At 46.0% G+C, this 104,519-nt stretch overlaps 4 protein-coding genes and 2 long non-coding RNA genes across 9 annotated transcripts; all 6 read right to left on the reverse strand.

Moving 5' to 3' along the window:
* Positions 1-4,432: 4,432 nt before the first annotated feature.
* Positions 4,433-19,943, reverse strand: LOC131260506 (protein peste). The gene is made up of 7 exons (XM_058262247.1): positions 19,621-19,943; positions 10,142-10,286; positions 9,550-9,855; positions 7,380-7,586; positions 6,797-7,303; positions 6,652-6,725; positions 4,433-6,343 (listed from the first exon to the last, which is right to left on the reverse strand). The coding sequence occupies exons 1-7, from the start codon at positions 19,719-19,721 to the stop codon at positions 5,896-5,898; spliced, it is 1,788 nt and encodes a 595-aa protein (XP_058118230.1). The 5' UTR covers positions 19,722-19,943; the 3' UTR covers positions 4,433-5,895.
* A 4,615-nt stretch (positions 19,944-24,558) lies between these two features.
* On the reverse strand, positions 24,559-34,917 carry LOC131266952 (extracellular sulfatase SULF-1 homolog). The gene is made up of 9 exons (XM_058269657.1): positions 33,875-34,917; positions 30,051-30,377; positions 29,543-29,970; positions 29,359-29,469; positions 27,454-29,284; positions 27,057-27,370; positions 26,664-26,972; positions 26,462-26,582; positions 24,559-26,384 (listed from the first exon to the last, which is right to left on the reverse strand). Exons 1-9 carry the CDS (start codon positions 34,897-34,899, stop codon positions 26,174-26,176), a joined length of 4,677 nt encoding a protein of 1,558 aa, XP_058125640.1. The 5' UTR covers positions 34,900-34,917; the 3' UTR covers positions 24,559-26,173.
* An 823-nt stretch (positions 34,918-35,740) lies between these two features.
* LOC131258678 (uncharacterized) lies at positions 35,741-72,162 on the reverse strand. The gene is made up of 3 exons (XR_009178100.1): positions 71,737-72,162; positions 69,010-69,295; positions 35,741-35,766 (listed from the first exon to the last, which is right to left on the reverse strand). It is a non-coding gene; the product is annotated as an uncharacterized LOC131258678 (long non-coding RNA).
* Positions 72,163-72,911: 749 nt separating this feature from the next.
* LOC131272888 (uncharacterized) lies at positions 72,912-73,679 on the reverse strand. The gene is made up of 2 exons (XR_009180145.1): positions 73,317-73,679; positions 72,912-73,228 (listed from the first exon to the last, which is right to left on the reverse strand). It is a non-coding gene; the product is annotated as an uncharacterized LOC131272888 (long non-coding RNA).
* A 2,888-nt stretch (positions 73,680-76,567) lies between these two features.
* On the reverse strand, positions 76,568-82,868 carry LOC131270842 (uncharacterized). Its single transcript, XM_058272482.1, has 5 exons — positions 82,710-82,868; positions 82,296-82,417; positions 80,781-82,214; positions 80,455-80,609; positions 76,568-78,703 (listed from the first exon to the last, which is right to left on the reverse strand). Exons 2-5 carry the CDS (start codon positions 82,376-82,378, stop codon positions 78,639-78,641), a joined length of 1,737 nt encoding a protein of 578 aa, XP_058128465.1. The 5' UTR covers positions 82,379-82,417; positions 82,710-82,868; the 3' UTR covers positions 76,568-78,638.
* A 259-nt stretch (positions 82,869-83,127) lies between these two features.
* On the reverse strand, positions 83,128-100,822 carry LOC131261453 (neurofibromin). 4 transcript variants are annotated; one of them, XM_058263492.1, is made up of 11 exons: positions 100,681-100,822; positions 99,948-100,095; positions 99,680-99,838; positions 92,673-99,611; positions 91,816-92,099; positions 87,830-87,887; positions 87,050-87,067; positions 86,573-86,789; positions 86,297-86,483; positions 86,054-86,219; positions 83,128-84,404 (listed from the first exon to the last, which is right to left on the reverse strand). In XM_058263492.1, the coding sequence occupies exons 1-11, from the start codon at positions 100,738-100,740 to the stop codon at positions 84,271-84,273; spliced, it is 8,370 nt and encodes a 2,789-aa protein (XP_058119475.1). In that variant the 5' UTR covers positions 100,741-100,822; the 3' UTR covers positions 83,128-84,270. The 4 variants fall into 4 exon arrangements, with proteins under 4 accessions (XP_058119475.1, XP_058119474.1, XP_058119473.1 ...); XM_058263491.1 differs by lacking the exons at positions 87,050-87,067; positions 87,830-87,887 and having other exon boundaries at positions 83,128-84,392; positions 86,573-86,775; positions 99,680-99,866; positions 99,952-100,095; XM_058263490.1 differs by lacking the exons at positions 87,050-87,067; positions 87,830-87,887 and having other exon boundaries at positions 86,573-86,775; positions 99,680-99,866; positions 99,952-100,095.
* Between the last annotated feature and the right edge of the window lie 3,697 nt (positions 100,823-104,519).

Raw genomic sequence — 104,519 nt, forward strand, 5'->3', positions numbered from 1 at the left:
GAAGAAACTGTCGCCGTTTATACTACACGAGGCCGCGTTTCTTGCATTTAGTTTTACGTTTTTATCTTTCGTGCCATTTTTTGTTGTTGTTCTTTTTGCTCAAAACATGCCAACACTCGATGGCACTTGACTAGTTTTACGTTTGATTCATTGACAATCAGTTGTTGGTCCACGCGCAAGGGGACGATTAAACAGAAAGCACCGCAGCCGGTAGGTTTGTAACGATAAACACAAATGTACGGTGCCTTCGACGCGGAAAAACCATGCGCCCTCCAGTGACACGTGCGATGGTCCAAAAATTATTTCACGAAGTCTTTATTTTTCTTCGAGTCTTTATTTTTTTATCTTTTCACCACTCGTGCACCTCGAAATCTCCCGGGAATTCCCGGTAAACGTAAGCGGCGACCGATGCCGGACCCCGCGGAATCGCGATCGAAGAAATTAACGTAAACTTTAAACCTTTTTTGCTCACAATCAATTAGAATGAGGCACGGGGACGCTGGAGGTGCCGATGGCAAGACAGGGGAGAAGAGGGAGGGAAGGGGGGATGGGGCGAGAAAAGGGAGGCTATTAATGTTGATGATGGTGTCCTCGTTTTTGTTTTTTCCTCGGCGGAGTGACCGGTAAACTCGTTGGTGATGTACAATACACAGCCAGAAAAAGGAAAAGAAAACCCAACGACAAAATCCAAAACAGAGTGAGAAAAAATAACGATAAACATTATCAGATAGAACATAAGTGAGTGAAAGGTAAAATGAGCGTGAAACGGAGCAAAACAATGCAGACGAAGACGAACCCCTCGCGGGGTTGCTCTTTCCCGCTCAGAACGAGTAGGTGGTGTTGGTGGTGGTCGAAGATGTGGTTCAAGCGTTCCGCAAAGAAAAGTAGAACTTTTCTCTGATACACTACCCCCACCGCACCTGCCTCGCTGGCCAGCATCCCGCGCCTATTTAAACCATCCTCAACACGCAATTGACCGTTAGCTGAGGCGAGTTTGTGAGCGACAGTTCACGACAGTGAGTTTCACAATTTTCATCGTTTTATTTTACAAATTTTGTTTCAGCCAAAGAGAACTGAGATAGTTTAGGTTAAAAATTAATTCGAATATCTTCCAATCTAAAACGAGTTCTATTTTTCGTAGAATGACGACGAAACACCACGAAGGATAGCTATTAGTTTCTTCTAACCATATCTTCATATCCATATCGTATTGCTTGATCTTTATAATCAAATCCAAGCCAAACAATTTCAAAGAGTCGTTCAAAAATTTAACTAATATGTAGAAAGCAACACAAGGTTCTTCCCGAAACGAATTTAAATACCACATTAATTTTAGCACGTAGCTTTAATCTCACCAGCTGAAACTGTTTTATGATCCATATAGTAACTAGTTCAAGTTACAAGTATGTTGGTTTCCGATCTAAGGAATCTTTATCTTCCTACATTTTTGAAGAAAAGGACGCACAAGACACACTTTTGCAAGAAAAGTTTTGAAAGCATGTGTTGTGTTGAAATATCAAAGTAGGCTGAGAACTTTAGCGAGACGAAATGAAATTCAATATTACTGTCAACTCCTTTGAACCAACATCCCACAATAACAAAAAAATTAGTGGTAGCAAAATCAGTTACCGACTGTGTTTATCATCAGCGGGCAGGTTGCTACGATGAGTCAAGCAGCAACCCGCGCTTTCGGATTAAGAAGCATGCTCCAGAAAGCCGGCAACCGTTGCCGGAGTGGTGGCGTAATGATGCGCCGGTTCCAAAGAAAGATGGAAGCGGCCGCGGGCTGGTGGGGGGAGAAGTGGGGGGGGGGGGGAGGCAAACAAAATAGCGGGATCTTGTGTCCGTGTGTCTGTGTGTTCCCCGGTTACCCTCGCCGGCCTCGGAAGAACATTCCGGTTTGGCTCGCTTTTATTAGTCGGAGGGAGGGCCGTTCGATGACGTTCTGAGCATAAACGAAGCACACACCCAGAGAGAAAGGTTAATCCGGAACAGGTACCGACGTGCGCAAACAGCGCGCTGGCGTGTTTTGGCTGCGCAATGGCGCATCCGCGCGAAGGTGTTGGCGTTCGCGCCGTTAGGCGGGTCTCGGACGCTACTTCAGCCGGCCGGCCGGCGTGTTGCTGGATGGTTTGACCTCGTTCGACGCCGGCCCTGGTGGAGAACGAAGTCCTCCGAGGGCGAGGGGAGGAACGGGAAGCGGGGGACCGTGGAAGCAACCTGCGCTTTTAGAAAAGAACCTGCTTTTTTACGGAGCATCTCAAGTGGAAGATGAAGTGTGAACGGAACATGAGTTTGATGTTGTTTAGATGAACAGATTCGATACTGACTTACTTTAAAGGTATTGCTACTTTTCCTTATGCGTTATCTTTGTACTGTTTTGATATAGATATAGTTTTCTTTTTATGTGTACTAAGCATATTTTAAGTTTTACAACATGTTTTTTATTCCCATAATAAATATTTAAAAATTGGTCGACAGAACGGACAGTTTATATGGTTCAATGCTACCGGAATGAGGTCAGCTTGCAAATCATTATTAATCAGTGAATGTGCCCGTACCACCGTCTTCCAGATAGCTGCACGTTTCCCTCAAATCGGGCGAGACAATCGGAAGTGATAAACATAAAACCGTCGTTTTTTTCTCGTGCATCCGTGGCAAAGTTTAAGAAAATACCGTTCCCCGAAACCGGTACACGATGATACGAGCGGGCAAATGCGAAAAACTCATTTACGCAATCGTAACGCGATGGTGAAGAGAGTCCAAGCGGTGGTTCAGCAGAGGATCTCCCAGGTCGCTTTGTAGATCCTGTCCATGTGCCCACTGGTCCATCCATTTGGATCCCATTCTCTCTGACCTCCAAATTATTATTTCATTCCATTCGGTTAGTAGTCCTCCGTTGAATGTGCGATCGAGGGACGAACCGGGTTTTCTGATATTTTTATTTCGTAGCCACTTCGCAGCCACCCTCCCCCAGGAGGGGTAAAGATATCGTAAAGTTTATAACCCATCATACCGACCGGATGATGATGATAATGATGCCGTGGAGATATCGGACACGGGAAGGCTGGTCAAGGAAAAGACACCGGGACTCGTCGAATGACATCGACCCGGTGAGATGCAAACGATCCCTTCCCGTTAAGGAGGCCACCGCCATGACGGGCGCGGATTGAGGGAGGAGTTTCCTGAGGAGAGCGAACACGCGAAGGAAATGCGCAGTATAAAATCAACACAACTCCCTCGCGGGGTATGTGGGGATGACAGAGAGAACCGGTGGGCTTCTGATTTCCCATCCAGGAACTTTGGGGCCTCGGGACTCCCGTCGCGTTGGGCCTCATTATGACGTCAGTGGAAGGCGGTTTTATAAAATGTTGCCAACCGTACGAGCTTGCAACCGTACAATTATCTAGTTTTCCTTTCATATCCTTCCCATTCATGACTTTTTAAACGGTGGATTTTCCAGATCAAAACCACAGGACTAGCAATTGCATTGTTTGTTGTACACGTTCCATGATTGTAAATTATTCGCTATCCTTCACCAAGCTCAACAATGTTGAACAAATTGATCCAAGACGTAAAGTTATTTTAAAAACATTGATTTACCGGACTCACCAAAGTGCTAAGATGACTTAAAACTTATCCAATGGAATCGAGATCGACGCAAATCACCGCATGGCAGCTGACCCAGCAGAATATTCGCAAACACGAACTTCGTGTTACCCTGGTACATTATCTGAAAACAGAAATACAAATTAATACAATCCTCTGAAAGATGTGGCACAATACGCGGATCAACACGAACCACATTTGAGAAAACCGATATAATTGTTTGGCAATTGTTCATGGAACAAAAATTAGCAGAACACGAACATATTTATACGAAGAAGGGCCGGTGTTGCACAACGGACAACGCAATCATTTGGTCGAAACATTCCGCGAGAGCTGTGAAATATTTTGAAACATTTCAAACGGTAATTTTTAAATTTTTCTCATACCGTTCCGATGCCTTTTGTCATACAAACCTCGGTGAATTACGTCCGTCCAAGGTTGCTAGAGATAGATATGCCAGCTCGGCCAAGCCGTTAAATGAAACCAAAAGTTTCCAAGATCCACATTTTTATCGCTTACCATTTTTAGTGATTTATCCGTTTTTGAACAAACATTTAAACTTAACACAAATCACATCAGACATCAGAAGAACACATGACGAACACTATGCCACAATGTGGTGACCCATCAGATACTGGAAAGTGACTGAAGCAAAGCTTCCGATGCCACCGTCTTCTGTCATCATTTGGACCGGGTTAGAAATTGTTAGATATTGTTAAAAAGAAAGAAATTGGTGTTACACGTAACCAAACATACATTCAAACTAATTCTTTGGATAACGGTTGACCAGCACAGCTTGGCAATCGTCGAAATGGAAACAAAACGAACGAGGGTTAAGATTTGTCAATACCAATACCAGTAGTATCCCGGTGATATTCACGCTTTTAAATTATTTCCAACACCATATGACGGACACAACGAATACGCTAATGGCACTTATTATTAGCAAACACGTTCATAGCGTCCAGTTATATGTTCTTAGCAAATGTAGTCCATATGGATGAGCTGCGCCCTACCGCATGGCATTTATTTTTTAGTGTGTCTTTCTCCTGTTACTCTACAGTCTATCGAACGCAAAAGATGAAAGCACTTCTCATGGATTAATCATCCTAATTGATACATGATTATGCAAAGATACGTCTCGATAGAAATTTGAGACCTTTGCCTAATGCCATAGTGTGTTACAACCGTAAAGGACATTTAGAAATTGAGAACACTTAAGAAGTATCTTATTACCTCATTTCGACTAATCTAACAATTTACCGATAGGAACGGATTTTAATAGCATTGCACACACCTTTAATTCACATAAACGATAATCTATCTGAAGATTAACTCATTGTACCGTAAAAATTTGGAATGAACATTAATTTCGACGAACTAGTTGGATAGTGATCTCGAATGATACCTTTTACGTAGGCAGCGGTGGTATAGAGGGAACTATTTGCGTATGGAAACCGAGCAATGTAATTGTAAATTAATGAAAAAACGATCGTTACTTATAAACTAAACAAAAATCTTTGTGACGGTCGAGATTTGATTGATATAATCATTTAACAGTCCGAATGAAGTGAGGAACTGATTGGATGCACTGTGGACTCCATCGAGTCCACATGGAACTCTTGTACTTGTTGCTTCCAATGGTTCTGGTTTCTTTTGTTATGTCTCTGTTTGGCGTTTGGCCACTAAACGCGAAATGGTATACTAAAAGCGCAATAGACGCTTGTGCTTAAGATTAATCTCTTAAATAGACGGAAATCAATGCCGCGGGCGACGGAATTAATCAAAACACGATTGTCAACTCCCGAAACTGACCCCTAGGTTATGGTGGTCTCCCTGTTAGTGTCTGCAGGGTTCTACATTTCACGGATGTCGGTCTAATGCTGGAGAGTATTGGAGGAGATAGTCTTGGTATGTTTTTGTTTTAATCTCCCTAATAGCTTACACTACCTTTCTTCACGACGTCGCTTATCGTATCTGCGACTCGGCCTCATTCGCCCAGCATGCAAGCGCATCTAAACTATCACTTTGGGAATCGCTTTCAGTAAAAGTGGCATTCGTTTCTTTTCCCTCAAACTAGCGTACCTCAATGCACACACCGATTCAGTCGAAATGAAATCTCTCGCATTGTGGGACCAGACGCATTTGATGGGATTTTTGACGAATCTCACAGACGCATCCGACTGGTAACCGTTGAGATAAATGCACCAAAACGTATACCCCAGTCGCTCTATCACCACTGTTCGTCACCGGGTTTGGAGCACAATCCGCGATCGGTTTTGGAGTTCACGATTTTACAATCGTTGCGTTTTTACCGTCAATCAGCGGGCAGCTCTCGGGTTCGGCCGGTGGTGACTGGCTGGGTGATTGCTTTTCCGCCATTTCCGGCAGCAGTTTGTCCACCAGCACGATCGCTCCGACCAGCGGCTTGCCGTTCTTCTCCGACGCGTGCAGCAACCCTTTTTCAGCGACAAGCGCGAACGAGCGGGCACCATTGAGGCCGGTGTGATCCTTGCTACCGGACGCTACGCGTCGCCGGCGGAAGAACAGGCATTCGAGTGGAACCCAGAGGATTATCGCTAAGCCGCACGCGGCCATTACGATGCCGGTAAGCCGCACGATCGACGGCACGGTGAGCGCCGTACCGATTTCACCCGCAAGATCCGCCGGCATGAGAACGTGCTGCTCGAACCATAGCACCGGAAGAAAAACCCGCGGTACTTCCGAGAAGAGGCTGAAAAAGCAAAGGGAACATGTTTAGTACATCGAATATAAACTTTATAATATGAAATAAGAATATTGCTAAGTGAGATCAACATGAAAAGTAAACGCGTAAACGTGACATTACCAATGAAAGTGGTCCAAGCAACCACTGTTTTGTACTCAGTATGAATATCTGCCCAGACTAGCACAGCACATTTTGACCATAAGACAAGGATTAAGATTTTTGCCTTTCAAGTGAAACTTCACTTAGTAAATGCATCAGAAGTTAACTAAGACGAATTAAAATTTCAAGCTAGTATAGCCTTATTTTTTACTTACTTAATATTGTCGTACGGTTCAATCATAATGTTCAGCTGAAGTCGAGCAGCAACATCCAACGGAACAGAGGTAGTCTAAAATGACGATACAGAAAAAAAAATGATTGTAATATTTTCTATTGCAATATATCTCTAGCTTTGCTCACCGGTTCAAGTGCCATGTAGAACTGATGCTTCTCTTTCGACGGGCTTAAACCCTCCACCTGATCGAGATAGAACGGATCGGCGCCGTAGTAGTGCGGATAGGACATAAAGACGGGTGTGCCGAAGCGGCAGGACGAAATGTTCAACACCCCGGACGGGACGATCTCGCCCGCACTGAAGCAGGCCGTCTCCGGGTAGAGCGTCCCATTATCGATCGCCCGTCGATCACCACTGTACTTGTACGCCTTCACACCGTGCACGCTGACTTCCTCCTCGAAGTCGAGCGGCAGACTTCGGCACATGTCGGGCGTGAACAGCTCGACCGGACGGTCCTTCGACAGACCCGGTGGATAGAACTCGCCAGCCGATCCGTTCAGCATGCCGCACGTACCCTCGAAGAAGTCCGTGCGGGGTTTGTAGTTCCACTCTCCCATCCGCCCGAGCAGGTTAATGTCATCCACACCGGTGTGCACGTTGTAGTGACCGATCAGGTCGGCTGAGTTGTTTCGCTAAAAGGGAAAGGTGATTTGGATTAACATTCTTAAAGCTATCGATCACACAACCAGGCGGAAACTGGATGCTTACCGTGTAAAACCAACCGACACGATCGAAGGGAATTTCGTCCGCGTCCATCATATGCTTTCCCATCAGCACCATGTTGTCCTCGTAGCCATCGAAGAGCAGCTCGGCGGCCGTTTTCACCACGTGTAACTCCTGCTCGTACAAGGTCAGACCCATCGAGACGCCTTTTTGCTTGATGTAGCCCCAGTACTGTGCTCGTTTTGCCGCCGACTACCGAAAACAAAAATGCAAAGAATTAGATGATAGATACATGGATGGAGATGTAGGATGCAAACATGGAAAATAAAATGTACCGCATATCACACAAGTGAACTAAAATTTTCTAGCAACCGTTTGTCCTATAAAAAAAAATTTCACCACTGCGACAAAATGCTGGTATTGCACAACACGGAGCACATCCCGTAAATCGACGATCGATAGATAGTAAAGCTCGATGACAATTCAAGGTTACTCTCGTGTTGCTTCGGATAGGGAATTCACGATCTGGACTGCCTCAACTGCCTTTAATTAGGTAGCACTTTAATGACGGTTCCACCGAGTGTATTCGAAACGCTTCGTTCGGTAGATAACGTGATCAAGTCAGAGGCAATAAATAGCACCAATCCGATTTGGGTAGGATTTTGTATTTCTTTTTCTACTCAGTACAATTTGCCCCTCCATGAACTGGCGGAGTACGGAGTAGCGGTAATTTGAAAACTGTTGATAAGGGCCGCTTACATTCTGTTTGATTAAATTTGAAGCTGCCAGTCGATTCACCTGTAAGTTAAATTAATGATTCAACCTCCTTTCAGGTGCCGCTTCCAAAATCTTCTGGAAGGACATACGGACAACTAAAATGTCATAAATCGGGTGAGAATTGAACTACGCCGGTTATAAACGTATGCGGCAGAATGTACGCAGTAAGCATTGACGGCGCTAGTAAACTATTCAGTTGATTCTTCTTCTTCTTCTTCTTGGCGTAACGACCTCTTGGTCATCCCTGCCCGTTAAGGGCTTACGAGACTTGTTTCCCTGTTGTACGTGGATAGTCAGTCCTCTCGTACAGGGGAGGGTCCGGTCTCGGTTGGGATTCGAACCCACGCCGTCGAGGTTTTGAGCCCCCATTCAGTTGATTAGGTTGTGTGAAAATAACTCGCATAATTAAATACAAAAGAGGATTCGACACAGCAGAAGATAATATGCAGCAAGAACAAATGCAATCCGGGCCACTGAACAAACGCATTAAGAAAGAGGATACTGCCATTGCCATCGTTGCAGCAAATGCCTCAATTTCCAGCGAAATGTCCATGTCTAGCCAAGACTTTGTGCAACTGGAATACACACCGGACCAACGTAGGAATGATCAAAAGCATCGTAAGGCGCACGTTATGCGCTGTCTGCGTAAATGGCTCATCCCTAAAACCGCAATGAGTGCTCTGAACGAGCTGCTGGGTCCAGGTATGACAGAGTGCGCGTTCACCACCAAAGGTAACCTGCAAAACACTGTTTGGCGTCGAGTTCGATGGCAGTGTCTTAAACACAAGCGTAGGCCACCAACATTCGTAAAAGTGTAGTGGTAATGTTACTAAGGAAAATGAAATGAAATTTATTTTTATGTTTGCCTTGAAATACTACTATATGACTTGTTTAATCATACAAGAAACGGAAACAGAACTAAAGTGTCTAGGAACGGTGGAATAGTTTATCAGTTTATCTCGTTTTGTCTACTTTTGTCTACTGTTTTGTTTAATTTAAAGAAAATGATCAAAAATCGAATGAAGCTGCTGATACTAATCCTAACGTCGGTAGACATTAAGTAATTGCTGCATTGATTAATTTTTGTGAAATAAAAAAGGTCCATATAGTTCCATTCAAATTCAATGCACTTTTTATCACAAGTATAGGATTAGGGACTAGCACTGTTTGATGAATGATGAACGTAAGTAGTTCGACAGCGTGGGTTCGAATCCCGAAGAAACCCGGACCATCCTGCCCTGTACGTGAGGACTGACTACCCACGTACGCAAAGGGAAAAATCGACGATGCGCTACATGACCGAAGTCGAAGATCTCCTGACTAACACGTTCCGATAAGAAACAGGATCAAAATTCATCCCAATCAATCAAATTGAATTGAACATCTAACAGCCGTGCCATTAAGTCCTCGGATGATATGATGCCCAGATGATACCTACCACAGCCACTATGTTTATACTGCTGATCACATCGTCAAGCCGGCCGTTGCTGCCTTCCTCGTCGAAGTAGAAGAGACTTTTCTTCCGATAGCTCACGGTCGCGTTCTGGTCGTGCCAGGCAATGTCCACCTTGGTCGGCCGCTCGATGAAGCGGTACGGACCGAGCTCCTCCAGGATCGGTTTCGTCGAGTGGTTCCGGATATCCTCCGGGTTGGTCCAGTTGAAGAAGTAGATGTCCATCGCCAGCGGGAACGGTGGTGCCACCCAGGCATCGTATCCGCGCGAATTGGGACGAAGTTTGAGTTCCTGATGGAATGAAACAAACGCGCAGAGAATTCATTACTTAAAGGTGGGTAATATCAAGAACACTCGAAATCGATGGTACGACGTTAGAGTGGTGCCCTAATTGATCACCTTCCTTCGGTACCCGCTGCATTCAGCAAAGTCCGACATTTGCCTAACAAGAGTCAATTGCGGGGTCAATCGTTTTGGACACTGCAGACTTTGAGCCGTTGCCGCCGGCTTTCCCAGTCACCCGTCGGCCTTAATGCCGAGGGAAGAGCCGAAACAGAATGAAAGAAGCATTAATTACCTCGTGCAGTATATCCTGGAAGATGATCGGGAAGAACAGGATGAAGAAGGTTCCGCTGGCGAACAGCAGCAATCCCGTCGACGTCAGGATGCACCGCCGGTTGCAGATGCTTTTGGCTAGCATGGTGTGGCGGGCACGTCTGGGTCTGCGAAGTGAAGACAGGGAGAAGCGAGCATTGTTAGTCATCTTGTTCATTAGTCTGATCGTTGGCCTTAATTGAAAAAGCCAATTATGTTTAGTTCGATCGATACGATCGTGTGACATACATTCAAATCAAATGAAGACCGGACCGAGCGAGCAAAGGTGGATATATCGACTAGATCTGGCTTTGTCTCACGGTGGGGTCTACAGGAATCAGAACTCGATCTGCTGGAGGCGGTTCTCGTCTACACGGCACTTACGGCGAGGTGATGGCATGACACTGTGAGTTAACATCAATCAAAAGCCAATTTCGCCAACGATCATAAGGTCGCCATTGTGTCATCCGTCCTCACCCTGGGCCAGCACCCAGATCGTTACACTCTGCATATGAGTGACCACCTTCTTGACGATATGGTCATTGTGCGAACGTGGGAGGAAAACGTATCCTTTATGTTGCTGTGGACTCGGCTTAATTTTCTTTGTCAATAACCGTCAACCGATCGCAGTGCCGTTTATTTTGATTTAAAAAGGAAGGAAGCTGCACAAAGATGTGTCGATTGGACAGGTTCAAACTCATTCTAGAGGGATGGATCACGGAAGATTGATATGAGGTTAAGGTCCTGGGAAAACCTCGTTCGATTGACTTCCACTTGAACCTGCGGCTTAATAATGTTCCGCGTGTTTACTCCAGAACCTATCCAGTTTTTTCGACACATCCGCCCAGAATACCGAAGCGTACAGTAAACAAACACCACCCTTTTAATCCGCCTGATTTCATGCTTCGTCGACGCATGACAAAATAACACAAATCATGCTGTAAACGGGTGGCAACAAAAAAGTAATAATAAAGCACAATTAAAGCCGCCGTTCCGGGCATGCCCCATTATCCTCTCCGAAGCGGCTCAGATGCTGAGGCTACGCAGAAGCTACATCGACGAGCATTTTATACGTCGGCTGCAATCCACCGGCTAGGAAGGGCCTTTGTTGCTGCGATTTTGGGAGGCCCAACAAGACTCATCCCCTCCATCCCTCTGTAGTGTAGATCTTTCAAAAAACATATTCGACATTAGCTTTTGAACCAAGGTTAAATTTACCCTCCACGTACGTTGGTCGGTCCACGGTTTGGCGTTGGTTAATCAATCTAAACGAAGAAACTACCGGGACAGCTAAGAACGTTCTAAGAACGTATGGCCAGCGTTGAGAATGGCCGAGAACTTCCAGCGGGAAAGTCCGGGCGGTGGTTACAAATATTAATTACCTTCGGAAGACACGGAAAAGACGCACGCTGAGGGTTTGGCAAAGTTTGAGTGACGGTAGGCAGAGCGTCTAACCAGACGTCCGCTGGAACTTCATCGATTCATGCTGGCATCATTCCCTTTCAACGAGAGCTCGATAGGATTGCGCAATGTTTTGAAACACAATGACTCAAAGATCAAACGTGCCCGTAGATCAGTACGTCAGACTAACATTTCGCATTGTAGTTGTTTTAAGAGTAATGTACATTTGTTTTATCGAGTCGAAGGCGAGCCGCTACAGTTCATATGCTTTCTACACATTTTTCTAACATTATACTGTGTTTATCAAATTCATTGAAACTTTTGTTTTATTCTTACCTTTCAGTGTTCATCTATAATAAAAGATGAAAATGTTCCGGTTTGAGATGAAAACTAAATCTTAGAACGAGCGCACCCATTCAGAATTTTCAAACATTTTAAGAATCTGGAAACTTAACGTAATTTTTGTATCGAACCATTAGAAGATACTGTACTGTATGTATACATGTTTACTGGTTGGATGATCGAAACATACAGATTCAGCATAAGTCGTCCAGGGACGAACTTGAAGAAAATCGAAAATCGTGTACGCCAAAGGCCACCTACAATGTACTTTCACAAGATCTGGGATGTCAAGGTTATCTAAAAACGTCACATTTAATGGAGTTTTACAATCTCTAATCTTCAAAAAGGATTGATAAATCAACTCACCTGCTACCGCCACACGCTGGCAAAGCGTTTGTCTTTTTTTGAATAAGTCTATTTGTTCTACTAGCTGTCCCAGGCTATTCAACACGACAGAGTTTGGGATCCTTAGACGTAAAACTAAGGATACTCCAGATATTAAGTAAAAAACAGTTGATCTATAACTTTATATATTGTCAAATATAAACAAACAAAATATGTACACTTTTCCCTGTTCCATGCCGCAGTCTTTCGCATTCGAGAGAAAATAGTGATTGAAGCCAGCCGTGCCGCATGAAACAATTTTGAAAAACGTTTGTGACGGTAATTAGTGATGGCATTTTGAAAATTAGTGACGATTATATTACAAAACATGAGCTGAAGAGTATTAAAAATATAGCTCTACTTTAAAAATGAACAAGAAAGTATAACTTTAGATTATGAATTAATTGATGCTTAAATTTGTGTGAGAATTCATTCATTTGTGTGAGAATACATACGTATATTATGTCCGTTAGGAATTTATTACCCCCAGTTGTTGCTGTAAAGTGCATTCGAGTTTTACCGGTGTAACTTCTACCGCACATGGTGGTTGATGCAATTCCGGTAATTAACAGCGATGTGATTGTTTTTGTGAATATTTTGAATTTGCCATTAACCTACCATGACCCTCCCATTGCCGGTCGGTTGACCGACCGCAGCGAGTCTCAGGCCATAATCTCAGGCAGTGCAGCAAGTTTACGAAATGCACCGAAGAAGTGTAAACAATCATTACGCCATTTAAAACACAATTTCAGCCGAAACAAGACCATTTCTTGTTTCATAGTTCCGAAAATGAGTGTAATTTTTCATGTCGGACAAGTTTGATAACATGGAGAAGGGAAGGCATGTCTTAGGCAGGCATCACGAGAGTCTTGTATATAGCTGCACTCTTTCAAGGTCCTAGAAGGTTGTGCTGGGAGGTGAAGTTCTGATCTAACTGTTTACCATTTTTTGACGGTGGAATTGCCTATGTTTTTATTAAATAATGGCAAGTTTGATGCAAGCTTTCAAAACGAAGCGTTAAGAGACACAGTTACGGGTAGAACCAGTGTCGCAATGAAAGCCGACAACCGAGTCTTGGTTTTATCTCTCCATCCCTTGGCCCCGTTATTTTTTACCGTTTGATGAAACATTGGAGGGCCTCATCAAGGTCAGAAAAGGGAATCTGGATACTACTTTGCGACCGGGTTGATTTAAGCCGACCCGAAATCGATTGCCCAACTACGATTGCGCGCGCGGGACAGATAATGCGCACGTGTTGGGTGAGGTTTCCCTCGGGAAAACGTACGATAAAAAGACAACACCGACCGAAATCGACGAAGCGGTTTTTTTGCAGCTTAGCCGGTGTGTATGATTTTTGTTTATCTCGCCTTCCAGCGTAATACTATGAGCATTATCTAATCGAAAAACGAACTTCTACGATAAGCCCGGACAGCCGTCGCTTTAATTTCCACCCCGTCGAGAGGGTGGAAAACACTAGAACATTATGGGACCGGAAATGCACAACACGTCAATGGTTTTTGTTTGTAAATGGGTGTTCCAAGACATTTGATCACAAAAAATTTATCTTAGGTTCGATATAAACGACAAGAATATCAACCAACAAAGATAGTTTATCTTTTGGTAAAGAAAAGAATAAAGAACATAAACGACTGCTTGCTGATATAAAATTAAAACTACTGTTGAACTTGGTGGTGCAAGTAACGATGAAGTTAAAGACCATAAACTCATCAATGCCTGCAATAACGACCAACAGACTCGCGTTCAGCATCCAACCGGGCGCCGATTATCGCCCGCTTATCGCCTTCCCACCGAATACGATGTGTTGGTAAACATTAGTCGATGTTGTGGCTTCCCTCGCCTGGCCAGCTTCCGATGCAACGCCCGCACCCCCCACCCTTCCCGATGCATTCAGGTGAAAAGGTTAACAAAAACTTGATCGCGGGAAAAGAAGGCGATCGAATTGGACTAGCAAATAAAATGAAAAAAACGCGTCACCACCACTTGTCAGACGATAACGAACAGGTTCGAACGGACGGAACGAGATTGGACAGCGGAGTGGCGGGCCCACGATCTTGACAGCAGCGCCAAAAGCAACCCAACAACAAAGTGGATCGATCGAAAGTCGAAACCCAAATAAACCAAAAAGCGAAGGGTTCATGCAAAGTGCATTCCGGTAGATTGCAGCTCTCTCTCGTGGCGCACGAACGGAGCCGAATTTGGCGTGCGTTTTTGCTCGGTTCGGTCAAGCAAATATCAATTTGTAACGGCACGTGTTTTCGCGAGAGGTCGGTCATACATCATACGGGCAACACCTCGGCGTTTGACTTGCGCCCTGACCTGTGGCAGGGGCCGTTCGGAATGAGCAAACACGCACGCCTGCTTCCTGCCATGCAATTCTTCTTCATCGCTAAACAGTTTGAATGCCCAGAACGGGGCGCACAATCAGCCGCCGGGCGGCGGGGAATTCAACGACCGCACAATGGTAAACACGGTAAAAAAATCGTCCTTTTTAAACATTATAAATTGCGATTAAGAGATCATTTCTTCTCCTATCAGTTCGCCGCAACGTAACCTTTTCAAAGCCTTTCTTGTGCAATTTATCCAACACCCGCGAGTGGGTCTTTTCAAGGATCATCTCGAGAGCGTGGGGCGGGAAAAAGGCCAGGCTGATAAATCTTCCACTTTGCACTCACGCATCGTGATGCTATCGTATCGCTTGTACGGCTGCGATCTTTCACAACTCGATCAACTGCATACTCCAGACGGTTCGGCATAGACGGCTGAGTAAGTGTGGAGAAAAATTGAGTTACTTCGAATTAGCTCAATTGTGTGCATTTAATTGACCAATTGTCAACCCACCGAGGTGACGGGGCCGGATCGCGATGCCACTCCCTGTGGGGCCGCGGCGAATCCACGAAGGCAAGATCCTCCACGGCACATTCCGTCGAGGAGCCGTCGGAAGCTGTGTCCGGTGTGAAATGCGAACGGCACACGGTCGTCTGGGGGGAACTATAAATATCAGCTGATGGAACGATGCCAACCGGTTGTTGCAGGAGGTCAGCGAGACCAGCGTGTGTGAGATTTTTTGAAGAAAGTTAGACTGCGAAAGATATGCAAAAACAACAAAAAAAAAAGGTGGAGACAAAACACCTAGAACTTCAGCAAACAAAAGCTGGCCAGGCTTGGGTAAATCCCGTTTGGCATGAATGAATATCCAAAAACTCCCCCCTTGCGGTTGACATCAAGCTACGTAAAGAAGGCTATTGAATTCCCCCCCACATTCACATTATTATGTATCGACAGTCGTAAAACCGTCAAAACAGACAATTAGTCACCACGCCAGTTGCAAACTTCAAACCCGCAATCGGTCCCCACACGGAAGACATGAGTCGGCATTTTGCCCAAAGTCGCCAGTCACCGGCGTTCACGTCGTCATGACGGCGTGACTTCACGCCACGGTGGAGTTCTCGCACCAAGACGGCGGCTGCAAGATGCTATCATTGCTCGATCCCATCCATCCACCGCGGGGAAGATCAATTCTCCACCATTGTTTCCGCAGCTAATCAGCGTGTTTGTTTTACGCATCGTCGTCCGTTCGAGAAGGTTGTTGAAATGGTTTTGATACGTATCAACCACGAAAACCGTGATCATCTTTAGCATACACGCCAACCTTGAAGACAGGTTGATATATCAATTTGTGACACAAAGTTTACAAAAAAAAAAAATTGTTATGCATAGTGGTCATCGCGGAATCTCGGGCCAACCAATCCACATCCAGCCATCCTGTCCAACCAGTTTGGATTGCGAATTTCCACCGAAAACGACCTTTTGTTGTTGGCTTAAGGATTGGTTTGCGAAATTACGTTTTGTATTCGCTTTTTTCACCTAAACGTGAAACTAACGATCAGCATCTTCTCGAACGCCAGGGGTGTTTCACCACGTCAATTCTAGACACAGACATTAGCAGCACCTCGGACACGGAAGTCTTTGTTATCAATTCCGGCTCAAGTATGGAACACGTTTGTTACGTTATGCTTCGAACTGGTGAAATTTAAAACGACTCCGAACCGGGTCCTGAGAATGTTATAAGAAAGTATTTTTTTTAGTTTCGTATTGGCTGTGTTGGATTAATTTTTGAACAAATGAAACTCAAGCAACTGAAGAGGCCTCCTTGTGGCTATGTTTAGAATATCAATTCCTTTATCAGCTGTAAGGAAAAAAATGGCGAATGAAAGTCACACATTTTTGTTCGGAATTATCAATTTTAAATACATATTTTTCACTTCGTATATTCTTACTATCATCATTCGAGGATCAGTCTCGTATGACAAAAATGACAAGTGGACTCCATATCACATGGCCATTTATTATCAGCACGTGCGATGATGAGCCAGTGACAGGGAAAAATGCTACGTAGCGAAAACCGTCAGTCTGAAACGATCTGTTTCATGATCGTTTTCTAATTCATTATTGCAGGAAATTTAATTTTTGGGATACTAATGTTGTACCCCAAATACTGGCAGTAGACTAAAATAGAATCGGTGTCTCGGTCCAATTTAGCACCAATTCAGATGCGAAAAATTACCCTCGCCGGAGGTGCTTCACTGACTGGGCATTTGGTTTTGGCAAACAGTCTCGATTAGATACCAACCTTCGGTCTTGTTTCTTCGAACCCCCTCAGCGGCTTATCGCGGAAAAATACACGCCAGCTACAACCATCATATCGCACAGGTGTTTTGCAAAAGGTAACCGGGAGCAGGGCATCGCTGTTTCGTCTCACCGATTTCACCTATCAGCAGTTTATCGGACGTCCCGACGGCACCACCGGGCAAAGGGTGACTAACCGGGCGGGGTAGTGACGCTATCTGGAACACCTGCTCGGATGTTCATTTTTATGTTAACAGATAGTACCAGCTGTACACCGAACGGGGTGGAACCCCTTCAGGCTAAAACATTTGGTTAGCAAACTCTTCCGTAGTAATCCGGTAGTAGGAAGATGATCCCAGCGAATCGGGAAGTAAATTCTACCGTGTACGCCTGCTTACGTTGCTTCAGTAAGACACAGCAGTCAGCTGTTTGCGATTGTAGCTTGGAATGATCTTTGCAACTAGGGCGAGGCCACATCCACTATGGCTTCTATCAACGACTTCAGCGGACAGCACCACTGCTGGAAGTGATTCCATTCTCCGGAATGGTTTACGAAATCGAGAAACAACAAGGTGCTGATAAGCTCACTGCAAACAGTGCAATTTAATTCCGGTACCGTTCGCGAAGGGTTTGGTGTGATGGTCTGTAAGTATCTCTACGCCGTACCCCAAACAGAGTGTGACTCATAACCTACATTGCGCCATAATTGGATGATGGTTTTTTTTTCTGATTTTAAATTAAATAATATCGTGAGGATCGAAACCATTAATTGTTTCTTTCGTTTTTTTCTTCCGAAACTAGAAATAGAAACTCCATTAAGCATCCGTCCGTTTAACGTGTATTTGTAGAAATCATGTTTCGTGCGGCACCAGATAACCGATGCAGTCCTAATCAACCTGCAAAATGGCTGTGAACCATACATCACGCCTCGCATAGACGTAGGCATGCATTTCAAAAGAAACCCGCTCTCGCGGCGTGCGGCTTCAGGTTGTTTTGCAAACAAATCGTAGGACACACGGATCACGGATCAGATTAGAAATCGGCGGCCGGTCTCGCACATCCTGGAATGAGCTTCAACCGCGCATTACAAGTTTTCGTCCGCACATAAATCATTGTTTTGAATGAAAGTCTACGGGCTAATAAATGCAACAATTTGCTGCACGTCATCGGCTTTGGCAGGGGCCAAGGTCAAGCGGTGTAATCATTCAATGCTACCGTGCAGCCACCCGGCAAATCGAATCGACAGCTCGAGTGGGTTTGTTGTGCGGCACCAAGGAAAAGGATCACCAACCATACAGGAGATGGTGATAAGCGGCGGAAGATGCATCCGATATACGATCCCAACAACAACGCAGATGACAACCACTCGCGATGAAGCTACTCTGCAGAGACCGATAGTGTCATGTTCGACGGTCCGTTAAACCGTACCGATAAGTTTCGATCTCGCTATGCCGGTGGATGGCATTTTTCATAGTGTCGTATTCCGGACCGTGTTTCTTATCGATTGAGGAATGCATTATCAAGCTGCTAAGCAACCGAACGCCGGCCATAGTTATCGCGCGCATTTCCAAAAGGGTACAACGAAAGGGAAGCGATAACGATTGCGGTGGACATGAATCAGTACCAGATTGGATGCATATGTGTGTTTGGGAGTATTTTTTGCCTTCAATGTTTGCCATCCCACTTGCTCAATCGCTTTAAGCTTTCTAATCACTTCAGAACATTTTTCATTTTGAGACGAGCCAGCGTCTTAAGTGGCTCTTGGAGCCGTGGTTTGAGAATGTTTAATTACTTTCGTTTCGGGCTTTCCGTCCGTCAATTACTGCTCGAAACGGATTTGGTAACAATTTGAGGAATCGAAGGTATTCACTTTTTTGCTCGTTTTCAGTTGATCATTTATGGATCAAGAAGGTTAACTGAACGTCGATGGAAAACATATCAATAGACACTTGGCGCTATCAGGGGAAAGAAAACTAAACAACGGATGCACTCGAAGTGCCACAGTCTGTGTTCACACAAGCTGACTGTGGGCAGGCGTGCTCCTTGGACTGAAATAATATCCGGAAGCCCGCTGAAAAACAAATGATGATAAGGTTCACTGTCGGAAACTATACCCAATCAAGAAGGAGCAGATGAGCAATACTGTAGACATTACATAGATTAGGAAAAAATAAATTTTGTAATATTAATCAGTTGATTTTTCTTTACCAACCCACATGGGAATTTATGGTAAAAAATTCTTGAGAATGGAAATGCCTATCTAGGGCCCTTTGGAAACTGTTGAAAGTAGTTGATAGTACTTATTAAGTAAGGCTCTTGAAGAACGAGTTGATAAAGTCAACGGATTGGAACAATGATTTGAACGCGATCAGTAAGAGCAGAAGCCATCGACCCTATAATGGGCAGATTCTCCCTAGAAACGGGTTTCATTCAAAAAAAAGTCATACTATAAAGATACAAGTAATGAGAGAAAGAGATTTTTTTTAAATTATTAAAATAAAACGTTGATTTTCATCATCTTTCCAATGTGTTTTACACGATTCGAATCTCGCAAGATAAAGTATCATTAGCCAATGCATACACGACACACTTGTTTCACCATTAAATGTTGAGGGCTATTGAACATTGATGCAGTTTACTTCATTGTTAGTTAACCTTACACTAATTTTTTCCCATTATTTAACTTACCTTGCGCTCCCGATGTCCCCGTTCAGATGGGTTCCGTTGGCCACCCGATGGACGGTAGCTTTCTCCGTATCCGCGACCGGATGTTGCGAGGACTGGAACATAAAGCAACGCTGTGGTATCTCACCACACTTTGCCGGACACAAAACGGGACACTTCTCTACGCGTTAACGCGCGAGAGAGGAAGAAAGCGAGGTTGAACTGTTGCTCGGTCTAAGGACAACAACCGGATCTCCTTGGCGGATGGCGCAAGGATCGGGATGAAATCGGTTTGAATGGCGCAAAACACGCACACATTCGCGTCGTCCCACCGCGTCGCGTGACCTTGAGAAGAGATGCGTTTCTTCGCTGTTCGTTCGACCCCTCCGGAACGATTGGCTGTGTGTTTTTGTTTTGCGCAGAACGCAACCCCCGATGGTGATTCGTTTTAAAAAATGGGGTGTAGAATTTCTTTACGTCGTTTCTGTGAATGTATTACGCCACTTAACTTAACCACTCTTCATTTAATCGTCGTCTGTAATTTTGCAGTATGCGAATCGGAAGCTGGACAGCTTTAAAAACTGCGATAAGCCGATCGGACAATCGTCAAGCGGAATTCAATTTGTCGATCTTTTACGACACGCTTCGAGCAAGGCAGCATATGAATGACACTTGTTTTGTTTTCTGTTTTTTGGCGCACACTCTCGTCCACGCCCCGCACCCGGCAAACCCGGAGTGATTATTCGCTTCCTACTGGTGGCTCTTTTTGTCTAATTTTGCGCACACAAGCTCGCACTCGTGTGTAGTTTTTTAGGAGCGCGATTTCGGATGATGTTCAGCTCAGATCAGCACACTAGATGACTCTTATAGCAGTCAAACTAAAACGGTCCCAATTTACAGTGGCCTGCCGTTCGCGTAACACACATGAATGAACTAATTTGCCGTAGAGAAACTGCAATGCGCCGTCACTTACTTTGGGGGTCTCTCGCGGGATTGAGCATATAAACAAAGGCGACCGCACGATCTCTATTCCCGTTCTGCGCGCACGTTAATAAAGTGCAGATGCTCCCTGCTAATGATATAATGGAGCACGCTTTTTGTCACTGACTGACTGACGACTGATAATTTCTTTCTGGCCAGCAATGGCTCGATGTAAGCCCCGTACTAGCCCACGCACTCTAGATAACAGTAGGCACACACAGATCCAATCGGCAGCGAAAATGGGATGATAAGGCAGCCCCACGGGAAATGTGTGCGGATCAGTCGGAAATGGACACCTGCCAAACACGCGGAGGAACCCAACCGGCCCGTACAGTATGCCACCGTAGCACGACGAGAATGGCTTTTCACTCGATTATCCAATCGCACGCCGTACAACGAAAATGTCCCCTCTTCACGAACCGCGTGCCAAACCGAACCAGAAGCGCTACCCACCAGGACTGAACCGCACGGCGTTTGTTCTATGACTGTCCTACGGTGGACCCGCACGCCACTATCTAATACCGGCCACAACGCACAGTGGGCTAGCGGATGAAGGTTACACGGTCGCGGCAGATTATTTTTAACTTTTCCATTTGGAGCAAATTGTTCAAGTACGTTTCACGAATTTTTAGTTGAATTTTGTATGACTTCCATGAAACTTAAAAAATGTATATTCCTTAAAATGTTGTGTTTGTAAGGATCAGTTGATGGCCCTAGCAACAATGCCAGTTGTGTTTGTTGTTGTGGGTAAACTTCTTTGTAACTTCTAAAAAGTGCTATAAAACTAATGAGAAGTAATTTGGTATCACCTTACAATTTTATTGTTGTTTTCCCTTTAACACTTTGTTTCGCTACCTATAACACTTATAATGTTATCCGAAGCTTCCCTTTTAGTTTCTTTATTTTCAAAATATAATCATTCCAGGCAAGATAACACAATTTCACAAATAAATAACATTTGTTTTTCAACTTTAACCCTGCCCTTTGGCCCACTGTGCAACGCGCGCTTACCAACACAACCCCAGAGAGTGGATTGGTCATGGACCAACGGAACGCGGAATGACGCTAGGGCAGCGCAGGGAAGCGTCATTCCGTGGTACGGGAATTTTGTAGCCGTGCGTTGGGGAATTGCGATTTACTTGACTTCTGTCGCACTATACTACTCCCCGAAGTCCCGCGGCTAATGAGTCTTCCCTACTTCGAGGGACATTGCGCGTACGCATACTGCGATCGAGCGGAGGCTTGGTAATTTTCTCTACTTTACTGACTTCGCACGCCACTGATCACAGCTGTGCACAAGCACTACACGGGACGATTCTAACACGATAGTGATGTGCGATCTCGTTAAAGAGGCGTGGGATTTTCTTCACGGTTTTGAAAAGGCGCGAAATTTGCGATCGCCCCTTGCGACCACGTGTTGAGCCGTTTAAACGCCATGAACACATGGCATGTTCGTTGGAAAAATCGATCGATCGATAATGTTAGCAAGTTTGTAACGATAATATCAACCAAAACCATTTCAATTCTTAAATTTTCAGTTTAGCTTCTGCCTGTGTAATTTTCAAATTTAAATAAAGTTTCATTAGTACCAGAGACAGAACAGAGAACTCTACAAACGATTGTACTTCATGTTAATGCTCGCTTTTCGCAGCAATAATAGAAGCGGAAAGGGAATGGAATGGTTAGATCACCCCGCTATCTAATTCTGTTCAACCATGGTTTGTACCATTTTACTGAGCGCAAATCAGATATTCCCGACAATTTGTTTATTGGTATATAACTTGTTTAAACTTGTTAAATATACATATTAACATATTGTTTAAAATAAAATAGTGGGGTGTGCTCTAAGAGTCCAAAACCATGCATGAAACCGTTCATAGTGCTACAACGAACGTATAGACGGATTGATATGAATTGCGTTTCAAACCAATTAGACAGACAACAGACCGTTGAGAACAGTTCATTAGTTTTATGCTCCATCTGCAGCGTATGCAGGTGGATCGGAGATCGGAGATCGGAGAACGGAGCAGATACCCTACACTCGTTATAATGTAGCGATGAAGCATTCTTTAGAAGTTGTTTGAACAAAATTTGCTTCCTGTTTTCATATTGTTTAAAAAGTCGTTTAAGGGAAAAATTCCTATACACCAACGTACCAAGACATTTTCCTAGATTTCAGCTATGTTAAAGTCCGAAAATGTTTGGATGCTGGTTTATAATTTCTAATGTGCGTCATTGCTGGTTCGATTGGATTCCCACGAGTTGCTTTTCCACAGTTCTCACTTATTACTCTGGGCAGAGTATGACGCTAGATCTGTGATAATACTCCCACTCAACAGACAGAAGTACTCCGAACAGATTCATTTCTAGGAAAATTTTACATCTAGAAAGCTAACTTCCGTTCGGAATCAGTGACGAATAAATCTAACATGTCATTGTCAATTATTATGAAGGTAAAACATAATACTTCCCTAAACCTGTTATATTCGCATAAGAAACCATCGTTCTGCACGGAAGCCATAGCATGTAACACTGAAGGTAACATATGCTACGTCTTGTCCCACACGTATTACTACTCGGAAATGGCTCCCGAAATCAGTGCCCAACATTGCATCAGTGGCACGTTGCCGAAGGATATTGAACCGACCGTTTCGCACATTGACACAGCCTTGTATTGCGTGGCAACGTGTCCACGTCATGGGTTCGAAAGCGAATCTTCATCCGACCAGTCGCCGAGCCGCACGTGGTCAGTTAAGTTGTAGGTCACGCGACAAAACAGTTCGCGTACCAGCTAATTAATAGGGTTTCCAACCGATGGGGGGCGGGTCGGTACGATGGCGCACGGCGAATTTTCCATTCAACACCGTTTGCCGCCAGGTTCGCTGGACATCCTTAATCCTCCCGGAATGATGCAACGCTGGGCGACAGTTTCCTCACATTTTCCGTAGTCCTCTTCGTGGGGGACAGATTGAACGTTCTGCGCATGTCAACCGGCCCAAAAAACCGGCACGCACCATAGACACAACAGCCCCGGTCGAAAACCACCGGGGAATTAGATAATGGTACGATTTCGACCCATACCGGTCGATTGATCGCGCCAAACTGGCCTTGAATTCACTGCAAGCGTTTGTTACGTAGTCTCATAACACGCAAAAAATACACCCATCAGGAAGTCACACGTTGCTATAATTATGATACGTTCAACATTCTTTTCAGTCTGAGCCGAAAAACGAGTTTAAAGTCATCAGCTGCGAATTTCGCAATATCAACAAACAATGCTCTGAACAGGTTCTGTCTGATCGAGTGAACGTTCAAACAGCAAGAATCTTCTAGCGTGCAAATAGTGACGTCAAATGATGCAGCGAAACGACGAACACAAGCACTAGAGAACTCATCTAAAACAGATCATCAAAGGAAAGGGCAACATGGGAGGAGAACTGTGCACGTTCTCATCAATGCCTACCGATTTCTTGTGACGTGCGCCACGGAAAGCGGAAGCCACACAATCATCGATGGCATGTTTTGCTGGAGCAACGACTATCGGCACAAAGCAAAATGGATAAATTAGCTACAAACATACCGCCTGCAACGTTCGGTCTAATGCTGTGTTTTGGTTTGATTTACTTTTTTCGATCGCGTTCTATCGACCGATACGCTTAGTTTGAATTAGCAGATTAGCACGCTTTCCGATCGGCGGTTACAGGGTTTCGCATAAGTCGGAGAATTCCACAAATCGCATGTGGTTTCTTAAGCTGCCATCTGACCCGATGGGACTCGTGTGAATAAACCCCACAAATCTGCCGCAATGCGCAATTGTCTTTGGTTATGGGAAATGGACAAACGGTGATAGACAAATTGTGTTAAAACGAATTTAAATAACGCAGCTATTAGACTCAACCCACCAGAACGGCTGAAATATTTCGAATGTACACAATCAATTACGCGCCACAGGAAATAGTTCACTTGTTCGATTATCTCAGCAGTCATATGATAGAGTGCCTTTCTTTGTTCACTATTTTGTATACATCACTACTATCATATCGGGTTATGTTATCATTAAGATTACTTGTTTGCTCACTGTATCTTTGCGCGATGGGTCGGTCCGCTTAACCGTTTTCGTGGGCGGGTGGACGCTTGCATAGTGCGTATCGGATGCTTTGGGTATACACATAATCAGGCCCTTGCTATAGAATATTAAGAGTACCTCTTTTTAACCCCACCGCTACCATTCTCTGTTTTCGATTAAATGGGGATTGAGAAACTGTTTAAATGCATCGCATTTTATATGCCTCATTTTACCTGCCCCTGCATTGCAACCTACTTTAAAACAATGCACTCTAAAACGTTGGCTACAGCGGATCCTTTTAAGCATTTCTTAAAAACATACTGTTTGAAGCAATAAATACATTTGTTGTGTATATGTCCACCAATTGCGGTCAGTTTGAGCGCATGTAAAAGACCCCCGGGGGCTGAAACAGAATACTGAATAAAATTGATCTAATTTACAAGAAAATAATGTAGTTTAGCTGACTTGCACTAATCCAGTATTAGTGGTAAAGTAATGTTAGTGCGTCGCATCTTTCGCTACTTGGTACGCTTAGTTAAAATCGATTCATAACGTATTTTGATTCCTGACATTCGATTAGTAAAATTTAATCATTTTGACTCTTAATCAACGTATGATAAATTACTACTTACTAAATAAAATTTAAACGAAACGGCACCCCGCACTGCACTTTGCTTGTTTAGCTTTTCTTCCCTCGTTGTCATGTCAGTTAACATATTACCGAAGCACATGTTCTATGTTAATGGTTGTTGTTTTGTTTTGTTCATTCAATTTGTTTTTGAGTGTGTTTTTGCTCTACATTTGGTACTAATTATCCGCAAAAGCCTCCTCATAGCAATACTAGCGTTTGCTACAACGTACATCATAATATGCAAGCGTACATATGACCGATAGACAAATCACATGCCCGGTGGCTACAATCACTTGGCGAAAAGTATAGGGTTTCAAAAGTGCATACCCGAACCTAGGCATGCTAACTGTTGTCTACTCTTTCCATTTTATCATTATTATTGTTTTAGTTTATGTAGGGCACTTTCCTTTTCGTAGATTGTATTGGAATGGCAGTGTAGACCGGATGTAGGAGCGGGATCATAAAAGTGTGTATCTGTGCACCGTGTCTTTCATGGTGGTTAAACGAATAAAATAAGGAAACAATATTACCTACATAAAAAAATGCAATACAAATGGCTAGAACTTTACATAAACAAAAGAAAGGTGTCTGAAGCCGATAACGAAGATGTAGACTTGTTATAACGTTAGCAGCAAAATGCGCATATGAAGAAAACTTCATGCTTGAACTAAAATCACTGAAAGCGAACACTTCATTGCGGGCGGCAATGCTACAAGAAATGGCCAAGCCGAAGGAATGGAAAGGAGCGCTGAGAATAAAGCGATCATCCCGTCAATATGAATCCATTCTCTGATCTACGTCGAAAGGTGATCACGGAGAATAGCGTTCGTGTTTCGCCCTTCGTAGAAGCACACGAATCGCTCCAAAGATTGCACACTTCAATCCGCTCGATGGTGGAATTATTTGGTATAGATCGTTTGCCAGACTGGCCGCCTCATGGTGCGGTTGCGTTTGGTTCCACTGCCGCCAGCGCCAACCTCCGCCGGTAGTATCGGTTCGAGTCCGTAATCACTTTCCACCTGTGGCGGAATCTTGTCTCTATGCTGCCGCTGGTGGTCTTGTGGCTGCTGCTGAGCCGGTTGCTGATTATGGTGCTTCCGTTTACCATATCTGCAAAGTGATATCAATTATAATTAAAAATGTAACCATTTAGTCAAACGAAAATCGAATTCGAAAAAATGACTCACTTGTTCTTTTTCTTGGAATTTGGCCCTTGAACCACACTTGCCTGCCCGGTAGCAGCATCATACTCGACCGGAAAGTGTCCACCTACACCACCTGCGACACCACCTCCAACACCACCTGCAGCTTTGAATGCATCAACCAGGATCACAGTTGAATTATTTCAGAGTTGAAACATTTCATCCCGATCTTCACAATCCTACTCACCTCCGTGTGGGGCATGATCGCGATGGGCGTGATACTTTCGACGATTGCCACCCGCTCCGGAACCATAGGAGGAGCTACCAGCATGGCGACCTATACCACCAACTACCGGAACTCCTACTCCACCGACGGATTCAACACCGCCAGCACCCGATGGAAGTAGGTTGCTTTCGGGTAGGGTTTGCTGCTGATGGTACCGTGGCAATGTACAGCTCTTTCCACGGCATCGTTTCATCTCTTCGAGCGTTGCGTGTAGCACGGCCTTTTCTTCGGAAGTCAAAGACGACTCCCGATTTTGTGTTTCAAAGGGATCTGGAAAAAGCACAAGAAAACCGATCTAAGTAAGTCTGGGCGATGGTTGCACATTCGAATGAAATACTGGAACGATATCGGGACCTATTCGCAGATTGTAGTACGTCACCAGTCCGGTGGTGAACTCGCAGTACAGGAAATTGTGTGTCTGATTGATTGTACGCAGGCAGCTGTACGTGTTGTTGTTGGCGTTCATGCAGAAGCAGAACGGTTTGTCCTCCCAAAGCGGTTTGGTGCGCCAGTGATTGCTGTCGTGGCTGAAACAGTTCATCCGCTCGGACAGGCATTCCTTTTCCAGCTTCGCCTTCTTGATACGTTTGCGTTCCTTTTTTCGTTGCCGTTCTTCCTTCAATCGGCGACGGGTTTCACGTGCGAGTTCTTTTTCATCCGGTATTGGACTGTAGTGTAGAAAATAAGAAAGGTAAGAAAGGGATGTTTTTATTTGAACGATATCGATGCTTCGCTTAAAAAAATGCCATACCTTTCTGCTTCAGCGGCACAATAACACTCGGTCGGTGGCACGGTAGCATCGACAGTTGTTGTTGGAATCATATTTTGTTGCACAGAGTTACCTAGGTCCTGGGTTCGGTTCATTCCAAAGTGAGGATCTTTCTCTGTGGGTTTGCGCCGATCGACTCTCGACTCTTCCTGGTTTACTGTCGGCACGGTTGCCGACGTCGTTGTCGTCGTCGTCCTACCGGCGTCTATGGCATTCTGAGAAAACTGTTCTTCACTGGTAGTGGACCGACTCTGTGCGCTTTCCGTGCTGCTTGAAACAGCCATCGAGCCTGAAGCCTCCACACTTGATTCCGTGGTTGACGAGGGATCTTCACGACCGAAACCGGACCCACCACTCGATCGGGAGAGATACGAATCCTCGCTGGAAGTTTCGGTGCTAACTGAAGCCGATTCTGTGGCGCTCGGAGTTGTCGTTGTCGTTGATGTACTACTTCCACCTAGAGCTTCCCCTCGATGCCGGCCACGGTGGTGCCCACGATTCTGTCCACGGTGACGCCCTCCATGGCTGGTGCGGTTAATGGCTTGCCCAGCCGTCGGTTGTTGATTATCCATATCGAAGAGATTTGTATCGATCAAAGGGCCATCGGCTTTCTCGCCCACCGATGGCTTCATAACTCTACGACGGTGGCTAGAACCGTTGTGATATTTTCCACCGGGACGTCGTACAAGCCCTCCGTGACCAACTTTCCGCGGGATGCTATTATCAATCGTAGCTCTCTCTGAGGATTCCGTTACCGAGGAAGCCATGGTCGTGCTGGTGGAAGATACTGTAGTAGTTGTGGTTGTAGTCGTTGTCGGTCGATGCCTCGCCACACCACTCAGGCCACTTTCAATCGTTTCATCTTTATCGTCTTCCTCGTCCTCTTCCGGCTCAGAGTCTTCCCCTCGGTAGCCGTGCGGTTTTTGCTCCCGTAGTAAACGCTTGATGTCCTTCAGCGTGTTGATCTTTTCCTTCAACACACGAATCAGCTGATCCACCTTTAAGCGGTTCCGTTTCCAGCTCAGTTCGTCCTCGTAAATCACATTCGAACAGTTGATACGATCCGCAGCTATGACGAAGCATCGTTTGGCGCTACCACTAGTGCTAGCTCCTTCCCCTGTCGTCTCATTTAAACGATCCTGCCCGATCGTTTCCATCTCCTCGTAATCCCGTTCGATATCGGACAGTGTTTTCTGCAGTTCGTGCACCACGTCAGTCAAATGGGTCGGAGGGGAAGGCACCTCGCGCTTGCTCCTCCTTCCTTCCGCCCGTTCGACATACTCGCCATCTTCCTCTTCTAACACCCTCTCGATCGCATCGATCCGGGCGGCAACCTCTAGCAGCGATTCCATCGTCGGACCCTTCGCTTCCATCAACAGCACCTCCTCACCTATGTCCCCCTCCCCTACCACCGCCGCCGACCGTTTCTGGCGGGTACGTCGGCGCCGGTGGGGCCGATGTGTCGCCTGCGCCTGCATCGTCGCCATCGGTTGCCACTTCGTATGGTCACGCTTGGTTTTGATTTTCGTGTAGAAAAAGTTATCCGACGTGAAACACGCGCAGTTGCGGCCGTTCGTTTGGTCGTTCGATTTCTTCGTTATTTCGGCCAGATGTTGCTGCAGTTGACCGTGGTATTTGCACTTATGCTTACGCCACCGGCCGTCCTCGCTCGTGCACTGCCACTTCTGCCCGGGGACGCAGTTTTGCTGCAGGACCGGATTGGAGCACTCCGTGTTGAGCCGGTCCATCTTCGAGCGGAAAGAAGTCAGGTGATTGTCCAGCGTGTGTTGATTGTCGGGCTGTACAGGGGCTTCTGTAGAACAAAAAAGAAAGCACAATGTCAATCTCCTGAACAAGGCGAAGCCGGTGCGTTTGATTTTAACATACGATCAAATGCATGCGCCTCCTGATGATCGATAACGTAGTCCTCGGGATGTTCGTCGTGTTTCAGCTCGATCGCCCCGGTTTCGCTTTCAACCGCTCCATGGTGATCGTCATCTGCAAAATAATACAATATTATTTATTTACTATATTCCGTTATACCAGCATAAAAAAACCCCATCAAACCTACCATCATCTCCATCCAGCTCGTGATCATCATCATCATCCTCGTGCTCGTGGGAGCTGAAGTCAAGCTCCTTCCGATCACTACCAACACTTGGCACGCTCGAAGCCATGTGCGATTCTTCCGCGTGGCCCCGTTCGAAAAGAACCTCCGGTTGAAGCTTCGGATGAGACACGTTGCCGTTCAGTAGATTAAACCGGGCACTGTACCTTGCCGCCGCAGCACGTTGCCGTTGTTCCTGGAGCTGCTCTGGTGTTTCACGTCGGCCAGAGCTCTCTATGAGGAACGTGTCGGGCCACTTGTCCAGAACCGCCCGGTGGCGATTGAGCACCAACGGCAGGATACTCCGACCGTCCATATGCGGTGGAGGTGCCACACCGCCGATATCAAGGAACGTCGGTGCCAGATCGACATTCAGAACTATCTCATCGACACTGTTATTATGATAAAAGAAAAAGAGGAATGAAAAATAAACACTTAAGTCATGAAATGGGTTGAAAAACTAAAATCTTACATTGTTGCCGGTTCAATGCCAGGTCCACGCATCAGGAACGGTACTCGAACGTCGAATTCGAACGGGAAACTCTTGCCCTTTATCAGTCCAAACTGGCCCAGATGGTAGCCGTGGTCGGATGTGTAGATGATGTAGGTATTCTCCAGCTCGCCGAGAGCCTTAAGCTCCTGATAGACACGTTCGACCGCTACGTCGACACTCTGGAGCGTCTGTAACCGTTTCGTCATCAGCAGATCGGTAAACCTCCGGTGGATCGGTTCCATCTGCTGGGTGACCCGCAAAATCCATTGTTTGTCCGGATTCGGGGCGTGATCGTATGCTGGCGTGCTGTAATAATTGGTAGATATTTATTTTATTCATGCTTAATGTTTTGACACTTTAAGTTGAAGTATTCCGGTTCTAACACAATTTTACTTCTCCGTCAATAAGAGAAATAACCAAATCAATCATTTAAGTTAAACCTTTTGCAATTCAAATTGTAATTTACATATCTTCTCTCGAGTTGCGTTTCAAAACATTTGCTGGGTCATAAAATGGAGCTTACAGCGCACGCTATCCCAAACCGTCCATCGTTTTCTGGTGCATACCGGAATGCACATCGCCCCAGTTAGCCAATCGATAAATATTGTTCATTTACATGCTTCAAAAACTTTGTGATTTACGATGCAGGCGATCACACAGCCCGTGGCCCTTCCTTTCGACCGTAACAACCAACTCATCGCGTGCCGGAAATGGCTAGGGACTAGCAACGGATGAAACGGTACGGGGGTATTTATTCGAAGCCCATCCTTCGCGGGCATGTTTGCGCTTTTGTTTTTCGACCCAATGCACTCCAATTGCATCCACGGGGGGGTGTTCCTTTGAATCCGAGGTTCCCATCTACCGGAACCGAAAAGATGCTTCCCGCATCGCAACAAAGTTCAAACGAAACGAAAACGAATCTATCGGGAGGTGTTTCGGTTCGCAACCCTTAGAGTACCATTGCCCTTGCATTTTTGATACAGCACCCGGCAAAGCAAACTCCCGAAAGGAACCCGCAGTGCAGACCAACTCCCCCAACTTGCCATTGGTCAAACATCAACCGAGCGGCGCACGAACAAATAGACCGCAAAAAGTGTGATTAATTTCAATTAAATTCTCCCCGGTCCAGCGATTTCTGGTGGCCAGAGCTAGTGGGCGGAAGTACGGGATAATTGTCCCCCAAGTGCGCACTCCCTCCCACAGCAACCCTCCCCCAATGAGGTAGCGTAAGCAAATGGAGGATGAGCTCATGCGATTCGTTACATTTCATTTGGTAGCCCACTTTCCGGAATGCATTACCGACCATTCCGGTATCGATTTCATTTTGCGGGTCATAGAATCGGTAATAATTGGAAACTGTGACGATGGTTTACGAATTTCCACGCGACTGTCATTCTTCATCAATTTGTTCAAATGGTAAAGCGAATCGTTACATTGTTACGCTACGTATCTCGTTAAGTTTTATAGGTTCTATTTATTGTGCTCCGGAACAATGCATTCAAAACTTAGTGCGCTTATCGTTGTTGTGTACTCGGAATGGTTAGTTTTCAGTTAGTTTTTTTTAAAAATAAAGTTTTCCACCGGCTAGTATTTCAATTGCTGGCGGATATATTGCTCGATAGAAACCAATCCGACTTCCTTCCAATTTGATCTCTGTTTACAATCTCGCAATTTGCCGGCATTTTTCCGTTCGCCCTGGAATGTAACAAGGGAGAGTGGCAGGACGATGCGGTGTGGCTTAAAAAATATTCTCACAACCCACCTTCGGAAGGCAAAGCGGCCGTTCTGCTCCATCCTGCCGCGTTGTTGCGTTGCAACGGCATTAACATAACTGTCGGAATTTATTGTATGTGCTTTCGTTTAGGAATTTGGTCACATTCGAATCTCATGAATGACATATCAGCGCCATCGCAACGCGCACCATATGTCAACCGTGGCAACCGCAAACAGCAACTGATCCGATTTTCGGGGGCCCGCGACACGAATCAACAATTCCCGGCGATTGATGGTAGTAAACTATTCTATTTAATTTTTTGAGAATATAGATGCTTGGATCAAAATAGTTTATTGGAAATTTTTATTCATGCCAAAACTTGTCCTACCGCGTGGTGGTGATGAGAAAAACGGTCACCCACTGTGTTCCCACGTCGTCCAGCTTCAGGTGATTTGATTGGGAAATAGTTTTGCGACTCCGGATCGCGGTTCGGAATCGTGGCACACACGGGCATCCGCACCGTCCGATACCGTCCATAAATCTCATCCCACGAGCAAAGGCGGCAAGGTCGGGCGGTGAGCGCGAACGCTCGCTATGCAAATCATATGCATGGCTAAGTTTCAATTTCGAATGTGTTAATAATGCATCGTGTGTGATTACGACCGTGGCCGCGCAAGCAACCCGGGCAAAGGCCGGCATGGCGCGCGCGTTCGTGCCGGCCACTTGTTTCAATATTGAGGCAGTGCAAATAAATAAAACTATCACATGATTAACGGAAGCGGGAGCCCAGTCCGGTGGATTCGGTGTGAGTGGTTGCGCTGAGCGGTAAAGGATTAGCGGTCCGAGTGGAAGTGGCCGGGCTGGTTGGAATGGAGTATGGCGTTAATGGATGGTGTGGCGTGAGATCGATTAATTAATTTGCCATCGCCTGGCTGGGCTTTGGAGTTCCGCAGAATCTCGATGTGTTTGAATGTTGGCCTGCGGCAACTGAAGTTGGTGGGTCCAACAAACGGCAGATGGGGTAGGCCAAGTCTAGCCAAGTGTCACACCAGTAACGGGTGATTAATTGCCCGGGGTTTTAAAAGGGGTGCTAGACTCGAGAGTGGAGTACCCTTTGGGGTCAACGTGAAGTGTGCAATTGGTTAGTATCGCTTATGCTAATTCGATGCGAGCTTTTAAATTGTGAGGCGCAATATTTGCTGCCGCCAAAAACCGGGTTCACTTAATGGAAAGACAATTAGAACGCAAACATAGCTTGTTTTTGGTTCAGGGACATGTTAAGTAAGCGCCTTGATTAAACGGAGAGGCATTCATAATCTCTAGGAGACTTTAAATTTAATGAAATAGAGAAATCTAACTGAAATAGAACCCCACTGTGACCTCCGTTTTGGGACATGATATTACTCTTAGTTTTGATTAAGGTTTAATCATTCATCTTCGTATCATTCCATCTCTCGCTCAGCCCACCAATGTTACATACCAAACGTGTTGATGGCTTTATTATTAGCTCTCCCCGCTTGACAACCATCGCGCATACCGCACACAACCGACAACAATAAGCATGATTCATGTTGCTGCGTCCAAAGGAACCCCCCCAGATGAAGGCGATAATTTCGGTGAAATTAATTATGATATCGCGTCCATTTGTCGCCGACGGTGTGTTTACTGTCTACCGGCTTCCATCAAGGCGACGGCCAAAGGCCTGATGCTTTCCGACTCTGGTGATGATGGTGCTAATTGACTTGCTGCCGACAACCGGAGCCGCAACACGTTCACGGGAACTGGAACGACTTCTCGCCGAAGGTAACTAATGTGACGCGTTTTCATTCATCGCCATCAGGGGCACCATCAAACGATAGCTCGTTAGCACGTGGAGGCAAAGTAACCCGAAAGCTGGTGGTAATTTATTGACATGTGACATACGGCCGGTGGAAATGAATGCCACCAAGAAACGGATTTCGATTTTCCCATTTGCTTGGGACTTATTCTGCATTGTGAATCGAAGGGATTCACCACAAGCGCTTTAGAAATCTATATGTAGTTTTGATGATACTGAACTTCCAGCTATTCCTAAGCTAGGCCTACTTACTGATGCGTTGTCACATTGAAGAACAGATGGCTGTACTGAGGGGCCGAGTCTTCCGGGCCGTGCGGTGCCGGGAAGCTCATCGCCAGCAGGACCGGCTTCCGGTGGTTCTGGTGCTTCGACTGGCGCAGGAACGCGATCGAGTCGTTCGCAATCAGATCCGGATAGTAGTCCTTCGCGTAGTCGAACCCGTGCTTGATCTTCTGCCCGTTCATGTTGATGCTGTAGTTGTAGTACTTGGAGTTCATGATCAGCCCGCCCCACTCCCGCCAGCCGGGCGGAATGTACGAGCCGTTGTACTTGTTCAGGTACTTGCCAAAGTACCCGGTGCGGTAGCCGGCGTTCGAGAGGTAGGTGGCGAACGAGCGCGTCTCGTACGTCGTCTGCCAGGTCGTACTCGAGCAGTTGTCGTTGTTGGTGAACACCATGTGATTGTGCACGTACATCCCGGTCAGGATGGACGAGCGGGCCGGGCAGCACATCGGTGTGGTGGTGTACGCATGCCGGAACTCGGCCCCACCGTCCCGCAGCAGGCGTAGCGTGCGCGGCATAAAGTTCAGCGAGCCCAGCTCCACGTCCTGGTCGTCGGTGAGGATGAGGATGATGTTGGGCTTCCGCTCGCGGGTCTGCCGCAGGTCGGCCAGCGGCGGCTGCCCGACGACGGAATCCTGCGCGAGAATGTGATCGACCACCCCGCCGGTGCCGCTCTTCTTCACCCGGCCCCGCCCATCCTGGGGCGCCCGGACGCGCCGGTTCTTCGACGTCCGATACTGATGGTGGCGTCGCCGGCCACTCTGATGACCGTTGCGTCGTTGGTGCCCCTGCCCCTGCTGCTGCTGCTGGTGAGGCTGATAGTCGGTCCAGTCGGACTGGACGTCACGATAGGCCACACTGCCGGTGGCCGATCGATCCGCACCGTTCTCCTCATGCTCTGCGGCTTCCACCAGAAGCGTGGCTCCAACTATCACCACAATGGAGCAAAACACCACCGTCAGCCGCAAATGGCCACTTCTTCTCGCACCTCGCATTAGCTTATCCAATAGAACTGATCGCAACGACAACATTGTGTGGTCGAAAACCGAAAACTACTGAACGTCAACAAAGAGAACTCCGGGATACGCGCTCAGGGAGCGTCGACGCTTCAGGCGTAAACCACACAAACCTATCACAGTTACCACACCACAGTTTCAGGTCCAATTCAAGGGACATAAACCCCGGCCGAACCAGATGTGCATTTCATGAATAACACACCACGGATCACTAGCGACATGGCGCGTTTGCTTAACCCTTCGGTCGACCGCCGTTTCACCAAAAGTCACACACACAGCAAATCATCCTCAAAAGGGCGCGCTGGGCGATCACTATCACACTTTCACCGGCTTCGTCTGCCACATGACGATCGCAAGGATCGTGTCGTGTGTTTCGTTTATTTGCCTCGGTTCTCCCGTATTCGCTTCAGGATCGTTTCACATCGTTATGCACATTTACCGGCTAATTACGTTCATAAAACCACAGCTTCAACGGTTGATTAATGGCACTGGGGCACGGCGCAGCGTGTGATTATTATATTATTATTATTTTTCTCGTTCCACTCGAACCACTGGCTCTGTCGAAACACTGGCCTTACGATTTACGACGACGACGGTGTCCCACGATGATGCTTCCTTTCATCGCCCGCTGATCAAGCGGTTCGTCAGGCGGATGATCTGCACACGATCACGGGAACTCCCAACGATGTGCGCGTTTTCCGGGGTCAACGGTCGCAAATCGGCCGGCGGAAGTTTTTTAGGGGATCCTCCGTCTGTGTTCGTCCGCTAATGAGTGTGACCTATGTCACCTACCGGTGGTGGTGTGCGTCCGGAATTTTGTGCTGCCACAGACGACACCCGAGAGACCTGCCGGAGTAAAGGAAAGGAAAATGAGAAAATCAGGAACAGGAAAGCACAACATGATTAATGTACCGCTAATTTTGCACATGTTGCCAGTTCGCTAGCATTGCCACGGCATAAAAGACCCCGGTTAGCCGGTGGAAAAGTGACACAAGCCGGAGGATGATTTATGCCAACGGCGTTTTCCATTCTAACTGTGCAAAACAAATAAAAATAGGTGATAAAAAGGTGCAGTGTGGAAAGTGCAATTGTAAAATGGAATGCCACAAAAAAACGCACACGTGAAATGATGCATTACCATTTGCATACCTTGCCGGCGAAATGGAACTTTGCACTACCATAAGTATAGTGCGATTGGAACGGAAAAGATTATGTTTTAGCACACTAATGTTCGTCCGAATGTCTAACCTCACCCTAATGAACATCCAGCGAGTCCTTGTAGCTTCAACTGAGAGCAAGAATAGAATGAGGCCAAAGCCAGAACGTTGCAAAAAAACCCCCGGTGGAACGATCCAAACAGAAACCGGGACCATTTCGAGCCGAACCGGAGATTGAAAGGAAAACGGATCGAAAAAAGGAAAAACACACGCGAGCCCGAGAAGGAAACGCACCCGACCGCTAATTACCGAGCGGGGAGGTGTGTTTGCTTTTGAGGTTACACGACCAGCCAGGAATCTTGGAGCTGCTCCCTCGCCCCGGACAAGGCCGGATACTTGATCTTACCTCCACCTTCCCCGCGCGGCGCCACCGGTCGGAAGGCGGCGAACCGTACAAATGGCAAAGGGCGCACCGGAGGTAATAAAAATTCGCATTACACCGTAATAGCGAGGCGATTAAATTACCGAAAAAGAAATCCAAACGACGAGCGGGAGTAGATGTGCTCCCCCTTCCATTTCCCTCCTCCTTTTCCTCTTGCTTGCAACGGAACGGAAAGGAAAATCGTGCGGTTCTCACTGACCCCTCGCTCCACAGGCTCTTGACGACGGCTCGAGTCATGTTGCGCGGTCGCGTTAAGCCCCCAAATTAATAACAGGTGAATTTATGTCGATGTTCGAACTGCCCGCCCCTCGCCTTCCAGGCGACGGGAGGCGCCTCAATGAGCCAAGCTACACGAACGAACCTTAAGACCATCATCGGTGGCATTTGCTGGTGCTCCAAAGCGTGTACCGCGATGCGATGGGAGCTTTTGCAAAAAAAAAAACGAACCAAACAACCACCAAAATGGTACAGATTAAACGAGATTGACGTAATGAAACCATTAAGCGAAAATGGAATGCTCCCAAGTGGGAGGGGAAAAAAATGGAACAAGAAAGCGTCTTTAACGTTTCCGAAAAGAAAAAAAAACGGTAGAGTAGAAGGTGCCGAGGGTTCTCGCGCTGGAAATAGAACCAAAAGCCAAGGTGGATTATTAACGGTTGCCCTTGCGGAAATTCCTAGAAGGCACAGAAACGCCAACACCTTCGGTTTATAGTGCCTTCCGCTCCAGGGTGGTCCAAGGCAACGTTGCGCTAGTGGTCCAAAAGAAAGAGGACACTTGAAAACCACTTAACTCACATTAATTTGTGCTATACACAAAATAATGGGAGGATTTCCTCCCGGCTCTCTCGTCAAACTCCAAAGGAACAAATTCACCAGCTTTAAGTTTAATACAGTGAATCTTTTAATTTATAGCTTCTAAAGGTGGTTAAACTTGTGGATGATTAAAGGTAATGCAATTAAAAGTCATCGCGCCATTTTGGATCTAAAAATTAGAAGGAAAGCAAATGACCAAACATAACGATTTTGCTCGCTCTCTCTCCCTTTGCATGTGTCAACATATATTCGGCAGTAGATTAATTGAATGCTCTTCAGTGATTAGTATTATACCCCGATATTTTGCACGCCCCGAATTGTGTTGATCTGCAAATGAACCAGCATCAACTATCGAACGGTCGTAAAAGCACCTCGAAAGAGTGCCGACATCTAATGCCATTACCAAAACAGGGTAAATTAATTTCCGATCTGCCTCTCCCCGCGACCGGGCGAATGCTAAAACACTGCGCATCGCCAACGGGCAGCCAGCCCAGCACTACTCCACTTCGAAAACTACCCTCGAGTGCACCCGAAGGGTCGGAATCTAATTTGCACCATCAAATTGAGCCTCTCCGGTCGCTGTCAACCGGATGCTTCTTGCTGCCTACCGTTCGGTGACCGAAAGCAGCCGTCCGGAGTTACCGAGTTTGGGCTAGGTACGTCCGGGTCTCCCCACGAGCGTATCGAAGGTGACAAAAAAAAACAGATGACCATGATAGAGTAATTGAACGTCATCCGGTGCGAAAACGGTGAGACAAATCCTTTTAAATTAATACACTACTGCAAAAGAACCAGTGGTTCCCCCTCGAGGGTTTCGCGTTTGCCTGGGCCATCCCTAATTGGGTGGGACATTCCGAGTATATTCTTTGCGAGGAGGAGAAATTTGGTCACGTTGCTGTGTGTGTTTTTTTGCACGTTTTTAAGTACCTTTTCCCTGCTTCGTTTTCCGGGGGAGAAGGTCATTTCGGATACGGAGTCTAGTGGTGATCCATTAGGGGCTCTGAGATACGCCCCATACCGAGCGCCATCGGTCGCGCGTCGAGCGCTCGGTAGATATTGCATTGCACTCCATTGCCAACAGGTTTAACGGTCCCATCTACGGCACAACGGAAAACGAAAACTGCACCCTCGGTAAATGTCAGTTGCACAACTTTCCGGCAGCGTGTGGAAGAAGGAAAGGTACGAGGCAAGGTCGTCGGTACTTTTCGGCTAGGAACACTATCGCAGCACCAACGACAACAACCACAAAAAAATGAGCAATGGGAAACGACGTGAAATCCGCCTGCAGTTGACTACTGAGACGAGACTTTTACGGACGGGGCACCGGTGGGAGGACCTCCTGAAAGGGATCATCGGGGGTTCGGGCGGTGAGTAATTAGGGAGTCCGTTTTTAGCACTTCCGTGCTCCACGGCAGAAGCACATTATTTTCGTTAGCCTCGGTCAGATCTTCTCGCTTTTTCTATCTCTTAGAATATTTTTTTATTCCTGCATCTTCTGTTTTTTCCATTATTGTTGCGCCTCAAGATTTTCTCCTAACGCGGTGCTATTTCGGTGAATATGACCGACCAACACTTATTTCCCTTTTTATTACCAACCACGAGTCTGCATCTCAAAGGGACGGCAGCGGCTTTGCAGCAGATGCTGGATGTGATGCACGTGCCATCAAAAATGGAACTAGCAGCCGTGCAAAATATGCCGACCGGATGGACCGTACCGGGACGCTCAAGATCGCAAATTTTTGGATCCACGGTTCGGTGGCGTACACTCAGCGACGTGGATAACTCAGCTTTAGTTTTTCCCGTCTTCGTGTTTCTTACCGGTATTACTTATCAACGGTTGCACAGCTCTTGCCGAACAAGAGCAATGTAACGGAGCCGTTAAATTGTGCAGCAAGGATTTTTTTCCTTATGCGCATGAAATTTTCCTGCCAGTTTTGCCGTGTGCCCCTAGTTCGCCTTAGGATAGGAAAGAATTTTTAAGGTAAGAAACAAAAGCAAAACAAAACCAAATCTGAAAGCACGTGAAAACTTAAACGTCTGCACGGCAGAAAAAGGCTCGATAGTCCAGCATGCCACCCGACGGAAACGGACTTTTTGACGATGGTCATTACGGGGAAAGTTCGCTTTCCCTACCAAAGCCTGGTAAACCATCCTTGAACAGGAACTAAGAATCCCTCAGGGTAAAAGTATGATGCTGCAACCATCCAGCACATCTAGCAAATAATATTTCGCTGCACTATTTTACCGTCATCTTCCTCCGATTCCGGTGATCACTCAGCCGTGTTGCGGTAAAACACTGCCGCTGCAAGCCAAAGTAGACGACACTAGAGAGCGGAGTGTAAATTTCATCTCCGTTAATGCACTTTTAGTGTGGTGCAAGGATTACAGGTATTTTATTTCGGGATGGTCCTTTTTTTTGCACACTCACAGAAAGGACGAGTTTTTTATCCAACTGCAACATAGATCCAACTGCATCGCCGTAAAGAGTAATTTCACACCATGCGGGAAGCAGGAGAAAGCGTAAGCTGAGAAGCTGCTCGGTTAAACAACGACAAAAACCTCAAAATGTTTACGAAATTCGGTAGAATTAACTCAAATGGGACAGCGGTGTATGTTTTCGGATTATGAGTCTCATCACTTCGTGAAATCCTTTTGACGTACAGATGAGAGTTGTTCAGTTTACCTATCTACCGTAGGTAGAAAAACCATCAGAACATAGAAAACTGTTAGCCAAGAAAATCAAGATTTCTAACGCTGAACAGTACAAAATGAATGTGAAGGATTAAAGATACCAGAGAAGGAAAGGGGATTGCAAATTAGAAGACCAACACGGCACGACGAAACAGGCGATAGACGATGACTCCAGCGGATGGAGCAACGATCAAAAGGACGGTAGAGAATTCGCTACTTAGCACTGGTTACGCGCTTATAATCCCTCAGGCGCACTGTAATTTGCTTAATTACACCCGCCCAGCCCAATGTATCAAATGAACCGGGTAAAGGAAAACTATCCGTCCCAGAACTTCGCGCAGGCGTCTAATGGCGTTTCAATGGGTAAGGAAAAGCTTCAACATAAGACATCTCGGAGGCCGTAGGAGACATGAAAGGGATTTCGGTATGGAAATGGTTCTTTAGGTTACAGCACGAAGATATAAAAAAAGCGAAACGGCAGAAATCTAAAAATAAACGCTATTACCGACCTCCAGGGGCAAAGGTAATGGTTTCCCCTGGACCTTGCTCCTTGGTACGTTAAACCGGATACCTTTGATGAGCATACAGGTTTTGAGAAAATCGGGAAAAAAAAGTTGATCGCGAGCCCGATGCCTTCCTTCGGCCGTGCTTCGTCAATTCCGGCACGAAGAACGGCTTTAATTTCCATCCCCATCGCAAGGGAGAGGTGTACGGCCAAGCAGGACAGAGTTCAAAAGGCTCTCGGAGCTCCGGCATGCCTAACCATTGGCATTAGGTCGTTAATTGTGGCGATTGATTTAGAGTCAAAGGCTCTCCGGCCGATCGGCTCAAATCGGTACGATCGGATCGCGCGCGCGCGCGAGCATTATCCTACCTCCTTGTTCCACCTTTCGTCCGAATGGTCCAAGATGTTGTTTCCGGTGCGAACAGGGTAGCCTCGGCCGCAGGGTCGAGAGGGTCGACCTTCCCATTCGTTCTAATACGTAACCCCCGGGATGGTTATCTCGAGCCATCAAAACGTATAACACGCCGGCTCAGCTCGGTTAAGCTGGTTCGCTCGACACGAAAGAGTGCTTCAACGCTCTACTCATCTCGCCAAGGGTCGGCCAGGGTAGCACACTTGAGAAACTTGACCTTTCCCACCGTTTCAGACGATGTGGAGTCAGATGCTGCCCTCTCGAGCATTCAGCTCGCCGTCGATCGGTGCACAACTTGGGATGGAATACACTCTCCAGCCAACTGACATGCCGATTGACATGTTTGAAGAAAACGTTACTGATCGTTTTCACCGGGTTCGCTTATGCCCATATATAACGAGATAATCAGTTCAGATTATCGTTTGTTTTGAATTCATCTTATAATATATTGATGTGTTGAATTTTAAAATTCTCTAAACTCAAGTTTCAACGCACCAATTATAAACATTCTTGCGTCAGAATCTCTACCGCTATGTCGCTTTTGTTGTGTCGAAAATAAATGTACAATTCAATTTACCCTCAACAATGTTTACCCAACAATTCAAACCGATACAAACACGTGAAAAGTGAAGCTTTTTTACTTTCTTTGTCGAAATAATAATGACTACACCATCCATCACACCAGCGGATTGCACAAATTGCATCGCATTGTGTTTCCTATCCGTGGTCGATCTACGTCACGCCACGTCGCGTTCCAGAACAGCAGCCTCTGTTTGGGTCGTCTAGTGCCCTCGTCACGCTAGCATACCCCGAGCACACAGAGCAGCACACTAAACTAACTCACATCACTTTCCAACACACGTTGGCATATACCAGAATTGAAGGAAAACAAGAACGGAAAGCCCGGAGCATGAAATATTCAGCGACATCATCCAAACACGAAAACCAAAGCACATCGTTGCGCGATCGTTAGTTTTTCCGCACTGGAAAAGTCCATCATTGTCTTGTAACGTTTCAACCTGGTGTCGGCAGGTGCATCGCCGCAAGTTGTCTGAGTCCGTGTGTGCCCCCGAAAACTCAGAGCGGAGGTCTCCTGGCCGAAAGCCGAAACTGAATCATGTTGTCCGACTGGATCAAGCCTCTTCCGAATGGCACGGTGCCGATTTAAAATCCTAGGTTTTCCGAGTCACATACTGGCAGGGACAGGGGGTAAGATACTAAGGGTGGATTGGATTGATATCCTGGGTACAGAGTAAATTTTCCCTTTCCCTTCCACCATTCCCATCGCACTCGAACATTTGCGACGTTACGAAGCACATTGTGGACGGAATGTTTACAATTCGAACTCAATTTCGAAGGCCGATGGAAAGCCAGCATGAACCCACACTCGCAACACCGGCCCATCAATCCCCGACCCCCTCTTCCTGTCCCTTCGCTTCCACGCCAACGCGCAAAATGTCATCACGAGCAAAACGGAACTCCCGCAAAAGCGACCGCTTCCGGGGGCTGTTGTTTGTTACCAAAAATAAAACGAAACCAAAATAGCTCTGGAGAGAAAAAAAAATGGTCGTACCACCCCACTTTTCCGACCGACATACAAGTAGAGTAGTCGACCCAAAACGTCGCACACGAAAGTGGACACAATTTGTTGAGGTCGGCCGCCACCCGAGGGAGGAGCAATATTCAAAACACAGCACGAAACCTCCATCACTTGTGAGACACCTACGTACGAGAGGCATTCGCGAGCCCTTCGAGCTGGGTGGTGGAATTTTCTTCGTAGTTGTGTCTCTATTGCCGAAAAAATCGATTCCTACATCGGACCGATAACACCCGCTCAGGGTAGGACACCTCGTCGGAAGGTTGCACGGGGAAGGACGGCATTAGACGGTTGGTTTTGTTTTCTTTTTTTGGGCTATGCCAAATTTTCGCCCTTCAGACCATGGTAGTATGGTGTCGCAGTCGTAAACTGTAGAGTTTAAGCTCCATGGGCAAACGTACGACGTGCTATCTTTACTATCTTTTCATCGACAGTGAAAGTACTTCGGTGTGAAACGATGGTTTTATTTTCCGATTGAAGGTAGAGATTTTTATAGTTAAAAAAATAAAGCACCAAAAAGGATGGAGTTCGACAGGGGCATATTGTTAAAATGGCTGTAAAACGAACGATCACACTGTAAAAAGAAGGCTTCTGCCTATTCATGGAAATCTATTAACAAATGCTAGTCAACTAGAACATTTCAATCGTGGAGGAACTGATTTTGGAATAGACTATTTGAGATTAATTTTAAATATTTGTTTGTCAAAGAAAAACGAACATCCATTGGGAAAAATACGGAAACACCAAAGCTAATATATTTTTTAGCGCCTTATTCGTTTTTCATCTCGATATTTTCCTAGTGGTTATATCAGAACATATATTTCTATCCAAGCCCCGCTGTTAGATGAGATGATGCACGTTTATTAAAGTGTCCTCAAATACATATCCCTCAGACAAATAAAATACAGCCTCGTCAACATCGCGTCGGGAAAGGCTGCAATTGTATGTTTGCACCGTACACTACATTTCCTGCCGATGTTTTCCCAGTGTTATCTCGATTGCCCGGCCCGGGCTAACAGGCAGCTCCACGACCTCGGGTAACAGGTAACAAAATAAAGCATTTCCATCGGTTACGATTCCGCCGGTGGCGAGATGGTGCAAACAGAACGTGAGATATCCCCGGTTACGAACCCACCGACGGAACCGGCGGGACTTTAGCTTTTCCCCTTTCCCCTCCTTTTGCCCGCAGTTGACTTACTTCCCCCTTGCCGGGCCTGTCAAATGAATGGTCAGACCCAACGTCGACGGGCAACGAGTTTTTCGAGCATAGCCTTTAATTCCTTACCACCTTCACACATATCTTCCTTTCGGACGCGATTGCATCTTCGATCGTGTCTGGTGCACCGACAAGGCAGTGGCGCAATGAAAACATGGCAGTAAAAAAACCCCGGTGCATTTACGGAGGCCACAGCAACACCGGTTCTTATTTTATTTATGACCACCTAATGAACGACAGCGCACCATCGCGTCGTCGTCCGTCGTGCCACGCAGTTCTTCCAAGTTGGTCCAAGGGTACACCCAGTGGAATTGGATTCATTCACTATTCTCGTGCCTCCGTGGTTCGACACAAGGCAAATTAAACTGTGCTGTAAAGAAAACGAGAAACATCGAGGCGATGCTGCCGTATCGCACTGGAAGCGGATAGATGATATACTGGGGAAACACCCGGAGTGTGGCTATGATGCCAATGTTAGGTTATAAGTTCTGTAGAATACTCCGCGACTACCATTTCGAGCTTTCGATCGACGTTAGTTTATTCTGCGCGAAGTGCACAGGAAGCCCCAAAGAACTGATGATAATCTTCCTTTGAATAGCGCTATGCTCCCTGGCTAAAGCCAGACCAACGCTGGCACATCTCCTTGTGGATATGGGTACCCAAACCCATCATTCTAGCGCGACGATATACGATTACGCTTTACATCAACCTGTTGGCAAAAATAGTTGAAACACGTTTTCAGTCATGTTCAGATTTTGTCTTGCTTTATGAATTTTCCACCGGGCGCAACTTGTAGCACCCAGAAGCCACGGGCAGTTCTTGTTTAGAACTCTAGCCTATTGTTCCAACCACTAACGTTCGTGTACGATTCCGGGATGGTAATTTTTCGCGATTACCTTCTGTGGGGGACTCCAGCCAAGGGAAAAAGCTGGTAAAAAGTGAAGACTAATCGTTTCCGTTGGAGTTGGATTAACCTACCTAAGCAACCATCGGATAGCAGCCGCCTCCGGAGCGCTTCGATTGCAAACCGGAGATAGTTATGGTCTACCGATCGGAAGGCAAATGGCCAAAGGACCAACACCCTAGCGGAAAAGGAAATAAAGAAATACAAGGTCTGCACGCAGAGAAGTATTGTTGGTTGCCTTAAGCTGACAGAAGAATGGCCGGTAGAAACAATAGGAGAGCGGACCTGTTGTCGGTTTTGACATCGGTGTGTAACCCTCGTGAGCCTATGGCTAGAACCTGTGAGACAGTATCCTAATCCCTTGGGGGATGGTCCTACAGCACGCCATTTAAATATCGGATTAACTTATCTTTAATGTTCTGATCAATTCGAAACACGAAAGAGGGAAAATGTAGTTTAGCCAATTGAATCCCCACACAAGGTCGAATGAAAAGTAGAAAATGTAATATATAATCGCATTGCTTACTCACTTCCAACCGGTAGTAGGTTTTACCATAAAGAACCTTCAATGTAAGTAACGATAAAAAAAACCTTATGATGGGTTTCTTCCATTTATTAAATTATTTAGCACGAGCAAAGAGAGCCGACACACCATCCATATTCGGACAGTTTCCCTCGGGGTACTTTAATCGATGGATGCCATCTGAATCATCATCCGTTTTTCCCGCTTTGGGGGGTGATGCCATTTCCAGCGCATTGGTAAAAGTATGTTTTTTCTCTCGCACCACGCGGGTTCTACCGCCACCTGCCAGCTTCGGCGCCATATTTGGGACGGCCTCAGCTCGTCGAAACACATCACCAACAGGGCAGGTGCTCTTAAAGCTGCCCCCCCCCCTTTCCCCCCTTCCCCGGTAGTACCGCCATCTTAAGCACCATACGTACTACGGAACCAGTCCATTCAATTCCTATATCGTCGTTTTCTTCCCGAGCCCTCGGATTCCTACCCACTTTCTCTTCTTTAACGGCCACCACCCAGAGGGTGAGGCGAAGTCCGAGGCGTCCGCCATTAAATCAACCCCGTAAAAGGGTTAGCGGGTAGGAAAAACCGCAAAAATAAACCTGTACGATTGCCATTTTTCGACCAGACGCAGCAAACCCTTTTGTGCCGTTTTCCAATTTCGGCTCGGAGGATGATGGTTGCGTGGGACCAGTGAAAACCTGTTTTCCCCCCTCATCCTTTAGGGACTTGCGTGCGTGGGGGGGGGGGGGGGAAGGAATTTTCCTAATCAAGGATGGAGCCCTGATTTGCCACTTTTCCCGTTTCCCCCCAGCCATTTCACCAACAAACCAAGAGGCGCGTAAGGGGTAGGAGAAAATGCTAAATTCGACCTGTTCCATAATTGATTACCATTTTCATCCATTTCAACCATCAATGAATCACGCACGCACATTCGCACATCTCCACGAGTGTGGCTTCCTTTTTTTCTCGTTTTTGTTGTTGTTGTGCGTGTGTTTGTTGTCTACGGTGGTTCTTTATTGTGCCGTACCTTCGGATCGGATCCTTGGAATTTCGATGGATCCGTTTTGGGCACAGCACCAGGGTAGTGTAAGGCCAACCTTCGCCTCTTTCCGTCCAAGCTGGGAGCAAAATAATGAATGAACGGACGACGATTGAGCTGGTGAATGACAGGCACAAGCAATTGCCATTTTCCATGCGTATGCGTGTGTGGGAAGTGGAAGGTGAATTTCCAAGCTGAAGGAGTAAAAAGACCTCCAGCGCCCAGCGGGGTCGCTTAAATTAACTTCCATTCACCGATCGTGGATCCATCATGGCGGACGTCACTGCAGGGCGCACTCATTTAGGCAACCGGCGGCTCGAACCGGTCACCCGTCGTTCGAACACAAACAAGGCACGTACGTTTAATCGTCACAATCAGCACCGGGCGCGGGCAGGCTCGTCACCATCTTCGCGGGTCGCCGCCGTGGCTGATTGGATTCGATTTCCGGTTTGATTCGTCGGCCAGATCGGAAAGTGTGTCACCCGGACGCGGCAGAAAAGAACCACTAGGTTTGAATGGATTTAGTCAGTCTATTGTGTTTCGTAACTGTTCCACCGGTTTCCTGCAAAAGCTTACACAATATAACGTAAGAAAATATGAAGAGGATTATGTTTATTTCAGAGGAATTTTTACATTTTATGGTAATCAGTGACACATGGTTATTAGGATGAAAAGATTAAAGGAGAACAAAGCAGACTAGCTTGAACGCAACACGAATTCAACCCAGTTCCTTTATACTATTTTTTGTATAAACACAATGATAACTTAAATCCACATAGAAAATAGCAAAAACTTTACCGTTGCGTGTTAACTGTTAACTATTGTTAACATAATGATAGCTTAAATCCACATAAAAAATAGCAAAAACTTTACCGTTACAACTGTTATCTCCTATGCGAATATTGAATATATCAAGTCCTAGAATAAATACTCATATTAGGACAAGAATAAAAGAGTGAGAATGTTAGGTTTGGTAAGTGTCCAATGCCTGAAAGGAAAAAATTACATCTACATATTTTCTTTTTTACTCCTCTCACTGGTCTTGTGTGTACTTGTTATGTTTTTCCTTACACCTCATATTACATGTCGTCCGCAAAACACGTCGTCAATTTGTGTCGCAAAAGAAATACCAGGACATAAAATACACACACATACCTCACACGATTCGGCGTTGTTGAACCTTCACCGATCGCGGTACTCTGCGGCTTAAGAGCGAGTGTCCTTAAGCGAGGTAACGGAGCCGAATCGCCGTGGAATGTTCTTCCGTGTCATTTACTCACCACTTTGCGCGCTGCGGTACACACGGTATGCTCATTAATGGGCCATAGAAATACCACATCAAAACTCCAACGACCCGCGTCGTTGTATCAAAACGTGGGCGAAAAAAACGCGATTTTACGAGCGAACAGGGATGTGCTCGAGAGCACAGGAATCCCGTGGAGACGTTGCGAATTCCGATCCCAAACGGTGCGCTGGTGATGGTGTTGATCGGGAAAAGTCACTTGCCACAAACTTTAGCGCCCGTTACTGTGACACAGAAATTCCACGGGCACTGCAAAATCCAACCACTGGCTGGAGGTTGCCAACCGTCGCCCGAAGTGTGACTGACATCCTTGAGTGGAGCAACTTGTCCAAACGGTTCGCCCCGGGGTCGCTCCGAAGGCGCTGCCCGAGGGACCGGTACAGCAAATGGTGGTATTAGGCGAGGAAAATTCCCCCCCTTCCCAGGCTAGCTCATAAACTATTCCAAAAGCCATTGCAAAACCATCGGAGTCGTCTTCCACACGATCCGAAACACGAGTGGTTACAATTTGCGGCCCAGCACATACCGTGTTTGTGTGTGTGTATGCGACTCGAAAGTGCGAAGGAATTTTCGTGGAAAAGGATACGCCGGTAAGTGAACCGTTTTGAAAGGAATGTTCACTTCCGGCATCCGAAAAACCACTAGCGACCACCGGAGCGTAGAGTCAGGCAGCTTGACGCACGGCGGCTGCTAACCCGTCCACCAATCAACCAAGTTCATGTTCGGGACATCCTCACCCATCACCCCATCGGCCATCGGCTTCCTTCCTCTTACGACCGAGCTTCAGCAATTTCTCTCTCCCCAATCTAGAACGACTTTATGGCGCCGTCGCCGTGTTCCCGAAAAGTAGAGTGAGGGAACCCCAACGGTGAGGAGCGGAGAGAGGAACAGCATCCGAACGGAAAATATGTTTCACCGAGTCCCCCTTCTTGCACCGGTTTCCCATCTTTTCGCCTTTTATTTCCTCACATTTAATCCCTGGCGAACTCCTCCAGTCAACGCTCTCGTGACGCTGGTCGTCAGCCCAAGGAAGACAAAATGGTGCCGGGGTGTCATTATCCTAGTTCACCACCACCCCCCTAAGTCAAATACGAACAAGTCGGGGGGAAGAAAATCTTCCATTTTCCTCCTCAACTCAACGAAAAATAAAACAACCAACAAACGGAAGGAGCATGAGAAAGGCCAACAGCCAGCTGAATGGCTTGTGTTTGAAGATTTAACTAACTACCGTGGCGCCCGCCTGTCCCTCCAGGGTCGGTGTGATGAGCCACCCGCCCCAACAACCGGCGACGACGAATGAACCCGATGAAGATGGCAGCATGCGAAAGTAACTGTTTTAGAGCGCCCCACGGGCACGCTGTCCCATAAAAACGGGGTTAAGTGGGTGGAAAATGTGTGACAATCATGAGCTTCCTGTCACCGTCAAGTACTTGCGGAACGAAAGGCACCGCACACAGCCACACGCAGTCGGTTACGCTCCTTACGCCACCAGGAGGCCACAGGGTCGTCAACTTATGGAGGAAGAGTGCTGAGTGGTTCTCCGGGTTTTTGTTTTTCCCTCGATGGAAAATGATATGCAGCCTTTTTATGATTCACATTTGAATACTTTCATTCTGTACCTATTTTTTGTTGCCACTTGTGGCCTTTTTGTTTGCGAACTACATATTCGTGGTATTAGAAGGATCGATAAGCGAGTAATCAACTAGTTTCGGCTCAGTTTGAGGACAATTTTTAAGTTGTAGTACGATAAATTTAATTCTTTTGAGTACCGATTTTAAGATAGGTCTGCGTTTCAAATATTTTTTTATGAACAGTACCAAACATGCAAATTAATTTTTGAAGAGAGGTTTTTTTTGTTTTTTCTCAGGATTAAAGATGACATACAACCATTTAATGATTCACATTTGAGTATTTAAAGAGGTTTCGGTTCAGCACATTTTACTCTTTTGAGTATAACATATACGCGTGGAATCCCAACCGAGACCGGACCCTCCCCTGTACGAGAGGACTGACTATCCACGTACAACAGGGAAACAAGTCTCGTAAGCCCTTAACGGGCAGGCATGACCAACAGGTCGTTACGCCAAGAAGAAGAAGATATAAGATACTTTTACGCTCCAATATCATGTTCTATATACAAATAGTAAAGCGGTCAGACTGTCTCAATATTTGTAGATACTCCAAGGCCAACTTTTACCTTCATTTTACGAGATCATAATCTATTCACCTCATGGCAAATTCATGCTCAATCCAACCAGTCTCTGTTTGTTCTTCTCGTCCAATGTCAGCACACTTCAGCAGATTGAAAGTTTGATTGTGCTTTAGTTTTGCCCCAGCGGGGTCGATCCATGGCCAAAAGGAAGTGTAAAACGGCACAAACACACTCCGGCCACGAAAACGGAAAGAAAGCAAACCTCAACTCGGAAAGATCGTATGACATAAAGCGGATGGAAAAACCCGATGGAAACGGGCGGAAAAATCTGGAAGTTTTTCACTTTCCTCTCCATTTGGCAGCCGACCAAGCGAAGGCGAGCAAATTTTGCAGTTTCTGCTTCTTTTCTTTTTTGGTACTTTTGTGCAATCGCAAAATCTCAAGCCGCTTTCGTTGACGCTATGACGTCAGCGTTGGAAATGGGAAAACAGATGGGATTTCAGCAGTCGAACCCACTACGCCGAGTGCAGCTGTCGATGGGTAAATGGTGTGAAAATATTAATCGGCTGATCGATCCTTTGCATCGTTCAAATGCAACGGAAAGCATATGAAGATATTGTATGAGAATCAAATGTTAAAAGCACAAGTTATCAGAAATAAACATGTCTAAAACGAATATATTATCTAACCTTCAATTCTTCTTGAGGTCCAAATTTTACAACATAGTTTTCTCGATAAAGCATTAGAGTAATGGAAGAAGGATTGCCATCGAATCAATTATGCCATTGCAGTATGCACATAATTTTCCCGCTTCCCATAAAATCCCAATATTCATCATGCCGGTACCAATTCGACCCCGTGGCCATTCCTCCTGGACCATGTGTGATATGAATTCATATTGCTCCCATAAACATTTCTATTTATACCGATCGACGGGGTAGCGTCGACCCACAGCAGCACCGACAACTCCCTCCGGCGAATCATCGATCGATCGATGCGGCATCGATTGTTCATAGGCAATTTCACATCGGTCCGCTGCTAAAAAAGATGTGCCGCATCATAATTCACTTTCCACGTCACGTCCTCTCTGTCGACGCTGTCGTCTATTGTTCGATTATACTGTTTTCCAGGGGGAAGGGGTCGAGAAAAGTCTTATTAGCTTATTGAACCTTTCCCGGACGCATCATCCCCTCGGGGTGAGAACGTCAGGGGGTGGACGTAGTAACCCGTGCAGTCCTAAGCGGGGGTGAAGGAGGGCTTTTCTGATTCACTTTTTCCATCCCGAAAGCCTTCGGCAAGGAGGGCTTCCCGCTGGGCGTGGTAGAACTTTTATGTAGCCGTGTGTCTACTGGTTTCTTCTGGACTGGGCTCAAAGTCCGAGACCGAGCCGTCGAATGTATTTGCAACCATAAAATGGTATACTGTCTCTTTTATGGTATCTCCATATTTCAGAAACCTTTTCGTTCAGTTTCGTACGAAAGTACCCATCTATTTCCCGATGTTCCGTTTTAGATTGGCAGATCGATTGCTCGTTGTTGAAACCTCCATATGTCCAGCGAGCCTCAATGTTGGTGGCAGAGGCTCGTAAAACTACCGACTAAAAGCGCTACCAGTACTTCCAAAATGCTTGAAGTACCCGGACATGTCATCATTCGTTGTGGGCCTCGTCTGGAAGCCCAATGGAGACATTTAAACCCTCCTTAAATAAAGTGATGGCAATATTTTACATGGAAAAAAAACTGTCCCTAGAAAAGCAGGAAACTAACCCATTCCACAAAGCGGAAGAAAGTAATGAGTGTCCGTAAAATAGTGATCAACGACAACAAAACAACAACACACACATGTTGAGTTTTTGTTTTAACGCCTTTTTTGGAGCTACCCCATTGCTCCACAAGGCAGACGGTTTTAATGCTTCCGTGCTTGCTACATCTCCGCTTTTGGGCAGCACGTGATTGAAAAGCGTGAGAATATGCTCGATCCCAATGTCTGGCCTTTTTTCTACATTTTTTTGTCTCCAACTCTCAGGCATATTTAGGGGGGGGACTGAGACAGCAAATGTTTTCTTTGCACTTTCTGTGCCCGGAAAAGAACCTCGCTAGAGGGCGCCACGGAGAAAGATTAAAGCCAACTCAGCTATGTGCGATGCAAACAAGTTTATTTGTTCTTTAGAAAAAACTTCTGCTTGACTCTAGAGTTGTGACCAGAAACCTGAGTTGTGACCAGAAACCATTACTTATTTGGTTTTACTATTATCGCTCGGAAAACATCTGTGCTGCAGAACGAAACGATCGGCTAGCAATTGGCAGGGTTATTCACTGGGAGACCCCGACCGCACCGTTGGCGACGCACTCGGATAACGTTTACAATTTGGAATTAACGTTTTCCAGATCCAGCGTGCAGCGCTTGGCAGCAGAAAATTTCCTGTGCCCACAAACCACAGGAAGCGATCATCCGTCAAGTTGAAAATATGCACATTAGACTCTAGAAACTCACACACACGCACACAAAACACATCCATCTGATGACAGCTGACACCCAATAGCTAACATCACGGGGTGGGAAAACCGAGGACCCGATGGTCATTAAAAAACATCACGCCACGGACTCGAACGCAAGACTAAGCTGGTGCCACTGCCTAAGCGGCTATACGCGACATCCCTCCTGTCGATCGTCACGGCATTCCCTTAGTGTACGATTTGGAAGTAATCAGACACGACTATTTATTCTACAGTGAGTTGCGTAAATGGGACAGGGCGGATAGGTTTCGGGCGAAAGGAAGAACCTGCGCGTGAAAATTAACAGCAGAGAAGACGTAGGAGACGATCGTGCCATCGCGCACTCCAGTCTCAGACAAGTCTCTAAATCTAAAAGTAAGGCAGAACGAAACCACCAAAAAGAATCATTTGCGTCGCCGTTCATTACCATTCCGACCGTTTTGCCGAATTTGATGCCCAAATTGGGCCGAACCTGTGTCCATTACCATCCGCCCGCGTTCAGGGTTAACACGAGAACGCGCCTTGTTTACAGATCAAGTGTCAAGGCTCGCCGAGCGGGGGGAATACTAATTCGTTCCACGATTCGATACGATTCCGGCCGGCTGTGGCAGTGTGTTTTCGGTCGAAATATGACTCGAAGAAAATAACATAAAATAAAACACTACTGCTAAGTTCCGCCAGCTGTGAGCGATGAGAAGGCGCGAAAGAGTGGACGACAAAGACCACATGTGGACGAATATGGACTAGAGTTGGTATTTGGTTCCGAACCGGCTGACTGTTGCATCCCGTCCGGTGGCGTTGAGTAGAATTATTCTGGCCATAAATTAACTGATGATCATGCATCTGCATGATTCCTGTACGTGTAGTACACGTAAAGCTGAACCAATGTTGCATCAACATGCTGAACGATAGGAAAACCTATTCACTCCCGTCTCTTCTAGAAATTTATTGATCTGGTAAATCTACTTCAACCAACTACGTCCATTTTCTTTAACAAGTATTGGTAATGTTCAGTACAACCCAGACAGTCGTTCGACAGGTTACTCACAGCTCATAAAGTAAGCTGCAGCTGAAGTTAATATTCTGCACTCATATATGGGTAGCGTACCAAACGTGCCTGATAATAAATTAACTACACTCAATTGACCGACTGCGGGAAGGCGTCAGGACTACCATGTACCCACTACGTAGTACGGAGAACCCGGAGCAAGTGTACATTAGCATGGATTCTGTAAAAGTTATTATTAGTGACACACATAAACGCCGCCGTCACCACGCCAGTACGGCGGCCGGCACAGCTGCCTACGCCTTCCGGTTTTGGGGTGAGAGCGGCTTCTTAACGAGCCATCACCACCATCTCCACGCGGGAGGAAAGACGATCGCCCCGTCGAAGGAACTTATATACCTTCTTTGTGCTGGACGTCACCGTCACCAACCGGCAGCGTTGGACGCGGCTGTTAACGATCTAATTTTCACTGATTGCATCCATCGAATTAGCGATGGAGTGGATCGTTGCGATGGGCCGGACTCTTCAGGAGATGTTTATCAACGCGTACTTGCCGCAATCCAAGGACTTAAGGGCTCGGTTCGTTGCTGACGCTTCCCGCGAGAATGTGGACGTTCTAGGAAACCGACGCCCGCATCCATCTCGGAATCTCCATACTTAACTCTAGCTGAACTAACTTTCTCGTGTGTGTGTTTCCTACAAGTGGCCGTCACCTGAGGTTTATCTACATTCTTTCTTGGTATTCTCGCTCACCAGTCAGTTCGTTGAATGATCACCGGATTAACTCAAGTAAGGGATTGATCCGATCTGGCGAAACCTCTCCTCAGGTCAAGAGTAGAACATCGTCCGCCTCACACGACGGCGTTCCTTCGGGTGACACAGATCGAGGTCGGCCGTAGGTGAGCCAAGACATTGCCCGGGAGTAACCTTCGGTGGATTCAATTTAAAGTTACCAGCTGCCTGCAGCGCTTTCACTTACACCCGCAGCCACAAACGATGGAACAGCGGATCATTTATCTGCATTTTGGCCTACGCGGAGTGTCGCAAGTCATTCCGGGACAACAAGCCCTGCAAATCTCACCACGAGTGGGCCCGCTTTTCACCGCTGGCCAACGATGCAGGGGTCCGGCTGCCGAAGGTGCAGCAGTCCCGAGGCCTACTTTTCGTTATCGCCCTCGTTCCCTCGGCTGGGAAACATTTACAATCTCTGGCTATTCGCGCTATCTTTTAAAACCTACAAAAGAAAGTGATCACCGATGCGCGTTGTCCAACTGCCCCACAAAAAAAAACATTCCAAAGACACCTGATCGTTGTGATAGCCCCAACGAACAGGAGGGGAGATAGCAGTAGTTCCTTCGTGATCACCATAGTTGCCCACGACGATCAGATAAAGAGATGGTCGTCAGGCGGTGTTGCGCCCTGCGACCACAAGCCCGCCGTGGCGGTAGCTTTGTCCCACCAAATTATTCAATTCCGGTCACCGGGCTAAACTTCCTCCCCGCAATCTTCGTCCCATACACATCCCATGCCGTCGACAAGCATCGGCCTGGCGCTCCCGATTGCTTCGCGAGGTGCTTCACGGCCAACGTCACACGAGCGGAGAAAGGAACAGGAAAGACATTGCCCGGATGCCTGGAAGGTGGCATTAGATTGGATAATCAAATCGGATCGCGTGATAATGTGGACGACGTTGATCACCGTGGACGTTAATCTGGTTTGCTCGATCTTATGGCCCGCAGGATACAGCGCTAGACTCTCTACCGCGAGAAAGGCTTGGTATCGGCATGCCCACGGTTGAGAAAAATTGATAAATGATGTTGGAAGGAGAAATAAGTTAATTTTCTCATAGCTGGAATTACAAACTTGACCTAGCGAAAGAGATGATTCAGAGATATAGATTGTGGAGCAGAATGTAGGTCGAGCCGTGGGATGAACCAGAGAAAATATGTCTTGGTAAGTACTATTGCATTGATGGATAAGCTCATCATGTCAAAAAGTCAAACAACGAATTAACCATTCATATACTAGTTCTCAAGTGACAAAGAAAAACGAACAACCGGTTAGCCCTCGGGGTCGAATATATCGCTAACACCTCTTGTCAACGCCGGCGCAGCAATTTGTTCGCGGCAGACAGCAAACCTTTCGCCGATATCTTCATAATTCCGACAGCCGTCGAGCGGTCCCTTGAGCGCGACGTGATTAATTGATCCACGACAGACACACTTGCGGATGCTTGCCAGGTTCCAAAATCATATCTTTCCCACCAGACATAATTTGTCACCCCGAACGAACGGGGAACTCTGTTTGTTTTTATATTTACATTCCCTTCGTTCCCTGGAAAACAAATGGCAACATCATGTTCTCGTTCTTGCGGAATACAAAAAAAAACATACATACTAAAAATACCGGCTGTGAGAGAAACGAAAAACGGTTCGATATACTCCGTCGGTACATCGATGGAGTCATGAAAAAGGGGGGTGCATATGCGATGCAGAAACATTTTGGTCCAGGTATAGCAGTCTGGGCTGAGTGAAGGAATAAAACGAGTTAAAACGTTAAACCGAAACGGCGGTGCAGCTCACGTCCGCGCCACTGTTGACAGTTATTGATTACAGGATATGCGCTCCCAGAACAGATGGAGTTGGGCCACTTTTTTATGAAGTTTTTTATAACGTACAGTCACAGACCAACGGATGGATTTATCTTCCCTCTTTTTTGACGCGTAATGTATAGCAACGCATGATAAGACCATATAGAATGTCATGAGCATTGCAAACGAAACCTGCAGAACTTGATTTCTTGTGTCAATTGTGGCGAGATTTAGCAACAGAATAAATGATCGGCGAACTGTCAGAAAGAGAGTTGAGTTACTGTGAGAATTTAAAAAAAACGATTTTGTGTGAAACGACAGCTCTTAAGCGACTGATTAGACCTTCTAGTTTGTATTAGATCGAAAAATAATATTTAATATTTTAACTTCTACTGTAGTTGTAGTAGTATATTCAGAATTTTCATAATTACCTTTTTCTTCATTTCAATGTATTTTGAATAGCTATAACTAGGCCAATTATTTTTGATTTCACCTAAACTTTCATTTTAAAGAAGATTTCTGAGGGAAAATATTTAATTGGAAAAACCACTATTTTTGTGTGCTTTAAGTTATACTATAGTAGCAGTACTTAACAGCCGCTGTAGATCATTCCAAGGCAAAAACATTGACACCGATGTTCAAAATATCGCACCGGTAAGATCTTCACAACCTGGTGCGGTGTGCTTCATAATGAGCATCAAACATGCCAGTGGCCCTGATGTTCATCAAACCTGCACTCGTGACGTACAGGGGGGTACAAGTGTACCGATACTGGATGCAAGCAAAATCCAGTTAAATACCAGCTTGATGCTGACATACACAGGAAAGAGACAGACGTAGATACTTGTTGATAATAATCCACGATTGAATCGGTTGCATCGACGTTATTAGCAAACGCGTGCAAATCGCTTGTACTACTGTGTGTAACTCGATTCATACTGACTATCATCTGTTGTGCAACATCAAAATGAAACTCTTAAGTCTTCCGAGCAATTCCTCGACCGAGGGCTTTATCGAAACACAAGTCTCGTACGTCGCGTTTCGTAAATCAACTACCGACCATGAGGAAACCCTTAATTTCGCCTGCAAATCCAACCAAGAAGGAATGTTAAGCCTGTGCAAAGGCCCTTGCAGGTTGGTGGCAACTGGATCACCTGTCCACCGCATCATCCCGTACCTAGCCCGGTTGAGTTTGGCAGTTGGTTTCGCACCTCAGTGTGCACACACTACCGGCTGGCATCCGATATCTTGGGTGAAGAAATCCGGGCCGACAGATCCCGTCCCCAGCGATAGACGGATGGACAGCACACGGCCACCAGCTGCAAGAAGTCAGGTGCCAAATGGAGTGAGAGATCGATTGGAAACCGGTTGGCGTAGTACTGACGAGGTGATGTAATACTGTCCACGGGGAAGCGAGGGGTTTGATGGGTTTTCGCGTGCACACGATGGTGAACCATCTCCCACGGCCGTTGGTTCCTGGACCCAGGGCGGACAAAACGGGTTGAACCAGATCAACGGCGGCTTCGGCGGTTATCTTCTGCTCTGTCACGTACCCTTATCTGTGCTGGCCACTTGCTGGATCTAATGACCCAACAGGTTTCATTCATTGATCGGTGAAATGGGAGCATAATTTGTCTCGGATGCTGTACGATGCGGGAACCTGGCCGTGATCGTTACGGATGGCAGGGTATGATAGAATACATTGTAGGGATTAAGAGGTACCGCCGGCGTATCGATAATTTTCTCTGATATGGTTATTTACCGGGCATATTGGACTCATTAAACGCAACATAATTTACTCTCGAGTTTTTAATTACTTATTACATCAATTTTACATACTAGGAGAACGGTTTCATTTAAAAGTATACAACGGTAGGAGCCGATCGGAACTGTCATTACCGAAACTTAAATATTTTTTTTTTCCTGAAAGCAGGGGCTGCAATTCGGTTTTAATCCAAACATTTCGCGTTAGGCCATCAACCGTTTAGTTTGGCAAATGGAAATTAAAAGCCATTGCATATGCGAACCCGGTGTTGCCATTAGGGCCAGTAAAACCGAGTCCATTCACACGTGCTCACGCTGCGTATCCGCGCCGTCCAATAAACAAACGATCACTGGCCAAATTTAAAACGGTTCCTCTGGCCGGATGCCATCCATCGGACCTGGAAGGAAGGCAAAGGGTGCCGCAAAAACCGCTCGATAAAGTACACGGTGATTTTCTACAATGTCGTTTTTTTTTGGCCTAATCGATTGGCCGAATCGAAGCGAAAATAAACAACCCTCCCCCACGCTGGTGCGCTGATCGTAATCGCGTTCACACGGCAATGTTCGACAGCAGGCAGGAAAAGCAGTGGGAGACGAAAGCATAATGTTTGATTGTTGTTTCTAGCCATAAACGAGAGCATTACGCTTGTTATTGGAGTACTGCATGGCTTGAAGGAAAGAAAAGGAAAGAATGTAAAGGAAAACGCTTGGAAGGAGTTTCTGTATCTTATTACATTACATATTCATGTACAAGGAAACTCTTTTTTAGGTTGATTGGTGGGCCTGGTCGATTTGTTGAAAGTTTGAAGAAAAATGTGGTAAATAATATGTTCATTTTAAAGTGTGGCAAAACATTACTTACATTTAACAAAGTTTGTTTGATGCTTCGCCAATCCTACGTTTACAATTCATAATTGTGAACTTTGAAAGGTGAAAAACAAAGTTCTCTCCTTCAACTCGCATCATGCATTTAAACGGCTTCACTTGACCTTTGGCACGGAGAAAAGCGGATCGGGTCAACCACAACACGACAGCACGTTTCAAACAATTACGTCGCACGACTAAGTGGAAGTGCCAGCACGTGGCACCATGGGTTTTGGTTTTTCCTATGAAAATAACTAAGGCTCCATACCATATTGCCCACCAAACCGCCATCATTCATTAAGTCATAAAATCGGCCACCATTTTCTCGCTACCCAAAAACCCTCCGGCCGCACGCCCCATTCCGGGAGGGGAAGGTGGGTGCAGGAAGCATGGAAGTGTAGATCAAACCTACCCCAAACCGCAGAACCGCGGCTTACCGGTTGGAGAGATTAAGGTGAAGCGATAAAATTTACGACATTCCCGGCGAGGTCCGCGATTCGAGGTGGGAAAATCATACGAAACTAACCAATAAACCATTTTGCTTCGTTCCACCGGCAAGAGAGAGAGAGAGAGAAGGAGAGAGATAGGGGCAGAAAAGGACCCAAACGAGCACGCTACCACCGTGCAACGAGGGACAATTCAAAATCGGGTCTCACACCTAATAACCATCCCCGGGAGTTGGTTTTACGAATTCGGGAAGCTTACCGTTCGGCCGTCGGTCCTTGCTTACCATAACAATGGTCACCACACACACTGGGGTGGGGGGAAATGCGACACATTTCGGGACCCGGGGTGTTCCACGCCTACACCAACATTAGCACCGCTCGATGAAGGGTGGTCTCACCCTCGATCATAATATTTTCGTTAGCCTTCCCATCCTCCGTACGATCGGCTTACCTAAACATGGAATTTATTCGTCGTTGCCACCTCCTTTACTACCCCCAAAACTTCCATCAGTACCGATAACCATCGACGTTCCTCAACAACAACCTGAGTCCACCTGCGAGACGGTGCCGACAACCGAGTGAGTGGCATAAAATCACTGTAAGTGCCAATAAATATTCATAAACTAATTATGGAATGAGAAGTTGGCACACCGGTGGCAAATAGACGCTTTTCCGCCATGCACTTTTAGTAGTGAGGGACATTAAGGGCACGGGAAGATGGAGGGCACGGGCAAATTTTCTAATACCGTCCCACCCGGCGGTGACCCGAAATTTGCTTGGAAGAGTTTCTACTCTCATGTGTAATGTTTGGGTTTTGCGGAGACGCTCGTCACATCCGAAACCGTTTTCCCTCGAAAGTGCCGGTGGCGGCGTGTGCAAGTCACCTTAGGGAGTTTACCTGTCATTTTAGCGCAACGGTTGATGCAAATCGGATACATCACAACCGAAGGAGGGGGAGAAACATGTTGCTGAACAGAACCGAAGCCACACTACCCAAAAGTAAGGTTCTTAGCAATAGCCCACCCTTTCCTTTAGACACCCCAACGATGTAGATGACGTTCGCCGTACCGACATCCATCGCATAACACACGATAACGGACTGCGAACCACGATGGTGTCATTGAACAGTTTTTGGTCTCCGGGTTACGCTCAGCGGAGCAAAGAAATTATTTAAACCCACCAGGGAACGCAATGGAACTGGCGTCGCTGCTGCCAAACCGTCCGATTAGCACGTCCGAAGTTACTCTCGGGGGTGAATTCAATGGTGGCAGCAAGTGTTACATCTTCCTCTCATCAGCGTAAGACGGAGCCGTTGCTATATAGCTATTTGTTGAAGACTAACTCTACCTTCCAAGCCGGTGAATAAATAATTACCTATTCGCTGGAAATTCGCATGTTTGTTTAATCAATCCGGAGCCGGTATGTGTGTGTGTGTAGACACTGTGGTTTATGAGATGAAATAGAATATTTACGAATAGTAAAACATACACCTGAGCGTAGGGTAAGGTCACTAAACTTATCATTAAGCCATTTTAACAGTCTCTCCCCGGGTACTTAAACATTAAAGTGGTTTATTACCCCCCTTAGTAGAGGCAACTAGCATATGCTAGTAATATTTCGTCCAACAAAGTCAAATTACGAGCGGTCAAATTGTAAGTTCTTCGCCCTTTGCGATAAATTAACCTTTCTAGTGAACATAATCATCACCTTCTTTTCGATTGATGTTTACTTGTCCATTTGCGAATCGGGATCTCACCGACTCGACACGTCATTCTCTAGGGATGACCAAATATCAACATCCGTCCGCGTCCATTCTAACATTTGCTCACCGCCCCATATGACGTCATACCGGTGTTGGACTGACGTGGAACGTTTCGTTTTGGAGCTGCCCCAAAAGTTCGTCGCCGATTATTTGCACCGGTTTTCGCCGGCCATCATGCACAAGCCGCCGCACCGCTCCAATGGCGAAAAGTCGATTCTGAGACTTATTTACTCCTTGCGTCATACCGTCACCGGTAAAAGGGATAAAAAAGAATTTTGTCAACAGTAAATATTAACTTACGATAGGCTGAACGATGTGAATATTTTAGAAACCATTTGCCAAAGTGCTTTTTGAGCAGATTCCACCGCAAAGACATATCCGGGGTTCATTTCTAGTCGAATAGGTTGTGCGAATGTGTAGTCCTCCACTCACCCGGACGAATAAAAAATGTAATGAAAAAGTAATGTTTATCGAGGCAACATTTCAGTTAGACGGCGTAGGACGGAAACAAGTGCACTCAAGATGAGTTCTGCGATTTCTAAGCAACTGTCATCAGTGCCCTCCACCACGCTCTGCCACAACCCCCTTAAAACCGGCCAGGGGCAAGGGAAGCTAGAAAGACACATGATTCATCGGAGTAAGCATTTCTGGTATTCCCTCTGTCAACATACGAGAAGGCAGAGAACGGCAAACACTGACACCGTACACCGGGCGTGTGTGTTGCACCAGCGATGCAATCACGTGCTCGCGCCACGATCCAATGTTGTTAGAACAACCGTTTTTATGCGCGTATGTGTGTGTGTGTGTATTTGCTCCAACCCTCCTTCCCAACTAGTGGTTTACGAAAATAAACAAAACTGCATCGCGTTCAGGCCGGGTGCAAACCGCGACACGTAGCCGCTAATGCACTTTTGCACACTAACTTTCGCACACGCACCGTCGGGTCGTATTTTATGCGTACACCAGCAACCAGCTCCCTCTCCCCCCCTCCACGTCTCACAAGGACAGCCATCCATGCTCACATGCCAAGGAAGGTTTGTAGAAGTTTATCCAAATTTATGATCACTTAACACATGTGCCGCGTTCGTCGGATGTGGAGTGGAGTGAACCTAACCTCGACGTACGGAGCGGGAAAACGAAATCTCCTAGAGACCACGCATTTGGGGGCGGCAGTAGCAGAACGTGACGTCGCGTGCTGGCCGCGCAGATCAGCGGGGCCTTTGCACTAATTGCTTAAAATAAACAAATTTAATTGGCCTCTACTCGATCGCCTTCAGCGGGCTCCTACTTGTTTCTCCATCGGATTGGAGAAGATCGATCGAACGATCGTAAGCACGCAGCTTTGTTGAGTGCCCAGTGCGAGGAAATGTTGTGCGAACAGGATCAGCTTAACGTTCCACGGTGGATGAAGTTGTCTCAACAGCCAGATCACCACATCGCTTCGCCATGTCCACCCGAGTCGGTAAGTAAGCTGACCTTCGCCTACGGCTCTACCATGAGTCACGCAAGGGCGACGAGTAGCGCTCTAGAGGAGGCGATATAAAACAGAGCCGCGCATAAAAATAGCTCCGCGAGGCAGCGGAGCATTTGGGAGGATAACCCACCCAACACGTTGAACACTAGACTGCACAGCAATGAAGCAAACAAATGGCACAAGTGTAAGGGTGGGCCGTGTACGACAGACCTTCCGAATGCAGATACTCCCCTGACGCTACGGGGATCTCTTCAGGCCAGGGACGGCTGTCATCACAGCGATGCGTCGTAGGGAAAGGGGAGTTTTTCTACGCCAGCAGCTGATGATAATCTGTGGGCATACCGGAATGCCTGAGAGGAGTAGCCGGTACATTGGAAGAAAGAAATCGCATCGCTGCGCTCTGCCACGAATGCAAAGTGGAGAAGTCAACTTTACGAGCGTTTGCTGCACCTGCACCTGTCTGGTTGCCGACGAACCCACACACACACACACAAACACATGCAGACCAAAGATCAAACTGTCGACAGGATACCGGTTGCCTATGGAGTTCCACCATTCTAGGCGCAAAAGACCCTCCTCTTAGGTCGGCCGAGGAACCAGAATGCTAGGGTTTGATTCTTCATGATTCCAAACGAGGGACAGAGAGAAAAAAGGATGCGAAAAACGAAACAAATTTCCATCCGATCCAATCCCTTCCGACACACTGGAGCGCTTTTTTTTCATAAACTGGAAGCGAATGCGCTTATCTCGGAATGTATCTACTTCACGAGCTTCCGTCCATTTGCCAACCGCATGCTTCCCGACGCAGTAGCCCGGCAAAGTTCAAAAGTTCAACGCATCCAGCTGGAAGCGAAGCCGTGTCAGTTTTGACAGCTTTCCCTTGTACTTGCCGGATGCACTCTGCCCCGCCATTTCCACCGGTATCGCCCGGTCGATTCGCGCACAGTTTCCACTCCCTGCCAATCAAACGGTGGGGATGAGTTTTACACCTTTCTGGTTTAATTATCGTTAGAAGCCTCCGCCTTTTGACGCACTGATACACGGAGGCAAAATATTTCCCCGTTCCAAGGCGATGCAGCTCATCGATTGAGCTGCATATAACTGGCCGTTAACTTTTGGTGTTTAAAGTTCCTCCTGAAAGGTTCACTCATCTGCAAAACTGCGATAAATAAAATAGAATTGAACGATAGCTAGTGGCCATTCCTTACTTGCACACTTGAATGGCGTTCGGTACTCCTAGAATCGGAAGGCCAACTTTTTGTTCTGGATATCGTAAATAAAATAAAAATAATGTCTGAACCATGACAGACTCCCGCGATTGGGGTATTACTTGATCGATAGCCTCTCAATTCCTCATATTCTCGTGATTTCTTCCAAAGGTCCATCCGTCTTGCCATCCATCACTTCGGAATGACCTCCTCGAAAATAAAATGCACTTTCTTTTCCGGTGCGAAAACACCTCGATTCGGTACAGCTTTTCCATCACTCCGGACGTTGGTCTCATTTTTCACGCCAACTGCACTGGCCCTCGCGTGTCCAGGCAGGTCCCGCGGGTGTTCCGGGTATTTCCGTTAGTCTTTCCAAACTCCCTGCAAGAACACGAACACGTCAGGCCGCTAGCATCGGACGCCGTTTTTATCGCTTTTCCTGCCGCTGTCTGCGCCAGATGAAAACGAAACGGAATAACGTTTTTGCCGACTGTGAAAATTACATGTAACATTGATCGAAAACGGAAGGTGGGAGTTTTTTTGCGATTCGCTTCGAGCAGCAGTAACATTTCGCTCGGAAAATATAATCCATCACTGGAACCGGAAATCATGAGAGTTCCTTATGGTACTTATGGATACTAAAAAAGTTTTTGAACTAACACTATTCTCACCTGCAAAGGTTTAAGCTAATGATATAAATGACCAAACCAGACTAAAAGTGTTTACCATTTTATGGCGACAAAATATTAACCATCCCAATGCAACCACTGCTTGTGGACTCAGAATCATCCTCTTTAAGCCGCACCATTATTGGCCTCACTTACGTCTCCGTTTATCTAATCGGTATCGGTGCATTTAGTTACAACGTTACCATTTCGGACAGCTGGACTATCATGCGGTCGGTCGGTCCATAAATAATGCAAACCAAGTCCGGCCAGCTGCAGGTCCGGTTTTTTTTCGGTACTGTTTCCCCTCCATTTCCCTCCACCACGCGGCCAATGGGACGGAACGGTCGAGTCCTGCTCGACACACGATGTTTCAGTTTTCCACCATCACAGCATAAATGCCGGCAAAATAAATTGATACTCTAACAACAACGGCCAAATAAAAGTCGAAACGAAACGGAGCTCCTCGTCGAGCCACAGGCGAAAAATAAACCGGGATGTCTGAAAGAGTTTGGGCAAGAACACAGAGGGAGGGAGGAACGGGGGACAAAAACTCCAAATTGAACTCATACGACGCGAAGCCAAACCAGCCCGAATAGAAATCTTGCCAATGTTCAACGAGCCAAAACGCACGCGAACGATTATTTTGCCAAACCAGCCAAGCCGTACTTAAGGCGTTCCCGTCTTTCCCTTTATGCTACGTTTTATTCCCTTTTTTTTGTGCTTGCTTGGTGCATAAACGTGAGTGATCTTCGCAGATGAAAACATCCGACGACGCCGGTTGAACCACTTTTTTACGTTCATGTCTCCTTCGTGGTCACGACTGCAACGACTCCACACGACTCCACCAGCCGCCCCCCCCCCCCCCCCCCCCCCCCCCCACTCTTCTAGGATATGTGTCTCGAGATAATTTATCGCATCCTCCACCGACGCATGCCGGGAAATAACTCGTGCGTGCAAGGACACGACGACGTACACGGGTTATGTTTCCCTTTTTTTTATTTTTTGCCAAAAAAAAAGTAAAATAAAACCACACCACTTACCGAACGGTGTGTACTGTTTGAACCGTGAGGGCAAAAAAGCAAGACCTGTCAAATGGGTAGCGGACAGGGTTGGCTCAATAATTGTAATGGTTTTTTCATACCCCCAATCGGTATCCTTCCTACCCCTTCCGGGGGGGAAAGGTTCGGAAAAGCAGAGAATGACAGAAGGAACGATACATTGCGAGATTACAACCCCGTTGCGGTTGCCCGGTGGAACAAATGAATAAGTAAAATAAACCCGATAGAGACAGTCGGCGACAGATTCGTCGCTAAAGGATAGGGCTGGATATCATCTTCCACCACGTTTTAAGCAAACCCATGCCTCGATGTGCCCAATGCACTCCAAGACTGCTGGCTCCGTTTCCGGCACGGGAAGCACAGTGCAGCAGCTCGAGCCCACAGCCAAAGTGATGGGATGGCAACAAAAAATAAAAGCTGAATACCTTCACATACATTGCACACACTTTTCGAAATTCTTTCGAAATCGAAACCCACCACCGCGCGGAATCGTCTTGACGCTAAAGCAAGGATGCACCTCCGTGTGCCGGTGCATTCCCGGAGGAATCAGAGGGGCGGGACGTTGAGGAAACCCCCAGACGAATATGCGACGTCGGACGTGCCGGACGGCCAGCAACAAGCAGCAGCAAAAGCAGCAGCAGCTGGCGCCATCACACACGCATCATGTTACGGCAAAGGGCGCAAGACGGCGCAGTCTGCAGGCGAGTCCCGATCTGGCGGCTTTTTATCTCCACGCTTTGGCGCAAGTAAAAATAAACGACCGAACTTGCCCACTCCGCACCCCAAGTGTCACGTTGGGCCGTCGCACTTCCACCCGGCCCGGTTCGATTTGGAAGTCCTGCCTTCGGAAGTTCCTGTTTCTTGGCGACCGTCGTTGAATACGGACAGAATTTCCCCCGAATAACACAACGAGGGAGGTAAAGAAAATCGAACCACAAAATCGAAGACCAAACCGGAACCTCCACCGGTTTTTTGTTATGCTCTTCTTCTCAGCTGACCCGAGGGAACACGGACACACATATACGGTTGGAGGATTTTACTTTTCAAGTTTGGTTCAGTGTCAGACCTTTCGGATCGGCCAGACACTCCCGCCTTTTAAGGGGTTGGGGACGAAGCGGCGCGGGGTATCGAAGCATGAATTTACTTACAATTCTGCCCCGAAGACATCATAATTGTAAAGTGAAGAACGCGCGTCAGAGGAGAGAGAGAGAAAAACGTTGCAACAATATTGAACTGTAGACCGAAAACACCGCAAAACTTCCTTCACCAAACTGTGGAAACGGTACGGGGAAGCTGGGGGCGGGGGGGGGGGGACTGTGCACAGAATGCACCATTTTGGTGGCGCATAGCTTTTGCTTCTTTTGCTCAAACCGCTGATGCACCACCATCGACTTCGCACAATTGTGCTCACGATGAAAAGAGCAAACGCCTTCTAGGCCCAAGGGAAGCTGCCATTTGCATGATCGACTGCTGATCGTGGTGATCATAATAAGATAGTGATGAAATTATGATAATAATAATCACGAGGCTGCAAGAATGTGAGTAAAAAGTTGTTCAAAAAAATTCAAATTTTACACTAAACAGTTTTGAGCAATTTGTCGGAAATTGTTCTTGATAATGACGCTATATGTTGCTTTCGAACTACGAAAAACCGTTCCTCGAAACTGTTGTACCGCATTTACTAATTTGATCTTCATAGGATAATGCCCCAAAACTTTATTTTTCTCTCTTTCTACATACATATGTGTGTGGGATAAGCATATGGAGCGGAATTTAAATGTATCCAGGTTCATTCACTTTTGCCAACAAGCCGGTGCGCAGATGGACTTCTCGCGTGACTTATGCTAACAACCGATCGGCCGAAACTGAACAAACTCGAATGGCGTTGATCTTTGCGGTGGATTATGTCAGCATTAAACGACGCGTCGTACGTCGACCTTGGTGGGTCTTGTGTTGACGTTGATGGACGGTGTAGCATTCCCCAGCTCCAACCGGGTTCCATATTTGACACGCCGAACCACGCGTCCAATTCTCCTCGCTGGCTTTCGCTCGTCTTCCGCAACAACAACCGCAAAGAAATCGGTCCATAATGTCACTCGTTTTTATTTTTATTTTTGTTTATTTGTCTCCTTTTTATTTTTGCTGCCTGCCGATCGGATAACTTCATCGCTTGCAATTGGATCTGGGAACCACCATCCAGCATGGTGCTTTCGGGAGCAAAAATGAATAGAAGGACAGGCAGTAGGAAAAACTTGGACAAAGACGTGCGACGCAAGACGCATCTAAGGCGAACCCCGTATTATAAAATTCTCCGAACGGAACTCGAACACCAATCTCAAGGATGAGCAAATAGCAAAAAATATAAAACACATCGAAAGACATACGGACACACACCAACATGTAGGATTAAATGTGTCACGTGGAAAGAAGCATCAAACCGAGGGAAGGTACAGCAACAAAAAAAAAAAAGCCAAAATTTGCATATTTCATCGACCCGCAGTACGGACCTCGCAGAAACTGCATAACCCGTCTAAAGAGTGACATTCCGTACAAGCTGGAGGAAGGAAAAAGGATAAAAAAGAAGGAAAAAGTACAGACTTTAAACCGAACCCGAGCCAACCGGGCTAGGACTTAACGATCGGAGGCCATCGCCGTGATGGTAACATAAGAGCGGCTGTGCAGCAGTGTGTGAAGTGTCAAATGAATTTTTGATGCGAGCATGTTAACAACAGGCTGATAAAGAACCCCGCGCAAAAGTAGCGCAAAAGTGTAGCAGCGAAAAGTAAAACAAAACACGTGACTTCTAATGAATAAAGAGCATGGCATTAGGCCAATGAGCTGATTAACAGCAGTGAAATCATTCGCAGAGCAAAAGCATAATCAAAACACTGACAAACCGAGATATAAGTCAACAGAAAGAGTGTGTTAAAAGTTTATTGAAAAAAATGCTCGAATAAACAAATTCGAACAAACGAAATTAAAAACAATTAAAACGAAAAAGCTGGATATAACATGTAAGTTAAGAATGCAGCCTACTTTTAAAGTAACGTCCAGTTCGAGCTCGCAAGAACATTTGTTCGAACAAAATACGACCTCTCTCCTATAGGAAAAAAAAAACTGTCACAATATCAAATTGGAGTAAAAACCAAATCCAAAAAAAGGAGAAAAGCTTACGATGAAAAATGATGTTTTCTGACCCACAATTTTGGCCCCTGCGAATTTTTGCGGCCGTTAGCATGTGCTCGGCCGGAGCAATACCCGGAAGGCCTGGCCGGCAACACGCATGTGTTTAAGTTTTTCGATTAGCTCCACAAAATCGGGTCGAACATAAACCAAAAAAGAAATCCAACCCACCTTGGACCAAAAGTGAACTGATTTTCGGCTGAAGATGCAGCTTTTTTTAAACTGTTCTTTTTTAATCTTTATTAATTTGTCATACTTCTTGTAGCTTGATGTCAGATTTCTTTTTGGATTGTGTTTTTTGCAATCAGCACAACCTTTGCCGCGTAGTATCTTGCCTATTTTATCATTAGCAACATTGTTCCTGGTTTCAAATTTATGCGTTTTCGTTAAATTGTTCACCCCGTTGTTTGGGAAATTGGAGCGGGGAGCGTTTTGTTGAGCTAGGCATTGTTATTCGATTGGTTTTTCCCGATCAGCTTTTATAGGGTTTGATTATTCCACCCTTTGTCGGGTGCGGTTTTTGCTGTACACCTAATAAATCAAAAAATTTATGTTACGAAAATACTAAATCGTTTTTTTCTTAATAACCTTGTATCGTGGCGCTGTTTTGGTATGTTTTGTGGGACAGAAATACTCAAAGACATATGGGTTTTTGGCCCCCAAACCAATGTCGCACTGGAATGTACACATATTCAATTTTTTCAATTTTTATCGATCTTTTTTATGTTCTAGATAAGAGTATGGAAGTTTGTCAAGAGTATAAGTATAAGTTAAATTGTTTTTCCCGGGAATCGTTAACCCATTTAACATCATGACCTACCTTCACTCTCTGGTAACTGCTAACTTTGTGGTAACTTTCCAGCAGCTTTAATGCAAATTCTTCACGAAGAAATTTGAAATTAATTTTCTTTTGTGCATAAACCCGTCAATCGGAACACTTACTGAACGCACGGAAATGTTTCACATGTGACACGACGGTAACAGGTTATATGCTTATATGCGTCGTTTTAACGACAAGACCAAGGTTGGAACACGAAAGTTGGTAATACGTAGTTTACGTTTGCGTCCAACGTGAGTTTCACAATCAAAAGCCTTCAACGCTTAATCTGAAATACGAAAGAAGAGAGCATGCAGTCAGTGTTGGAAGATCGAATAATTAGAGAGATTCTACTCGCGCCATCACAATTCGTATGATTAAAGATAAGGACTCTAACCCCGCGTCATTGCGAATGGTACGACATATCGTCAATCAAGACATAACAAAAACAAGCCGAGTGAAGCAGCAGCCTACTATAAAAGTAGGTTGTTTTTTTTTGTAAATTAAATTAAATTCCTAAAATTGTTGAAAGGATCGCGGGAAGCCCACTGACAACAATTTGAGCAAAACACTTTTAAAAAGCTGAACCAACATAAAACACATTTTCGTGATGATGGTCGCGATTTCGCAGATAAAACAGGATGCTAGCGACACGCGAAAAACAAAGCTTACCTGGGAGCAAAGAATCTCCCAAGACTCACCGTTAAGGTGACTTGTTTTCTTAACTATGTTATTTTTCTCCCGCACCATTGGATCGGAAAAGATGAATGAACATATTTCGTTCTCTCCGTCTCGAGACCCTCCCTCGTTTGGTGCAAGACGTTGACGACTACACGACGCCGTGATACGACGACCCTGGAAGCGCAAAACCTCCGCCAACACCATCGCCGTCTTGCCATCGACGAAGGAACGTTAGAAGTTGTCTTTCCTTCTGGTGAGACTTCACGAGGGGACGACGAAACCCTTTCAAATATTCAACAGCCATCTTCAGGTGTTTCGCGAATGCTCCTTTCACCCACCGTTAAAAAGCCATTCGAACGGTTGGCTCGTAAGCGGTGTGGTTTGAAAATGGCATCCATTTCCCGATGGCTTTTCCCGGTTGGCCACAGTGCACCCCATTGAGCGGTCAGTCTACGGTCTTTGCCTAGGGCGGCTAGAAAGCCAAAGTCCGCTGGATGCGTTCTTTACCCCTCGCTTGAAGCTGCACATTCAATATGGATGTCTTTGTGGTTCGACCGAATGGATAAACTGCCCGGAAAGCCGTTGAAACTATCCCTTCTCTAGCTTAATGCCGTTTAGATTCCTTTGCACATTGGGAGGTATCGGATTAGAACAGAATTCAGCAAAATCAAAGCCCATCAGCTGCAATTAGCCCATTCTGAGAATCTAATAGTCAAACCGGGAATCCAATTCGACGAGCGAGTTGGTTTTAATTATTAGTAACATTTGTGGTTTACTTCCTACGCAAGATTGGATTGGATTTTTCCAGGAGCACGACGTAAAAACGATGGTGTCATGGGATCCATTTTGCTAGTGTTGTATTTGATAAATCGGTAGAATGAAAACTAGGACGCATTTATTAAGGGCAACTTTTGGAATGAATATATACTCTATTGGTATACTTGAATTGTTTTCTTTGATTTTCAGTACAACGAACACCATTCATTTTCATTTTTTTGAGATTTAAAGAGTATTATGCAAATTAAATGTCATTAAATTAAATTATTAAATTGACATGTTTTAGTTAATTATTGTTGACCATTTGATTTATTATGCTTATTTTCAATTTTCCATTTGAAGGGTAAGATTGGAACTTTTTATATGACGTACCAAGTATTTTCTTGTAATTTGATTAAGAACCATATGGTTGCTTATTTGTTCGTAGAAGGAGAAAGATAAACATCATTTTCGTCTTTCTGCTTCCTAAACATGCTTGCATGAGATTACGTGGATTTCTTAAAATACATACTTCTCAAAATCATACAGGTCTATATTTTGAAACCCGTATGGTTAATAGAACACTTCTAGATCCACGATCCAGACTATTCATATGATATTGCGTAATGGTTCTCGGATGCTAATAAGAAGCTTGATCCTTACAGAGGGACACATTTATTGGTTGCTTCGAGCTGATTGAAGCCAAGTCCAATGTTTCGTAGACACATTGATGCTCGATAAGTTGGCCCGTCTTGAACAAGTTACCTTTTGATACACCCCCAGCTTCCCATAGTTCGTGTGGTATAAGTGCCCAATTTCCGTTTTACTCCGATTGGATTACTTTAGCTTTGTTGCCCAGTGTTTCTCAGTGCATTCCTTCAAAGTAGAGATTCTTTAGCTTTTCTTAACAAATTAACAGCTCAACAATATTATCAAAACAAACAGTGTTTTGGGTGAAAAATAAAAAGCATGGTTAGAATGTAAGCAATAGAAACATTTTCGCAATATTAGCATCCCAGAAACGCTCGATCATATTGGTACAACAGCATACCGACGAAAAACTTCGCGGCACGATGTTTTCATCGGACTCGACCACAACATTTAACGAAACCTTTGCGACCGGCTGCTGCACCAAGCCACAACATGAACATAATAGACCGCCACAGGAGCAGGGCGAGGAGAGGCACAGCGAGAAACGCTTCGCGTTTAGTGGTTGTGATCTTCTTGCTCGCAACAAATACCTCCCTAGCATGGATGCTGTTGAACGCGGAAAGGCTTTTGCTTTTTGCTCACCTTGTTGTTTATTTTGCTTGCAAAGCCCACCGAATCCGTCTGTCGACTCGTATTGGCTTGTGTTTTTTTGTTATTGTGGTTGGTCTCGGAGCCCGCGATCATCCGATCGGACCTCTTTCGCCGGCCGGTTTTCACAGGTATTTTTTGTGTTTTTTTTCTTTCTTGCACACAATGCAGCACGCAAACACGATGGAACACTAGCGGGCTAGCATTTCGACACGGGATGCCCACATGGAACGAGAGATCATCTTATCGCGTATCAGCAGTACGCAAACACTAAACAAGGCTCATCGCGGGGTGCAGAGCTGATCGGAAACAACGCCACCAGCAAATAGTCACAAATAAAAACAATCACACGCGATATTGCACGCGGTACACGCAGACGGCAGGAACCAAGCTAACCCGGAACTACATCCGAACGGTACGGCGGCTGCACGCGGACTGACGATGACTGAAGCTAAATGAAACAGGTTCGGCTAGGCTAATGTTTTTAACGAAACACGCGGAAGATGCTTGTGCTTTCCAAGCATGAAATCGACCAGCTATAACAATTTCAACGAAAGCTTTCTACGAATATCATGAAATATTTCATTCTCTGCCAAGCTTGAAGCTCGTCGACAAAGAGGGAACGAACAAGTTTTGAATTAATGTCGTTATTTTGTCGATCTTTTGCGGGATTCCAAATTGATACGATAACTTCTTGGGAATACAAACACCGTCTTCCTAGATTAGGTACGGTCTATTCACCGTAATGTAGTATTTTTTATTCTAACAAGAATGTAAACGAGACTTCAGATCACCATATTTCTTTCCAAGAGAGACAATACTAACTTTATCATTTTTCAACATACAATTTTTATTCCACATTGAACCGCCTGACACGACATCCCATTCAAAACCTGACTACCAAATTGTTGGTTCAGAACACGAAGGTATTCCTCATTATGAAGTAATGATTTTAGCTTGAATAATATCCGAAATTTTAGGAGGTTGCCTATAATGCCCTCTGGGTACAAATGGACGTCCCTATTAACGCCCACTTTCCCCAAAAGGGACTTAAAAAGATGCTCCCTGCATCTGCGTCTGCAGGGACTTAAAAGATCCTCCCTCAAATGGATCTGCGTGAATTTTATCGCCGATCCAGTGAAATTACGTTAAATTACATCCGAAATTCCATAAGTTGGTATAAGAACTTGAGTAATGAGAGATCATTAGTCATGCTATATGACTACGACCTATTCCCATGAAACTCGAAGTTTAGCGAAGCGTCTGGAACGAACTGAAGAAAGGCTCACAGCACTGCGATGACTAACCGTTGCTCACGTACGACCAACAGTTGAAAGGTGAATTTTCGGAGGTGAAACCATCTTAATCCACGCCTTTCCATCACAGCCCGTGGGATGAGTTTGCTAGATAGTTAACAAACCCGCTCCTTCAGCAATTCCTTTAGCGATGTCGGTCGAAATCATGGCCGCAAACTAGCGCAGCGTACCTAAGGGGAAATAAAATCGAAATTAGTTATACTGTACCACGCATCTTCCAACACACACCACTTTAGAAAATCGCAACCAAATGCTCACCATCTATTTTCGTCCATTAGCACGACGCCAAGCCATTGGATGACCGGCACCGGAAGACACCATACACGGCGTGAAGCACTGGCAAGAACGCCTAGTTTCCATCGGTATGAAAACGCCCGATTCTTCTGCAATGCAGCTCGCACTACGCCCTTCTGCGCTAATCCAAGCTTACTCTTTCCGAAAAACTTTTACTGAATTCGTAAACTTCAGAACCGGCACACGCACAGAAGCCAAGCGTCTTTTCGCACCATTGCAGCACACGTCCGTTGGCAGCCATCTTAGCGAAATCAGCGTACACCACCACTCAAGCACCGCCAGGCATCCGGCAACCGGAACGCCCGACGAACGTGTCCCTCCGTCGAAGGCTGCGAAGCAAATGAACGAGTCACGCGGTGGTCGTCTTTTATAATGACAGCTTCAACGTACGTTGTGTGCGTGACGCACTCGTATCGGTACGAAGCAATGGTGTTGGTGTGGCCGTGTATTTAACTCAGTTTTCGCTGTTTTGTTTGGAAGTGTTTGTGAAACTGAACAATCAATCGTTCACGTACACAAACTAAAATAATCCGCAATCGAAATTTCCGACGCCGTCTATCTTTTATTTAACTTTTTACTTAATGTATCATCATTTTATACAGTCCTACAGCAAACCAATTCAATATTCGTCAGTATTTGAATGAATACTTCCACCAAATTATGTATGGTAATATGCAAACCAATCAAAAGTATCATCCGTCTAGCTACATAACCTCTACGGCAGTGTGAATAAGAAAAGGAACATTTTATAACCTCTTTTTTCACTACTGCTACCCGGATTACTCTTCATTAAGCATTCTTACACCAATTAGTTTCTTAATCTAATATAATATTCTCTTTACTCCTGTAAATCAATTCACCAGATAGATTTCTTTCTAACCGGATGTTCGCGGAACCGCTTGGGTTCGAGTAGTTGAAGTAAGTTATCGGTCGCATTAAATCGTACATAGAACTCGGGCTTTTGGGACAATGGGGAAAGTTTCCAATTATTCCTAGGCTATACTTTATTTTCTAGAGCAGTTATGCTGACCATTTATTATCAAATTTTGAGCCTGCTCCATCGAAATTTTATGTCAAGCTTTTTGGCGGCGGAAAATCGTTCACCAACACACCTACTCATACCTGTTCTGCTTTCCATCCGTTCCTGTCGCGCATGCGCGTTCCGCTTTCAGAAACAACCGGCGAATTCAGTGGGCGAATATGTCAGATAAATTATTTTATAAATTTAAATAAGAACAACGATGAAAAGACCGCATAGTTTTCGTTGTAAAAAAAGTACTTTATTTCCAAAATGTTGCTATTATGTTCAACTGGCATATATATGTGAAAACTTACCTGAATAAAAATCGTTGCGATGTATGCGATGAAATTTATGTATGGTTACAGCTAGTTTATGATGTTTTAATTACTCTAAATGCTTGTAACCTATTCACCAGTGTAGTTCCACTAAAGAGTATCCTCAACGTAACATAAAACAGCTAGAATTGCATGTTTACTTTGCCACTTACGTTAAGTGAACTCTATCGCAGCCTAATTTCTATTGCCACTGCTTCTTATCATCAACATCGTTGGCCTTTTTTAATTCAATTGAATTTTGGAAGCAACTTGATTGGAACTAACAGATGTAGTAATTGATAAAGGCCATGAACAGTTTGCGTTATTAAAGTTGTGAAATAAATATGCCAAACACTATCGGTTCAGTACAAACTAACCCGCGAAATTGGTTACATAAAATAAGAATCATACTTATTTCGTGCAATAGCAGCATGAAACGCATTTGGTAAATCAAATGTTTATCATCAAAAAATGAGTGGTTTAAACGAATAATAATTTTTCATTGTGTGCATACAGTTGCTTAGATCTTGTGCTCATCTTGGGTTTTGATGGTGGAATGGGTAGTCGACGTTTCGCTTTATGGCATATTAAGTTTAAAGTATTACTTACTTAAACTCGGTGAGGTTTTTTCTTCGAGGGTTGATATTCGCACAAAGCCATCGTAACAGCTTGGTTCAGTTTTCATGTGACAACGACACACAATGGCATTCTTAAAATATGATATGTAAAATGAACTTTGAGAATTTGTTTGCCTTCAACATTTGTCTAGTTTAAGCTTTGTGTCGCTTATTCATCGTTCGACATCACTTGACTGTTAAAGTTACTGATCGGATTTCTTAAAATATCCTTCGTGGATTTGTGCCCATTAATGACCATTTATGGGACACCTTTGGTACATCAGTGTTTAAATTTAGTTATGAAAAGCATGTAAATGGCATTTTGAAGCGAAGAATGTTTCACATGCTTCCAATCGTTTTTTTTTTTTCGTTCGTGTTCACTATTGAATTTCGTCGATTACGTTGGTATACGTCTATTTCGTGATTTTGCACTGGGATATCTTTTTCAGTATCTCTTTTTCCGAAGAATATTTACTATAAGATATAGTCTTTCGTTATATATTCATTGAATATACGAAAAACGCGCACTACCACAATATAAATATAATAGAACCAATTCGATTCTTTCTTGTTCAAATATCACTGATTATTTAGTCATGCAGGCGTATGTTTGTATATTTCGTTGCTTTTTTACTAACAAATAATAGTTCACCATGTCATCTGTTGGAAATTTCTCAGTTTTCGACGATCAAGTAGATCTTCATTCGTTTTGCGATCTTTGGGACGGTTCTCATACTCACACCAGATTTAAAGACTTTACCCCCTTTGGCTACATTAGTCATGATATAAAAAAAATATATAATACGCCGGTATAATGAGCTAAATAAAAGCTAAGGGTGATGGGCATTACCCTTTCATTAGCTTCTTTCGTTGCCATTTAAATATGGCATGGTTTAAGCACATTAATCAAATGTTTAGCTTCTACAAGATTCTACTTAAAAATCAAATCTAGTCCAATTTAAAAATAATGATTTTAAAACCTGTGGTCGTTGAAGAAAAATTTAAATTATAATAAAATAGCGATGTCCTCATTTCATCTTAGAATTGGAACGAATGGATTGCAGGTCCATTCATTTGATGTAATATGTATGTATAGGCAATTAGTTTCGAAAATATTTGGTACTTTTCTTTTTCAGGTACACCTGAGGCAGATTTATGGATACAAAATCTGCTGAAGACATTTATATTCAGGTAACAAAATACTGATCTCCCGCCAGCAAGCAATTTTCTTCGAATCACTTCAGGTACTACAGGTATGGGTTTACGTTTCATCATTGCTCAGGGTACATCTCTGTTGTGTCGTAGGTTTTTGAAGGCCACCTCTTTGCCTCGGCTCTTGAGAGGACCCCTACGGGTCCTATTTGTTTGCAGGTGGTTTGCTGTTCATCAGAATATGTGTTTTCATGTTCAAATTTTTCGTATTACGGCTCGTCAGAGTAAAATTGCGGAAAGTAATGAAACGCGGCCTATACACGTTGGATTGGTTTGTTACCAAATTTATTTCGGTATTTAATTAATTTTGTAGTTGTTGTTTACTTTTTTTATACTTGCTGTTGCACATGACGTGGCCATACGTTTACGACGATCTGTACACATGTTTCACTATCTTTTTCCTTCTCGATGCCGATGAACCATACGAGGTTGGTTGAAAATTTTACACCTACGTCTTTTTGCTGTCTGGTGAAGCTTTTGCTTTTTGAAGTGAAAAATGAATATAAACGGCTCCCTACTTGATCTAAATGTTCGTCTTCTGTGCTAGCGAATATCCTTCCTAGCCTGTTCAAACTGTCTACAGCGGGCCTTAACGCATTTAATTCTTTGCTTATGCATATACCTGACCTGTTCGCAAAAGTGATACACGATAGAGTTTTTCATAATATTCATAAGTTATTGACGATGACTAACTGCACGTTTGGGGGAATACTCTGTTTACACCTATTTCTACGACAATGGCTGTATCTTGAACAAGTTCGGTAAACAAAAATAGAAAATTAATAGCTCAACCATGATAATGTAGTCACATTAAAAAAAATACCTGTTCAATGGAAAAACTAAAAGGGTCAAAATTGAAAAAAAGCTTATTATACAAACTATACACAAAGAATTATCAGGATAGTAATGAATTTAACAAAAAAGCTGCTACAGCATCGATAAAAATTATGACCAAATATTCTCGGAATAGAATTTAGAAAACCAAGCTGGAGACATTTGATGCACTGTCAAATATTCTAAGTCTATTAAATTACTTTAATTTGCCATCACTAATCTGTTAAGAGTTTTGCTTAGTCAAGAGTTGTTATTTACTACGCGCTGTTATTCCTCTCTTTATTCTACTCCGCATGTATAATCCGTTAAGTAGGTTTCACTTTTGCAGCTTATATTTAGTGCAAACTTCCCCTTTTTTCCGACCGGCCAGGAGGCCGCTAGACCGATTTTTCCTTTGCCGCGCTGTTTACCTATCCTTTTGTTATGCCGACTGCCCCTACTATAGTTCCTTACCAGCTAAACCTTAGCTATTCTTACTACATTTAATATGTGGTTTAAAATATTTCATGTGTGTCTTCATTATTCCCTTTCTTCACACACATACGCACAGTTTTCTGATACCCTTGCTCGGACTCGAAAAATTGAACGATTAATGTTTTTTTCTGCTAAAACTATTGCTCCCTGCTGCTTGATGGTGTACTAAACGATTGTAGAAAAAATGAAAGGGTGCAAAATATGATGGATAAATCTCGTCATACTGGCTCTCTTATACCACCAACTGAACTCACTTCACCAAACATTGTGATGTCCACGCTCGTTAGTCTCATTTCGCCGTTAGTTTGTATTCACTTTTATTTTGTGCAACCATAGTAGGTGGTGCGCGGGTTTCCTTTCGCCTTAAGCATTCTTTTCCTGTTACTGTATGAATATTTGCTCTCAGCGTGGTTGGTTTTTTTTCTCTTTAAATTAAAGTAGCCACTTGTCTTGCGTTGAAACTGGGTAGTTGGATAAATCGTTTGCAGGTGCATCGTGGCCACCCCATCATTATTATCGTCCTTGGCCCCACACGTGCAGACAACACTATGACTGTGTGCTTTTCCATGATTCAATCATACTTTGCGTGTAAGAGATTTGCAGCAGTTGACCGTTGTTGTTCGATTCGATTAAGCGATCTCGTAGCAGCCTGTATGCTGTTCCCGTGGATGTTTGGTTTGTTCGCTTTCGTTCTTTGCTTTCGGTTCTCTTGCTTTGTTTGTTTTTGTTTGTAAACTCTTTCTCTCTCTCTCTCTTTTACCAGCCTGCTTTGGATTTGCATCGACTCTGTTATGGTTTTATATAGAGTAACCGTCTAATAGTAACCGCTGTGAGCGTACTGATCAGTTTTGGCGTAGCCCTGCGAATACGCTTGCGCGTCTATGGAGAATGAAACGTTGGTTTTGGTTGGATGGTGGGCAAGGCGGGAAAAGGTAAGGAAGATTGTGGTTGGCCAGTGGAGGTATGGTTCAGAGGGTGGGGGTTGGAGAAAGGAGGAAAAATCGAAATCATTTGCCGTTAGCCGTTTTGCTTTATAGTAGGATAATAGAATTTGGTAATACGAATTGTCAATCATTTAATTGAAAGTAAAGAGTAATAGCAGGTACGCAGAATGTTGAGTATTCTCAAGTTAAAGTGTAGGCCGTGCCTTTCGTCCGATGTTCTACCCAGTTGCTTGTTCTATTCTATCAACAACAGTCAGGTCATGTGTAACAGGTTATCTTATTCAAACGGAAAGTAACGTATAAATGCAAGTGTTTCCCCACGATCGCAGTTGAGATTCATTTTACGAAGGCTGTTTGATACACGTTCATATAGAAGCGCTGAATTTGCACTTTGAACAAGCTCTGAGATTTAAACAAACACAGCTTGTGTTTACGTGTGTTTAACACGGTGATGCTAACTATCCTTGAGATAAGTTTTTGAATTGGAAAACAGATTTTTCTGTTTCGATTTTTGTCGAACTTTCCCGTTCGTTCTTATCGCGTTCGATTGTTCGTATGATGATTTTTGTCATGTCAACATGTCGATACTTTAAACTGTTTACCATCAGATTTTGTTTAAATATTGTTATGATTTTCGTGCGAAGCTTACTCATCCGCTGTTCTTTTGTATTTTAATTTTTGCTCTTAAGTTTCCTTAACGTTCTTACTACCTTTGGTTGCTATTTTTGGAATTGTGCTCGGCCGCCTTGCTTCTTATTTTTGTTTAATACTTCTTCAATTTAGTTGCTTCATTTGTTTCAATGACTGTTTGCATATTTGGTTTTGGCTTTGTTATTTCTACTTGGAGACAACTTCATATTGTAACGCTCCGTAAAAACTTTTTCATTGGTTTTAAGCATTTCGCTTGAATTTGCGTGCATTCGCTGTTTTTGGGGGCAAACATGTATCATTCGGCAAATATGTATCATTATTCAATGGATAAAATTCATGTTTCAAACGCTTTGATTGTCTTTCATTTTTTCTCAACTACGACCGCTTTCCCACATCGTTGGCTACGAATTAATAAAAAAAAAACAAACGATAACATAAAACAAAGGTGAAATAAAGATTTTTACCTAACAACTTTTGTTGTATACGTAGTACCTTTGAGGAAAATAATAAACACTGACAGTAAGTTCAATTGACACTGTGCAAATGAAAATATTAACTACGTTTTAGCGTTAACTGTTCAGTTATATGATGGCAAAATAAATGCCAAGTACTTTGAATCTATTCTTTAATTTCTTTTAAAATACGTGATCCCTCTGTTTGGTTTATCATATTGAGTTTGTGTATTGCTTTTGCATCTTTGTTTTAAAGTTTTTTTTGTATTTTATTATGAGTTTGTGATTATCATTTTACTCATAAGGCTTAAATCGATCGTCTCTGGGGCTGCCATGTGAACTAGGTTCGGACAGCGAATTTCTTGTTCAATTTCCTAACGTCCTCTTCATTAACATACCCTACAGAACCCTCCCAATCATTCATTTTAACCACACCGATACGGGTGGTTCCCTTGTATTGTTTATTTTTCGTTCGTTCGTTTTCTGCTATCAAAAGGATTATAGTTGTGGTAAGGTAAAGGAAAATACCCGCGAAACTAAAGGAAGAAGGATGTCATAAGAACTGAAAAGGGGTTGCACTTACCATAGCCACTGTAAGCGGTGGACCGATCGTCATACGGCTGGCTGGCGTAAGTGTCGGTCGATACCGCTCCACTGTAATCCGTGGTCGTGCCATAAGCCTGGCTATAGTCCTGCGTATACCCGGACTGGTACCGTGTGTCGTAGGTGCCGGAGTTGCTGTGTGTGTGTATATATCAGGCAAAAGAGAGGACATTTAGTGAAAATGGTTTCACACGTTACCCCTGCCCCGCCATGGTAAGCGGCGTCGTTAGAATCATCCTCTGGCGAGTGAAGGTAGGCTAAAAAAGAACAAGACTATCGCAAACGAATTTTTTTTTTCTTCTGTACCTATAATCGTAGTGTGTGGTGTCGTACTCGGTGCCTGTACTTGGGTAACCGGTGCTGGCCATCGTCGTGGTGCCGTACGACCCCTGGCTGTAGCCATTGCTGGCGTAGCCGGTTTGGGGCGCGGCTGTATTTCCATACCCGGCTGTGTTTGCCGTGGCCGAGTGTGTGTACTGGTGTTCCATCTGCGGGGCGTGCGCATTCGGGTCGTTGTAGCCACCGTGGTTGGCCATCGGTTGCGGAGGGGCACTGTACGAGGGTACGGGAGCCGCCGAACCATGGTGCGGGGGCATCGCCTTGGGGGGCAGGGCACGACTGGGTGGACCGGCGTCGTAGCGACCTCGCTTCGGTCCCGGTGGCCCACCTTGACCGGGCATGCCGCCTCGTTTGATCGGTGGTACGGCCGACTGGTTCGAGGGTTGCCGATCGAACTGGCGTGGTGGCGGAGGACACTGCACATTGTAGCCACCACCACCGCCGCCCGGACCTCCATTGTTCTGTCCGTATCCTCCCATCGGATTGTACGATGAGGGAGGGGCATTGCCGTATCCTCCGCCACCTCCTCCGCCGCCCATTCCACCGCCACCACCACCTCCATAACCACCGGATGGACCACCACCACCGTAGCCGCCACCGCCGCCTCCACCTCCATAGCCTCCGCCACCACCACCCCGCCCACGACCACCACCCATACCACCGCGGAACGGACGAGGTCCGCCGTAATCTCCGCCGCCACCGTATCCTCCTCCGCCCCCTCCACGACCTCGACCCATGCCGCGAGACATGAAACCGCCCCGTCCGCGCGACATTCCCCGCGACGAAGAGTGGTACGGGCCACCGGAGGAGTGTGTCGATTGAATCGAAGATTCCTGTGAGGCCACGGCCAGACTGCTAGAGTCGGCCGTTTTAATCGACTGCTTCGGTGACATATGTTCGGCTTCCGAGCCGCCACCACCTCCACCACCAGGGGCGCTGGATTGCGATGCACCCGACCCGCCGGCACCACCGGCTCCTCCACCCTGGGCCGCACTAGCACCACCGCCCGTAGTGGTGGCAACAGCTTTGGTGGTTCCGTTTGCTTCCACCGGTTTACCACCGTCACCATTTTCCACCGCTGGCATTACGGCCGGTGGACCGGAACCGTTCGTCACCGAAGACGGTGGGCCACCATAGCTTGACCGACCCCCTCCTCCCATGGGACGGCCACCACCTCCACCACCGCCGCCTCCACCACCGTAGGGGCCACCGCGGGACATTGGTGGACCACCACCGCCTCTAGGAGGGCCACCCATACCACGAGGCGGACCACCGCCTCCTCGCATCATTCCCCCACGACCGCGCATCATTCCCGGAGGACCTCCACCACCCATGCCCATCCGTGGGCCACCCATCGGAGGTCCACCGCCGCGCCCTCGGCCTCTGAATGGAAACGGTGAGCTGTAACATAGAGGAGAAAAAGAATGAGCGGGCATAGATTCAGCAGACACGGGCATCTCTCCGGAAACTGCAGCAACGTACCTGCCCCGGTCACTGTATCCACCGCGTGGGGGACCACCCCTACCACGGTATCCACCCCTCGGGGGTCCGGACATATCCATCATTCTGTATATTTTGATAGCTTTAGCAAACCCTTGCCAAATCTGTGGAGCATGAAACAGAAAAAAAAGGAAGAAAAATCGATAATCTAATGGTACCTTCACTACTATGGTCCGAGGGTGGAAAGAAACATCAATAAAATGCTCGTTTCTTTTGAAACAAAATCTTATATTTCGGGCAGCTTATATTCTTTGACCAGCGTAACAATGGACAACTTGGATTCAATCAACGGCGATTGTTCCGTACGGCAAATCACCGAGTTACAAGCACTTTGTAACAACTTCGGTGTATCATACGCTCGCACAACAATCAATCCCGTTTTAACCTTAAATTTACCTGAACTTCGCTTCTGAGGCGTTGTGACACCGAGCAACTGCACCGAAGAAGAAAAATTCACTAGTAAAGCACGTCAGGACGAACCACAAACAGCGAACGTGCAACTTTTAACCCGTAGACCCGGTCGCGTTTTGCTTTTGCCTTCCAAAATGGCGTCGACTTCAGTTGGTAATGCTTCTTTTGCTTGCTTGTCTGCCAGCTTTGCCTGCCGGAACGCGGTGGAAACCTCGGAACATTATGACAGCTTCATTTGACAGCCGGTTTTCGCCCGTCGCTAAGTTAACTCGAGCGAAGGTGTACCACGTGAAATGAACGATGAAAAATTCGCACACGTGTCGGATCGCACGTTTAGCTGCAAAATTTGTTCGGATGATTTGTTACCAACCGAGTGGCGAACTTCGAGATATACGATAGAATGGGCAAACATTTATTTATCATAGAATCCATTTATAAAATATACATTTAATATGAGTGATACGCAGTTATCATTCCACACTCTAAACATGGTTCTAAAATTCAAATCTTTTACTAGCGAAAATAGTTTCCCACGCATTACGCTTTTATCCATTTATGTGCATGGGGTGCACCTCTCAAAAAGGGGTAGGATTTGTTACGATTTTGTAATACTTCTTTCGCACTAGCCACATTTATTTCATTAGCCTTGCTCGTGGGGAAAACAAAAAACTATCCCTCTTCTGATGGTTTGGTAGAATGAGTCCTTAGTTTTAAGGTGCTGTTGTTATTTTGCTTGTATACATGCCATTTTGTCTATAGGCATAGTTTAATCGTGAATAACACTGCGTTTCCATTGCGCAGGGTACGCCTCATGGCCAAGGATCAGTGTGCTGGAAACTTTGGTATCATGTGTTTAAAAAATTCAACGAGGAAGAGTCCAAGAGTCATCCCTCTAACCATTTTAGATTATACAAGATTGATCCTTCCTTCTTACACTTATGCTCTGTAGCTGGGTTGCTTTCGAAAGTCGTTCATTTTCAGTCCATTATCAACATGATCGTTGCATACGATTCTGTAGCGACCACCTATCTCAATCTCGTTGTTGGTTTACGGTGCGCAGACAACAAAGAGGATATTAAAATACATTGCCACACCTAATATTCACACTGACGGACGTACACCAATTGTTAATGCGAAAAGAGGGATCTAGCGCTATTATTGGTAGCATGTTTTAGTAGCAACACGTAGTGTTTGATGTATGTTGTGCCAATAAGCTTCTAAGATGTTCGTTTCGAAATCGTTCGTCCCCTGTACCCTCCTGTGCGTGTACTTCCCGTGGTGCAAACAAGCAAAGTTTATCAACCTACACATTCTGTGCACCGTCGGGCGGTTGTCCGGAGGGACTCCGCTCGTTGTACGTCGTTGGCGTGGTTGGCATCATCGTCGTCGTCGTTGTCGTTGTCGTTGTTGTCGTGGTCGTTGTTGTCGTGGTCGTTGGCCGTTGAGAAGATTCGGCGGGTTCGTTGGTGGTAGCTCCGGCTCGGGCAGCGGTTGCATTCAGGGAGGGCAAGATCCGCCCACCGCCAGCGCTCCACCAGATTTCCGACTAAATATTGTGCGTCGGGCTGTCTATGAACCGGTGCTTACTGCCACCGGTTCGTGCCTTGCTGCAGGAAGCGCGACGGAGCGAACTAACGCTACCGCTAAAGCCATCGTGATCTAGGGATTCTGACGAGAATGCTACGGGTTAAAAGTTTACCGGGGGGGGTCGGTCGAAGGAGGGGGCGGATGAAAAACAATGGGTACAACGATCGGCGATCGACCGGCCAAAGGTGGAACAAAATCAAAGAAACGGCCGCACACAACAGCCAACCGAGAGACATACATTTGAAGCAACAAAGATAAGCGGAACGATTTAAAAGTTGATGTTATTCGTATCCAGACGTTACGACAAGTCCCAACAAGTATGTTATCAGCGCAGAAGAAAACAATAGAAAAGAGACAAGAGAGAAAGAGAGAGAGAGAGTGAGAAAGAGAAAGAGAGAGAGAGAGAAAGAAGAAATTTGATAGGAGATAAGAAGAAGTTTGTGAGCTTTGATTTAAAATGGAAGGCAACACCAATTTAGTTGAAAAGTAAGTTCAACCAACATCAGATCTTACATGCGCGAAAAAACATACTTAGCGTAACGAAAGCTTGAAAATCATACAACACTTTTATGGATATCGTAATATGACATGGTAGAATGTTGTTCCCCCGCCGATGATGAAATAAATTGTACGGCAAACAATGCATACAGTTAACGTCTGTTTAAATGCCTCCTCATCTCAAGGAGTTTTTCTATGTACCAATAAGGGAGTGAGGAGCTTAATGCTGCTATCGTATAAGAAGATCGATTGTACACATAAATACGCAGATGGCTACGATAATGATGATGTGAATAAATATAATTAATAAGAAAAGATTGAAATAGAAGGTAAATATAAAATGGCATCGTAATAACACAGCAATGGCGTATATGGCGAGCTCCCCTTTTAAAGTGCATGGATCCGAACGCGGTCTAAAATGCGCAGTCAAACTAAACTAGTATCTTACGAGCTCGGCTCACTTGTCATCTGATCATTGGTATAAGCTTTCTCTTAACCTACGGTCAATGGGCTCACATGGACATAATCTAAACGATGGGTATGATAACAGTTTCCATACGTTTGCTGTTACTACCGATATGCCTTGTGGGGTGGAAGAGGTGATGTGAGAATGAATCCGTACTTAACATGATCATCAGTAACAGTTCACATTCTGTGCCTCGAATGCAGTATGCTAGAGTACAGGTACTAAAGGCTCTTGCGGTTCATTTGTTGTTAGTTTGCTCATTGCTTGTTGCTCAAATCAATCGGGAGATCTAATTCCTCTGAAATACAGTAAACTATAACGACGTACATCGACACTAAACAAACACATCGAAGGCGTAGAGAGTAGAGAGTAAGGCATTTAACTTGAGCTTAGAAAAGGAGCAGCAAAAGGCACACAACGTGCACAACCAAATAGGCCGACTGGGATAGGGGTAGGGGTGTCAGCCCTGTGGCCGACACTTGCTTACACAACCACAAAAGTTAAGATAAATTTGAGTAACACTAAAAAAGCCTAAACTGAACCGATGGGTAATTAATAAACGCCAAACACATAAATACACAGAGTTGCTACAGAAAGTGATCCACACAGCGGGTAAAGAACGACCGCAGCCGCCGGTAGAAACTGTCCGACCAGGGCGACTGGTGGTCCCGGCGATGGGCGGCGTTGCTACCGCGGCGCACGCCGGTACACCGGGAAAACAGCGAAACGGAACCAAAACAGAGGAACATCTCGGTCTAGTATTAGTTAGAGGAGGAACCTTTATCGGTCGGCGAGCCGAGCGTGAGGCTGCTCAGGCTGGAGCTAAGATTGTACGGCCGCGGCGACGGCGGCATCGGGGTGCTCTCCTCGACCGGCAGGCATGTTTCGACCATCGCCTCCAGGAAGTTCACAAACAGCTCCGATGATTCGACCATCATGTTGTACTGCAAGAGGGACAGAGGTACGGGTGGGGGTGAGATGGGGCGGTGATGTTTTCAACATGTGTGTCTAGAGTACAAACCTTCGTGAATGGTCCAGCAAAACGCCACAGTCCACCGAAGCCACAGCTTTGCAGGAAGTGCAACGGTTGCTGGCTCGCATCTTCGCTGGCCAACATGTTCTGGATGATGCTCTGCACCGATGCCAGTACGATCTGATCGTTCGACACCGATAGGACATTGTTCACCTTCTGATCCAGCAGCGAATGTCTGCAACGAAAAATTGTTCCAAAAATTACACCCAAAATAAATCCCATTGTTTAGCAAAAGATTACCAACCGGAACGGAGTGATACTTACATTACAGGAAATACTTTCGGAAAAACGATCGATCCTTCCGCCAGATACTGATACAGAACACGCGTTTCCGCCTCGTCCGTGGTGTACTTAACCAAGGTCGCCAGCACCGTCAACACGAGCGCTTGGGTGGAAGAATCGGGCAGCACTTCCGGGTCGAGCAGTACGTTCGATTCGTTCGACACGGACGATCGGGAGCCCCGTTCCTGTGGATCAACGAAGGTGGGCGGGAGGGAAACACGGAAACAAAAATGTGAATCTCATCCACCGGAAAAGAGACTGGTGAAATCCATCGGCGGTACGATAGTTGGAGAGAAATGAACAATGCAGGGTGCGTTTTTCTGTTTTCCCCTAGGTTGGGCAAATTTGTTTCAAAGCACGTGTAACAGAGATAAGAAAAGTAATGCAGAAGAAGTGAGCGGATAGGTCAAGTTTCTGCAGAAATTCTAGCACAATGCAATTGCTACCATTTTATGAGTGTGTATGTGCTTGTGTTTGCTAAGTATTTTGCGCGATAGTCTTCATTGCCCTAGGGACAGGACGAAAGTGATTTCTAAGAAGATAGACTAATAGAGTAGACGGTAGAAATGTACATAGAGAAAAAAACACACACACTCAATGCTGAAGATGACCGACACACATGGGAAGAAACATGACAGAGAGATCAAGTGTAGAGATAGAAAAAGAACAATAACGGGTTATGTTATACAAGTAAATAGGGGAGACAAGACACAGTTTGAAGAAATGGAAGCAAACTAGAGAAGGGGTTAAATAAAACATCGAGAATGAAAGATCTGACGCACTGAAAATCTTGTTGGCCTAGATAGTTTTTTTTTTCAGAAGTAGATTTTCCGATGTAGACAGTTAAATTGTACAAGAATGTAATACATAAAATCATAAAACTCATGTGACTTTTCGTACTTAGTTGAGCGTGGAGAAGAAAAACATGCAGTGCTTGAGTGGCTGATCAGTATCCAATGAAAGTGATACATTTTCGATCTAAAATTTCCGATGGTGGCATAGGGCTACACTCACAACTTTTTGAAACACAATTAATATAAAACAATTAAATATTATACGGTGTCATTTATATACACAATGGCGGAGCAAGGGCAAAGCAATTTAGGGATAGAGCAACAAGAGACACATATAAAACATGAAAATAATAACTTCAACGCTACAAGTGCTGGTAGATTGTTTTAAATCCATGACATTCCGATACCTTCTGGCGACTGACAATCCGCGACGATTTGACCGTACGTTCTTTGGTCGTTGGAACGGAGAAGGAGCGGTGGGTTTTGAAGAGCATTCGTGCAATCTTTTGGAATGTGGTTATAGTTTTTTTTTTGTAACGTATCAGTGTTGACAGGTAATGACAGTTAAAAGTGTATCAGAATCAACCAAAAACCAAGCACAAAAACCATCAAAAAAAGTTTTTGAAGAGTACACATATTTTTTTAGTTAAGAAAGGAAAATTGTGTTTAAAAGTGTTGTTTTAATTTGAAGAAATAGTGCAAAAAAGGATATTGAATGGAAATAATTTAAGTTTCAGAAAGTAGTGCGAACAAAATGATCCATAAAAGATCCGCTCGTTCCCGACGACATTAAATGGCGCACATAATCATGCAGCAGAGAGGGAAGAAACATTTATAGAATGAAAAAAAAAACAAGTTACATCCAGTGAAAGATGGAATAAGATAGGAAGAAAGATTATGAGAGTAAACAGGCGTAGTAAGGTGGAACAACAGTAGAGTAAACCAAGTGGAACAACGATCAGGTACGATCGTTGTCAGAAATAGATACAAAGGGATTGACAGGATTGAACATTAAAATAAATTCGATTAACAAGTTTGATGAACAGTCCAGAGAAGAAGAATAAAATACATCGAAAAAGTAAAAAACAACACCAATTGCCGAGAAAATATTTAGAAATTGTATAAATACAACGAAAAAGCAAAATAAAAGTACATAATAAAAAGTGTAACATGATACAACAAAAACAAATTATAAAAAGATCACATCATATTGTCAAAGATTTGTGAGGGCAAATTTACAACACGATGTGTGAGTGGTTGAGTGCAATTGAGCCGGCAGTGTGTGAAATCGTGTTAAGTGAATGCATGACACGGTTAGCAATATATGTTGCATATGCATTTTCAAACAGTCTCATCATTGAGTTCCGATGAACATGTGGTGACGATTTATGGCGAAGCAAACAGTGAAAGGAGAAAAGAGAAAAAAGAACGACACGAATGTAACACAGACTCACAGCTTTGGACATTGTATGTTTTACAAAGATCGATAGTACTGACTTGTACGGTAGTTATGATAGTTTATTATACTTGTGGACCTCCTGGATATTATACTGCATGTCAACAAACTCTTACTATTTGCTGATCAGATTGTTGTAAAACGTTTCTCTTGCCCATGGGAGTAAGGGGAAACAAGTTGATGATGATTATTAGACATAAAGTGCACGAGAGAATGAAGCAAAAAGAAACAATTATTCGCACAACACGGGCAAGCGACACTGAAGTAGTTTAGTTAAAATACCCAGCAAAAAACCGAGCATCACAACAACAACAAACCGTAGTGCAATTACATTACAACAAACCAGATCGATAAACAATCGGAGGATCGAAGATCTGAAACTTTGGAGTTGAGAGTGGAGAGTGAAACGAGGATAACAACAACAGCACACCTTCACGCAGGCACACAAGTGCGGGTCGGATGGAAGACATTCGAGTAAGACCAATAGAGCAAACTAGGGTTAGTACAAACGGGGAAAGGAAAACAGATTTCTCGTGATGCAAATCGGGAGTTAAAAGGTGGAACTTTGTGTGTAGGTGTGTGTGTGTGTGTGTGTGTATAAGACAGACAGAGAGAAAGAGAGAATTTGTAAGATTGTTAATTGTTTTATTACAGGATGCGCAGCATTGGATTTTAGAGTGGCGGTGGTGTGGTTTTAAAGATCGTACGGTGGTTATTGTATTCGATATTGAAGAGGCAAAAAAGAAGAGCAGTAATAGGTAGTAGCAGAGAGTACGTCCAGAACAAAAAAGAGACATACTGGACACAGGAGATGTACGTAAGGTTGTACGCAAACAGATGGGACGGAAGTAGTGGCCTTACTTTGATCGATGATATGTCTTGCAAGCAGTCGACGATAAAGTTCTCGGGCTCGTCCTTGGACGCCCCCTTGGACGCCCCGTGCGGTTCGGCGGTTGCCCCGTCATCGTCCACCGCCGCCGCCGCCGTCGCCGGAACCGCAACCACTCCCGACGGCGAAGGGGACGGACAGGCGGTGCTGGTGCCGGCTGTTGAACCCGTCGCCGACGCTAACGCCGATGGTGGTGGCAGTGGCGATGCTGGTGGATGCGGCGAGGACGCTTGGAGACCACCGGCACCAGCACCGGCACTGGCAGCACCATAGCCGTAGGCAGGCGTGTGGCCCTGGTTGAGGGCGATCAGTTTGGCCACGTTCGGGTTCATCAGCACCAGCTGACCGTGGTTGACCGGTTCGGAGGATGAGCGGCGGTTCCGGAAATCGCTCCGCTGGCTTTGATACATGCCGGCACCGAGGGTGGTACCGGCCGCGGAGGTAGCGAACGAGGCGGTGGACGAATTGTTAGTGTTGCTGCTAATGTTGTTAGTAAGGGAGCTGTTGTTGTTGTTGTTGTTGATGATGTTAGGCATGCCTGTAGTGTTGCTGGTGTTGATCATGTTCATCATGTTGTTCGTGGTGGTGTTGTTGAGGAGATGAGTAACGAAAGAGGAATGACTGATCATTCCCAGGTGCGGATTGTGCGCCGAATCGAGACTTCTCCACGACTTTCCTCTGATTACCACCGGTTCCTATAAAAGCGGGCAAAAGGGATGGAGGCATTTTGTTTCGGGTTGCTTCACTGGTTAGGCTGGTTGTTTTGTCGGATTGCGAGATTCCATTGGACATTTTGGTGTTTATAATTTAAGTTCGGTTTACGGTTCCCCGTCTGTGACCGAGAGGAAATCTCCATCATTTCAACAATAGGGTGGAAATTGATGCAACTTTTTTTTTGTGTATGAGTGAATGTATCCATGAAATGTAGAATACCTTGTTTTCTGTGGCATTGAGGCGCGTGTGCATGTGATTTGTTGATTGTTGACAAACATAGTATGTATCTGTTCTACTGGAACACAATGAACTTTAAACACAAAAAATCCAACGAAGAGCAACATGGTGCCGAACATGTTCACAATGCTTCTGCCTGCTACAGGTATACCGAGAAAGGGCGAAAAAACCACATAAACACGAAAAATATACACCACCCACAATGGGGCGGGGGTGGTCCTATATGTACAAATGGGACAGTACACAAACACAAGAACAAAGATGGTGCAGAGTAGTTACAGTACGGGACGTCGTATGATACGGAGCAGCAACCATCTCGGACAGTTACGGTGGGTGATAGATGATTCTACTGTACAATTACTTATGTACAAACCGAAGCACAACCGTTTACGAAAGTGAACAATGTTTCAAGTAACATGAAGTAACGGAAAAATAACAAACACGATCAACACGTGAGCGAAACGAGTAGAAACGAAAATCAATAATACAAAACAAAAACCGATCTCTAAAAGATCGAAAAGTTAACTGGCGTCGTATGGAGACAATCAACAATTTAGGCTCTTCTAAAAGGTGGAGAAATAAAAATGAGACAGCGCCAATCAACCCGTGGAATGTAGAAATCCAACTATTGAAGGAAACCATAAACGGAACGCATCAACAGCCAACAGGAATTGAATCAACAATACTACCTTACAGTGAAACGATTTATGGACACAAATTGTTTTAGAGATGGAGATATAAAGAGAGAGAGAGGGAAAAAGGGAGCTGTTGCTGGAGTCGTTAGAACGTAAAGATTATTCAATGTGTGCGACATCGTATGGGCCATCGGTTTAGGGCGCAGTTAGTGAGTTAATTTTGTTATAATATCTGTAAAACACTGAGAAACAAATGAACAACCAAAGGGAACGCGACGATCGGATCGACTTATGCGAAACTTAAGAAAGAGTACCAGAAAGAACCAACATCCGACTGGTAAGAAACCTCATAAGACAGGATTGTCGGTCCATTTTTCAAATTTGACAGTGACCGCAAACAGACAACGGATTGCAAAAAAAAAAAATGCGCTATGAAGGAGCGCGGCAGAGCTTGTTCACAGCTTGTATCCACCCGTTGGGCTACCTTTATCGAAACCTACCTGATGCTGCTGGACTTTGTGCGACTGCCGGGCGTACTGGATGGCGGATTGGTCGAGCATATCCCAGGACTTTTGGCGCCGCACACTGTGGCCTCCGGAGGCGTTCGAGCCGGTTGAGCCTGAACCACCGGAGAGCGGTCCACCGCCGACGGAGTTTGCGGCCGACGGATCACTGCTGCTGCCGCTGGCCGAATCACCCGAACCGCCCGATTCTACCGGCCACCGGGGTACGGTGTGTTTCACGTGGCACCGTGAGCGCACTTCCTCGGAGAAGCATACCAACGCTGGAAGAAAAAAGTAATAGTTCAGTCAAGGTAGCATTACGGTCACGTCTTCATTCACGCGATCATACCTCACTTGCTGTATTGCAATTACAATTAATAAACAAAATTAATTAATTGACAGAAAAGAGTCGCCATATGGCACGAAGGAAAAACAATAAAAGAAAAAACATACATGCTAAAATACATACTGGTATTAATGTACAAACATAATAAAACAGGCAATTTTAAAAATATAAAATAGAAGGCAAATGGAATAAGGTACCATTATTCAGATACATTTGACCACGCTAAATTTTCTAACCTTATTGAGTAATATACCAGAAAAAATGGTACAATGATCGTAAATAATTCATTCAAGTTTACTACAACAACTTGTCACGCACCCTGTATTAAAAAAAGTTAAAAATTAACAGAAAAAAAGACACATCGAGACATTGATTGTATTATTGATTTGAAAGAAATTTGACCTACTAAGTTAAGAAGGAACTAAAAATATTGCAAACTAAATTACATTTGATTTTTCTATGCGCGCCAATACGAATCTGCCTCACGGTGGTATCAACTTCCCCGTACCTGTGAGATAAGCAACACTGTCCGGTGTCACCTCGAACTTGTCTCGCCGGTGCGGTTTGGCCACGATGCCGAGTAGCATCGTTAGGACGCGCGACGTCCGCGAGACGGTGGTGGGCGTTGGGTGCCGGAAACCCTTCAGCAGGTGACCTACGAGCGCGAAGTGAAAGTTCGATTTGAACGACAGGCCGACGGCATGGTCGAGCTGCTTAAAGTGCCACTCGAGCGGTTCGCGTGTCGCCATCATCACGTCGGCGATGTTCTGATTGTCGAACAGCTGCTGCGAGTTGAGCGTGTGCAGGTTCTGCTCGAGCAGCGCCAATCCGGCCGCGTACAGCGTCGATTCGTCCAGCTGGAGGACACTGACCGCCACCCAGAACAGGGCCCGGTGGATCGGGGATTCGGGTCGGAGCAGCGGTTGAAGGCGCGTCAAACACATGACGAGCGCCTCCAGCAGGATGATGTCGTTAAACGATTCGAGCGCCTTTACGAGAATCCGCAGCAGTTGCTTCACGTCCTGGTCGGTGATGCTCTTCGAGATGCACCCGTATACGATGAGGGCGCGCGGTTGCAGGGCGGGATTGAAGCAGAAGGCGAAGCTCTTTGCTAACGAGGTCCACGTCTGCAGCCAGTCGCAGTCGGGAATGTCACGCATGCAGGCTTCCATGATTTCCAGCAGCGCCTCGGTGATGACCTCGAGCGAGGGCAGTGCCAAACGTTCGCGATCGGCTGGTGGGGCCTGCGAGACCCGTTCGTTGCCGAGCCAGCGATCGTTCGGGTGGCGGCAGGACGAACGGAACGCGGTCACGGCAGCCGACTTGACCTTGCTGATGCCGAACAGAAGGTAGAACTTGGGCAGCGAAAATTCGTCCAGCGAGAGACGCAGGACACGCTGCGTTTCCTCCGAGAAGGACGGCTTGGTGCAGGTACAGAGCGAGTGGATGATGTTGATCACGAGCCCGTGGGTGGACGCACGCATCGAGAGTGAGCCGGTGCACACGAGGAACGTCACCGTGTGGAACAGGTACGGTAGGTGGCGGGCCACGTCGAGGCAGTTGTTGAACGACAGCATCAGCAGATACCGGGCGAGGATCGCAATGTCGTCCCACATCATGTGCTGCTCGAGGTACTGGGTTGGCGAGTGGCACGTCTTGTCCATCACCCGGCACAGTCGCCCGATCACCTTCTTCGCAACGAGCTGCACGTTGGCCGAGGCGAGTGCTACTGCCGTGTCGGCCATGATTTCGACCTGCGGCGAGCCGAGCCCCGAGCTGACCGACTTGTGGATGAAATTGTCCAGCACCATATCGATCAGCTCCGGTATTTGGCCGATCGAGCCCCAGATTTTCGCCTGTATCGAGGGATACATCTCCTTCTGCTCGACCGTTAGGTTGATCAACTTCTCGAGGATCAGCGCGACCTGCTTCTGGCGCTTGCCCTCGTCCGAAGGCTTGCAGAAGCGAACCAGATTCGCCAACCACGGTGTCATGTACTCCAGACACAGATGCTTCAGCTCGATCGTACTCCGCTGGAAACCCTGGATGCACTCCTCGAGGAACTCCAGCGTCAGATGGGGTTCGTTCGTGGCCAGCGTCTCGCTGACCGACTTGATGAAGATCGTGTTGTTCGACGGGATGCAGAGACCTTGCGTTTCCAGCAGCTGCCCTTCGATTTTCAAATCGAACGTGGCCGTCAGCGCACACAGCTGGTTGTAGGCGGCCGTACGAAGGTTCGGATCGGATGAACCCAGGTTAAGCAGGGCCATGTTTAGCAGCGTTCCGGGCACATCCTTCGGGCGAATCTTCTGATGCACGGTAACCGAATCCGGTTGGCTTAGCTCCCAGCGGTTGCGGATGTGGATGATCGCCTGCACAATGTTATCGCAATCGTTGTGGATGAAGCTTAACTGGGAGCTTTCGTTTGCGATCGAGAGCGTAAACTGGTTGTCGTCCACCAGGCAAACTTCTTCGATTTCCGACGCGTAGTAGACGTCGTTCAGCAGAACCGAATGGGCGAGTACCTTCGTCTTCTCGGCCGAGGTGATCTGTAGCGCCGTTGGACCAACCTTGATCGCCACCTTCGTGTCCTTGTGGCTCAACTTGAGCGCGTTGTTAAACACCTTCAAATCCTCGTCCAGCGATAGCGTTGCGCCCGGGAGCTTCTGTTGCTCCGGATCGATAACGTCGTTCAGTTTGGCCGGGGAATCGAGGAAGATCAGCTTTCGGCACCCTTTGAGCGGGGCCAGAATACGATCGTGGAATTTGGTGTACTCGCGCACCCACGAGTTGCAGTTGTAGATGTAGGCCGCGTACAGGTTCTCGTACGCCACCTCCGGCAGCACGTAGAACCACTTCTGGAGGAACTCCGTCCGGAAGCGGTTATCCGAGCAGGTGTGCGTGAAATCGATCACCACCTCGAAGGGCGAGTGACAGAACGGTTTCAGTGTGAGGATCACGTGGTAGATCAGCAGATCGCCGTTCGTTTCGCCGATCTTGTAGCGGCGCGCGATGTAGTAGAACACCGGATTACCCGCCTTGCTCGTGCCGGCCTGGTAGAAGATGTTCATCGACTTGAGCGTCTTAAACTCCTCCTTCTCGTGCATCTGGTGCTTGACCATGATCTCCTCGAAGTTTGTCGACGACATATCGATCGAGCTCCAGCGGGCATAGGACGAAAACAGGAGGTGCGAATCGACCGGCTTGTGCTCCGGTGGTCCTAGGTATGCGAGCAGCGTCGCCATCTTGTCGAACGGCCGTCGTCCGACCGCTTTGTGGTCCCGGCTGCTTGACAAGTAGTCTCCGATGCGCTCCTGATGGGACCACAGCAGGCGATGCAGCGCCAGAACGTTCGCATCCGAGATGAAGCTCATACTGTGTGACGTTTGATCGACCGTTTCGCAATCGGAAGCGATCTGGATGAAAAAACGCCGACCGGCCTCGAAGTGTGCTCGCAGAAAGTCATTAAAGCACAGCATGTGCTGCTCCTTGGAGAACTCCACGTGGTTGGCGATGTTTTGCAAAATCTTTGACATAAGCATCAGGCCACGTTTGATCTGCGTCGGTACCTGCTTGCCGACGATTCCGAGCTCCTGCGGCGACACGATGGCGGGATTGATGAACCGCAGGAAAATTACCGTTCCCACGGCACCGATGTTGTTTTGCAGGAGATTCGGGAACCGCTTGCTTAACACCTGATACAAGCAGTGGCACATGGAGCGAAGCTGCGGCGGAAAGCGATCGGCCGAGTTGACGATCGCATCGAACACTTTCTGCGTCAGGGCGATCAGGTTCTTGCGGTTCACCTCGATGTCCTCGCTCGACTCGAGCCGTGCCGGATCGACCTCGAAGCTATTGGTCGGTTCATCGAGCAGCGGCCGTATGAGCGGTTCCAGCAACCCCTGCAGATAGCTCGCACCGTAAATCTTAAAGCAGAACGCCATAATCTTGCTGCCAAGCGAATTCCCGCGGAACAGTGTCTGCATGCAGTCGGACACTTCGACCTCGCGGTAAAACATGTTCCAAAGCAGTGGCGAGAGCAGATGCTTCGCGTCGAACAGTGTCACCAGCACGCGCGCAAGTTCATCCATCTGCGAGGTGGTGACGACGGACGCCAGCGCCATCGCGATCGGTAGCTCACCCTTGTCGCTGATCATCGTTACCAACTGCACGAGCTGCTCGAACCGATCGGCCATCACCGACTCGGCGAGCGTATCGAACTCGGTACCCTGCTGCAGGATCTGCGTTAATACCTCCATAAACGCTGCCCGCGTTTGCAGATCCGGGTTGTAGCCCAGATCGATCGAGTGCATCAGGCCCGAGTCAATGTTTGCACTCAGCAGGTTCGACATGGCTTGAATGGTGGCGTTTCGCAGCGCCGTCAGCTTTCCCGCCGCTACCCGCGGACGTGGTGGTAGCAAGGGTGGATTGTTCGTGTCTTTATCCGCCTCCGAGCCATCGACACAGTCGTTCAGCAAGTTCATGAAGAGGGTGAAATACTTTAGGAAGAGGGCGCTCTTTGCATCCATCAGATCGCCACGGTCGGACTCCTCCGGTTGCAGGGGGAGACCGCGAAGCAGGGCAGCAACCGCCTCCATGCATGCCTGATCGAGATCGCGCGTTATGATCGTCACATCGCCCGAACCGGGCGGGGCAATCTGGTGCGACGTGCCCATTACCCAGTCGGTCAGATACTCGACTAGCTTGTTGCGAAACTTCATCTCCTGCCGGAAGGCCAGGTCGTCCCGCCGCTTCATCATCACCTCCACCAGCTGGCAGAGTTTGGTCTTGATGTGGATCGCGTGCACGGTCATATCGAGGTGGCGCACGTAGCGTACGATCGCCAGCATCAGGTTTTCGATGCTCGTCACACCGAGATGCTCCGCGTTGGCCGGCTGATCGTTCTGATGATCCTTACTCTGCCGCCCGTCCAGCACCGACTTCATGATGTAGATCGTGTGCTCGATGAACTGCGTGTTGATGTCCGTCACCACCACCTGACCCTGCTGGTCGAAGAACTTCTCCACGATCGAGCGAATCTGATCGAACAGGATGGGGTACAGTTGGGCGGACATCTCCTGCCCCACCAGCTCCTTGACGTGTTTCTGAATCTGCGGGCCAAACTTCTCGTTGTTGCACACGAGCAGCCGCAACAGTTGACCGATGAACTGGGTCACCGGGCAGTACTGCACCTCCTGGCTGCTGCCCGGTCCGATCGACGACACCAGCGAGCCCATGATGGGATGCATCGAGCCACGGCCCGAGCTCGAGCTAGAAAGGGACGTCGTTGATTGCATCAGCGATGGGCCTGCGGTACCGATGGGAAGATTATAACCCTGCTGCTGTGCCTGCCGTTGATTGCGAGGCTTCTGGAGGCAAACGCCACCGAGCGCCAGCAGGAACCACGTCATGTTTGCCCACTCCGTTATCTGCTCCTCGAGATCGTGCTCCGAGCTTTGGTGGCTCGCACGCCGCTTGCCCATGCTCCGGTGGAACACCTCCGCCTGGCCCTCTTCCGGCTTTCCCTTCGGGTAGTTCTGAAGCACCTTGCTGGTGACCTCCCAGTTGCGGAACGTTTCCTCCCACGCCGGCTGTACGCCGTTGACGCAGTGTTCGATCTTCCGCAGCAACGACATAATGTTCCGCTGCAGCGTGACACGCCCGTGCGTGTGCTCGAAGAAGCTGTACCGAGATTCGGCATTCTGTGGTGAGGTAAGCGTGGCGGAGGTGTGCGACAGCTCCTGGTAGAGGTGATAGTTGGGAAGGATGAAACCCACCGTCAGCTCATCGGAACCGGAGCGAATTTCTGCTTCCTCGCAGAGGAGGCCGAAGCAGGACAGCGACACCATTACCGCGTCCAGATCGACCGACCAGAGATACATGAAGAACACGACCTCGAGCTTAATGTGTGCCTGGCGGCAGATGGCAATCTGACTACCAACGTTCGCATAATCCTTGTGCCGCTGGAGGAACGTGTTGCGGCAGATCAGAATCTCACGGAGCCACTTCAGCACGTCCGTGTAGTTTGCGATCTGGTGCTGGATGAGCTTCTGCGAGATCGAGAACAGCACCTGCGAGCTAACGTCCCAGAATGTGTTGATCGGGGCCTCCGGATTCCACACCTCGATTTTGTCCGGTGAATGAAGGGCGAGCAGGGCTTCCATCGCTTCCTGGGCAACGTCGGGCATGGTTGGTTGGTGGACGAGTGACACGAGTCCATTGATTAGCTCGAGTGTTGAACTTTGCACCTCATGACCGGCCTTTCCGAGGCTGTTCAGTAGCAGCATCGGATCGGCGTGGATCAATCGGACCATCAGGAGTAGCAGTGCCTTGTGAGCCGGTCCTTCATCCGGCCGAGTGAGTCGGCTTTGGGCGTCCTTTGATTTCAACGTCAACGAGGTGATCATACGGAGCGGGGTGTGCGCGATGTAACCCTGCGTCGCCTTGTTGAGCGTGTCCGTGAAGAGTCCCCTCAACTCACCCGATCGGGCGTACACGAGATCGATCTGAGGCCACCAAGGTAGGCGTGCTTGTGTGACAATCTTCAGCAGCGAACTGACGATCACAAAGTGGTACGCCGGTGGCGAGTTTAGGCTCAGGCAAACCTTGAGCGCCTCGTTGTTGTGCGGTTTGATGCGGAAACAGGACACCCAGCAGTCGATCATGAGATCAATGTCCTGGAAGTTGAATCCCTGCCCGCGTGAGAAGGGTTTCGCCGGGTTGAACAGCAACGCTTTGAGATCGTTGATGACACTCTGCACCAGCTGAAACGTGACGTTGTTCGAGTCGTTGATGTTGATGTAGGTTGACGCCTTGCACAGCTTTACGCACGCAATGGCAGCCGATTCGGTCGATTGCTTGGAGGACGCGTGAGCTCCCAGGCCCTTCTTGATGCCCTCCATGAAGTGTTTTTTCTTAAGATGGCGTGGCGAACAGGGCGCCCCCGAGTCGGCGTTCACAATCTCCTCCAGCACTTTGGGGCTGAGAATGAGCAGCATGATCTGCAATGGCCAGACGGCCGCACGAGCCTTCTTGTTCTCCGAATACGAGTCCAGTATGTCGAAGAAAGTTTCGCAGCATTTGCTCAGCTCGTCGTTCGGGTTACGCTGCAAGTCTTCGAACTCCTTCGGGTGAAACTCGATCCAGTTCCACAGAGCCTTCTCGAGCGAACTGAGCAGTATCATGTGGGCGGACTTTTTGAGCGATTTGAACTTCTGTATCGTCTCAGTGAGCAGCTTCGTCAACCGGTGCACGTCCAGGTCGATGTGCTGGATAAGCTCGATATCACTGTAGTCCGGATTTTCCTCGGCACAGGTGCTCAACTCTTGCAGGCGGGCTGAGATTCGATTAAAAACGGCCCCGAAGTGGTTTTGGGATAGTGCAAATAACACTTTGGACGCAAGTGCTTTGAGGGATGTAGCATTTTGGTTGTTTTCATTCTGAATATCTGCAAGAAGGATATAAATAGAATCGTTTCACTTTACATCATTTGTTTCCGCAAGCTCCATTACATACCGATGAACTGACAAATTTCTCTTAGAAGCAGCTTCACGTTCATGGCTTCCTCGAAACGTGCCGTGTCTTTCGACTGTCCCGACAGGCACCGTTCAAGTGTCTCCAAAATGATGATTAACGAGTCGTAGCAGCATCGTTCCGGTTCGTGACCTCGACAGGCTGGCGGTTGAAACTGTAAAATAATAAACTAGGCTCAGGTTCCAGCAAGCTACTACTGCGTGTGTGTTTAGTGGGAGCCGTCCGGAGCTGGGACAGACGAGATTGGTACTCACTATTTCGTTGACCCGTTGCAGCATTTTCGTTAGGCCGGATATAACGAGCGAGAAACGATATCGTGAAATCTGAATCAAGCAGTTCATCGTTTCGTCGATGCTGAGCCGTGCCTGAGTTCCATGGGGACCGGTACGGTAGGGAAGCTGTAAAGAAATCGATTTTTTTAACCGGTTTTCTTTAGCGAAATGTTACTTGAATTAATCTAGAAAAATTATTTGAAGTTCATTTCGCCCATCTGAGGCGTTGTAATTTTTTTCATAAAAGAAAAATTAAACATCAACAGTTTCCGACATTTCCATTCTCAAAAGCCGGCAAACACCGGTACCAACACCCCAGACCAACTACATCGCAGTCGCAGTCGAACAAAAACAAAAACAAACCGATCAAAACACCCCTCCCCACGAACGCCGTAGACAGATGAGGGTGAGGAGGAAATTTCATTCACAAACGCGATACGGCGCCTGTCTCTCAATGGGAAGCGCTTGCCCAAGAAATGAGGCGCGCGCATGCAAACAGATGGACACACACGAACATACATTCCGATAGACTTTTTGCGCGGGCGGATGATGGGACTGATTTTATCGATTTTCCTGCAACTCCTTCACGTCGCCCTGCGCCAACCAACCCTGCTGGACCCACGAACTGCTGGAGCTCAGCAATGGCCCCAAATGGAGCGCTACCAGCAAACCGAACGATGCGACGCAAATGGAATGTATTTCGGCACGTACCTGCTCCTCAAAGCGGGCCAACAGTGAGTTGGCCCATTCGCCTGGCTTCTGGGTGGCCATTTCGTTGTATTTGAACGCCAACTGGTGTCACTATTCACAGCATTTTCACAATTTGCACGGAACGATACGCAGTTCCGTGGCCGTTCGAAGCTCGAGACACGAATAATTTTCACTTCGTACTGACTAGTGTTGGCAAAATCGAGATTCGGAAGATTCAAAGACTCGCTCCATTGATGGAGTCTATCGGATTGGATCCCTCTTAACGGATTCGAATCAGATTTGACACGTTTGGGTTTCGATTTGATACGATTCAGGTTTGACCAGAATCTATTTAAACTCGATGTGCGACGATTCAGAAACGATACAAGGCGACTTAGACACAATAGGAGAGGAAGCAGATAGGATGCAATTGAATTCAGTTTATTCGAATCGTTTACTCTTTTTTGAACATTTTTGAGCAATTTACCACGAGTAAGAAAAAACCAATGACTCCACTTTAATAGAGAAAAACAGTAGAATGTCTATTATCCGAGATAACACCTGAGAGAGAGAACTACAACCATGAGCCGTGTATTCTAGAGAACGATGGATGATTAGGCCATTTATGCAGGACATGCTCAACTGTAAGCGGGTCATCAAAGGTGAAGAAGAGAATTCAACATATGATAAAAATAATCGGCAAGTTGACTCATGATATGACGGACTAGGATCCGGATCTTAACCCGGATTTGATTATGTAGATTCGAGTCTCTACCGAAATTTAATTTTCCCACCACTAGTACTGACAAGGCAGGGCTGCCTATCTAGACCTGGGTCGGTAAAAACAATTGCTGTAGAGCTCTGTATTAATTGAAATTCAATTTGTAACGGAATTAGACAAAGTATAATACTTTACAATCTATCGTCGCTTTTCGCAAGACAGTCATAAAATAAACAAAAGTTTAATTCATGAAAACGTTTACTCAAATTCTGAACCGATAAATAATAACCTATTGTTATTATTAACTTTAACACAGAAATCAATTATTGCATACAACCAAATTTAATTATTTTACCATTGATTTCAACAATCCAATAACTCAATCAAAACGTATCAGATCTGTTACAGACCCATTGACAGTAAGCACGCGAGAAAATCAAGCCTAAGGCCAAGGTTAATTCTGATCATTTAACTGATAGGTATTTCCCACAATTTTGTGAAAAATAGGGTTGTCAACGAACAATTCCATCCGTATGTATTAGTCAAAAGCAATCGTAAATCTCACGCTTTTATCATGGGTCCTCGTTCTGATTCCCGGCTAGTTTAGCTCCAAGCGGCCAGCAGCATCACCCTCTGAACCTAGTTTTTCCATGTACGCCCTAGTCAATCCGGCTTCAACGATGATCTTTCCCTCGCGGGCTTTAGCCCGGCTGAATTGCAAACGCGCCGCCATCATTAGGCGCTATTATACTTCCGTAACCATCCCACAATAATCTGTTTCCGGACGGCTGGCGGGAGAGGAAGCATGAATCGGATAGGTTGATACGGTTTCGTATGCTTGCCGTTGTGTTGTTTCCACAATTTTCCGTCGTACAACGCTTTTCCTGCTGGTACAGAAGAAACTGTAAAAGGTAAAACATCGGCATCAAAAAACAGCTGCCGACAATCGGTCAATTTCCGTTGTTGGTTTCCGGCGTAAAGAAAGCATGCTTGCATGGAAAATGTTGCTTCTCATGCTTGCCATTCTCCAGACGGGAGAAAATTTCCATCTTTGATCGAATGCAAAACATGTGTGTTCTAATACCTTTCGATTCATTGAGTCCGAAATTTTATAATAAATTACCATACCGTTAACAAAACAGTTTGGCCCAAGAACAGTGCATCGCTTAATTTGTTGCGTATGGACCTAACAACTTGTTCTTCTCACCATTTTATTTTGTTATGTATAATAAAGAAGTTTTATTACAACTTAAAAGCGGTAGAACGTTAGAATTTTTCAGTTGAGTCATTAACAATGGGTCGATAAAGAGAAATACTTTTTAGATTATCAATAGTCACAGGAACAAGTATTCAGAAACATACCTCTTCGTTGTGGATGTAACTGTTGACATTTTACGACAAATAAATTACTTTCATAACCGTTGAGTGCACAGAAAACCTTACCACAAGATTTGTCATACCCTTTATTACGTTGTGCATTTCCGATACAAAATACAAAAGCTGCAAGCAGTGTGGTATGAATTATCCGGCATGTTTGTGGCAGATGGCAAATAAATCATCTTCGCACTTTGTGGTCGCGTCGCGCAAATAATATATGTACTTATGTGCAAGTTTGACAATTTGCACGACGCTTAACTTTTACTGCCGACATTCTATTTCCACACCCTCACCCTCTAGAATGACCTCTGGAAGGGACACTCTGGGAAATCCCTGCATTAGAACAATTACTTAACGTCTGGTCGCATTTACAGCCGGAGATGATGCTGAACTGCAATCCATCCAATTGTTTGAAGGGCGTCAATATTTATGCACAGCTATGCAAGGGTTGCACTGCTTGCTACAGGGGGATTTCCCAGCTTCTAATTACTACCGGCAACAGTCAGGTTCTAGCTCTCCATACAGCTGTGCTAACGGATTGGTAAAGCAAAGTACTCGTTTCAATGATGAATGCTGTTCAGTGCGAGAGTACTTGCAAAGCTATACCGGTTGAGCACGTTTGTAATGATCCTTCGAAGGGTGGCTCCAGATCAAATCTGTTCTAGACATCAGAAATGGAATATTTATTTTAGCGTGGTTCAGCTTGATTAAATTATTTAACGTAGATGCATTATTAATTTTTCTACATCAAAATGTTTCGATTTCAGCTCAGAAGAAGTTGTACCCTTAAATGGCCTCTATGAAATACGTACCGAGTTTGCAATATTATAATTCACTTTCGGTACGTACCGACCTGGCGAATCGTGTCGGCCTCCGTTTCTTCTCCATCGGCGGTTTTACAATAATCGTAACTCTGCCGCGCAGATACGCACACAAATTCGTGGCACGGTTGTGGCTTTCCGTTTCGATCGCTTTTCTGCACACCGGTTTACCTTTTTGCCAACTTGTGGCCCGTGGTCATGGTCAAAGCTGGGCCGGGTAAGATCGTTCACATTTGGCCGCAAAATTGAAACGGTTCGGTTCTCAAACCGCGCCGGCCCAAGGCGTCAGTACATTAGCATTTTGTTGTATTGGGTTATTTACTTTGTTTTTCTTTGCTGACGCACGCCACTTAGAGGCTTATAGAATCGTGCCTTTTATAGGGTGTCACGAATATTCGGTGGAATTTTTGAGGTTTTGGGACGGATGCAGAATGTAATTACAAAACGCTACTGCATCGCAAGGGGGATTCCAACAGGCCGTCGATGTCAACGACTGGATAGCCTTTCCCGAATGGTTTCAAAGTACTTCCGCGTCGGATCTATTGTTTGCGTGAGGTATGCCTTCTTGGATGGATATGGAAGTAACGGATTTAATCAAAATAAGATTGATTGACCCACAAGTTTGATTAATTTAATCACAATTCTACTAAGTCGTAGAATCTAAAAAATGTTTACTTAAATCGAATTCATTTTGAAACTTCAAAAAACAACCAACTTTACCAATAAATCAGGCTGGGGGCTGGACTGGCCTATTCAAGTGTAGGATCGCTGCCGTACTCGATCTTTTACTCACTCCACCCTTACAAGCTGCTTAACATAAGCGGTTGCTTATCTAACGTTTCCCCTTGTGAAGGTGTACGATCGAGTTGCACCAAGGTGCATTGGAAACGTTAGATCGGTTCGTACCACCACTGCTGCGTACGCATAACGTACACCGAAGC

This window comes from Anopheles coustani, chromosome 3 (genome assembly GCF_943734705.1).
Source record: "Anopheles coustani chromosome 3, idAnoCousDA_361_x.2, whole genome shotgun sequence".
Taxonomy (NCBI): domain Eukaryota; kingdom Metazoa; phylum Arthropoda; class Insecta; order Diptera; family Culicidae; genus Anopheles; species Anopheles coustani.

Excerpts from the sequence above, each read along its gene's own strand:
- LOC131261453 (XM_058263492.1), bottom strand. The coding sequence starts at position 100,740 with ATGGCCACCCAGAAGCCAGGCGAATGGGCCAACTCACTGTTGGCCCGC. Across the intron at positions 99,839-99,947 it reads ACGGGTCAACGAAATAGTGA|CCTGTCGAGGTCACGAACCG; the intron begins GTACCAATCTCG and ends TTCAACCGCCAG. Across the intron at positions 99,612-99,679 it reads AGAAATTTGTCAGTTCATCG|ATATTCAGAATGAAAACAAC; the intron begins GTATGTAATGGA and ends TCCTTCTTGCAG.
- LOC131260506 (XM_058262247.1), bottom strand. The coding sequence starts at position 19,721 with ATGTTCCAGTCCTCGCAACATCCGGTCGCGGATACGGAGAAAGCTACC. Across the intron at positions 9,856-10,141 it reads TCCAGGATATACTGCACGAG|GAACTCAAACTTCGTCCCAA; the intron begins GTAATTAATGCT and ends TCATTCCATCAG. Across the intron at positions 7,304-7,379 it reads GTGTCGGTTGGTTTTACACG|CGAAACAACTCAGCCGACCT; the intron begins GTAAGCATCCAG and ends TTTCCCTTTTAG.
- LOC131270842 (XM_058272482.1), bottom strand. The coding sequence starts at position 82,378 with ATGATGGATATGTCCGGACCCCCGAGGGGTGGATACCGTGGTAGGGGT. Across the intron at positions 82,215-82,295 it reads GGATACAGTGACCGGGGCAG|CTCACCGTTTCCATTCAGAG; the intron begins GTACGTTGCTGC and ends TCTATGTTACAG. Across the intron at positions 80,610-80,780 it reads ACCACACACTACGATTATAG|CAACTCCGGCACCTACGACA; the intron begins GTACAGAAGAAA and ends ACACACACACAG.
- LOC131266952 (XM_058269657.1), bottom strand. The coding sequence starts at position 34,899 with ATGCGAGGTGCGAGAAGAAGTGGCCATTTGCGGCTGACGGTGGTGTTT. Across the intron at positions 30,378-33,874 it reads TTCAATGTGACAACGCATCA|CACGCCAGCATACGATCACG; the intron begins GTAAGTAGGCCT and ends CAATTATTACAG. Across the intron at positions 29,285-29,358 it reads GGAGGCGCATGCATTTGATC|AAGCCCCTGTACAGCCCGAC; the intron begins GTATGTTAAAAT and ends TTTGTTCTACAG.